Raw genomic sequence first — 144179 nt, forward strand, 5'->3', positions numbered from 1 at the left:
GAAAAATGTCTACTTCAGCTCCACTGATTACACTAAAGCCTTTGACAGTGTGAATCACAGCAAAATGTGGCAAGTCATGCAAAACATATATCCATATTAGCCATGTTGCAAAAAAAAAAAAGTGAGAAAATAAAGGTGAAAAAAGGATACCGTAAACATTTATCAAGTGCCTGTGTACTAGGTAATGTGCCAAGTGTGAGGATACAAAGAAAGTCCCTTCTCTCAAGGTCTGCTCAACTCTACCTCACTTAAATCTAATTCATGTACGAGTCAAGACATCAGCCCATAACATCATTGGTCCTCTTCAAAAATGAAGGACAAACAATAATGACATCTAAATTCAGGATATCATCATCTCTTGCCTAAATTATTTTAATAGCCTTGTAATTGGCCTCCTTGCTCCCTGTACTTTCTTCTCTCCAATCTATCCCTTTCATAACTTCCCACAATTATATGATTCTCAACTAACCACTGTTGTTCTTTTTCAGTCATTCAGTCATGTCCAACTCTTCATGACCCCATAGACCACAGTAGACCAGGCCCTTCTATCCTTCACTCTCTTTCAAAATCTGTCCAAGTTCATGTTTGTTGTTTCCATGACACTATCTACCCATCTCATCCTCTGCCATCCCCTTCTTTTTTTGTCTTCAGGGTCTTTTCCAGTGAGTCCCATCTTCTCATTATGTGGCCAAAGTATTTAAACTTCAGCTTCAGGATTTGACCGTCTCAAGGACTTCACAGTAGAAAGGAGGAAACAACATGCAAACAACTATATAAAGGCAAGATACATGATGGATTATAGGTAATCAACAGGGGTAACACACACTAATGTTAAGGATGATCAGGAAAGGTTCCTTGTAGAAGGTGGGATTTTAGCTGGGACTTGAGGGAAACTGGGAAGTCTAGGAGGTAGATTTGAGAAGAGAAAGAATCTCAGGCCTGGGGGACAGCCAGTAAAAATGCACAGTAAACAGCTAGAATAGTTGTGTGCAAGGACCAGCAAGGAGAGATATATATCACAGAGTATATGGAGGCAAGCATATACATATACATCATAGAGTATATGGAGGCAAACAAGTTGTAAGAGGACTAGAAAGGTAGGAAGGGAACAGGTTAGGGAAGGGCTTTAAAGATCAAACAGAGGATTTTATCTTTGATCCTGGAGGTCAAAGATCCTGGAAGCCTCTGGAGTTGATCAAAGGGAGTGTATGTGACATGGATTGATCTTTGTATTAGGATCTTTGTACCAGTTTAATAGCTAAGTGGACAATGGACTGGAGTGGGGAGAGACTTGAAGTAGGAAGACCAACTAGCAGGTTATTGCAATAGTCTAGGCTTGAGGTGGTAAGGACCTAGACCAAGGTGGTAGCAGTGTCAGAAGAGAGAAGGGACTATATATTAGAGGTATTGCAAAGGTAAAGTCAACAGGATTTGACAGCATGATGGATGCAAGGGTTAGAGAGAGTGAGGAGTGTAGGATGACCCTAAGGCTGTGATGATGGCTAACTGGGAGGATGATGGTATCCTGGACAGTCATAGGGAAGTTCAGAAGAGTTGAGGGGTTGGGGGAAAAGATGAGTTCAGTTTTTAACATTTCATGTTGAATTTAAGATGTCTATGGGACAACCAGTTTGAGGTATCCAACAGGAAACTGAAGACACAAGTCTAAAGTTTAAGAGAGGTTAGGGTTGAAGTCTCAGATGAGTAGATCTGAGAATCATCAACATTAAGATAGTAATTTAATCCATGGGAGCTGATGAGGTCACCAAATAAAATAGTATAGAGGGAGAACAGAAGGGGACTCAGGACAGAACTCAGGGATCCCCACACTTATCAGGCATGACCAGGATGAAGTTCCAGCAAAGAAGAGTGAGGGAGTGATTATTTAGGTAGGAGGAGAGCTAGGTTAATGTCACAGAAACCTAGAGTGAAGATATTATCAAGAGAAAGGTGAGGGAACCTGTCAAAAGTTGCAGAGGGGTCAACAAGGGTGCTAAAGCACTGCTATAGTCAGTTAGGTGGTGCAGCGGATAGTGGGTAGTGGGCAAGTCACTTAAGCCTGTTTGCCCAGTTTCCTCATCTGTAAAATGAACTGGAGAAGGAAATGGCAAATGCCGAAATAACAATGAATAAGAATATGAATGAATACTACTAATACAGAAAGCTTATCTGAGCAGCCCAAAATGTTACAAAATGCACAAAGCAAGCTTTGGGAGAGCTTAGACATTTGTAAGCCTATCAGATGAAAAGTCAGAGAAGTAGTTTCTCCTCTCTGTCCCTCTACCCCAATTACACAGCTCTTCGCAGGGTCATCGCCTACGGTCTAGGCTCATTCTCACCAACGTGATTGTGTATAAAGGTAGCTGACACCGACAGAGCAAACTGTCTTTAGGTACCTCTCTCCACCTGGTAAGCCTGACCTTGGAACTTATTGGTCATAATGATTACTAACAGCTGGCTAGCTGAGGACTGAATCAGAGTGGGGAGTATGCAGAGGCATTCCACTGACTTCGGGCCAAGAGAAGGGGATGAGGGCATGTCTTAGCGAAAGTTATTTCTTATCTCAGGGCTTCCATCCTCCATAACATTTTACGTGGCATGCCCTAGAGAGCTTGACTCTAGTGTTAGCCTTTGAGTGGGATGGAAATGATTACATATTTTATATGTTTTTATGTTTTGAGCACTGATCTCTAAATTATCATTTAGAAAGGTGCTCAATAAAATGACTAAGTAATGCTGTAAAACATAGCTCAAGTGATCCAGACAGTAAAATAAACCAAAATTAGATCTAAAGGTCAAAAGGTCAGTAATTTCAAAGTATATTTGTTCAATAATTGCCCAAATTAATTAATCCTGACTGGCAAGCCAGAACTGCTTTCAGACAGATACACAGAAGGTACCAGCTGGTTCAGAAGCCTAAGGAACAGTGGGGGCCTTGTATGTTGATGGGATCCCAGGAAAAGTGGATCTCAAATAGCAAAACCTTTCCATTTAAAAGGAAACTTACCATTTTGCTAGAAGTAGCAAACTGGCCATTTTTTATACAACTTACAAATTTTTGGATTACTTTTCAGGATATGCTTAGGAAAACAGAAGGTTAATTTATGGTTTGGGAAAATTGTGGATTGTGACATTTATGAGACTTGATTGTATTTGAAGAAAGGAAATAAAACAAACTATATTCTGTTGAGAATAGTGATAGAAGCACTATAGGAATATAAGCAAAGACAACTAATAAAGAAAGTTTATATGAGCAGGTCAAAAAGATTACAAAGTGAATAAAAGCAAGCTTTGGGGCTTGCTTTGATTTTCAATTAAAAAGAGCACATCCCATCAGATACAATTTCTGATAAACAATTAGTTTAGGGACTGGCCAACAAAAGGCACTAATGTAAGCCTTTTGAACATAACTCATCTCCTATGAAATCAAACCACAACCCAGTGGCAGAACTGAATTCATAAAAGACTTGCGGCTACAGCTCCATTCATTAAGTAATTTGCTATAACTCAACTAGCGGCTCCATCCTCTGATTGTTATTCCCCCGAATGCTAATAAAGGGACTGATAATGGAACAGCCTATGTATTATCAGGGAGCCCCACCTCCAGGCCTCATCCCAGGATACCATGAACTTCTTACAAATAATTAAAGAGAGCTCCATTGGAGAGCCTTTAGGAGCAAAAGTGAGTCTTGGTTTCCTAGAAACAATTCATGAGGAAGTACAATCTCTGTCAATTCTATTACAATCATTTGCAAAATCTCTACTCTCCTTTTCAGATTGAGTTAAAATGATGTCCCTGATTCTGGTCTTTGCTGTGGTAGCATGGCTGTTATTTCAACTTGCAGCCAATGAGGTCGGAGCCGTTCCAGAGCCACTGATTGGTGTTTCCATTAGCCTAATGGTACAATTGAAATAATTATTATTTTGGCTTTTATAATGAAAATTGGTTACCTGGCAGAAAACAGAGCCTAGGTTTTGTTTTTTTGTTTTTTGTTTTTTTTTCCTAGTTTCGAAGGCAGTTACTAAAGGGTTAGTGCCCAAAACAATGGAAAGACCGAAATGTTTTTTTTCATCCTTGTATGTAGGGGATATAAAGCAACTGATATCACTAATTGTAAGATTCATGAAGATAAGCCATGAAATGGGAAGTATAGTTAATATCAGGTTTTTGATTCTAAGAACATTCGGAAGATTCAAATGGACTGCATAAGAAATGCTAAATCATATAACAGTAATAATGTTCTGTTCTGTTTTTAAAGGAAAAGAATTGCAATATTAAAATATCTCAGGAAATACTTCCTTCTCATTTACAACTACCATAAAGAGAAGTCAAAATTGCCATGATTGACTGTGAAGTAAGAATGATGCTATAATCTGAATGGGAGACATAGACTCATTGTTACATGAGGTTCTGTTCCAGGTGCCCCAGAGAATTGGCAGTAGTACTAGTTATCAGGCCTGAGGAAGGCTATAATTGCCCTTAAGGGGTTGTGCTTCACAGAAAGCAAAGTGATATCAAGCTTCAATAATTAAATTGTAAGAGAAGGCTGACTGAATAAGATGGGTTTGTTTCGAAGAGAACACCAGAGGTTTCTGGTTGGTGTCTTAATTGCAATTTTAAGATAATGAAGAGAACTAATAAAATTTCCATCAGACTCTTCATATTTGTCCAGAACACATAAAATGAAGGAAAATGACATGGGCAAAGTCAAAAGAAGCTGCTTGACAGTTAGCACAAAGGAAGCTTTGTCTGCAATAGCAGAAGACGGGAAGTCATTAAGAGGAAAGAAGAACGCTGTGGGACCTCAAACAAGAAAGGGGGCAGTCTGAGAAAGAAATAGGCAAAGAATGAAATGAGAAGAGTCAGAGCCAAGGTGTAGTGGGCACAGCAGCTCTTTTCTTTATCCAGGACATTTGAGATTCTAATGAAGAGAACAACTCCATCTCCCTCACTCTACAGTGAAATCGAGAATGTGATTTCAAGAGTGAATGGGCAATGACAGGAAATCTTTTGCAAGTGATTCTAATGGGCAGTCAATGAGACTCCTGCTGAATTCCCCAAGACCCCTAGTGTGGTTTGGTTTCTGAACAGAAAAATCACAGCTGCCTGGGCTCTACTATATATTACAGCTAATAAGGCCATCTTGCCATTTTGGAAAACAAAAGAAAGAAAAGGAAATCCTTCCCAAAACAATATTTTGGGGAGGATTTTTTTATTCTTTAGGTTTCCAGTGGCAAACATCTGGATTTACAGGATTTTTTTCTTTTTGCTAAATTAACTAAACAAATAGGTATTTAAATGTCAGGTGCAGCCTTAGAATACTTAGAGCTATGATCTCATCCATAAAAATATTCCCTCCAATGGCGCAAACAACAGCCTATCCACCCCCATCCCAATCCTGCGCAACTCTCTTCCATGGCTTCTTATAAGTCTAGCACAGAGGTACAGCCCAATGTCTTGTTCCATTAGGTTTTACAACATGATATCGGTATCAATAGCGCACTCAGGCTATCCATCTGTTATCCTTCATTCTCACTCCATAACTGGTCCATTTGCTTTTTCAGGCAGACACCTCTTCCATGATATCTCTTATGTTGCTGCTCTCTGTGCATAATTCATTGTGGGTAATGTATTATACCCTATCAACTCCTCCCCCAGGCTCCACCCCTAAGGCATTCTTCCATTGCCCTTTAGATGACCTCTAGATTTGATCCCTTAGAGATCGTGGAATGCCATGATTAACAGCCATGAAGAGGCAGCATGGTGGAGTGGATAGAATGTTGGAATTAGTGTCCGAAAGGCCTGGGTTCAAATCCTGTCTCTGGACTTCTTATATAATCACGAACAAATCATTTTACCTCTCTTGATCTTAGTTGTTTCATCAGTATAGTGGGAATAATAATATTTGCAGGGTTGTTCTAAGGCTCAAATAGGATACTATATGTAATAACTTTGTAAATTTTCAAATACTACATAAAAATCAGTTGTAATTATAATAATAACATCATATAACACCACTGAAAGGATGGAGGCTGTCTCCAGTCATTCTGATCTATATTCCATCACTGGACCCTAATGGCTCCAGAGGAGAAAGTGAGGCTGGTGACTTTACATAGCCCTCCCTCACTTAAATCCAATTCACTTGCATGTCACGGCATCACCTCCATGATGTCATGGTCCTCTTCAAGAACGAAGGACAAACAGCAAGATCAGCAACTGAAAGCATAATGATTTTTTTTTTTTGAAATGGGTTTTAGTTTCAAGAAGAAACTTGCAGTCGTGGGCTATACAATTTTTCAAATACACTTTACTTTTCTTTCTTCTTCTTTAATTCTAGTGTAGTGTTTGTCAAAGATATATTCACTGATGGATCATATCTATTACCATCCTTCCAGTTGGATATTTCAGTCTGGACAATAGGCATCTAGAGCAGGAAGAGAATTCAGAGTCCATTTAATCCCACGCCATTATTTTGTAGCTGAGCAAACTGAGGTTTGGGGAAGTTGAGTGATGTGCTCAAGGTCACAAAGATAATAAGTATAGAGGTTGAACTTGAAAACAGGTTCTCTGTATGACTACACACTAATGTTCTTAATGCAATTGGCTTTTCCTTTGTAGATTGTTGTTGTTCAGTTGTGTCCGACTCTTTCTGACCCCGTGTGGTGTTTTCTTGGCAAAGATACTGGAGCGGTTTGCCATTTCCTCCTCCAGCTCATTTTACAGATGAGGAAATTGAGGCAGACAGGGTTAAGTGACTTGTCCAGGGTCACACAGCTAGCAAGTGTCTGAGGCCACATTTGAACTCAGATCTTCCTGATTCCAGGTCCAGTGGTCTATTCACTAAGCTACCTAGCTACCTTTGTAGGTAGTTAGGTCAAGTGCTTTTGAGTGATTGTGGATGTCATCCAGAAGGCTCTACAGTATTACAGTCTCCCAGTTTTAGACTCTCTTTAGTAGTCCTAATCAGATAATCATCAATGAATGATTTCATATTTACATTTATCAAGGAATCTTGAATCATTTAACATACGAATGGGAGACATCTTATTGAAGGAGAGCCTTTAAGACAGAATTTCACCCTATCAGATTAAATCAATTATTTCATTGTCAACAAAGGATAATTATAATGAGTTTTTGTATTCTCTGCTACTTTATTAAGTTGTATGAACATAAAAGTGCAGTTGGCTATGAAAGCCTGCTTATTCTCTTCTTGACGTTGTTGACCACTCTCTTCCTTCTGGATACTCTTTTTCCTCTAGCTTTCATGACATTACTCTATCATTCTTCTCTTCTACATGTTTGACTGATCCTTTTCTTTCTTCTTTGAGGGATAATCATGCATGTTCTGCCCTCATACATGCTGTACCCCAGAACTTATCTCGAGTCCTCTTTTCTTCTGACACTGTCTTGTGTCTAAGGATCAAACTATCTTTCTTATACACCAGTGTCTAAGGATCAAGCTATCTTTCTATTCAGATGACCTCTGAATCTACAAAGTCAGTTCTCATCTCTCTTGAGCTCCAACCCCACATCTCCAATTGCCTGCTGGACATTTCCAACTGGACATCCGATAGGCATCTTAACCACAACATATTCAAAATTAAGCTCATTATTTTTCTCTCTAAAACTACTCCCTCCTTCTACCTTTGCTGTTACTGTTGAGAATACTACCATCCTCTTGCCTCTATGTCTTTGCATACAATGAACCTCATTCCTACAATGCCCTTCCTCTTCACCTCCACCTTTTGGTATCTCTATCTCCCTTTAAGGTTAAACTCAAATGTTGCCTCCTGCATGAAACCTTTCCTGCTTTTGCAGATGTTAATGCCCCTCCCCCATCACTTTTATATGTATTTTGTACGTATCTTATATTATCTGTGAACATGTATACCATGACTAAGAGTGATAGAAACATCTGTTGTACCTGCTACTGGAGAGACACAGGCTTGTGGATCAATTGATATTAGGAGTTTTAAGCTTCATTGTACTAAGCCAACTGGGTGTCTAGATTAAGTCTGACACCAATATGATTAGCTTCCAGGAATGAGGGGCCATGAGGCTGCCTAAGGAAGGGGAAGGCAGCCCAACTTTGCAACGGAGCATGTCAAAGCTCCTGTGTCATTCAACAGTGGGATCAGACCTTTGAGCAGTCACTCTATTCCTTCCAGTCTGAATGAGATAGGGATACCCAATCCACCTAGCCCCCCAAAAAAGAACCAAGAACATGTTGAATCCCCTCAGTAGAATGTAAACTCTTTGAGAGAAAGGACTCACTTTATTTAGTACATATACTTCTAGTGCAAAAAAAAAAACCTGGAATATAATAGGCATTTACTTGTGGATTAACTGATTTTCATATTTTAATCAAGGGTACCCTATATGTGTATTCTCATAAATATTTTGTAGAGATGAGAAAGTAAGCATATGGGTTAGGAATTATTGATGTCCTCTGGATCATTTATTTTCAGCAGTAATAACGTCCATGATTTTTTTAAGCCATTCAGTATCTTCCCCTCTTTTAGGTATATTGAGAACCAATCGCTCAGTGCTTCTGAAATTGTGTTGTCCGCAGGACAGATGTCCTCTGTGTATGTATGATTTGGTCCAGCTGTTCTTCCCTTCTGGGTTTCCTCTTAGCCCAGTCTCTTTCCTTGTGCAGCAGATCAAGGCACTATGGTGTTAAGAATCCCAATGTGCTGCTTGTACTTTCAGCCACAGAGAATACTTGGAAAATACAGCACTAACGAAGTTATCATTCTCTCCTGACATCCTCTCATATAAGTGAAGGAAAAAGCCCAGTCAAATTAAACACATTTTTATTGAGTGTCCACAGTGTGCTTGGGATGGATGCTATGGTACAAATAAATGTATAAAGGCCTAGTCCCTGCCCTAAAGAAGTATAGTTAGGAAAACCAGAGCTATCGCCAAGAAATATTTAGCAATGTAAGATAGATTGCTCAAATGAATGGAAAAAATTATTAAGAATTTACAACATCCTAGGCATAATGAATTGGGATACACACACAAAGAAGTAAGACAGACCCTGCGCTTAAAGAACTTATATTCTACTGTAACAGAAGAAGACAATACAGGTAGAGCAGTGTTGGCTAGAGAAGAGTGTTTTAGGCACCTTATGAATTAATTTCATATGAGTTCGAAAAGAGAGCTCAATTATTGCTGGAGTAATTAGGGAAGGCTTTGTGAAGAGCTATGAATTTAAAGAATGAATAAAATTTGAATCATAAGGTAAAGGTCATAAAGTTTAGGACCCCTGGAAATAGGAGTTGTAGCTATGAAATTGTTAATTTTTTTGAAGGCACTTCCAAAAAGAGAAATTTCCCCAATCGTAAGATATCAGAGCTAGGAGAGGACTTGGATGTCATGTGGTCCAACACCTTCATTTTCTTTTTTTTTTTTAATTTTAAAATATATCTTTTATTTTTATTTTTTATTAGCTTTTTATTTTTTTCCAGTTACATGTAAAGACAATTGTTTAACATCCATTATCTAAATGCAAAAACTCAAGGCTGAGGATAAAATGACTTGACCATGAATATATAGCTGTGAAGTAACAGCCAGAATCTCAACTTGTGACTTGCATTTCAATGTATCATCCACTATGCTGCGTGGCTTTGAAGGATAAGAGAATACCCTTGCAATAAGGTGACCGTTGAGGCAACGATATCTACCCATGGATTTGTGTGTTTTGCCACATTTATTTAAAATATTATTCAATAGTGCTTACTACATGCCAGATGCACTGTGCTAAATACCGGGGAGTAAAAGGCAAAAATGAAAACAGTTCATACCCATAAGAAGCATAAATTCTGATTAATCTTATTACTAATAATTCCATCTCAAACAGTTTCTTTCCAAGAATTATTATCGAATCTGGGATGAATACTTGAATGTCAGTGATAGGGATTAACCAGTGAAGAAACCATTGGCGTCAGACTAGCACCTGAAAGTTATTCCACTGAAACAATTTTCCATTGCATTCTCTACAACCATGTGTGATTATGTAACTGAAAATTGACTCGGCAAAATAACCATAATTGTACCACCTGACAAGTAAATTCCATGAGATAACAACAGTGAATTCCTCTTAAATGAATAGCTTGTAAAGGAATAGCAAGAGAAAATAGATACAGCTATCTCCTACTTCTTTTCTGCTGACAAATAGCCTTTGTCAATACTCTTATACTAGCTATTCATTTAAAAAGGCGTCACTCTTCTTTTTGCAAGACTCTTGTTTGCTTGTGTGGTACAATTACAGAGTAAATTAAGCTGAGTACCACAATGTACATTATGGTATTCACTCTAGTGTAAGCTGTAGTTAGGCCAGCAAGACGTTTTTTATTATAACCCCCAGTTTTCAATTCATTGCAACTTTCCAAAACACCATCCTTTGGGGTTGAAATTTTCCATACTCCTTTTAACGCCAAAGAGAGAGATATATTTTTTTTCCCTTTTTGGAACATGTGAAAAAAATCGCCTGCAGCTGCTTCTAAGTTATTGGTGAATCAAACCAAATATGATGTTTCTATTTTAAAAGGCTTTATTTTATAACCTCTGAGAAACTTAGTATGTAACAGCTATTATCCAGACATTAGTAATCCTCATGATACTCAGTTATGTAAAAGGCAAATTTAGATCTATTTTCCTATTATTTTCCCCAATTTTCCAGTGAGGAAACTGAGACAAAGGTCATTTCCTCAAGACTGTAAAATGTAAAACCAAAGAATCATGAAGCTGAAAGAGCTTATATCATTCAATTGCTACCAGAAACATGAATCTCCATTCCATCCTCACCAAAGAGTGACCCCAAAGCCTTTTCTCCAACATTCTCTTATTACTTAGAAAGTAGTCCTTTCCATTTTCAGATAGCTCATTTTTGGATTGGCATCAAGTTCTTTTTAAATTGATCAATAATAGATATGTAATTTTTATGTTTTAGGTAACTTTTATTCAACATTCATTCAAAAATATTCATCACACATCTATACGTCTACTGTATAGACTATACCATGCATGTCACTTGCTGATTCTAGTTCTGCCTTCTGAGGTCACGAGCCTAAATCTAATTCCTTTTCCAGATGCTCCAGACATTTGGAGATGGAGAAGATCAACAAATCTCTTCTCTAGGCCAAATATCCTTGGTTCTTACAACTGATCCTCTCCTGATGTGGTTTTGAGTACTACTGCCATCTTGTTAATGTTCCTGTAGATGAAATGAAACTTGTAAATTTCCTTCTAAAATGTCCAGAAGCTAATATAATATTACCAATGTTTTCTGATGAGGAAAGAGTATAATGGGACCATAATTACCCTTATTCGGTAAACTATACTTCTATTAGTGCAGACTAAGATCACATTTGTCTTTTTGGCTACCACATCACAATGTTGACTCATTTCAAGACTGAAGTTCATCAAAACTCTCAGGTCTTTTTTCATATGATTTGATGACTAGACTATTCTACCCCTACGTAGTTTATCCATTTTGGCAGTGATGATACCCATAATTTTTGAGTCATTTAATATCTTCTTCTCTTTCAGGTGTATCTCAGTGCCTCAGAAATAGTGTTCCCTCCAGCCCAGATGTCTTCTGTGCTTACTTGTTCTGATCTCTCTGCTCTTCCCCTTTTGGTGACATTTCTCCTTCCTTATGAAGCAAATCTCCTCATTTTACAGATAAAGAAACTGAGGACCAAAGAGGCAAAGATGGTGTTTTGCCACCAGACACTCACTGCCCTGCATACTTTCTCTAATTCCTATATATTTGTATTTATCAACTTTACATTTATACTATGTATATCTTTATGTCTACTTGTCTCCTCCACTAGAACATAATCTCGTTGTGAGTAGGGATTGTTTCATTCATCATACTTTTATTTGCAGAACCTAACACATAGTAGGTACTTAATAACTGTGATGTTAAGTCCAAATGTGCTGGTTATACTGTCAGTCAGAGAGCCCTTCCACTCCTGGGGGCTCCTCATGCTGGTGCCAGACTTAGCGTGGACACCCAAAGACCTTAGCATACTGTAGCCCAGGACATCTGAGCTCAAGTGTTCCACCTGCCTCAGCTTACCTGGTAGCAAAAACTGTAGGTATGTGTCACCATGCTCAGCTATGGGGTACAATATGTTCCAATATAACTAATAAAATATGATATTGTATAATATTACAATGCAATATAATATAATGTAACATAATGATATGATGGTATATGATATATACATATGTATAAATATAAAAGTGAACGGGGCAATAACAATTTAATTTGCCCATTTTTAAGAACTAAATTTACCTTTTTTGTTTGTTTTGTGTTGATTTTGTTCACACAATATCAAAACAAGTGGTTGATTTAGTAAATTCTGCCAATGGTCAATTCGCTGGAAAGAAACGATGGGTAAGCTCTTATAGCTAAAGCCAAAAACAATTTTCTGACTTTCTTGACCACACACATTGTTTCTATGACACAGAAAAACATCTGGATGGAAAGCAAAACTTTAAAAAAAATCAGATGCTTTGCTTTATGATGCCAAACATTTTGAAATAAACATATTTGTGGAGGACTTACCACACACTGTTAGGTGCTATGGGAAGCTAGAAGTATAAGAAACAGTGCCTGCCCTTTATGAATTTATTATCCTGTTCAGATATTAGAGGGCAAAATTTACATATATCAAATAATTAATTTCAAGATGCATCACATTGTTGCCTATGATAAGTGCAGTAGTAATTCTGAGAAGAAACGCCTGTTTTGGCATTAGATAGGCACAATTATAATGAGGCTATGACTAATCTAGGATTTGTTGATTAAAATTATAGGATCAAAGAATTTTAGAGGTAGAAGGGACCTTAGAGATCTTCTAGTCCAATCTCCTCATTTTACAGATAAAGAAACTGAGGACCAAAGAGGCAAAGATGGTGTTTTGCCACCAGACACTCACTGCCCTGCATACTTTCTCTAATTCCTGTATATTTGTATTTATCAACTTTACATTTATATTATGTATATCTTTATGTCTACTTGTCTCCTCCACTAGAACATAATCTCATTGTGAGTAGGGATTGTTTCATTCATCATACTTTTATTTGCAGAACCTAACACATAGTAGGTACTTAATAAATATTAATTGAATGATTTATTTAGTCTGGGCCAAAGCCCAGGTCACAACAACAGGTCAAAGTACCTCACCAGCAATTTCACCTCTAATCATCATAATTAAAAAAGATTGTGATCCTTTGGATTTGACTCTAGCTACTGGTTTCTATCTTAAAGGGGGCTGAGATAATCACATCAGCTGTGCCTCTGGCTGCCTTAGCAACTTGTCATAAGATCCAGCTTCAGTCAAGTAAGACACTTCAAACTCTGCGATTGAGATAAAGAGCGCCATATCATCTGAGAAAGGCCTTTTGGGAAAGTAAATGTTCACTACAAAGCAGGGCCTCTCACTCAGGTTAGTAACTGGACCCAAAATAATCATCCATTATGACCAAAGGCATCAAAGGAAATCATCCAGATCACCTTTCTTCATTTTTCAGAGGTGATCGTTCACCATGTGAAAATTAGAACCATTTTGAATCACAAGATATTCTCAAGTCAGATGAAAAGATGTCATCAAATCCATGTAGGGAAGCCCAATAGTAATTTATCAGGATTAAGAGATTTCTTTAATCATCTTTGCACAGATGTGCCCAAGAAACCCTGCTTTTGCAAGAGCTATTCACCATCCTTGATATTAGTGGACCTAATTATCTTATGACATCTTATGAATAGGTATAAACATTTTACCAGGCCACAAAAAGTTTGAGACAACCTCTTTGCCCTCTTTCCTAGTCATGTTCAGCCATGGACAGGAATGAGTTGAGTAAATGTTGGTTAATTGAATTGAATATAGATCACTGGGAGAGGCAAAATAAAGACAAACAAAAATAGCTAATGAAACAGTCCCCTACATTTATTTGGTGTTCAAAGGTTTAGAGAAAGTTTTCCTTTTCACCGCTCTGTGAGGTTGGTGGTGTATCATTTTTCCTGTTTTACAAATGAGGAAACTAAAGTTTGGAGAAGAGAGGTTAGGTAACAGCTAACTGAGGTAATGACTAGGTGGTGCACTGGGCCTCTGCCCAGAACACTGGATTTGGAGTCTGGCAGAACTGGATTCAGATCCAACCAAGGCACTTACTAAGTGTGACCCTGGAAAAGCCATTTAACCTATGTTTTCTTCAGTTTCCTCAATTACAAAACGGGGAACACAATCCCACCTACCTCCCCCGGTCGTTGTTAGGTTCAAATAAGATAATATCTGTGAATTAATTAGAACCGTGCCTAGCATAGAGGCAGCTATTCTAAGTGGCACAGGGATAAAGTGGTAGACCTGGAGTCAAGAAGGCTCATTTTTGTGAGTTCAAGTCTGGCCTCAGACACTTACTAGCAGTGTGACCCTGGACGAGTCACTTAACCTAGTTTGCCTCAGTTTCCTCATCTGAAAAATGAGCTGGAGAAGGAAATGGCAAACCATTCCAGTATCTCTGCCACAAAAACCCCAAATGGGGTCACAAAGAATCAGAAATAACTGAATATAACTGAACAACAAAACAGCAGTACCTGGTACATAGTGGGTACTTAATAAATGCTTATTCTTTTTCCTTACCTAACTGGTGAATAGAGGAGCCAAGACTCAAACCCAGGTGTCCTGAGTCCCAGAAAAGTGCTCTTCCTGCTAGTCCATGATACCTCAAGGGAAATTATAGGTTCCGTGAAGATATAGTAATGGAAGTCAAGATAGGCTGAAAAGTCCAAGCTAGACAATCAAAAGTAAAAGAAAAAAGTCAAAACAGAAGCAAATGCAGCCTACTGAAATAGGAGCACCTTAAAACAGATGCAAAACTTGTAGGAGGTCTCTTGAGCCCTACCTCCTAGGGTAGAGACCCAGGATGTGACCCCCCGCCTGAAGTTAAGCAGACACAAATGCAACTATAATGCTACAATTTGCAACCTCTGATCTTTCATGCATTGCAAAATGTGCACCCAGACCCATGGCAGCTTTCAGACATTTGATTAGAAGAGACTGAGAAGTAGCCTTTGCAAGAGTATCTTTCCTGTCACCTATTAGGGGACCTGCTATTTCACTATGAGAGATTTATGCCTTTGAGAGATGAAGATTTGTAGTCCTCAAGAACCCCTTAGGAAATTTACACATAGTTGAAATTTACAAACTTGAGTCCAATGACTAATGCCTAAGCCAGGATTGGGGGCCAGCTAGCTGCAAAGGAGGTATACACCTAGTAGAGGAAAGTACCTACCAGGAGTGGGAAGGACAGGGGGAAAAGGGAAGCTTTTTCCCTCCCAGGGGGCATTCTCCTTGAACCTGTGGCCTAAGTGCACATGCAGCTGTCTCTGTACGTACTCTGATGCTACTCCTATTAGTAGTCTTTATTTTTTCAGACCAAGTGTCTCTCCTCTGGTCAATATTTTCCTTCTTCATTTATTCATTCATTGATTCAGCATTTACTGAGAAACTTCTTTTTTTAATTTATTTTCTTTTCAATTCATGGAACAAAACAAGCATTTCCATAATACAGTGCAATAAAAAAGATGATTGCACATGGAACTGCAAAACTACCATGTACAACTTGCTGTTCCCTCCAAATATACAAAAAAGTTATAATGTACATTTTTTTCTTTTTTTCTTCCTCCCCATTCCCTCCTCCCACCCTGCCCTGGAGATAGCTACCATTAGACACAAATAGGAGCACATGTGTATGTGTGTGTGTATATATATATATATACACATATATATATATACACACACATACACACGCATATATGTAATTATTCTATACATCTATTTATCAGTTCTTTCTCTGGAAACAGATAACATCTTTCTTCATATATTCTTTATTTTTAATTTGTGTATTTATAATAGTCATAGTGACTTAGTTGCAGCAACTTCTGTGTGTAACTGCTGGCAATGTCCTTGCTGAAGTCTCTCTTTGATTAGCAGGGATACGGATAAGGGCTTGTCCTATGATTACATTTCATCGGTATAGAGAATTCCTGGGCGAAGAAACTCCCTCAATCAATGCAGACTGACACCTTTGATACTTTCTCTAAAACTGATAAACTGAGAGAATTGCCTAGAGACACCAAGAGGCTAGGGAAATTGCCCAGGTTCACATGACCAGTACATTTGTATAGAGTCAGGACTTGAACACAGATCTTCCTGGCCTCAAAGTCAGTTCTCTTTCTCTTATATCTGCAAATATGTGAAAACGTTAACAACATCTACTGACAATGCATATAACTTTTAAGAATAACATTGAACAAGTCATTTTTTTTTCCTGTGCCAAAGTGTCAAATCAGCTCTACAATACAACTAACTTCACAGGGTTGCTTTTGGCAATAACAAATAGAAATGACTATAGGTTCATAAAATTTGGAAGCTAGAAGGAACTTCATCAGTCATTTAGGATAGAAAGTTCTTGAAGGCAGATATTTCCTTCTCATATTTTTTATCTGCCAATGCCTTAATTATAAGGCACTTAATAAATGCTTGTTGAATTGAATTGAGTTGAAATTGACTCTGACTTATTCTTTTTATTTTTAAATAAATGAAGAAACAGTCCAGTTACAATGGATACCATTACTAAAATGTGACAAATGTCAAATTAGAAAGGCCTGAAGGCTTGTATTCTGTACCCATCACAAACTCATCACAATTATCCTATTGTAAAGAGAACATGACTGATAGACTGAAAATTTTGATCAAAATAATCCCATAACTATTCCTTCCTTCCTTCCTTTCTTCCTTCTTTCCTTCCTTCCTTCCTTCCTTCCTTCCTTCCTTCCTCCCTCCCTCCCTTCCTTCCTTCCTTCCTCCCTTCCTTGTTTCCTTGTTTCCTCCCTCCCTCCCTCGTCCCCTTCCTTCTCTCCTTCCCTCTTTCCCTCCTCTTCCTTTCCCCTTTCCTTCTTCCCCTTCTCCCTTCCCTTACTCCCCTTCATCCCTTTCTTTCTTCCTTCTGCCATTTTTAAATGGCTACTATGAGCAAGACACTGTTCTAAACAATGAGCATACAAAGATAAAGCCTGGATCTTTTTTTGGGGAAAACAGGTGAATGAATACTAGGCTACAAATTAGAATATAATTAAGTGCATAGACGACATTCAAATAAAATGCTATGAGATCCAAAGAGAAAGAGATTGCTTTCAGATTGGGTCATCAACTGCTACCTTAGCTGGATCTTGAGAAAGGAAGGGATTTTCACAGTGAGATCTGAGGGAAGAGATAGTTCACTTTAGACACAGGAGATGGTATTGACAAATGGAAATGGACGACTGGTTTAAGGAAAAACTTTCCTGGAGTGTAGGCTATCTAATCTGATCCAATAAACATTTATTAAGCGCCAATCATGTTTCAGGCACTGTGCTAAGTCCTAGGGATACAATTAATAAAAAGAAAGACAGCCTTTCCCCTCAACGAGCTTATAATCTAATCTTACTAATCTAGACAACACACAAAAGGAGACAGAAAAGGCTGGGGAATAAGACACCAAGAAGTACCACATTGTTCTGTGGAGTTGAAACCAGGGCATTAGACACAAAGTGGAGCAAACTAAGTCCAGTTTCTGCTCTCTATAAAGGAAGGCATTGAAGGACGTTTGGTACTCCTTGAGCATTGGGGTGCTAAGGGTCATGCAAGACTGTAAGATGGTTTTGATAATTTAGATACAAATGACTAGAAGAATAACGATACTTAAAACACAAATTCTCTAAGAATCAGAAATGTTAACTCACCAACAGCGTGGAAAAAGTATTGGATTTGGAGTCACAGAACATGGGTTTAAAGATTAGCTCTGTCATTTGTGACCTGTGTGATCATGTACAACTCACTTACTCTCTCTGAGCCCCAGGTTCGTCATCTGTAAAATTAGTAGGTTGAACTAGATGACCTCTTAGATCCCCTTGGGCTCTGACCTATGATCCTGTCAACCTTTCTCCAAGAAGGAAAATAGAAGTATGAACTTGAACAATACAAAGACAGAAACATGATAATCCATTTGAGCCATAGCTTTGCTTTCTTATTTCACATCATAAGAATGTTCTCCTCTACGTTTCTAGATTGAAGTAAAACCCCTTGTCATTCCTGGAATCTATCCAAGGGGTTTTGACATTATTTGGAGAGAAATTTGAAATAAATTGGCCCAGTCATTGAAATTAAAGAAATGGAGAAAACCCTCCCACACACCTTTCCTTAGTGCCTTAATGATAATGGATAACTTCTTAATGATAGATGAAGCTAATGGAGAAATGGTGTAACCTTAAAATATGTGTTTCCACATCCTCCTGAAAAATAAGTTTGAGAAATTGTACCTTTTTTCTATTCCCAGTAGCCTCTATCCCTTCTGAATTTTTAAGTGACTTGTTGAAAATTCCATGATAATTTCTTTAAAAAAAGAGAGAGAGATGATTTCTTATTCAAATGAACCCTGGAAAATACAAAAATAAAAAAGTTGGCTTTTTTAATAATAAGGCAAACTTGTTGAAAAGTTTTCTGCTGCTAGTTATAGCTCCACACATAAATTTTATTATTTGCTATGTAAGGACAAAGTGAGAATATTAATATTTTATGAATGCCTTAACTTTAACAGTTTTGACATCTGTTTATGTTTTTACCTGAAAATTACATTAGCATATATTTATGTGTTTAATTGGAACTGAATTCAAAATGACCACGTAGGATTATCTCTTGTAAATTCAGTTTTGTTGTAGTTTTGTATGAATATTCATTATTTCTTTCCATTCTGTGTGAAAGCATTGGTCTGTATTATTTCTTAGCACTTCATAACTTATTTTTTGCCTGAGTTTAGGTTCCTACTTAGTTTTTCTTTTAGTAGGTATTCATTTCAGTGAGCTTCACTCTGTTTTGTTTTGTTTTTTTTAATACAATTTCATTCAATTGGAAATTATCTCCATCAATGTAGGTCAACAATGCATCTGGCATTTGCAGTCTTAGAGTTGCTTGGTGGGGAACTGAGAAGTTGAATAATTTGCCCAGTGTCACAAGGCCAGTATAGGCAAGGTGAGCCTACAACCTGACTTCATATATCCTCTCTTTTGCTGTTCAGTTGTGTCTGACTCTTTGTGACCCCATTTGGGGTTTTCTTGGCAAGGATACTGGAGTGGTTTGCCATTTCCTTCTCTAGCTCATTTTGCAGAACAGGAAACTGAGGCAAACGGGGTTGCCTTGCCACACAGCCAGTAAGTTTCTGAGGCTGGATTTGAACTCAGGAAACTGAGTCTTCCTGACTCCAGGCCTAACACTCTATCTACTGCACCACCTGGCTACCCATGCTGTTCCTATATCCACTGTATCTCATTGTTTCTGTCTTTGCAAAATAATAAACCTCAAAAGAAATAGACTTCAAAATGTTCTTATCCCATATCTGAACTATTATTATATAATACCCCCTAAACAGTTAACATACGTTTGAGTAAAAGAAACCTTTGTTAGGAAAAAATAAACTATAATAAACCAAAACATAACTGAAAAAACACCCCACAAATTCCTCAAATATCATTGAAATTAAAAAACAGAAACTTTCTAAAGTATAAATAAAACACGAATGGGGAAATAACACCTCTGATTATTTAAGGGGACAGTTTTTTCTAAAAGTAATAACTTGGTCAGTCTTTTCGTTTTGTTTTTTTTTTTAGGTAGATGATACTGCTTTTGGCATTTTGCTAATCTAATTTAATAATAATAATAATAATAATAACAACAACTAACATTTTTCTAGCACCTACTATGTACCAGGCACTGTGCTAAGTACTTTACAAATATTATTTTATATTTAATATCTGAATTCAGAGGTTGACTTATTCTAATGGGGCTTGCTGAGAAATGTAAAAGTTAAGATGTTAACAAGCATTTTTTCCCATCTCCCCTTTTAAATTTTGGCCATAAATATATATTTGGTCCAAACTGAATATTTTGACCTAGTATCAAGAAGGTATCATTACAATTCTAATAAGGAGTGTGCAGAATGTCTTCTCATTACTTTTGGGTTTTCATAATCCTTTCTTCTGAATGAGTCACTTTATATCTCCAAACTCTCCCTTTATCCCATTCATTGGACCAAGTTATGAATATTAAACTTAGGTGTCAATAAGGTTGGACTATTCCAGAGAGTCATGGAGCACTTGCCTAATGGCTTAAGGGTTGTCCTGTAGATTTCTAGAGTGAAAAGAAGTTGAGTATGAAAAACCTGCCATTATAATGGCCTCCTGGTCTGCTTTATAGAGGTAAGTTAGGCCCAGCATGGGTCTGTCACCAACTGTGAACACAACAATGGGTCTGGTTCCATTCCATTTATTGTGTTTGGAGAATTCACCTGAATCTCTAGAACAAAGCTGGGGAGAGGGGGCAGATGGTAGTGATTTGGAACAGGCTCCCCAGCCCCCCATGGCTGATCTAAAGAAGTGTTCTGTAATGAGCAGAGAAATGGGAGAATTATGAAGTGGCCCCTCATAAATCATAATGTCAAAGGAGTTGCAGACATGACTACATCTCATGCCTTTTGAAAAAGAGATGACAATTAATGTATTTTGTGCAAACAGGTTCGGTTTAGGGATTTGCACTTGACCTGTAAGAAGTAATGGGGAGTTTTTATTTGCCCTCAGGAAGGAAGTTTTGAGGGTGCTGAAACATAGACAGTTGTTTTTCTTTTTCTCTTGCGTCTGAGGCAGGTGTTTTAGGCTTTTCTTGCTAGGCAGACTAGCATTTAATTTTTGTCTTATCATTTTTTATTGGGAGACACTTTCACATCTGTGAAACATTTGTAACAGAGCAATCAACGTCAAGTTTTCATGTATCTCCTGCCACTGTTTAGCCCATGACGAACACATTGATTCACCATGACAAACTTCTGAAATGGCTTTTCCTTTGGCTTTGACTTACACGAAGCTCAACTAGCAAAATGTAATCTTGCTACTGGCAGCTTGAGGGAGAGGAAGGTCTTTCCCATCCCTGCCTCCTCTGTGATGGAAAGGTATGAAAGAGTGGACCTTTGCAGTTATCCTAACTCCTAAAAATTACTTTATGTCTTCATTGAGCCTTAACATTCATTTTATTCAGACTTAGGACCTTTGCCCACTCTCCAGAGTTCTGATTTCTTCAATGTAAGGAATATCAACTATGGAAACTCCTTCCATTGAAATAGCTCAGAAACCCATCTATGCCTATAGTCTGGGTCAAGAATTGCCTGTGGGCATTGAGAGAAGACACTTGCCCAGAATCACACAGTTCCTAGGTGTCAGAGGCCAAGTCTGCCTAACTTCAAGGCTAACTGCCTATCTACTGTGTCACATTGCCTCTCTATTTCTTGGTGAATTTTGAAAATTGAAAAGCAAACAAAGCAAGAAACTCAAGTCTAAATTTTTCATTTTTTTCATCCAAAAATGACATTTTGACACCTTTGGATCTGCGTGTGTGTGATGGCTTCCATGCTCTATATCTAGGAGTAAACAATTAAATTAGGGGAAATGATTCTTTTAAAAAAAAATCTCAATGCTTCTTTCAAGAATAGCCCATCAGGGGAAAGCAGGCAGCGGAAGCCAATGCTCTCACAATACAGTAATGCAATTTTCTTTTATGTATCACTTTTCATGGAACCCATGTCCCAAATGCTTTACAGACTTCAATGCAGTTATAGAGTTAAAGGTCACAGAGGATGAGGAAAAAGGAAATGGAAGATAGATATCAGAGAAGGAGAAGGCTAACATGCAAATAATTACAGCTGAACCAAGGATGGAGAAGAGGGAGACAAAAGAAATTTGAAACCTCTGGGGGAGTAAAACTAAAAAGTTAAAAAAAAGGTGAAGTATTAATGACTTTTTTTAAAGAGGATTTTGAAAAGGTCAAGCAATAAAGAGGTGAGAAAAATAAAAACAAAAAAGTGGGTGATAGGACCCTGAAATCAATAGTGAAAGGTCACCAGAAATGAGTCAAATAATTATGCCTAGATACTTGGGGACAGTTGCTGGCTTTTATGTGAGGAGAAGAGGAAAGTTCAGATCTGTGCTCATGGTGATAAAATTAGATAAATCAGATGTAACCAAGCAGACGATGTAGCAAAACAGAAAGAAAAAAGAAAAAGAAAGAAAGGAAAAGAAAAGCCAAGACTAGGAGGAAGAAGTCTCAAGTTGTAGTCCATTCTTTGCATTTTCCTAATAAATTAATCTCAAGTTAACCTCTCTGAGCCTCAGATGCCTCATATAAAAATGGAAATAAGAGAAAATGTAACAAAGTAGATAGAGGACCTGCTTTGGAACAAGAAGAGTTGGATTCAAGTCATGTCTCTAACATTTACCAGCTGTACGACCCTGCAAAAGTCATTTCCTATGTTAGTATCACAAGCAAGTGTCAATCACTCAGTTAATCAGCAAGTATTTATTATGTGCCTGCTATGTGACAGGCATTGTGTCTCAAACTATTAAGTTAGGAATACATTGCTAATCTTCCTAGGCAGAGGAAGTTTCTAGGGGGTAATTCCCTACACTGATAAAATTACAGGTTTGGACCGAGTTTTGTCCCAGTCTTACCTTCCTCCTATAAAATCTATGAAATATCCATGTTTGAAGTTTAGAAACTAGTGATAATGACAGATTTTGACTCACTAACCCATCTGTGCCCCCTTTACCCAATGTTCTCTGAAAGTTGTCTCAGTTTTGTCATTCACATCTGGAAGGTCTGGTAAATTCCTTTCTCAGCTAGTTCCATGGAATAGCTATTTTTATACTTGTCAGAAAGAATAAAGGGAGGGAGGAAACCCTCAAAGAGAGGGAGTTGTTAAATCCCTGAAGGAAAAGGAATTACCACTAAGTTTTGTTTTGTTTTGTTTTGTTCTCCAAATTGTAATGACTATCTGTGAAAAAAAAATTTTTTTAAAGTGGAAGGTCTTAATAGATGAACAAGAATCTTGTTCACCTGTGACCCTGGATACACAATGAAAGAGGCTAAAGAAGTAAAGTAACTACTGAAGGACAGATAATTCCACTAGTCCTAATTTTTGCACTGCCATAGAGGAGAGAGAAATAGGAAAGAAGGATACCTTTGGATACCAGGAAGAACTGAGTTTAAATCTGACCTCTGACAATTATGTGACAAAAGGAGTCTATTAATTTCTCACCATCTCAAGCAATTCTCTGAGACTCTTAAGTTATAAACAAGTTGCCACTCAATTAATGGAGGGAGTTTCTACACTGGGATTTACCATATCAATGAAATTACAGGGATGAAGCATCTCTCTCCTCCCAATACTCGCTCAATCCCACCAAAAATGGGGTAAAATTATCTGCCCTATTTATCTCATAGCATTGTTGTGACATACAAATGACAAAAGGTATATAGTAGGGGGCAACTAGATGGCAGAGAGAGTGCCAGGTGTGGAGTCAGAAGGATCAGAGTTCAAATCTGGCCTCAGACATCTACCAGCTGTGTGATTCTGGGCAAGTCACTTAACACTGTTTGCTTTAGTTTCCTCATCTGCAAAATGAACTGGAGGAGGAAATGGCAAACCATTCCAGTATCTTTGCCAAGGAAAACTTCAAACGGGGTTACAAAGAGTCAGACATGACTGAGATGACTGAACAACACCATGTGGTAGCATTGAAAAAAACTATTAAAACATACAAAATATGTGTAATGGCACCATATACTTCATGATGAACATTGCAGACATTGCCATTCTGGATTTTTTAACCTAAATACTCATGTAAACCCTCATAGCAAGAGCCCTTGATTTGACCAACTTTCTTCAGACCTAAATGTCTTCTATAATTTTCCCCAAAAGGCCAAAAGTTCAGCCTTGTTTTAATGGTGTCTCTTTGTATGCCTTTGTTTTTGTTCAGTCATTTCAGTTGTATCTGACTCTTTGTGACCCTATTTGGGGTTTTCTTGGCAGAGATACTAGAGTGGTTTGCCGTTTCCTTCTCTGGTTCATTTTATAGACAAGGAAACAAAAGCAAACAGGATTAAGTGACTTATCTAGGGTCACACAGCTAGGAGATATCTGAGGCCACATTTCAATTCAGACAGGTGAGTTTTCCTGACTCCAGTCCCAGAACTCCATCCACTGAATCACCTTGCTGCCCTTTTATGTGTGTCTTGGACCTTTGTTATTGTTAATGAGGTTTTAGCTTGATATTTGTTTAATTTGGGTCATCTTTCTGTTATCCTTTTCAACTTGGCTTTAGTTAAAGGAGAAAGTCATTCAAAAAAGGGACTTTGTAAGCATAGCCCTTGGTTAAACAGTGCCCTCTCATGAATATCTCTTATAGTCAAAGAACTAAAATATAGCATAGTCAATAACCTAGCTAATCTCCCCTATCTTTTTATGTGCTCTGCTGTGCTATATTGAGTTTTACCTTATGCATGATGTCTTACCTGAAGCCAGTAGAATTGCTACCTTATCCCATTTTTCTAAGTCCTCATATGTGCAAATCACCATAGAATCAGCTGACTGAATGACTACTTTCATGGTCTTTCCTGAAACAGCATGATGTATAATGGATAGAAAGCTGGCCTCCAAGGCCTGGATTCAGGCCCACCTCTAGTATCTACTGGCCATTTGACCCTGAACAAGACCCTTAACCTCTAAATGCTACAGACGACTCTCTAAGAAGATAAATTACTGGGAAGATGCTGAACTGCATTAGTGAAGGGTGTTTTCTACCCTTGGATTCCCCAGAACCAAGGAATCAGAGGTCCAATTGCTATTCCTCCTTTACTAGATATAAATAAGAAAAATTCCCAATGTTCTACATCAAGGAGATTAGTGCAAATGCCTAGTTATGATGATAAATTCTCAGTCACATTTAATCAGGGCATATTTTATTGAAATGCTTCATAGGATCCACACAAGTGGATATGTACAAATCCATTGGTTAAATTAGGAAATCAAATTTATCCATATATATATATATATATACACACACACACACACACACACACACATATATATATATATATATGCACCTACCATGAATTGCAGAATTCATATAAACTGCCTTTTGTATTTTCAGTTGATTTGACCAGATCATTAGCTATTGTAAAGAGTACTGGCCAAGAAATAGTCAATCACAGCATTTTCGTTCATAATGCCAAATGCTCTTGCCCAAGGAGAGGGAAGAATGCTAACCAGACATATATCTTCCTACAGGATAGTCAAGCAAAAATTGTCTCCCTTTCTCTCATGGTAGTACCAGAGGCAAACAAGACCATGATTTCATCTGCCTTGGGGAAAAAACACAAGCAATAATGTTCTTCATGCTTTTGAAGAAATCTATTTTAATTGGTGGGAAGCATCTCGAAGGGGGAAGAAATTAGAGATGGATTTTTTTATGGACATAGATAAGCAGACCAGCTACTCCACAACTATGCATATTATTAAGCTTCATAATTCCCATTGATCATACCTGCTCTTTAGACAAACAAATGGACTCCCAAACTTACTTAGAGCCAGATAAACAAGGGCTCTTTGGAGATGTGACAGGTACTTATTGCCTCTGAGTCGTCCATAAAATATAGGCTGAGTAAGGCTTAGGGTGGATTTGTAAATCATAAATTGTAGAAATCTACTTGACTCTCCTGTCTAAACTCACTCCAGACTGTGTAAGTGCTTTTCTTGGGGTCAGATGTTTGTATCCTTAAAGTTTTAGACACTAGGAAAAGTCTTTGTTTTTCAGACCTGCTCCTGACTCTTCAATAAATTTCCAGAACTTCCATTTTGGTTGACAGGAAAGATGGCAGATGGTATCCATTCAAAGTGTGTGAAAAATCCTGCAACCCAACCAGTCAAGAACTGCCTTCTGTCGATTTCATCAAAAGGCCATTACCCAAATTTCATTGTTACCTGTGCCAACAGCAGCCTCTTAGCTTTGCTGATGATGATGCTGGCTGATGACATGAAAACCTGGGGCTTGCAGCTGAGGCAAGGGGCTTGCAACCTGACCTTTCAGAAGTCAGGATTTAAATTCTATTCTTGTCCCATTGAATTATCCCTTCCAACACATGAGGTAGGGGATGAGGGCACGGAGACGTAGATCTAGAGGAAACTGGTAGATACAACAGAGATTAAAAGAGGAAACAAATAGAAAATTACCTTCCAAGTTAAAGTCTTCAACATCTGTTTATCAAAGAACTGTTGGTGGGGGAGCTGCTATGTTCTTTTGTAGTAGAGAATTGGAGGAAGAACGAGAAGGAAAGTAGAGAGGCTAATCAAATGATAACTCACAAATGAGATTGAGGAAAATTGACCCTAATCTTCTATCATCAATATCCCCTGCAAAGTTCAGAATAAGCAGCAGGGGCACCAAAATCATTACACTTCTTATACGTCTTGGAAACCAGCTAATATGTGTTCTTAGTCTCTTTCTGACTTTCCTTCTTCACACCACCCCCCCACCTGCCAAGCTAAATTTTAGCCCTCTAAACTAGATCTTGATTATAAAGTGCTTTGGACTTTTAATAGAAGAAAACACAATAAATGTTAATGATTAATTATTGGCTAAGGGTGCCATTTGTTATGTTACTAGGACAATATTCCTCTCTAATTCCCATTGACCATTTCAAAGATACATTAGAGATTTCTCTCCTGCCATGTTTGAAATCTTTGAATGGCCCATTAAACATTGATTTTAATGGAGGCTATAATCAGTCTTGTCATTGACGTCTGGTTTTCAGAGGCTCAACAGCAGTTTTACCTAATGTCCTTCTGTCAATCAAATGAATCTTTTTATTTTGGAAATATACCAGTATAGCTCTCAGGCTCTCCATCTGTGATACTTTGCTCTTGCTATACTCCAGGTCCACCTCCTTTTCCAATCATATATTTCTTTGATAATATTATTAAATGACCTCAGGAAATATGCTATGTATGGCTTACGTGTGCCTACTATGATGCCTCTTTCCTTGGGTCACTTATTATTTATTGTTAGAAGCAGCTAGGTGGTACAGTGGATAGAGTGCCAGGGAAGACTTATTTTCCTGAGTTCAAATCCTGTCTCAGACACTTACTAGTCATGTAACCCTGGGCTAGTCATATAACCCTCTTTGCCTCAGTTCCTCATCTGTAAAATGAGCTGGAGAAAGAAATGCTAAAACAATGCCAAGAAAACCAAAAGGCTTCTTTCTTTGAGTCACATGAATTTTAAGTCTTTAACGATTGTGTTGTTCCAAGATTTAAAGCCTTGTTGTATTACTGGGGAAATATTTGTGATAAAAGAAGGGAATTTTGCACTGGATAGAAATTGAGGATTATTGAAAACCCTGAATAGAGTGCCCTAAGCAGCTCAAGTCTCTCTCTTCTTCCTTTTCTAAGCCAAACTTGCTGTCAGTCTGCAGTATCTGTCCCAGATATAGAAACTAATGTATTAACTTAGTGGATTCCTTATCCAACTGCACATCATAATCTAGATAACATATAGGTATTATCCATTTGGTTTTTTTTTTGTTCTTTTATGGAGTAATGATGGAGCTCCCTATAGAAACTTTAGAATGTTCAGGACCTTGATGCAATCATCATAAGAGCTTCCACAAACAGGGAGCAGCTGCAGGGCCTCACCTCTCTCTTCTCTTTGGATCTTGCATAAGACATCCTCTGTGAAAACGGCAAACACATTGGGCAAACCTACATCTCTCTTTTATTCCTTATTCCGCGTCAGAATAATCAGTGTGTCATTGAACAAAGTTATTTCCTGTTAGCATTCATCTATGAACCTTGCAAGATCTTAACATTCACATGCAAAACTTTTTGTTGTGAGCAGACTTTAAGATTGCATTTTATTTGAACCAGAAAACAATTTATATGGTAACCATATAAATTAGTAGTTACTAATGTTCTTTCAATCATATCTTTGGGGACAATAATGTTGTCTGTGGCTTCTTGCAATTTTTTTTCATCATCCTTTCCCTGAGATAACTTCTAAAATGATCCCTCATATGTAAATTTTTTCTAGTATGTAGTATAAGGGTTCTTAACCCTTTTTTGTGAAGTCTGGTGAAGCCTATGGACCCCTTCTTAGAATAATTTTTTTTAATAGGATTACAAAGAAAACCAATTATACTGAAATGGAGTTATCAAAATGTTAATTTCTTGGGCCTCAGATCAAGAACCCCTGGGGTAATTGATTTAAAGCTTTTCTTCACAATTTTGCTTTAAATGTCATTTTTGCATCCATGTGTAATGTCTGAAGGATATAATACTGTATAGGAGGACTGAGGTATAGAGTTCAAATCTGGTTCTGCTGTTTTTGATGATGAAAATAGGCTATTACAAAAGCATTGAGAAATGTGTATATTTGCTTTGCTTTTCTTTGTCTTCTTTTCTGTTTTGCACATTTGTTATATTCCTACCAGTTTCATCTGTGAATAATCTTAGTATCACATGGCTCAGTTGGACGTTAAGATAAGCTTTCTCTAGGTTCATTTTCACTTCTACATCATTTTGCTTATTTTTTGACAAAATTTGGCTTATACCTTTCTGCCACTCTTCTCTATCATGTTTGTATTCCAAAGCAGTTTTTCCCTTGGCTACCATGTTTTTCCTCTGAGCATGAAGTTTATTAGAGCAGGTGGTTTCATGGGTCTTTTGGTTTTCTCATTGTGATGATTTCTTTTCATTGGTTATCCATGTTTAGGAAATTGCAATCACGGTTAATATCTTTGCCTTTTTTTCAGTTCTCATTTTCAATGTCATCAGCTTCTTTAAACAGGGTAGGATAAAGATGTTGCAGTTCTTATCAGTATTTTTTCATTATTTGGCTTTCTTTTAATTTGATGTTCTAACCGGTTAAATTATCTTATTGTACACAAACAGTTGATTCTAATGTGACTTCCATATCAATAACCAATCTTATATGTTAAGATGTAGTTAATTTCATTTTTTGTTATTATTTTGTACTTATTTTATCCAGCAGCTACCATTTTCTTTAATAAAGCAAAATATTCATGATAAATAGACATGAGGCTTCTGAGTAGGGTCTTTTGCCTTTTTGATATCTCAGATCTGAATTCTATTTTCCATCATACTTTTTCTTCTTCTTCTACTGTGAATACTTTTGGATTGAAATCATAGATTTTGAGCTGAATGGGACTTATCCAACCCTCCCATTTTCCAGGTAAGGGAATTAAGAACCCAAAAGGTTGTTACTTGCCCAAGATACCGTCTAGGTAAGTAAGTAGGGTATCCCAGAATATGTTGACTGAGTTTGAAGGACTTTATCAAGTTCTTCATAGAAGTTCTCTCTATCTGTATCCTCTATAACGGATATTGATTATTAAGCTACAATTATTTCTGGGTGCTCATGCTTGTAAACAATGCAAAATGTGATGGCCATGTGTCCCATGAAGTGACATTTACTTATTATTTTGGTTTATGACAAACTTATCAACTCATTTATATGGGTCTCCAAGGAGAACTCATTACGTCCTTCCGTTTAGCTTCAATTCCTCTTTATCCTCTGGTTTCATTTATCACTAGGATACCAATATTAAGGTGGTTTCATTCTTATGAAATTTATGTCAATTCATTAGTCATTAGATAAATATATTTAGAAACCTACTGCTACATTAACATTTGTAAATGTTCTAAAAACTTTGGGATTCCTAGCACCTGCTGGGTTCTTTTCTTCCATTCTACCTGGATGATCTTAAAAGCAAAAGATGGCCACACAAGACTGACTGGTTTTTTTTCTTCTTTTTTAATGAGTTCTCATAGGAAATAAGTTCATCACTGAGAGGATAGCCTTCTGGTGAGAAGCATCTCCCTAATCATATTGGTACTTAAACAATGAACTAACTCTGTTGCTAGCACCATCCTCCCATCATACTTATTTTTCCTCTCTTGGCAATTTTCAACCACAAAAAACTTTGTTCATGTATCCTATCTCTGTAGCTTCAGGGATTATAATCCATTGAGGGCAGTAGGAAGCACATTCTACTAGTCCTAAATAGAATTTAAGTAGAACTGTGCATACCATTCAGGGAACGTCAAGAGCTTCCTAGGGAGGTTGGAAATAAAAGTATCTTTGGCTAGCACGTACTTTTTTATAGCAGGGTACTGTTGAAGGACATTCACTGGGGCTAAGAAAAGCTAGGAAAGTTGGAGCAGCATTTGGCATCTGCCACCCAGAATAAGAGGCAGCATGAACCAGCAAAAAGATCTTGGACATGGAGTCACAAGACTGGGGCTTGAATCCTATCTAAGACATTGTAAAGTGAGGAAAATAATACATAAATTATGCACCTCACAGGGTTGTCATGAGAGTAGCAATTTGTAATCTTTAAAGGAGATCAGTATTGGATTGACTGGTTGCCCATTGAGGTCACTAGGTAGTGTAGAGAAATGATGAAGTTGTGATGTCCTACTGCCTTTGGAACCTGGTATCTTGGAATCCTGAGAATTTCCCCTTTGTAAAGTTAGTCTAACCCCAATGGAGTGCTTATTCTCCATCAGAATTTTCCCTTAAAACTTTAAGTCGAAGCATTAAAGCATGTCTCAGTAATGTTTGACACAGATAAATGCAAAATGAGAGAGGCATGGAAAAGGAGAGTGAGTTGTCCCAAAGTCTCAGCATGAGTCAAATGGACAAGCCAAAAAAAAAAATTAAAATCAACCCTGCTTCTGAACTTTCCACCATTCTTTTTGAGGCCCTTGGGCCTAACAGTCACCTCTGTTACCTGATAATACTTCGCAGGCAAAATTGGATCTTAATCACGGCTCAGGGAACTTTATTTCAAAGTCATGTTGTTTGTTTCCTTGGACTGATCTCCATCCAGGCTTCAGATGGGAAATGTCAGCCCTCCTGTCAACATTCAAAATATTTAAATTCCTGGGATACCGGAGATGTTCGAGGAGAGGCAGACAGGAACCGACTGTGTGTGCTCATTACTTCTCTCAAAATGCCATAGGGAAGGGGCAGGGGGAGGCCTTTTCAATCACTTTTTAGCAGTGAAGTGGGTAAATAAAGAGATAATGAGGAACAGGAAGCATCTCCTTGCCAAAACACCTTAGTAAGTATATTTGAAACAGAAAGCAGTCAATGGTCATATTATTTCTTCACTGGAGAAGATCTGCCTTGTCAATCCAAGAAATAACATAGTATGATGAATAGAGCCCTGGGCTGGAATCCAGAAGGCCTGGATGCTAGTACCAGTTAGCTCTATCACCGATTTACATGACCTTAGACAAGTCACTGCTCTCCTTAGGGGTTTCAATTTCCTCATCCGTAAATTAGGGGCTTTCATTAGCTAGTCTCCTGTGTCTCCTCCACCTCTCAAATTTTTTATTCTGTTAGTATAGATTGACCTAAGAGAGAACTCTTACAGATTTACGGGGCAAGGGATTAAACAGATAGTCTGTTGTTATTTTAATGGGTTCTAAATTTCATCTTGGTGAAGGTTCTAGTTCTCTTTTATAACATAAGCTGTCACTGTTTCCATCTATCCATCCTTCATCAGATAAATATATACTGATTATGAACAGAACTTAGAAGATACCTTGTCAAAGTGTTTCCACTTAGCCTGAATTTGTTAGAGGTTTTTTGTTTTTTTAGGTTGTCCTCAATGTAGCCCTCTGCAAGGTGCCCTTGCAGCTCCCTCTGAATCACATGTTTCCCCAGTACTGTACTTTACCTCAAAAGGTTGATCTCTTGAGAAGGCTTTCTCTGGCTCTGCCCAAAGGAACAGTAATAGGATAAGCCTAACTCCTGCGTTAAATGATCCTGCCCACATTGCCATGTGTGACCCTCTCCTGTGATTTCACATGCCTGAATGCCCTTCACTGACTCAGAAGAAAACTTCTAAGCTCTCTGTTATGCCATCTAAGACATTCCAAGTGGGGGCCCCGGCTTGGAATGAGGGCTGACCTGCTTAGCAGACCTAATTGCAATTTGTAAAGTATTCCAGTTCAGCTCAGCCCTAGCTATCAGTGAGTTATGTTCTCACTGTCCTGGAGCAGGGCCACTGCCTACGTGACCCAGACAGAGAGGAGAGACAGGAGGAGTGAGACTTTGAAAGCTATAACAGGACCTACCTTGGGTTTGACATTAAAGAAAGCCAGGAAGACCTCAGAAAGGAATTGAAAGAGGACAGTGATGATCTTAGCAACTACATTTGGAAAAAGCTGGAAGAGGGAAGGGCTCAGGGTAGCAGAGAGAACCACAGAGCTTTGAGGAGAGGTTGCTATACTTGCTAGAGGGAGCAGCCACTCCCCTGGCATTTGGACCCTAGCAATGAGGATGGAAATGAAATTCTTTGACAGCAGTATCAAAGTCTGTAGTCAAAGGTGTATATGTGGTGAGGGAGGATGAGACAGCCAAATAGAAGCCATTCAAAGAGAGGAATTAGATGATCTCAAAAAGAATGGGGCAACAGAAAGAGGGCAGTTGGCCCAGAGGAGGGGGAGCTTGGTCTTCCTTGTGCAAGCTTTGAGCAGCTGGTGAAACCTCCTAGTGGGATGCCAGAGAAGCAGTTTGGATAGATGACTGCCCAGAGGGAGAAATTGCTTTTCAGGCTTACCTAGCTGTGGAATGAAAGATATGAGCCCCATTCCTCTTTTATAACATAACCTGTTTCAGAGTCACCTTCTTTTTTTTTGTCGTTCTCCCACGTGGGGCACCATGAAGCCTGCAGGGGAAGAGACTTCCAGCACGGGTACCCCGGGGGACGCATTTCAGCAGAGGTTGGTCAATCGAAGATCAGGGTGGACGACAGATACATGGTTTTCCTGAAGTCAGTTAATTCCTGGGCCTTCCTTTTACAACAGGCTGTAGCTTGCTATGGCTGCAGCAAAAGAGATTCATAATTATTCTCCTGTCAGCTTGAGAATGCCCATTCATACAAGGTCATTGGCAAACAGGTTTCAATGACAACTCCTTATATTTCCGTGGTATGGATCTCAGACAAACTCTGAGAACATCACCTAGCCTCCTGCATGACGGTCTAAGGAAGAAGGAAGAAAGCAGGAAGCATTTATCCTCCTTCTGCTTACTTAGTGGTCAGGTTTCAGGTTAAGGAAATTGCCCAAGGTCACCTAGGAATGAAAACTTGACTCCTAGGCTATTTCCCTCCTGCCTCCAAAACTGGATTTTCTGCTCAATGACCTTATTTCCCAGAAGGGTAATATACACTAAAAACTATATTCAAAGACCTGCTCAAAATAGCCTCAGAAAATTTACAAGCAAGTGTAAATTTGCTTGTAAGTTGCTGGTGGGTGGCAGAGTAGCCCAGGAAAGTACTCTGAATTTGGGATCAGAAGAGAAAGGAGTTTGAAGTCAGAGAATTTGGGTTTGAATTCATGCTCCGTCACTTCCTGTCTGTGTGATTGTGGCCAAGTCATTTAGACATTCTAGGCTTCAGGTTCTGGTTGGACAAGATGGCTTCACTTGGGTCTGAGTTACATATGTCACTAGGTGACTTTCTAATAGTGTGACCATGGGTAGGTTACTCTAACTTCTGTAAGCTTATCCACCTCCATTTTAAAAATGAGAAATTTATACAATGGAGATAATAACGTATATACCCGCTTTACAGGGTTGTAAGGAAAATACCGTATGTATCTTATAGTGCTCTATACATAAGAGTTTTATTATTGCAAAGAGCTTTAAATGGGAATAGTCCTCTTTAAGGGGAGGTAGTAAAAAAGACTGTTTCTATAGGAAAATTTTCTAAATACTAAAAGTCATCTCCTGAGGCTCTGAAATTCAAAGTCAGAATGTTCTTCCTAGTGGATAGGTTTTTGCATGATCCTTCTGGTGTTACCCTTTTAATTTCCCTTAATACCTACGAGTATTCTGGGGGAATGTTTGCATAATGCAAAAAGCACTGGATTTGGCATTTGAAGACTGGGTCTGTACAACTTCATTCAAGTCATTTAATGTTTCTTTGCTTGATTTCCTTGTCTGTAAAATGGAAATAATTATACCTGCCCTATGAACCACACAGAGTTGATATGTGAAAGGTGTATGTATGCTATAAATGCTCTATAAACATAAGGTGTTGCTTTCTTCTGATCCTTTAATGATTACTGGATCTCAAGGATGTGGATATTTTTTCTACTAGCATAGACTACATACCATTTATGTTTTCTTTTCATTGTGAATGATTCTTGTCAATTTCCTTCCATAGGTCTTCCACAGAGGATCTAATGCTTTCCTCTAAGCCTTTTAATATGTGGATATTATTAATTAGCTGTAATTATTCATGGTGGAATCATAAACTAACTCTGAGACACCAAGAACTGTATTCTTCTGAGCCCCTATTAGTGATATTCCAGAGTCACCTGGAAAAGTACTATTCGTCATGCAACAGAAAATAGTCAAGTGTAAAGCAAAGAAAAATGAAATGAGAAGACCTGGCACTTGGCAGAAATGAAGCTGTGTGGAGAATGGGGTTATTCAACTCCAAATGTCAAGATAGAGCAAAGTCTAGCCCAGTATTCAAGTCTGTGCTACATGAGTGATTTTGAATAGACCTTTATACACAAGGAATATTATAAAACATTTTAGAATTTAAATGCTGAATGTTAACTCAGGTTCCAGTTCAACACTGAATGTTATAATGGATTTTGATCATCAATGATAGAGCACAGACTATAATAAACCAACAAAATGTAGCTGGTATTCATAAGTAAGTTCTTATCATCTTAGTTTCATGAACTTTGAGGGAAACATTGTCTTCCAAGATCAAACCTTCTCTCCTTTTTTTTTTCTCACATGTTCCCATCCTTCTTGTCACCTTCTTGATTTCATTGTATAAATGTCTTTAAGCCCAAAGATTAAGGAAATCTTCCTCAAAATCACTCAGACTGCTTATAAGAAAAAGACTTTAAAGCTATTGTAAAAGTCACTGGCTCTTTGAGATTCTTGAAAAACGGTGCTTATGTTGCTGAAGAGAGGAAGCATGAGACAGTTGAGAGAATGCCAGACTCAAAGCCAGAAAGGGTTCATGTCCTATCTATGATATGTATTATCTGGGACCCTGGCAAGTCACTTAACCTGGCTGTGATGATTTTTAAAAATCTTTTTCCTCTCTAAAGTAAATACTCTGATTCTACTCCTATGGTATCACTTACACATTTACTTTTATTTACACCTGTTCTTGTGCTTTTTCTTTTTGCAGAGGGGCTTTTTTTGGCTTCAAGTGATCTTTCTTTGTCAACACTTGCCTTTATTTTCACTGGGAACAGAGTGAGAAGCAAAGCTGTTGTTCTTGAAATCAAAGTTTAAATAAACACATAATCACGTGAATTTTCATGTAATATGCTATAATAGATTATAACCTATAAGTTAGGAAAAGATTAACTTTTAAGGATAAAATCCCATTACCCAATACCATTCATTTAAGTTTGATAAAATATGAAGTCAGTTCCATTCTGTTTAAGTAAGTAGACTCAACTCTACTCAACTGCCTCCAAATGACTTTGGAGAGCTAGAGAAACCATCAAGTAATCCTTACTTAGCAACTCTCTTAAAAGCCAACCAAGATCATTGTTGGGTCATCAGCATACATAGAGGGACAGGCACGTTGGCAGGCCCTGGGACAGGAGTCCCATTGGTTTCTTCACTTTCTTTCACCACTGGATTCTTATTGTATGACTTCCTTATGGGAACTCCAATGAAGAATATTTCATTCTTTGTAGAATCTCAAAGTATAGAGATGGACAAGTCTATGATCCAAATCAGAGGTATCAGCTATGCTTCCCTCGGGTCACATGCAGCTACAACTCTGTAATTGGGAACTATTTAACAAAATAAATAAAAATACAATAAAATATAGATAATAGTACATTTTAAAATTAGGTCAATATGCAGCTCTCCAGGATCCTTATGTGTAGATTAGTGGCCCCCATTTCTATTTGAGTGTGAAACCACTAGTCTAAATCACCTGAAACCAAACCAGGTAGACCAGGATGTAACGTAGCACAATGCAGTGAATAGAAAAAAATGGTGTCATAGTTACTGTGTCATAGTTACTGTGGTCAGATCCTGGCTCCTGTGTGACCTTCAGAATCATTGAACCTCTGTGGGACTTCGTTTCCTGATCTAGAAACTCTAGAGTGATCAATCCAATAGTAGTTGCAACTAGAGGGTTAAAATTAACTAGACTTGGGGCTAGCTTTAGTCAGAATTGTGAAGTGAGAGGAATATGCCTTCAGAATCATATGGTTGCCTTGACCAATTCCTTTCCGCTTTCCCATATTGCTGTTTACCAGAGAAGTGCAACATGTTGATCCTATCAAAACTTATTGATCTGAGGTCCTATTCCTTCTGGACCTGTTCTTTGCCAGTTAGGTAGGCTAATTCAAGCAGTTAGGTGGTATAGTGGATGGAATGCTGGACCTGGAATCAAGAAAACCTGAATTCAAATCTGGCCTTAGATGCTTGCTAACTATGGGTTGTTGGGCAAGCAATTTAATTTCAGCCTGCCTCAGTTGCCTATCTGTGAAAGAGTAATAATAATAGTACTTACCTTCCAGAGTTATTGTGAGGATTAAATAAGTGCTGAGAAGACATGATAGGCTGATGGTTTGTGTTTCTGTTCCTATATAACATTTGCATTTTAACAGGCTTCAGTGGCTTCATCCACAGGAGTTAGTTCCATGGGAATGTCAGATCAGCAGAACAAATTATTTTCAAAGTGTATCACATAAGCAACTAACCACAGCTGGCCCTTGATTACCATGATAGTTTTAAGAGTATGGACTCAAGGTTGACTTAAGTCTTAGAACCATTCATGGAGGTCAAAGGGTCAGAGAACTTTTAAATACTTGGAAGTATCCTTGGAGATCACCACATCTTCAGTTCACTCAAACTTGGCCAAAGTCATACCACCTTAGACATTTTTGCTTCGGTTAATTGTTCATCCCTGCCATCTGGCAAAGTTAAGCCTTATCCTAGTTTATTTTCCATTCATATTCTGCCCAAGATGAGAGGAGACAGAACTCCCTCTGACACCAGTGCTTCCCTGGACCTATGAGCAGATGAGACCTTTCATCCTGTCAGCTTGTAACAAATTATGTCCTGCACAAGTATGGTAATTTTATGGCAGTTGTTGCTTAGCTGGAGGATGAGACGAGGTGACCAAATATGTAATTTTTGTGTTTCAACTCTTCCTTACCACATCATTGTCTTTAAATAGAAAATAAGGTATGAGCAAAATAGATCAGTGCCAGTTTTCTCTTGTTCTTGTTGGACGTCTGGAAACCTCTGTCTTCAAGCTACCCAGGAAGTGCAGCTTTCAAATATTAAGGACTATAATTTCCATTGGTCTTCTTGCCTGCCCCCTGTTATTTACAGGGCCTGAATCAGAATGAATCCATTCCAAATTGCTTGTGTAATTACCCGATTTATATGCACAAAGGTGGGCTTCCACTCACAAAAATGAATGCAGCCCCAATTTTTCCAGGTGAGACTGGGTCAAAATATGGTTCTTGTTTAACCCATTCCTCCCTGGGTGAGGACAAAGCTCTTTTCATTGGGCTACCAATCTTAGTTTTTCCTCAATGCTGCTGAAAATTTTACTTGTGGAACTCAATTATGTAGATGCTTAAATCCAGGAGAGTTTGGGTTCCACAGAGTAACAAAAATCACAGAATCACAGTGTTGAAGGGGCCCTCAGAGCCCATCTGGTCTGATTTATACCCAAATAGGAATCTCTTTCAGATCGTTTCTCACAAGTGCTCATCCATCCCTTCTGCAAACTCAATCTAGCAGGCGGTAGTTTTTGTTTTCTTTTGTTTTTCCAATGAAAACTAATGCCACTGTAGCCAGTGCTTCTCCATTACACAAGAGTGTTATACCAGATTTCTCAGCAGGGCCAAATGAGATGGCATAATGAAAATAGTCTTTTTTTTAAAAAAATTGTTCAATATCCCTACCTTCCATTCCCTACCTTCTCACAGGAAAAATTGAAGAGGTAGATGCTGCAGGTAGAGAAAGCAACCTTTCCCAACAAAGAGGTACAGCTGTGCAGTTGGAGGGGTGTCAGTGAGAATGAAAAGAAAGATATGAATGTAAGATATTCCCCACAGGTGGGTGGATGGTAGGGTGGATGCACGACCTACTTGGCCGATATAAAGTCTGAAACAAGTTAATATCTGTCCAGATTTGGAAAAGTATACAGAGTGCCTTAAAACACACACACACACACACACACACACACACACACACACACACACACAAAGATAGGTATATTAGCAGTGAAGAGAAGGATGACCACTATGCAATGTTCAAATGTTTATGGGCCACAGAGCATTCACACATGGAAGTCATAAATTAAGGCGGGTCTAGGGTTACAGGCTCAGGGTTTTGACATTGAGAGTTTATAGCACTATTTCCAGTGGCCCTGAATTGTACTAGGTGGCTAAATAATTGAAAGTATTCAAAAATATTGAACTTTAAAACCCTCTGATGTTCAACATCTCTGGAATATTGGTTCAAGTCTTCAGCATCTGGCCAGTCTTCCCAGATGCCCTCCCACTCCACCCCACCCCCCTTTCCTTTGGCTAACAAGCATAAGAAAACACGACTCAGTGTTCAAAAGTCGTTTCCTAAATGTGTTCTTGTTATGACCACGGAAACAACAGTGTGAGTGGGAGCAAGGGGGAGGAGATGGGGGTTGGAATAGGTATTTCACCTGGGGACCACTTGGATTATTGATTTAAAAAATGCCATTGACTAGGTCCCATTAAAGAAAAAAATGCCTTCCCCTGAGCACAGTTTTGTATCTGGATTGCCCTGGCTAGTGCCCAGTGATGACAAGGGAAAGGCTGGCAGTTCATTGAATGACAAAGAAGTGGATAACATAATCACTGAAGTTATGCAACACTCATATCTGCCTTACGTTCACATCTATTAAAAACTGCTTGATACCAAGATGGGCTCAGTCTTTCGGCTTAGTGGTGCTTTTTTTAGCTCATACAAAGTACTTACTCTTGAGGTAGGCAACAATCCAAAGGACTTGGTCTTGAAATATACACAGCTACCAGATTAGTTTTTCTGTGTGGATTGCAAAGAAAATTCAGCCTCTCCTTCCCCCTTTTCTCCCCCCAACACTCCCCCAGTCCAATCTCTCTGGTTCGTTGCCATGAGCGCTCATTTATTCAACAATCTGTATAAATTTAACATCAAATGATTAATGATTTCCCTGCCAAATTCAAGGAGACAATTGTACTTAAGGCCCTCTGATAGCAATAGCATATTTAAAAGTCTAATTTAACAGTAACATGCTTGGCTTTTCAATTCATTCTGATTTGCCTTATCTTCACATCAACTCGGGAGATTTTTCTGCCAGGGTCTTCCAGTAGCTGCATTTCTACCTCTTGGTTTATAGGGACATCCCCGGGTCCTTCAGAAGGAAAGCTGGTCATGTATCAAAAGGTCAAAATGTTCCCTCTTTCCTTTGGCAAGACAAAGATGTTAATGTTCCCAACAACACTAAGGACACACTTCCCAACCAGTCAGAGTGTTGATTTTCAACAGTCACGTTTCAGGCATTTTTTCAATTGTACTTTCTTGATAGGGAAAGTGAATTCCAAACCCGAGGCCAACTCTTTGAAGGTGGTGGGAAAAATAAATACTTTAGGCAAATAATCCTTTCTAGCTGCAAGAAAAAAATATATCTATTAATAAAATAAAAATGTTGTGCAAATATTTCTTTTAAGTGAGGCAATAAAAATGATAAGGTGCTTTGTACAAAAGCCTGTGGCATATTGTAAATGTCCTTCGTCACTAAAAATGCCACATTAACCCCAGAGTAAACCTCTTATATGATTTGATCTCATCAGTCTTGGACTCTGGGTGGGAGCCTTTGAAATTAAGGTGCTGTGAGCTCATTTAAAGGTTTAGTGAGAGATGCAATCTGCCCACTGCTCAAGTTCTTTCTTTTTGTGTTTCAAAGGCCCTGAGTCCAAGGAAAATAAAGAAATAGAGAGAAGGGAGGGTAGAGGAACTGGTTGAACATTCATTTCAAATATAATTCATAATCATCCAGTATCACTATCATTTTTACAGTCATTAGTTTGATCATGATCAATAGACAGAAGCAGCTTTAGCGAGCAAGAAGGGATTTGTTTCATTCTGCAGACCTCCAGAATAGTAATTCCAGTGTAAGGAGGGCTCTGACCCTGACTAGTTTCACTGTAATGACCATCTTCCATATTGCCTTTGTCCCAGAGTCTTTGAAATGACTTCATAAACACTCTCTCCCTGGATTCTCATAACAATCCTTTATACTGTCACTGTTTTATAGATGACAAAATGGAGGCAGACAGGAGAGACCCAAATATGGTGTGATGAACAAGGGACAAGAATAAGCATTTACCGTGCGCTAGGCATTGAGCTAAGAGCTGTACAAATATGATTTCATTTGATTCTCACAACAACCCTGAGGGGTAGGTGCTATTTCATCTCTGTTTTTAAAAAAATTTTTAAATTTATTTTAAACTTAAATACAAAATAAGAAAAGAAAAATGAAAAGTTTCCTTGTGCACAGCAGAATATAAGAGAGGATTCAATATAAAGCAATAAATTGCCATTTCAAGAAAACTTATATAATGAATTCTACACATTATTTTCAAAGCTGTCTGTCTTTGCTTCCTTATATGTTTTCTTTTGTCCTCTGCTGTGCACTTTTTACTTTATTTTTCCCCTTCCCTCCCACCAAGAAGACTACAATTAAGTGCAGATACACACACATATACATACATATACATAGATATCCACAAATATACACATATATACACATATGCAGTCATATGCAGAGATATGAGATATTATGCTTATTTTCACTTGTCAACTGTTTTGCTGAAGGTGGATAGCACCTTTTTTCGTAAGCCCATGTCTTTGCATACTTCTCTAAATCTACCAGCTCATCATTTCCTATACCACTACAATATTCTGACCCAATCACATTCTATCTGGGAGATTGTCTAGGAGAGTTCCCCCCCCCAATTTTCTGTATTTTCTCTCTTCTTGGCTACATAGGTTTTACTTATACAGGAAAATTTTAATTTAAAATCATCAAAATTTTCCATTTTACACTTCAACACTGCTCTTACCTTATAATATGGTTTATGGTCTGATACTACTGAATCTAGATCCTTCACATCTTTTCCTTCTGGTTTCCTTAAGTTCCTGACCCTCTGCTCTTCCAAATGAACCCTGTTATTATTTTTTCTAACTCAGTAAGATAATTTTTTAGTAATTTAATTGGTATGGCATTACATAAGTAGATTAGTTAAGTAAAATTGTCATTTTTATTATATTAACTTTACCTACCCATGCACAATAAATATTTCATCATTATTTGGATCTATTTATATAAAATGTGTTTTGTGTTTATATTCATATAGTTCTTATGTTTGGTTTCACATATTTTTTATACTGTCTTATTTTATATGCTCTAAAACTATTGCTTAATTCTCTATTTATACTTTGGGAAACTGAGGCAAACAGAAATCACATAGCTAGTAAGCATCTGAGTCTGGATTTGAACTCATCCTTCTGACTCCAGGCTCAATGCTCTATCCACTGTGCTACCTAGCTATCTCTACAAATGATGAAAAGAACAATGGACTTCCACTCTGAAGATGTGGGTTCCTTTAATGGTGGTCACCATGGGCACAACTCTTTGAGACTCAGTGTCCCCACTGTGGTCTTTCAAAAGTAGCTTGATGAGGGAGGTACTTTAATATTTCAGTGAATCTGTCATCCCTATGAAGTAGGGATGTTAGGCATCTACACTTCCCTTCCTCCCAGGACTATTGTAAACAAAATGCTTTAACTTTCCAGTGTCTTATAAATGGTTGCTATTTTTACTCAGTCCCTGTAGGAGTGGGGCTTTGGACTCTAAATATAAACTTGATCTCTTCAAGATTTTGTCCAAGATCAGCTCAGCTCCTACCAACTGCACAACCCCCGTCAGAAGGGCACAGTTAAGGAAAATGGCATCCTTCCTCCTTCTCCTTCCAGTTGCCTGTCCTTCTCCTCAGCCTGCAGGTTCTTCTTTCATTCCCATAAACTTGCTTATTTTATCTTTGTCCTGCTCCCAAGGCACCGTTATTGCCAGGGGTGACCACACAGCAGGTGACTCATGGTAGCTACTAATCTGTGTGGGCAGCAGGTACTGCATGGATGCACAGTTCTAATCTTAGCTCTGAGGCTTGGGGAGGGGAAAGATGCCAGTAGAGGCTTGGGCCATATATTTGGAAGCTTGGGTTTAGAATCTACACCTTTCTTATATCTCTGAAGAATTTCTATTGAGATTCTTTTTTGGTTTGGTTTATATTTTCTACTTTGGCCTGGCTGCTGAATATTAATACCTTTAATTATTATTCAATTACATCAACATGTTATTTTAAATGCTGGACACAAACAGGGTTATTTAAAGATATGCATTAGGTTATTAAGAAGGGCAGATCAAGAAACAGTTGCAAAGAACATAATCAATGGGCCATATGCATACCTGCAAAAAAGGAAAAAAAAAACCTGCAGAAGGATTTTCCCAAACTGCATAATTTTGTGGAACATTAAATTAGCTCTTCATGCTTTGAAATGTTCCACTTGCTGGCTCTGCAGGTATTTTCGGGAGGAATGCAAATAAGGGGCCATATGTAAAAGGTTTCAGAGATGTGACCCCATCAGGAATGCTCCATTTAACATATGGACTGGGGTGGTCAACATGGTTTTGTGTTCAGGGTTTGGAGGAAGGGGAAGGGTTGAAATAGTTAAATATTCTAAGGGCTATATGTAGTATTAGGTGAACAGGTAAACGCAGGATTTCTATCAGACTAGATCTCAGGTCTAATTCTTGAGAAATGGCATGTACAAGAGAGGCTTAGACTGAATAGGAAGGACGAAGACCTCACTTGCCCCTGCTAAGTTTCCATAATTCTAGTTTCTAGTACCTAAGATCTGTCCAGTTTATGATTATCACTATCACTACCACCACAGCTGGTCAATGTGATTACTCTGATCCCTCTAGTACTATAGGGTTAGGTGTAGGTAGACTTTCTCTCCTCAGTTGGCTGTTTAAGGTTTTTTGTTTTTTTTGGTTTTTTTGCAAGTGATTTTATGAGGTATGACAGTATTTGAATGGATCAGTGACCCAATTCACATGGGTACTTCCACCATCATTAAAAATTGACTCATCTGTTCCTCTTTATCTCTGAGGTTTTTGTGCATGTCCTCCCATGATTTCTCCTTTGGGGTCCTTCACTTTTTTGTGTCTGTCTGGTGAGAACTGTGGACCCCACCTCAGAAGAATGTTCTTAAATGCATAAATTTAAATGCATAGGATTACACTGAAACAGTTATTTATATTTACATCTATATCTATCTATTTATATATCTATCTAGTTTTATATATATATGTATATATATGTGTGTGTGTATATATATATATATATATATATATATATATATATATATAAGTTCATCACTCCCAAGTTATGAATCCCTTTAGACACCAGATCTCTTGACATTGTATGGATACCAAGTAAACATATGTACAATCTCTTCATTATCCTTTACACTAACTATATGATCTACCCAAGTCCTTTTTCTGGGGATCTAGGATGATATTCTTTAGGCTTGTTCACAGTTCTTCTTTGGTAATATGTTGTAGACTTCTCATTCCCACCATATTGCTTTGTTGCCTAGTGGATAGTGTTCTGGCCATAGGGTCAAGAAGAACTGGTCCAAAACCCATCTCAGATACTTATTAGCTTGAAAACTTAGTCTCTCTTGGACTCAGTTTCCTCATCTGTAAAATGAAGGGAGTGGACTTATTGACATAAGTTCACCTCCAGCTTTAAATTTAGGAGTTTAGGATCTTGTGTACCTCTCCATTGCTCTAAGGGTGACTTATAACTTTAATACCCCGGAGGTTGTGGGTATTCCATGGCTAGTGATGATGCAGTATCTCTGGAAGAATACTAGATTTTGAAAGGTAGTCACTTGTTTTAGGGTGAAGCTCAGATTTTTACAAACACTCAACAGTTTACCAAATTCAGTCCTATTAGCTGTCTTACTCCAATTCTGTGCCTGGTTAATTTTCTATCTGCAATGTCTACATAAAATTTATTTGTTGACAAATATTTTTTTCTCCCATTTTTGTCCATTTGTTGTCCTTCTTTTAGTTTTATCCTTAAATTATCTTGCAATTATATGGCTTATTGTGAATTCTCCTTCTCCACTTATTGCTATTTTAGGAGATAACAGCTTATAATCTTGTGTCATTCTCCTCCATAAAATTTCCATTTACTTTTAGTTTTTTTCTTTAATTTTTTTATTCTGAGTGTAAACAGCAAAAAATTCTACATATATAGCAGAATAAAAAAGAATTACATATGAAACATTAATTTCCATTTCTTACTGCTTGCTTTTTTTTAAAAAAAAGTATACAATAAATTCCATATACTTCTTTTACAATGGTCATGTTTGTCCATGTTTCCTTTTGAATTTTCTTCTGTTTTTTTTCTATACATTTAAAAAATATTTCAAAGATTCCTTTTATTTTTGGAGGGAGAGGAGCATCACCACTGATAAATTTTTCTTTCCTTCTCAAATTATTAACAGAGAAGAAGAAGGGGAAGGTGAAACTCTTGTAACAAATATGTAGTCAAGCAAAATAAATCTACATAATGACCATGTTCAAAGACATACTTCTTTCTGTACCCTGAGTCTATCACCTCTCTGTCAGGAGGTCAGCAACATTTTTCATCAAAAATCTTATGGAACTGTGATTGGTATTTGCTTTGATCAGAAGTGTTTAGTTTTACAAAGTAGTTTCTCTTTACAATGTTGTTGTCCTTGTATGAATTGTTCTTCTGGTTCTGCTCACTTCACTCTGTATCAGTTCATTCTATCCCAGGTTCTCTGAAATTATATCTTTTGTCATGCCTTATGGTACAATAATGATCCATTACATTCATATATTACAATCTGTTCAGTGATTTTTCAATTTATGGGTAACCCTTTAGCCTCTAGTTCTTTTTTCCCCTTCCTTTTGATATCCCTTTTAGGATGAGGAAGTTTGTTTTTCTTAAAAATAATTTTCCCTGATACTATGCTCCTTCTTCATCTTCCACCTTCCTATTTTTTCTCATTTCCTTATTGAGTTTGATGTATTTCTATTCTAAACTGTTTGTGTGTGTGTGTTCAACCCTCACTTATTCAGTACAGAGAAGAGTGAGGTTTATTTGATGCCTATGCACTCAACTCCTTCTTCCATGTTTATATAATCTTCTTATATGTCCCAATTATGAAAATAACAATTTTTTTCATCCAATATTCTTCCTTTAATCACAATATTTTATTCCTTCCTTCCTCCCTTCTCTTTCCTCTCTTCAAATCCTCAGAACAGAATAACCCTCTCCCTATCCCCACAAGTTTTGATTCTCCTAAATTAACTTCCTCAACATTCTTTGAGCACATTAAACTTCTGAAGGGACATTTGTTTCTTCACCAGCTATTAAGAAACTGGCACTATATGATCATACAACTCTACTGAATTGCTCAAACAAATTCACCTTTCCAGATTTCTCTTGATTCTTGTGTTTGCATTTCAGAGTTACTACTCAACTCTGGTCTTTTCATTGGAAAGTTTAAAAGTCTTCAATTCCATTAAGGATTCATTTTTTTCCCTCTGGAATTATATCCAGGTTTGTAGGGTAAATTATGGTAAGCCCAAATCTTTTGCTTTTTGGTATATTGTATTCCAAGCTCTCTTTTTATTTTGAGTAGAAGCTACCAGGTCTTGTTTGATCCTGACTTGAGCCCCTAGTTGTTTGCACTCTTTTTTTTCCCTAATGTGGAAGCTCTGGAGTCAGGAAGATTCATCCTCCTGAGTTCAAATCTGGCCTCAGATACTTATTAGCTGTGTGACCCTGGACAAGTCACAACACTGCCTCATTTTCCAAATCTGTAAAATGATCTGGAGAAGGAATGGCAAACCACTCCAGTATCTTTGCCAAGAAAACCCAAAATGAACTCATAAAGAATAGGACACAACTGAAAACAAATACACCACAACAATCTACAATGCCAAAGGCTTCAGAGAGGTCAAGAAGGATGAGGATTGAGAAAAATCCATTAAATTTAGTTATTCAGAAGTCATTAGTAACTTCAGAGAAAGCAGTTTCAGCTGAATGACGAATTTGGTTGTCAGACTGCAAAGAGTTCAGAAAAGAGTGAGAAGAAAGGAAGTAGACACTGATTATGTTGCCTTCTAGCAGATACCTTATATTTTCATCTATTTTTAAATCTTTTTATTTTCTTCCAAGATTTCTTACTGCCTTATGGAGTCATTGATTTCTATCTGGTCTCTTTCAATTTTCAGGGAATTTGTTACTTGTGCAAGGTTACTACTTTCTGTTCCAAACTTTGTTTTCTATCCAATTCTTTCCTCTAGAACTTTTATTTATTTTATTTTCATCTCTTGCTTAATTTCTTCTAGGTATTCACATGGTCCTTATAGAAAATCTATTTTTTCCTTCAAGTCTCTGTTTGTAGATATTATGGAGTTAATTTTCCCTTCTTGGTTGGATTCCTGGGTCTCTCTGGTTCTACAATAATTCTAGTAGCTTGTGTTTGGTGGTTTCTTTGGTTCAGTCATCTTTCCAGCCTTATTTCCTGATATGAAGCTTTGTGACAACACTAGACTCCACCTCTTGCTTCACTTTTGTGTAAAGTGGTCAACCTGACTTGGGCTCAACCCTGGGATGACCCCCAAATCCCAGAGTTAGCCATCTACCCACTTCCCAGTCCCAAAACTTTGGCATAAAGGGAGCTGGATCTGTAAGGGCCCCTCTGTGGTGTCTCAGAGCAGAATCCTAGAGAGCTCTTGAGACCGTGTCAGTCAAGGTTTACACAAAGTTTTTCCTGTCACCTGGGGCTATCCAGAGGCAGTCCTCCACTCTTGCTGATCCGATTTCAGAGCCCTGAAAGCTGCCAGTGTCTCTGACTGATGTTTGCTCATGCTGAAAGCCTGCTAGCCTCTTTGCCTCTACTGGCTCTCACTTTGCTAAATTTTTGTGCAGTTCTCAGGTGGAAAAGGTGACTTTCTGGAGTTTCTCATTGGGTTTCTTGATAATTAGTCAGTCTTGTACAATTTTACATTTTCGCTGGAGTAAACACGAGGCAGCTAAACTGTCTACCTCCATTTGGGCAGCCACCTTGGCTGGAAATCTTTCATAATATTTCATAAGGGAGTTGATATTCTAAAATGTTGTTGCCCTTGGCTGCTATGTCTTTCTTCACAATAAAGGTGAAGTTCCTTGTCCAAGTTCACATAAGCATAAAGTGACAGAGCCAGCTTGCCTGACTCCACATGCAATGTTTATCCCATTACATGACACTAACTTTCTTCAACTCTGTCTCTAAGGTCTCTACCCGTCAGTGAAGCTTGACTTCTCCACCCCTTTCACTAATCTAGCATGTGGCCCTCTCTCCACCCTCACCCCCCAGCCATGGCCACTTCGCCTCTTTGGCAGGTGACATCTTCTCTCAAGTTCCATTAGCTCAGCTCTCTCCAATCATGAGGAACCAAATAGCTGATTTCTAAAAACCCCTGCCCCCTGTTAAGCCTCACATTCTGTTCTTGTTTTGCATTTAATTCTTCAGATGCCCCCAGGAGACTGATTTTTCCTGAGTCTTCTAATTGTAGTTTTATAACATCAAAGATACTTTAAAATTCCAGTTTCTGGGTTTTTTTTTTTTTAAACAGTGGCTTAGTTTAACCCATACAGTAATCACAGTGTGTTATAAAATAACCTTTTTTAAAATATGAACTTAATAAACATTAACATTTCAATAGACAAAGAAGAAAAAGGGGGAAAAAAGAGTGTATACCAGATCAGGAAGTCTATTCTATAAGTGGTTTTTGTTTTGTTTTGTCTGGGTTTTTGTTGCTGTTGTTATTTAACACGGGGATGAAGGTGTGTGTGGTGGTACCTGCTCCTAGGGGAAGCTGGTGGACTGCATGAGTTTGGTATCTCTGAGCTATAGTTGAACTAAAACTAATTAGGGGTCTGCACTAAGTCTGACACCGATACCATGAACCCACAGGGTGGGAGGGCCACCAGCATGCCTAAGAGGAGTGATCTGGGCCAAGGTGAAAAACCAGGACGGGTTAAAACCTTGGGTGCTGATTTGTATTAGGATCATGCCCATGAGTGAACACTGGACTTCCAGCCTGGGCAAGATAAATAAACCCAGGAGAGAGAGAAATAGATGGATAGATAGATAGAGAGAGAGACAGAGAGAAAGAGACAGAGAAAGAGAGAGAGAATAGGAGAAAAAGGACTGGGGCTGCGATTTAATAGGTATAGGGAACCTCCAGGTGGGGAAATTCCCTCTACCAGTGCAGGTAGGCACTTTCTTTGCCCCTTTTAGTCTTACAGCGTTACCTAGGACACAGAGAGATTAAATAACTTGTCCAGGGTATAACAGCCATTATGTGTCACTTAAACCTAGGTCGTTCTGGGCCACCACTCTATCTTCTTTTTTTAAGTGTGCATTAAATTTAATATGGTAGTAACAAAACTGCCCTGCTTGTCCATGTATCATTCTGAATTTCCTTCTGTTCTCTTCTGTATACATACACACACACACACACAAACACATGCATGCATGCATGCACACGCACACACACACACACACACACACACACACACACATATATATATATATACATTTTTTAAATGCTTCATTGATACTCTTCACCTATAGTCTTTTCTGTTAAGAGATGTATCTTTTTCCCTTACAGGCTGCTGTGTATAAAAAGGGGTTTGGTAACCTTTAAAAAATTCTGTCACTAATAATGGCTGACATTTACATGGGGCTTTAAGGTTTACAAAGTGTTTGCCCTATACTATCCCACTTGATCCTCACAACAATCCTCTGGAATAGGTACCAAAGGTGTTGTTATCCTCATTTTATGCATGAGGAAACTGAGGCTCAGAGAAATTAAGTCACTTGCTTGTGAAAGAACAGCAAACACATGTTGATGGTAGAACTCAACCCAGGTCCCTTCTGACTTAAGTCTAATGCTCTTTCCACAGCTTCTCAGCTATGAACAAATACACTTAGATCACAAAAGGAGGCATTTGAGTGTGTCCAGGCCCACAGTTGGGCCTTCAGTAGGCTTCCCAAAGTCAAGCAACCATGCACCTGCTGATCTTTGCCAGCATCTGCTTATCAGCATTTTCTTGGCATAAGCAGGTGGTCATAATGGACAGTTCCAACTTATGATAGGTATTGCCCAACTGGCAGACACATGCCTGTTGGAGGAGAACAGTCCATGGTTTTCAGCCAGTGATCATTTTACCTCCACCTGTCCAGAGTTATTATGGAGGAAAGCCCATCCATCCACAATAAGTTTCTGGTAGGCAGAGGAAACAATGCTTGCTACTGAGACACAGGCTGTCCACTTCCACTTCAGACAGACCACTGTGTCCCTCTTACTTAGTTCCCCAGCTGCCCCTGACTGTTATTGTGAACTTCTCAACCCCCTCCTATGCCCCTATCAGAAGGGGGAGGATGGGGGTGAGGACAAAGGGGGTCTGCTAGAGGGAGCAATTAATCTTTAGAGAAAGAGGAGGAAACGTGGGAAGAGAGTACTCTACAAGACGCTATTTTCTATTTTTGGCAAAATGTGAACGCCTATAGATAAATTGCTCTGTCTACAACGCATCCAGATTTTACCACCTGTGAATTTAATTGAGTCGGTATCTAAGTACCAATTTAAGTAATATGTTCATTTATAAAGTTGGTGTCTGAGATTTATCTTCACAACATAAGGAGGATAGATATTTTTTCTCATTATTTTAAATGTGATAAATAAAATTGATGTTTTACTTAAGACCACCTCCTCTTTCAAAAGTAGGCCACGATGTGAGTCTGCTGGTCACTATTTGTATGCATAAAGAAAAACACTCACAAAGCATCCTGACCACCAAAACCATTTATCTTTCTCTCCACTGCCTTCTCTTCTTCCTGCTGTGTCTTAACCTTCACGTTCCTCTCCCTTTGTCTTCTCCCTCGAGCTTTCATGAGCTCTGCATGGACACGTGTGAATGGAAACTATGCAGGTCATATCCACAAATGACAGCAGCATGAAAATGCTGTCTAGAGTAAGCCAGGGTCCTATTGATTTGGATACAACCTTTATGTTCATATATGTTTTCTCCTGAATCATAGATAAAGTACCTCTCAGTATTCAATAATTACATTATTTTCTCCAATGAGCAGGGAGCTTCTTTTCCAAAAGTTGTTGTCATCCTAGATTGTTTGCCCAAGTGCTAGGCCTAAGGCTGTAGCTGTATTACAATATAGATGCACCTAGCAAAATGGAATGAAAGACCCTCTTGGAGGAAAATGGTAGCATCTGAGGTGGATTTTTGACAGTAGAGAAGCCAGTCAGTCAGTCAATAAATATTTACACCTACTGTATAATAGGCAATGTGCTAAGTACTGAGGACACAAAGAGAGGCAAAATACAGTCCCTGCCCTCACACTAAGGGACTTAACATACTATTGTCTCTACCTCAAACATGCAACCACTCAGTTACTCCACCTACTTACCTCTCATGGCCTACTCCTCCACCCCACCTTAGCCACACACAAAGATGGTGAGGATGAGAGAGACATGAGAATGTTTGTAGACAATAGGGAAAGAGTCTGTCGATAGGCAGATAATGAAAATAAGTGATAGAGTGGGGATGGCAGGGAGTAATCTGTTGCTATAGACAGGACGGAAAGAGATTGCTTGAGCAGGTAGAGGGGTTAACCTTGATAAGAAGTAAGGTCATTTTATTATGTGAGACAGATATGAAGGAGGAGACAGGGGCAAAAGGCATATGAGGGATGTGAGATGACAGAGAGGAGAAAAGGGAGCTCATGGAGAATGGCCTCAATTTTTTCTGTAAAATATGAGAAAATTTCTCAGCTAAAAAGGTGAAGAAGTGGAGAGCCATGGGAAGTTTGAGAAGAGTTATAAAAGTTTCGAAGAGCTGCTGTGGAAAGTAGAATAACGAGTTGATGAAGGAGGTACAATAAGTTTGCTAGTAGCAGTGAGACTCCAATTGAGGTTATGTAACATGAATTTGTAGTGGACTGAAACGGAATGATTGTGTGATTTTTCTCCAACTTCTTTCGGCAGCATGTGTCTACACATGAGTGAAGATAGCAGATGGTGGCATTTATCCAAGGCTGAGGCTTAACAGGTCACCATTAGTGAAATGACAAGAAGGTTAGGGGTTCTAGTGAACAGATCAGTGTAGAGTTCAATTAGTTCACCAAGGGGTGAAAAAGGTGTGGAAAACAGGAGAGAGTGGCTAGTGCAGGGGAGATGACTTGAGAGGGAAAGGAGAGTTTAGGGATTGGCGGTCATAATGTAGATCAAGAATAAAGTTTGGTAAGGGAAGGCAGTGGGAAAGATGGACAGCCAATAGATTATGACTGGAGAATAGATTTCAGAATTCTGGAACATGGAGGTGATACATTTGTGGGTGATGGCAAGATAAAGGGTGTGGCCATCTTTGTGTTTCTCTGTCAGTCCTCTCATCCTCTGTCATCCTATATTTCCTTTGTCCTTTGTGGCTAAACTTGAAAAGGCATTTTATAATAAGTGCCTCCACTTTCTCTCCACTTACTCTCTTCTAAACCTCTCATAATCTGGCTTCCAACCTCACTATTCCTCCAAAACTACTCTCTCCAAAGTTACCAATAATCCCTTAAGTGCCAAATCCAATGACTTTTTCTCATTCTCGTTGCCTTCACTGCAAACTTTTGACACTGCTTATCATCCTCTCCTCCCTGATACTCTCTTCTCTCTAGGTTTTTTGGGGCACCACTCTCTTCTGGTTCTCCTTCTATCTATTTGACTATTCCTTTTGAATCTCCTTTGCTGGAACTTCATCCAGATCTTGCTCTGTAACTATAAATATCCCACAGGGTTCTGTCCTGGGCCCTCTTCTCTTTCTATACTATTTCACTTGGTGACTTCATCAGCTCCCACGTACTTAATTAGCATCTCTGTGCTGACCTATGATTCTCATATCTACGTATCCTGTTCTAATCTTTCTGCTGACCTCCATTCTCATGTCTCCAACGGCCTTCCAGACATCTCAAAATGGATGCCCAATGGACATCTTAAACTCATCATATCCAAAACTGAACTTATTTTCTTTCTTCCAAAGACTACCCTCGCCTCTCACCTTCTCTGTTACTATAGAGGGCACCACCATTCTCCCAGTCCCTCAGGCTTTCAAACTAGGTGTCATCCTTGACTCCTCATGCCCTGTCAACCCCTACATCCAATCTGTTGCCAAGCTTGTCGATTTCACCTTCGGAATAGCTCTTGAATATGCCCCTTTCTCTCCTCTGATACTGCTACCACCGTGATCCAGGTCCTTACCACTTCACGTCTGCACTATTGACAAAGCTTGGTGGGGGGTCTGCCTGCTTCAAGTCTCTCAAGTCAAAGGCTACAAATATTACTAATCCAAACATTTGATAATTGACAAAGGACCCCCCCATACACATACACACACATATATGCAAAGAGTTTCCTTACAATTTCCTTAGAACCATTGTTTCTTCTTACGAAGCAGGCTAGTCCAACCTGATAATGGTATATTCATTTTGTTAGAAAGATAGAAGCTTCCCACATAAAGCTGCAAAATCTAATACATTTCAGCCAGGATACTGATTTACACTGTATTGGATCACAGTATAAGCTGCCAGTGAGACCCAATCCCATGTATCACTGAGTAAAAATTTTTCTCATTGGTGGGTATTGGCATTACAACAGTGTTAAAATGGAAGCTGGCACTGGCAGGGCTTATTCTGAAAGCAGTGCCTTAATTAGGTAAATCTCTTTCCATTTCCAAACATGAAAAGGAACCCATTTTCACTTGCCACTATACTCTTCCCACTAATAAAATGGACTGAAAGTATATGATGCAGCACATTATAAGAACAGTGAACACTCAACAGAGAAGACAAATGCCATTGTTAGAAATAACCATTAAGTTTCCACTTAGGTATTGATGGTAGAAGAGTGATTGTTGGTCCTAAATTCACTGTCCTCACGCCCACCTATGAACACATCTCCATTTAAGTTCCAACCAGTCCAGTGTTCTTATTGATCTGTCTGTATCATATCTGGACTCCAAAGTATAGTCAACAAATCAATGCTGGAAGAGACCTTCATAGGTCATTTGACACAACCCTCCACCTTCTAGCAAATGGATGGCCATAAAACATTCAGAACAGGTGTCTATCTAGTCTCCTCTTAAAGATATTCTAGGATGGAGATTCTATAATACCTCATTATAGCCTATTCCAATGTTTTATTACCTTGTCTTTCTTTTCCACATTAAAAAAAATTCCCTGCTTTAATTTAAGCTTATTTCTTCCTGTTGAACCTTTCCTTCAGTCTTTTGGATACTTGAAGTAAAAGAGTACTCTTTATCTTTCTTAGATAATTAACCATCTGCCAGTTCTGAATGTACTTTCTGCCAACTTCTGTATCTTTCTTCTATAGAAGCTCAATCACTGATACCAGCTACTACTGAGTCATTTATTCCCATTGGTGGAAATTTTCTTTTTTTGTTTATTTTTTTAAATTAATTTATTTTGATTTATCAACAATCACTTTCATATGCTTTTGAGTTTAATATTTTTCTCCCCCTTCCTCCCCATCACTCTCCCTAAGACAGCACACAATCTGATATAGGCTACATATACATTCTTATTAAACATATTTTCACATTAGTGATATTGTAAGTAAAAATTAGAACCAATAGAAGGAACCACCAGAAAGAGGAAACAAAACTCAACAGAAGAGAAAAAAATATCAAATAATATTCTTCAGTCTGCATTCAAATTCCATAGTTCTTTCTTTGGATGTGGATAGCATTTTCCATCACGAGGCCTTTGGAGATGTCTTACATCCTTGTATTGTTGAGAAGGGTTAAGTTTATTAATATTAGTCATTGTACAACATGGCTGTTATTGTGTACAATGTTCTCTTGGTTCTGCTCACTTCACTCAGCATCAGACCATACAAGTCTTTCCAGGTTTTTCTGAAGTCGGCCTGTTCATCATTTCTTATAGCACAATAGTATTTCATTACATTCGTATACCACAACTTGCTCAGCCGTTCCCCAATTGATGGGCATCCTCTCAATTTCCAATTCTTTGCCACCACAAAAAGAGCTGCTATGAATATTTTTGTACATTTAGGTCCTTTTCCTGTTTGTATGATCTCTTTGAGATATAGCCCTAGAAGTGTTATTGCTGGATCAAAGGGTATACACATTTTTATAGCCCTTTGGGCATAGTTCCAAAATGCTCTCCAAAATGGTTGGATCATTTCACAACTCCACCAACAATGTTCCAGTTACTGTTTCAATTTTCCCACATCTTTTCCAACATTTATCATTTTCCTGTTTTGTCATGTTGACTTGGCCAATCTGTTAGGTGTGATGTGGTACTTCAGAGTTGTTTTGATTTGCATTTCTCTAATCAATAGTGATTTAGAGCATTTTTTCATGTGACCATACATTTTAATATACAGGATAAATGTGGTGGTTTGTCCTTTGGGTTTTTTTTTTTTTGTTTGTTTGTTCTTTGGGCAATTGGGGTTAAGTGACTTGCCCAGGGTCACACAGCTAGTAAGTGTCAATTGTTTGGTCTGAGGCCGAATTTGAACTCAGGTCCTCCTGACTTCAGGGCCAGTGTTCTATCTACTGCGCCGCCTGACTGCCCCTTCATATGACTATAGATAGCTTTAATTTCTTTATCTGAGAACTGCCTGTTCATAGCCTTTGACCATTTATCAATTGGGGAATGACTTATAATCTTATAAAGTTGTCTGAATTCTATATATTTTAGAAATGAGGCCCTTATCAGAGAGACTACTTGTAAAAATTCTTTCCCAATTTTCTCCCTTCCTTCTAATCTTAGTTGCATTGGCTTTGTTTGTGCAAAAACTTTTCAATTTAATGTAATCAAAGTTATCCATTTTGCTTGTCATAATGTTCTCTATCTCCTTTGATCATGAATTCTTCTGTTCTCCATAGATCTGATAGATAAACTATTCCTTGCTTTCCCAGTTTGCTTATAGTATCAGCCTTTATATCTAAATCATGAACCTATTTTGACTTTATTTTGGTATATGGTATGAGATGTTGGTCTATGCCTAGTTTCTGCCATACTCTTTTCCAGTTTTCCCAGTTTTTTTCAAAGAGTGGGTTCTTATCCCAGAAGCTGGGGTCTTTGGGTTTATCAAATAATAGATTACTATAGTCATTGACCACTGTGTCTTGCATATTTAACTTATTATTTCTTAGCCAGTACCAAGCAGTTTTGATGATTGCTGCTTTATAACACAATTTAAGATCTGGAATGGCTAGGCCACCTTCCCCTGCATTTCTTTTCATTAGTTCCCTTGATATTCTGGACCTTTTGTTCTTTCAAATGAATCTTGTTATTATTTTTTCCAACTCTATAAAATAATTTTTTGGTAGTTTGATTGGTATGGCACTGAATAAGTAAATTCACTTGGGTAGAATAGTCATTTTTATTAGATTAACTTGGCCTACCCATGAGCAACTGATGTTTTTCCAATTATTTAGATCTGACTTTATTTGTGTGAAAAGTGTTTTGTAATTGTGTTCATAGAGTTCTTGGGTTTGTTTCGGGAGGTAGACTCCTAAATATTTTATAATGTCTACAGTAAGTATAAATGGAATTTCTCTTTCTATCTCTTGCTTTCGGGCTTTGTTGGTAATATATAGAAAAGCCAATGATTTATGTGGTTTTATTTTATAGCCTACAACTTTGCTAAAGTTGTTTATTATTTCAATTAGTATTTTACTTGATTCTCTAGGATTCTCTAAGTATATCATCATGTCATCTGCAAAGAGTGATGGCTTTGTTTCTTCTTTTCCTATTCTAATACCTTCAATTTCTTTTTCTTCTCTTATTGCTAAAGCTAACGTTTCCAGTATGATATTGAACAACAGTGGTGATAATGGACATCCTTGTTTCATCCCCCATCTTATTGGAAATGCATCTAGCTTGTCCCCATTACATATAAAGCTTGCTGAAGGTTTTAGGTAGATGCTATTTATTATTTTAAGGAAGACTCCATTTATACCTATGCTCTCTAGTGTTTTTAATAGGAATGGGTGTTGTATTTTGTCAAAAGCTTTTTCTGCATCTATTGAGATGATCATGTGGTTTCTGTTAGTTTTGGTGTTGATTTAATCAATTATGCTGATAGTTTTCTAATATTGTACCAGCCCTGCATGCCTGGTATAAATCCTACCTGGTCATAGTGTATCATTCTTGTGATAAGTTGCTGTAATCTATTTGCTAATATTTTGTTTAAAATTTTTGCATCTATATTCATTAGAGAAATTGGTCTACAATTTTCTTTCTCTGTTTTGACTCTTCCAGGTTTAGGTATCAGCACCGTATTTGTATCATAAAAAGAATTTGGTAAGACTCCTTCACCTACTTTCCCAAATAGTCTATATAGTATTAGAATTAATTGTTCTTTAAATGTTTGATAGAACTCCCATTTAAATCCATCTGGCCCTGGAGATTTTTTCCTAGGGAGTTCATCAATGGCTTATTCAATTTCTTTTTCTGAGATGTGGTTATTTAAATATTTTACTTCCTCTTCTGTTAATCTGGGCAATTTACATTTTTGTAAATATATATCCATTTCACTAAGATTGTCAAATTTGTTGGCATATAGTTAGGCAAAATAGTTCCTAATTAATGTTTTAATTTCCTCTTCCTTGATGGTAGATTCACCTTTTTCATTCTTGATACTAGTAATCTTTCTTTTTTTTAAAATTAAATTAACCAAAGGTTTATCTATTTTATTGGTTTTTTCATAAAACCATCTCTTAGTTTTATTTATAAGTTCAATAATTTTCTTAATTTCAATTTTATTAGTTTTCCTTTGGTTTTCAATATTTCTAATTTGGTGTTTAATTGAGGATTTTTAATTTGTTCTTTTCTAGTTTTTTTTAGCTGTATGCCCAATTCATTGATCCCCTCTTTTTCTAATTAATTTATGTAAGCATTAAGAGATATAAAACTTCCCCTAAGAACTGCTTTTACTGCATCCTACAGATCAGTTGTTTTACTGATAAGTTATTTTGTTTTCATCTATTTTTTCATTTTTTTTGTTTCTGTTTGACTGATTCTTGCTCTCTCACAGAGTCATTAGCTTCCATTTGCCTGATTTTGATTTTTAACAAATTGTTTTCTTCTATTAGATTTTGTAACTCCTTCCCCAATTGGCCAATTGTGTTTTTAAGGGATTTGTTTTCTTCAGAGTACTTTTTTTCCAGTTGGCCAATTGTATTTTTTAAGGACTCTTCTACCTCTTTCATTTGACTTTTAAAATCCTTTTTGAGCTCTTCTAAGAAGGCTTTTTGGGCTTCAGACCAGTTCATATTCCCTTCTGGGGTTGCAGATGTGGGTTTGTTGACAATGTTGTTCTCTTCAGAATTTCTGCCTCCATCTTCACTCTTATAATATGAATCTATGGTATATTTCTTTTTACTCATGGTGTTTCTTTATTCCCTGGCCTTTAAAGAGATTGAGCTCTCTTGCTAGGGAGCAGAGGGCACTGACCCAAGCTTCTTGTGTTGGAAGCCTAGGTCTTAGTCACTGGCTTTGTGTGCTGGGGCCTCAGATGTTGGCAATTGGAGGCTGTAGGGTTCTGGTAGCTTACCTGGTCTTGGGCTGGAATCAGCAAGACTGGAACTTTCAGGCTAGGTTGACTGCTTTTCCTTTCCTTTAGCTTTCTTCAGCTCCTTTCAGATGGATATTCCAGGGGCCCTTTGTAGTGCTGCTTCCCTTATTTTTGCTGAGGATCTGGGACACCTGTTCGCTGTACAATGCCAAGGCACCTAGTGGTTTTCTGAGCTGGTTTCCACCAGTTCCCCTGCCCTCACTAAGTCACTCGGGGTCCAGGTGTTGGCATTTTCCTGCTCCACCACCTGAGTTTCAGGATCTCCTCCTGGTGTGCTAAAGTGGGGCTTTCCGCTAGCTGGCTGGGACACCTCCTGTTCTATACTGCTCCTCTTCCCCCAGGGCGAGAGGGACCTTTCCTGTTAATCCCTTAAGCTACCTGGGCTACTGTACTGCTGCTCCCCATCTTTCTTCTGGTTCAGCTGTTCCAGGGTTTTTTCCTGAGGTGATATTTTCTGGGCTTTCAGAGGTTGATCGGGAATTTTCAATAATCTCTTTATTCAATTTTCACTTGAACTCAGGTAAAATGGCTACACATGTCCAGGTTCTCCTCATATCTTATTAAATGCAAAGCAGAAGGGATCCTTGTAGGTTTAAGAGGAAGAAAAAGCACTCAATTTTATTTATTTTTCTTTCTCAAAATGATTGACCATCAAAAGAAGGCCTGAGATAAACAAGAGTTGTCAAGCTATTTTGTGGATAATTAGTTCTCTAGAACCTAGGATATATCAATAAGTATCTGCAAAGTCAGAGATTTAACAACTTAGAGTCAAATATACTTATCTCTCAATGATGGGGGAAAATGTTCACAGTAGATTATGTTAACTGTCTATCCAAGTTCTTTTTAACACACGCAAACAGTTGTCCTATTTTTCTCACCAGTCAGCAGCCTCTGAATTCCATTACCTGAGTCAAATTTAACTCATTTAAAATAAAGTGATGATCTTTACAATGAAGCAAATAATAAGAGGCAATGGTGTTTCTTTTTTGGGGTAGGAAGTAGCAATGAGTCTCTTGAAAGTTAGCTAGGGAATGTGCAAGGTAGATGATGCCGACTTCACAGTATCATGTATATATGGTAGGGTTCCTATCATGCCCTACAGCATTCCTCATATGGAACCTGGATTCCCACATCCATCCTCTGATTCAACACCTACCATGAAATTAGAATGACAGCTGATTAAATGAGTTAATGTATGGAGAGTACTTCACAGATGTTAAAGTGAGCTATTATTATTATTATCTCATTTTGTTCAGTAGAGTTCAGGTAGAAATGGACTTGGAACAAAATACTATTCTGCTATTACTCTTTTATATTTAATGTTCTGTGGTTCATTGTACAGGCAGAAAAAAAATAATTGCTTTTTATAACTGAATAAAACCATGAGGATGTAAGCTTATTTTCTGTAGGTTCAGTCATCCTTGGTCTAGCTCCAATAGCAGATAGGATTACAGGGGTGATATATTCTTCATCCTATTCCCAAATTATTTTAATTTCTTCTCCATAGGTCTCTATGTTTTAAAGTTTTTTTTTTTATTCCATGCAACTTAGTAAAAATATTGTTCTCAAGCCTGCTTTTGAAAGAGATATTCAACAATGGACCACATCTTTACCATTTCACAATAGGTTGAAAAATGTACAGAATATAAGATCTCATTGTGTTTGTGATTTGTTGGCTGCAAAAGGCATTTAATACTGTAGGGAAAAAAAAAACACTTCTTTGAAGGCTCTTTTACAACCAGGTGTCTCCCATCTATACATCAAAATCACTCAAGATGCATTGGAAAGAAAATAAACTTCTTCAGTGACCCTCTAATGATAAACATCAGGAGGTATATGTACCAATGAAACTGAATGAACAGATGAAAAAGCATTTACCAAGTGCCAAGCACTATGCCATACATACAAAAACAACAATAGAGATACTGCTTGCCTTCAAAGATCTTACAGTCTAATAGAGGAGATCTGGTGCATTTGGATTAATGGTGGCCAAAGAGGGGTACATTGGGTTGGAAATTTTGACAGATGATGGTTGGAAACCCAGGGGAATAGACTAACACATCTTTTCCTGTGGCAATGTCATTATTGATTTGATTATTGTTCCAGAATTGTAAAGTGGGAGGGGGAGTGAAGCTCATGAGAAGATGGACAGAAGGGCTGGGACTGCCTAGATCTACTAGGCTTCATTGGAGCTGAAAGGGTTAAGTCCTCTAGCACAGGGTCACATGGAAGAACTTAAAAAAAGATTCTCTATTTGAAAAGAGAGAGTCCATGTGGACAGTGATGTTGTTGTTTTCAGATGGCATTATGCTGATCGCAAAAAGACTTCAGAATGCTGCAGAACACCCAGAGAGATTTGTAATTACTCTAAGGAATTTGGCTAGTCCATTGACATTGGAAAGAAAAATGGATGAGTAATGTCTGTTGCTCATATTTTAACATACATTAAATGGATAATGTATAGAGATTGTTCATGAGTATGTGACAACCAGTGGGGATGGCCATTGAGTTGGATCCAGAGTTGAACAAGGAAGGAGAGTGGTCTAGATTACCTCCAAAGAAGTTCCTTTAATGAATTTTGAAGCTTCTCATGAAAGCAAAGGCCCATCTTTTTAACAATAATGTTCCACTGGTGCTACTATGTGATAGTGAGACATAGAATATAGTGGCCTCCAAATAGTTAAAATGAGTGTCAGACAGATGGGATGCAGTGGAATGTAGTTGTGATCAGTCTATGACATGTAACCAATGAGGTATTCTAAAGAACAGGTGTGGCTAGAGTATTCCACTGGTCCACTTGCAATGTCATGAGAAAGCAAGGCCCACCTCCTGCACAGTGGTGGACCTCCTTGGTAAATCTATAGGAAGATATGGACTAGAGTTCCATGGAATGGAAAGGCATAGACAGATTACAATCTGTAATTTTGGAGGGAATTCCTAAACTGATCACATACCCATTTAAGCTGTGACATATACAAAATTCAAGAGATATGATTTCTGGGTAGTTAATCATTTTATTAATTATGGCTAGTGAGTGATTAATAAAAGAATAGTCTCTCATAAACCATCTCTCATAAACCAAAGACAGATCATGCCAGCTTCTTGATGCTTTTATGTCCTTGGAAGAGTGGGTGTTCCAGACATGTGGCAATCAACTATGATTGATTGATAATTAATGAGAATGAATATCATAATGAGAGGTGGGTCTATTCTAATGAAGGGTTGGGGAAGGACTTTGATTATGTCACTTTTACTCCTAGACCACCCCCAGCCCCAGGCAATCTAGCAAAGGAGCTATGGTTCACCCAAGTCTGAGTAGAACACAATGGGCTTCCCCACTTGGGTGAGGTCTGAACAAGATCAAGGAGAAAGTTAGTCCAATCTCATTATCAGCAATGTCGTTCAGATGCTGGCTAAATAACTACAATATAGCCTTGGTGCTCAAGAAGTTTAAATCTAATATGGAGGAAAGATGTAGAGACAAATTATAGGTTCATTTCTGAATGAGGAAACAGAAAGGGGAAAAATCCTGCATCTTCCTAATAGTAAATGGTTATTAATTTAAGAGAGAAATTATAATTTCTCTCAAAGCAATGAAGATGGCAATCTCTCAGGTTGTAAATCTTTGAAGACTTCATCTGAGAACTGAGTTAGCCAGATAACCTGAACAGAGAAAACCTTGGTAGGAGTAATAAATGATATAAAATTAGATTGACATAGACTTTGGCTTTTGAAGTTAACTTCACACATTTTATAAAACTAGACTTCCCATTCCTAGAATTCTTCAAGCAAAGGTTAGGTGACCACTTCTCAAGAATGCCAATTGATTGATTGATTGTTTTGTTGGTTGGTTGGTTAATATTATAGAGAGAGTTCCTCTTCTGGTATGGGTAGCTAGAGGACTCTTTCAACTCTGAGATTCTGTAAACTATTTCCATAGTCTCTGGTGAATTCAGGGGAAATAAATGGGGTAAGAGAGAAACAAGAACACATGCTCAGAAGTACAATGGACAAAGTACAAAGTTAATGGGCATTAACCAGGCTTCCAGTTTGATCTACTCTGGTGACAACAATGAATGGAATCTAAGATATCTGGGTCCATTGGAGAATAAAGCAGAGCTAGCAATTCAATTACAGGAGATCTGGCAAGTAGCACTTTACATGTACCTCTACTTTGCATTTAAACCATTATCCCATCTATAATTTTTCTCTACATCTTTCCTCCATATTAGATTGTAAACTTCTTGAGCACCAAGGCTATATTGTAGTTCTTTCTGTCCACAGCAATTTTCACAATACCTCACATATGCTAAGTATTTAATAAGGATTGGTTGAATTGTACAGAAATGCAAACAACTACTATTTTGTCACATTTAGGGGTAAGGGACCCTCTATGCTGTGTGACTCATTCTATGCAAACTACCAATGATCTCAAACTTTTGGACTATGATGCATAATTCAGCCACAAAATAGCACTTTATTAGGTGGGTTTGATACTCTACTTACAACATACTTCCATGAAATTAGATCATGGTTGCCGTTTCTACTTCTATCTTGAAATCAAAAACCATCTTTTGCCTTTCTTTGTATTCCTGGCTCTTTGTCCAGTGCCTGACACACTTAACAAATGTTTATTGACTGATGGATTATCTCTTCACCCTGTTCATCACAATAATGTTTTGCTTTTTTCTCTTTTCCCTCTTTCCTCAAATATCAATTAAATAACTATGCCTTTTAGAGGCAACAAGGTCCCATGTGTTTTTTGTAACCTTCAAAGTCCTAACTCCATATGTCAGTACATTTCAACAAGTCCTGACTTAATAATCATGGCAATAGGACAAGACGAGGACATGATGGATGACAGAACAGACTAAGCTTTCTGAGCATCCAAATAAGATAAACTCAGAGACATAAAAGAAATATGTCTCTTTCACAGGATTGAAGCTATAGACCTGGAAGGAATCACAAAGACTGTGGATCCCAACCCACTCATTTGACAGAAGAGGCAAATGAGACACAGAGAGGTAAAATGTCTTGTCCTGTGCAGGCCCATGCCATTGAGTGTCAGTGGTAAGACTTGAACCTAGGGCTTCCTAACTCTAAGTCTAGCATTTTAAATACTATATCTTGCTGTTGTAATTATTTTAAAATTAATTAATTTATTTTTAGTTTTCAACATTCACTTCCTCAAGATTTTGAGTTCCAAATTTTCTCCCCATCTCTCCCCTCGACCCACCTGGATAGCATTTATTCTGGATCCCCCTTCCCCCAAACTGTTCTCCCTTCTATCACACACCCCCTCCCATCCCCTTTCCCATCTATTTTTTTGTAGGGCAGGATCAATTTCTATACGCCATTGCCTGTATATCTTATTTCCCAGTTGCTTGTAAAAACAATTTTTAACATTCATTTTTTAAAACCTTGAATTCCAAATTCTCTCCCTCCCTCCCTTCCCACCCACCTTCACTGAGAAGGCAAGCAATCAATATAGGTTATACATGTGTAGTCATGCAAAACACTTCCATAATAGTCATGTTGTGAAAGACTAACTATATTTCTCTCCATCCTATCCCACCCCCTGTTTGTTCTATTCTCTCCTTTGACCTTGTCCCTCCTCAAAAATGTTTGCTTCTGATTATCCCCTCCCCCAATCTGCCCTTTCTTCTATCATCCCCCCTCTCTTATCCCCTCTCCCCTTATTTTTCTGTAGGATAAGATAGATTTCCATACCCAATTGAGTATGTATGTTATTCCCTCCTTAAGCCAGATCTGATGAGAATAAAATTCCCTCATTCCCTCTCACCTTCCCCCACTTTCCCACCACTGTAAAAGCCTTTTCTTGTCTGTTTTATGTGAGATAATTTACCCCATTCTACCTCTCCTTTTCTCTTTCTCCAGTACAATCCTCTCTCACCTCTTAATTTTATTTTTTAGGTATCATCCCTTCATATTCAACTCACCCAGTGCCCTCTGGATATATATATATACATATGTGTGTGTGTGTGTGTGTGTGCGTGTGTATTATATATATTAGGGTAGTTGGAGGGTGTGTGTGTGTATACTATGTGTGTACCTACCCTAATATATATAATACCCTAATATATATAATACACACACACACACACATACATGCCCTCCAACTACCCTAATACTGAGAAAGGTCTCATGAGTTGCAAATATCATCTTTCCATGTAGGAATGTAAACAGTTCAGCTTTAACAAATCCCTTATGATTTTTCTTTCCGGCTTACCTTTTTATACTTCTCTTGAGTCTTGTATTTGAAAGTCAAATTTTTCTATTCAGCTCTGGTCTTTTCATCAAGAATACTTGAAAATCCTCTATTTCACTAAATGACCATTTTTTCCCCTGAAGGATTATACTCAGTTTTGTTGGGTAGGTGATTCTTGGTTTTAATCCTAGTTCTTTTGACTTGTGGAATAACATATTCCAAACCCCCCAATCCCTTAATATAGAAGCTGCTATATCTTGTGTTATCCTGATTGTGTTTCCACAATACTTGAATTGTTTCTTTCTGGCTTCTTGCAATATTTTCTCCTTGACCTGGGAACTCTGGAATTTGGCTATAATATTCCTAGAACTTTTCCTTTGGGAATCGGTGGATTCTTTCAATTTCTTTTTTACCCTCTGGTTTTAGACTTATGAGGACAGTTTTTCTGGATAATTTCTTGAAAGATGATGTCTAGGTTCTTTTTTTGATCCTAGCTTTCAGGTAGTCCAATAATTTTAAAATTATCTCTCCTGGATCTGTTTTCCAGGTCAATTGCTTTTCTAGTGAGATATTTCACATTGTCTTCTATTTTTTCATTCTTCTGGTTTTGTTTTATAATTTCTTGAATTCTCATAGAGCCATTAGCTTCTATTTGCTCCATTCTAATTTTTAAGGAATTATTTTCTTTAGTGAACTTTTGGACCTCCTTTTCCATTTGGCCAGTTTTACTTTTTAAGACATTCTTCTCCTCATTGGCTTTTTGGACCTCTGTTGTCATTTGGGTTAGTCTATTTTTCAAGGTGTTATTTTCTTCAGTATCTTTTGGGTCTCCTTTAGCAAGCTGTTGACTTGTTTTTCATGATTTTCTTGTATCACTCTCATTTCTCTTCCCAATTTTTCTTCTACCTTTCTTACTTGCTTTTCAAAATCCTTTCTGAGCTCTTCCATAGCCTGAGACCAATTTATATTTTTCTTGGAGGCTTTGGATATAGGAGCTTTGACTTTGTTGTCTTCTGGTCGTATGTTTTGATCTTCTCTTTCACCAAAGTAAGATTCTATAGCCTGAGTTTTTTTTTTTCCTACTGCATGCTCATGTTTCCAGCCAATTACTTGACTTTAACTCTTTGTTAAGGTAGGGGTCTGCTTCCAGTGTGGAAAATGTACTATTCCAAACTTTGAGGGTTTTGTGCAGCTGTTTTCAGAGATACTTCTAGGGACCTGTAAATTTTTGGTTCTTCCAAGGTGGTATGATAAGGGGAGAGGTGTTTACTCCTTTCCTGTTCTGTGCTCTGGTCTATGAGTGACCACAAGCACTCTTTTCTGCCTTGGAACTATGAGGAGGATTGTCTCTCCACCGCGACCACAAGTGCTCCTTCTTGCCCCAGGACTGCCACCCAGGACTGTGACCCAGATCCAAGCATGGGCAAAACAAGAGAATCCTGCCTCAGCACCGGCACCAGCAAAGAGATCCCTGATCAGCCACTTGATTCCCCCTTTATCTGTGGACTGACAGCTCTGGAAGCAGCACTGTGGCTGCCACTCCAGGGCTGCACCAAGGCTGGACCACATTACTCTCTCACCACAGTCACAGACCTTTCCTACTGACCTTCTAAGTTGTCTTTGGCATTTATGGGTTGAGAAGTCTAGAAACCACCACAGCTACCCATGATTCAGTCCTCTGAGGCCTGCTCCAGGTTCACTGGGGCCCTGTCTTTGCCTGCACGGCTTTCCAATCAACCATCCAGGTTTTCTTGGGCTGGAAATTTGTTTCACTCTGTCTTTTTGTGGGTTCTACTACTCTAGAATTTGTTTCAAGTTATTTTTTATAGGTATTTGAAGGGGTTTCGGGGGAGAGCTCAAGCAAGTCACTGCTTTTACTCTGCCATCTTGGCTCTGCCCCCCTGCCGTAATTCTTAAAACCCACAAATGAAGAACAATTGAAACTTCTAACTCTGGCCAACCAGGAATGTATGAAATGCACAAAATGCATGTAGCAATCTTTTGAGGAAATTATTTCCAGAATTAATGCCTTCTTTGATTTTTTTCCCCAAATATTTGCATAATTCTAATACTTTCAACTCTAGAATGGGGTGACTTTCAGTAGGACTTGTAGATTTCATCTGAAGCAATTGATCAAATCAGTCTACTCCATGTTGGTGGCTTTGAACATTGGGAACTTGTACACTGGGTTATGCGTTTGCATGGATTCAAGTACAAAGCAGAAGTTAGCTTCAGGTTCCAGTTTTATCTTATGGCACAGTATAAGCAGAGCTATTGTACCTGTTTCTCTCCTTGATTGGTCACCATTTCTGAGTGACTTGGGAACAGTTGTCTATGATATACTCTCTCTCTCTCTCTCTCTTCCTCTACCTCTTTCTCTCCCTCTCCCTTTCCCTCTTCCTATTCCTCTCTCTCTCCCTTGTCCTCTCCCTCCCTCGTTCCCCTTCTCTTCCACTCTCTCCTGCTCTCTCCTCTTCCTCCCTCCTCTTTCTTCCTCTCTCTCTCTCTCCCTCTCTCCCCCTCCCTCATCTCCTTCTCTCCTTCCACTCCCCCCCCACACACACATACACACACAAACACACATATGCTTATTTTCTGCATGGAAAATGATAAATGACTCAAGGGTAAGTCTATTTAATAATTTAATTCACTTAACCGAATTATGATTCTCTGCGCACCATTAGTTCAATCAGAAAGCAGCTAGAGTACAATGGGAATGAACCCTGTTTTCAGCACGCGCCAGTCGACAAGGCAACATGACTGAGCAGCCAAGAATATTTAACATTACATTTGTTGTTGATTTTCAAAACAAACAAATGTGCGTTGATGTAAAGCAATCTAAAAATTCAATTCAGGCATACTGACTTTTTCACACTTAGGCATCAGAGAGGAGCTGAGAAACAGCCGAATCAACCAATAATGGATGAATGCCAGTCAATGATTACGATGTACATTCTTCGGTTTTCATATCTCCTGTCTGCCACAGGATAGAGGATGAAGTAAGATACCCAATTGGTGCTTGAAACTTTTCATAGAATGGGAAAAGAATTATTTCCTGGGTTTCAGGCTAATCCCTATCTCTTCCTTAACCCTCCCCTTCTTTTTTTCTGACATTTTCCAGACAATTTGTTTCCTATATTTGGAAGAATTTCTTAGAATTTAAATAATTTATTTTCTGATGTTTGTTACCTTGGGAGAGGCAGCCTGAACTATACTGACTAATTCTGATGCGATTCCTCTCTTGTTATACATGGTCATAAATTTGAGAATCTCTTCCTTTGGGTCCTTTTTTCCATTAGCTTATTTCCCCCAAAGTTGAAACTCAAAAAAAAAAAAACTATCTGTTTTTGTCAGTTGAATTTCATGACCTGCCTTACCCTGCCTTATAAAAGCACTTTTGAGGATATGCTTTTTAAAAATCAAATGAATCAAAATTAGTTTTGTGTTTGGACTTATTGATAATTTTGTCCCTTCCCCTACCCTTCCCTGCCCCCTCTTACCCCCACCTAGTACTAGCAATCATGAGATAAATTGAAATAAACCAACATATTCATAAACCTTAGGATCCTAGATTCAGAGATGAAGGAGACCTTATAATTAAGCATAAATCCTTCATTTTATGGAAAAGGAAACTGAGGCTCAGAGATTTTTTTTTTAGGCAACTTGCCCAGGGTCACAGAGCTAGTAAATATTTGAGGTTGTTGTCATTGTTTGTCCTTCATTTTCAAAGAGGACCATGACATCATGGAAGTGTCATGCCATGACACATAAGTGAATTAGATTTAAGTGAGGGAGGCTGTGCAAAGTCACCAGCCTCACTTTCTCCTCCAGAGCCATCTGTGTCCAGTGGCCGGATACACATCGGACGCCTGGAGGCAGGGCTTGAATGGAGGAGTTCCTGACTCCAACTCCAGTGCTCTGTTAACCCCAGAAAACTAGGATGTGAAATCTCTGATTTGCTGACTCCAGGGTGTCCAGGGCAACTTTTTGCTCCCAGAAAACTAGGTATTGTTGGATGCAGGTGCACACACACCATACCATAGAGTCCCTCAATAATAAGCGACTGCTATTTAACACACTGTGCTAAAGAGAGTAATTGTATGTTCCGATGAGGCAGGCAAGCTGCTGTAGATTGAAGGCTTCTTGGTTTGGGTCTTTTTGTGCATGTGTGTGAAATTGTTTTAATTATATCCTTAATGGCCTAAAATTCATAAGAAACTAGAAAAGCAATAAATTGATATTCTTCCTGTGTGTGTATTGGTTGATTGTATTTATCTTATAAAGCAATACAAGAGAAATCTTGAAAAGGCTATAAATACATCAGCAGTGTTGCTTATCTGCCTTGTTAAACTGGCAGATTTCTAACCTCAGGACACTGTGCAGCTGTGTCATCTTTTACATCTCTCTGGCACAGTACCCATTTGCAGTCCTCTGCCTTTGAAAGATGTCTTTCTTGTGTTCTTGTGTTAAAGAGCTACATCAATGTGAGTTGTTATGATTACTTATTATTATTATTATTATTACTACTACTATGACTACTACAGCTTTTGGTTGTCACCATGGTGGGGGTAGCGTTAGTGACTGTGTGTCATAAAATGAGGAAATTCCTACTGTTTGGTCTTTCATAACTTGAAACCACTGTGGACAAAGCACCGCTCTTAACTCAGGTTTGAGCTCGTTACATTTTTACAAGCTCAACAGTAGCTGGTGATTCATAGGAAGGATATAGCCATAAGTATTATTTCCTGCTCCACATGGCATTCCAAGCTGAAAGAAATGGAGAAAAGAGTCTAACAATGCCTATCAGCATAAATTAGATTTTTTTTAATACTTCTACCATTTTATTTGAGAACCTAAGGGAAAAAAAGTATAATTTTCAGGATGAAATGAGGAGTAACTGATTTCTGGAGTCTACTCTTTAGCTGGCAAGCAGTGGATGAGTCAGTCTCCAAAGGAAAAACAAATTGGTCAAGCCCCTTGTTTGGCCTTGTGTAGATAAAATTACTGATATTGAGACTAACTAACATGGAACAATGATTGGAATTAATATCTATCTACTCTAGATATCTATTTCAAATTCTGGTAATAGTTTGCTTGATTCTTCCTTCTCTCTCAAGAACGTACAGCTGTCAACCATAAAGAAGAGAGGACTGTCTTTGTCCTCTCTTAGAGAAGAGGTGGATGGGAGCAGAAAAAGAAGGAAGTTTGACTTTCCAAATTCTTGGGGTCTGCTATCTTAGAGTATGTTCTTTCTAGCAACACTCCTAATAAAATGATTTTACATGTTCTCTTTCTGGAAGTTTAGCCTTACTCTTTAATATAACAAATTAACATTAACACATAGAAAATGTATTCGCTTCTCATAAGACCCAGAGCTCTCCAAAGACACCACCCTTGAAGGCCACTGGCTTTATTGAAGCCTATCTTATGGGTAATAATGATTTCTCAAAAATTCTAGGAGAAACTCTGTGAATGCATGGTTTCTGTCAAAACTGTGTTAGTCTTGTCAACCTGGGTGTCAATTAAATTCAGTTGGAAGCAGCATTCTCTTGGCTACCCACCATTAATGGACTCTTGAAATTTCAGGCAGCAGCCCTTCACACGCAGACAGAGTTTCTGTCACAATGTGTGAATGGAAATCATATGCTCGGCCTTCCTGAGGGGGAGAGAAACTATTCCATAATGTTTTCCAGAAATGACACTGTTTTTCATTATCTAGTGCACTTCATGTCTGCCGTTTGGTTCAATACATTGGATTCGCATCACAGTAGTTATTTCTACAGGCTGTGGCTGAGTAACATCATTTTCCTCCGTTAGGAGTTTGGAAAGTACATATTCATTTCTCTGGAGAAAAGAAAACAAGACTGAATTCCTCTTCCCTGTCTTTCCACCTCACCCTCTGCCACCTCATTTGCTATATGACAAGTGAGTGAGTTTGGTCTTGAAAACATATTCCCAGAATTACAAAATTGCCATTGAAATAATGGACATAACTTAAACGTCATAAGCATTTCCTTCATGGTAATTCATCGTGTTCAGAATTTAACTGAGGTTCTTGAAGGAGTTTTGTGAAATAGAATCTCACAGTACATTGCAAGACAGAAGGAGGCCATATGGTCCATCCAAACCCATCCACCTGTCTGTCTAATATTTGTATCATGGAATTTCCCCCCACCCCCCCACCCCCACTCTCCCTTGTCTGGCTGGTTCTTCTCTAAACGCACTCACAGTTGCAGTGTTTCAATGTTGTCTCCAATAGACCGTTTCACACATTAATTACCCTCTGTGTAAAATGAAGTGTTTTTTTTTTCTTTTCCCTCTAAGACTGAAGGGCAAATGGCTGACTATTACTAACTTGGATTTTGTCGTAGCAGGTGGGCAGTTAATTGGGAAATGTAAGCAACTTACCACTAATTTGCAAAAGTGTATGATTTCATGAGTAATTGTCATGTAAAAGGTACCTTGGCATGGAGCTTACTCAAGCTGAACGACCAGCCAGCTTTAAATACAGGTATGACATTCGTGACATTTGTTTCTTGCTTAGAGGGACAGAAAAACGGGGAGGCGTTAGTGTTGAGTGTAAACCCTGAGTTAGAAGATGTGAGATGCTTTTTTTAAAGTAATAAAGTGCAACAGGGCCGGAATCTCTGTGCCTGAGCCGTTCTGTTATCCAAGAGATTTTCCTGAAGTGCAGATATGAGCACAAGATGCCTCTACTCAATCAAATTCAATGGTTCCCTATTGTTCTTAAAGCAAAATATAAGCTGTGCTGTTTAGCTTCCAAAGTCATCCACAAACAAGCCTCAACCTATCTTTCTAGGCTCCTTGGACATTACTCCCCTTCTGTACCCTACAATTCAGTCAGATTGACCTCTCTGTTCCTCACATAGGGCATTCCTTCTCTGACTTCATGTCTTTGAACAGGCCATCCCTGATCCCTGGCTTGTTTTCCCTCCTAACCTTCTCATCAGACCCTTCTCTTCCTTCAAAATATAATTTAATCCTTATCTTCTGCATAAAGATTTCCCTGATCCTCTCAAATGCAGGCTCCCTCTCTCCCAAATTAACTTACATTTAACTACCCAGTATTATTCATCTCCTTCATTAGTATGCAAGCTTCTTGAACATCAAGACTGTTTCATTCTTTGTACTTGTATCCCCAGTGCTTAGCACAGTGACCAGCACATTATAGTTCCTTAATAAATGCTTATTGATTGAGCACACTCCCTTTGGAAGATATATTTGTAGGCTCATTTCAAGGGATAGGGGTAGTCTTTGCAGCATTTAGCTCAATGCTTGGCACCTGGTAGACAATAAATGTTTGTGGAGTTGTAGTACTTAGGGGAATAAAGGGGTAATTTATTAAGTCTGATTTTTCCCTCATCCACCAAGAGAGGGCTAGTGTAAGTGTGAGCTGCCCTCATATATACAGATAGAGAAAGCATTTGTGAAGTACCTACTATGGGTCAGGAGTTATAGTAAGTGCTAGGAATATAAATAAAAACAAAAAGAAAGTCGCTGATCTTAAAATTTTAGTTGGGGAAGAAAACACATAAAAGGAAACTGAAGGGGGAAAGTAGGGGAAGGGAGCAGGAAAGATACGCACACTGTGACAAATTGATTACAAAATTCTTGAGGGCAGGACCCATGCCTTATACTTACAGTTAATCCCTTAAGTACCTAGTTTGGTACGTTGCCCATGACTGGCAATCAATAAATGGCAATTCATTGGTACATGAAAAGTGATCTTCAGAAGTCACCTGAGATGTGAGTCTATTCAAACAACCTGATCCAACCTAGAACCAAAAAAAAAAAAAAAAACAGTTCTGATCTGAACTACTTCCAACTCTCTAGTGCCTAATGGGCTAAGAATTGGCAGCTTTCTGGAACCCTCCATTTCCACATCTTCAGGCTCTCTTTATCCACTATCATCCTAAAGATTGAGCTTCTCTTCTACATTGGACAGAACTTCTAGAAAGAGCCTAAGCTCTTGAGTGATCTCCAGTCAAATGACTAATCTTTCCAGTTTAAAACTGGTCCAGGTTTCCTCTGCTCTACCTCACTTTCCAAGGGGACTCCTAGGCATTATAGAGATTCTCAAACTTACCTAGGAGTCTAGAATCTTAGGGTAAGAACCCCTGAAATTGTTAGGAAGCTCTCTAGACTTTGGGTCCAGGAGTTTTTGAGCCATGTTTGCCAAAAGGTCTACTCTAGTGCACTATTAATGCCCATGGCCATCTCCCAGAATGATTGTGAGAGCCAGTAAGGTGGATCCATAAATGAATTTGACATTCATAAGCAACTGCTTCATATCTCTAGAGACATGGCCTCAGACTCTGCTATCTGGGGCATTGGGAAGAAGAGTCCTGTTTGCTATATGAATGAATTTCATTCTTATTCAGAACTAGGTAAAGCCAAGGGATGGTTTAGTTGGCCCCTAAGCAAGGCTATACTATACAATGAGGAGGTGAGAATGTTGTCACGAAAATAAAGAAAATAAAAAATGAAACTGTTAAAATAATGGAACACACTAGGGAATTCTTTGCATTAAATGGTCCATAGTAGTAGAGTGCCAGACCTGGAGTCAGGAAAACTTATCTTCATGAGTTCAAATTCAACCTCAGACACCTATTAGATGTGTGACCATGGGCAAGTCATTTAACTCTGTTTGCCTTAGTTTCCTCATCTGTAAAATGAGATAGAGAAAGAAATGGCAAACCACTCCAATATCTTTGTCAAGAAAACCCCAAATGGAGTCACAAAATGTCTGACATGACAAACAGCTGAACAGCAAGAAGAATACAAAATAAACAAAGTAAAAAGGCAGAGAAAGTTGTAACGAGGCTCCTGCTCCTCCACCTCCATCTTTCCCAAGACAATTTAAAACCCACTTCCACTGTAAACACTCCAGCATATTAGGGGTGGTTGAATGGGGTTGACACTTATGATCTGAAGTACTGGTTGTTCCACTAAAAGATAAAGTCCTTAAGTGCCCCTTCTGGGGTTTCTATTTGTTGTTTATTTTATTTTTATATTCTCAATGTCTAGAGTACCATAGTTTATAGTGCATACTAGATGTTTAATAAATACCTATTTTATTGGATTCTTATCCAACTGATTAATTTAGATAATAATAATAATAATGGGTATTTTGAGGCTTATAAACATTGGCTCATCTGATCCTCAGAAATCTGTGAAGTAGACTATTATATTTATTTTATTATATATTATTTATATTGTGTTACATAATATAATAAATAATTATTTATAATAACATTATTGCATATTGTTTGGGGATTAGGCCTATATTTTCTTTGGTTTATTTATTATTATTTATTTCAGAGATTGGACCTATTTTTCTTTGGTTTATTGGTATCATTATTAATAATTACTTATTATTTTGATAACAAGACCTATCTTTTCTTTAATACAGTTATCCCTTCCACAACTCAGGTGTTAGAAGCATGGTGCCCCTGTGATGTGGAAAATCTGTAAAATTTTTTGGCCCTCCCTTCACACCAGAGGAGAAGTCTGAATTTTTTCTTTTTCTTTCATGGTATGTTTACCTTATTTTAAAATTTGGGTTAAGTATTTGGTCATAGACTCTATGTCATCTTCTGGCCTTCACATGTTGTCTGTGGCTTCCACATGTGGCTTCCACAACACTCCCCCCAAATTCCCATTTAATTTCTTATGTCCTCCAGTGACATATCAAAACCAAGTTGGGGAAAGTCTTGGTGTGGAAGAGAAAACTGTACAGAGAATTGCCTACAAGGAAACTCCCTTGACTTAATCCGGGTGGGCATTACGCCCTATCCCACCCTCCAAATTTGTAGTCTTAGAAACTTGCCTGAGGCCCTGAGCCATTTACATGACTCACCCAGGTTCATGTAGTCATGATGTATATGTCAAAGATGGGATTTGAACTTGGGTATTTCTGACTTTGTGGCATATCACCTCTATTTTGTGTGCAGGAAAAATGAGGTTCAATGGCTAAACGAAATGTCCATAATCTCATAAATAGTGTCAAAAGTAGGATTTGGACCCAGACTTCTTCTGACAGCAGGTCCAAGGCTCTTTCTCCTATGGCACTCTGCCTTCTGCAGTATAAATGCTGAAAAGGCAGTGAAGCTCTTTCAGAAAGGAAATATTTCTATTGCCATGCAGAACCGGGTATGAGCAGAGAAGTGCATTTTGTTGTGTTGATATCACTAAACAAGGGGAAGAGCAAGTATTTCCTCCCTGAATAGGAACAAAAGAGGTGAGACCAAGAGTGTTAACTGCAGCAACATTATCGAGCAGCCTGACATGGTGACCTACCTGGGTCTTTTCTATCTGTAAGATCTACTGACAATTTACTAAATGGGGATTCTTTCTTTTTTTTTTGTACTCTCCTCTCACTCCTAAGCATTCTGTGGAATGGAAACAAGCTTGTATAGCACTGCCAGCTATGTCAATAATGGCCACACAATCACTTTCCCTCCTTTAGCAGCAGTCTGTCTGAAAAATGAAAAGGAATACAGTGATGCATGCGCGCAAATTGCCCTCCCAAACTCATTTTTTCCTTCATCTATGCAAAATTCAGATGAATATTTACAGCATCCAGGAATAGGTACCACAGGAAGGGGAAGGAGGAAGAAAAAAAACACAACAACCCAGCCCCGGCAAGTGTAATCATTCTTAAAAAATGCTCCCCCAAACAAATTGTTCTAGCGGCGGTTGCTGGGCAACAAGCCCACTGTAGTATTCCATCTCTGTGAAGGGAAAAGAAGAGCCATCCAAAGTGAAAAGGCATCCGAATAAGCAAGATATGAGGGGGTTAAAAGGTCTGGTTCCAAAGTTCAGTTGGCTGTGACCCTAAAAAAATCAATTTCAAGTTATATTTGTGACATTTTCCTGTGTTCCATCAGTTGCTGTTAGTCTTACAATGAACCGCCTAATCAGACTTCTGGGACCATGGGGCATAGAGGTTTTGGTTGTCAGGTCAATTTGTACCCATCAGTGTAACATCACCTATGAGGCAAACCATTATCCTTGCTTTTGTGATCCTCAAAGGCTAGGGAACTCTGGAGAGAGGAAGCCGCATAAGCGAGTGATTGGGGGCTTCCAGGCAATTCACTGAGCTTAGAAAAAAGCTGTTCTGGGGCTTCAGCTGAATAGAGCTTACACCACATCATTAGGAAGCTTCAGACCAATGAACTACTCTTCTGTGGTGGCAATCTACCCTGTGTTGTGGGATTTTTTTTCCCCCTGAAAGAAACCTTTTAGAAGATAGATGGTCCATTTTTAAAAAATTCATTTAACAGATGATTTCTGTACATTAAAGAAAAAAAAGAATTTTAAAGAAAACATATAATAGCACATTTTCACTTGCCACTAATTATTTACCTTAAAAGAGTAACCAAAACATTTAAAGGCTGGCCTGCAATGTCTTCCTTTCCAGTGCCCACTACGCCTTGTCTAAATTGGGTCTGAACCAAAGAACTGTCATGGTCTCAAGTTTGAGACCCAAGAGAGAGCAATCACCACAGACAAAGCATGACCATTTGTGGGACAATCACGTAGGAATCTGGAGTGTCTCCTCCATGACCCTAAATTTGGTGAATAGCATTTTGCTAATTTATCAATAATTCATTTTCCATGTATCCAGGAGCCAGAATGGCTCCATCAGCCCTTGGGCTGAGGAGAACACTGTCTCCACACGAATATTCCCAAAACATTGTTTTGATCATGTTACCCTCCTGCTCAGAAACTTTTAATGACTCCCACTGCCTATATAAAATAGAGTCCAAATTCCAAACCCTCTCCCATTTCTAACCCTTGGTCTTATCTACCTGTACAATAATTTTCAGCCAAGTTGAAGGTACATTGTAGGAAAGGAGAAATATTATTTCTTTAGAGGTCAGGAGACTTGTTTCTGGCCCTAATCAACTGAACAGCTCCCAGATATTTCCCTTGTCTGGACCTCAGTTTCCTCATCTATGAAATGGGAAGAGAGAGGTTGGATTAGATGTTTCTAATGTCCTTTCCAGTTCTAAAAGTCTACCATTCTTCATATTTTGTTCACTGTGCCTTGTATATATCCTGTATTTTCCTCCAATTTCACTAGAGTTCCTACGTCCTCCTTCTCCCTGCCTATCAAAATCCTATCCATCTTTTATGATGTCAACTCCTCTAAACTCCTTCCAGGCTTGAGGGATTTCTCACACTATAGGATTTGTTGTCTATACCATTCATTCAATGACTGATAACATACTGCCTTGTGCTACCTCTACTTTGCATTACTTTGTTCATTCATTCGACATTTATTAAGCATCTTCTTTAAGGAAAGCTCTTAAAGTAATAAAAAAAAAAGAAGACACTGTCCCTGTCTTTATGAAACATGTACAGGGAGATAAGTTATAAACACAGACAGCTATAATACACAAGGTTACATAATGAGACTATTAGAGAATAAATTTAGGAAGGCAGACAAGAAAGTCAGGTTCGGACATGCTACGTTCAAGGTTCTGGTGAACCAGTCAGGTGGAGACATCCCTTACGCATCTGGAGATGCAGGTCTGGAGTTCAGAAGAAAGGTCAAGGCTGGGGATTTACATTTCAAGTCTGGGATACTGTCTTGAATTGGTATTTAAATCATGACATGTTATATAACTGTCTTCATGTTTATGTTTTGTCTCCCCAACTAGCCTGTAAGTTCCTTAAGGTCAGAGACAATGATACTTCATTCATTCATTAATCTGACTAGCACTTTTTAAAAAGCCTACTATGTACACCACTGTGATAGCATATATAAGGAACGGTGCATAGCTTATACTCTAGACCTTGTATCATGCTCCCCACTTTGCCTTGCAAATAATTGGTGACATATATGTGTACATAGATCACACATATATCTAGGTAAATATAAATATATACCCATGTATATATCTGGACAATTATGCATGTGCACATATAGGAACCTGAGTAAAAACACATGTGTACCCATACACATGTGTATATGTTTCCCCAGATACATGAAAGTACACACATATGTGCATGCATGCCATGTGTATCACATGTCATATATATGGCGTATGACGTGTGTGTGTGTGTGAATGCATATCAGTATCAGCTTGGCAACATAAAAGTGTTAGGATTTGTGGGACACAGAGATGTTAAGTGACTTGTCCAGAGTCACAAGCCAAAGTGTGTCAAAAGTAAGACTTGAATTCAGGGCTTCCTGACACCCAGGACATTTCTCTATTCATTACTCTACATTACCTCTTGCTCAATAAATATTTTTTAACTAGTTGATTGTGTCCAGTAATCAATTCCATTGGAACAATGCCTAGTTCTCGCAATAGGAGATCTGTTTTTTTTTTTCCTCAGTCACCACTTTTATCCTGCTACCCATATGATACAAAGCTGAGCTCAGTTTTATCTCTGTGTAGAGAGGTAAGGGTTGGTACTGGTGTTCAGCCTTTCATGGAAATCCAGCTCATGTGGTTTAAAACACGCACATGCACACTCACACACACACACACACACACACAAATACCAAATAGAAATGGAGTAAGTACAACTATAAATGATGCTGTCCTTGTGAGCGTGTGTATTATAGAAATTTAAGTCTGGTCTGGGCTTCTATTGTACTTCCATTTTAATTAATATCACACAGGTAGCTCACACAAATGGTAGTCTTCAGAGCTGAGATATCACAAGATAGACTCACAGTGCCTGGGAATAGGATTTCGGAAAGCTGGCAGGGTAGGTGTGTTATTAAGATGAACAGTTTGCCTCTGAGCTATTATTATTCAGGATTCCACTTCAGATGTCCAATAATTTTGTCAGAGGCTGGCAAAGATTATTGTTCCATTGATGTGGCTGTTTGAAAAGCCCAGTATATGGAGTAGAAACCATTATATAACAGAAGATAATGGTAATTAGAATCAGAGCTGTCCCACCTAGGAATGGATGAATCTTGAAAAGAAAGATTTACTTGGGATAAGTGTCCAACAATGTGCTGGAAATTTCTCAGAATTAATCTGACCTCCTTTCAGGGGATTTTTTAGAGTTCCTTGCTAGGTTATACTCATCAAAAGAATAACCCTTGTGGAATTATTTCCATTCCAGTCCAATTTAATAAACATTTATTAGGCACCTACTATATGCCAGGCACTGTGCAAAGTACTGGGGATATAACAAATAAAAAGACGATCTCTGTCCTCAAGGAGCTTACAACCTAATGGGAGGGCAACACATAAAAGGAGATGGAAAATCAGGGAGTGGGGTTGGAGAGCCCAGGAGGTACCCAGCATGGGGCATCTTGTTCCAAGGAGTTGAAACCAGGCAGAACAGTAGATACAGAGTACAGTAAGCTGAAAAGTCCAGTTTCTGTCATCTATGAAGGAAGGCATTGGGAGGAGTTTGGTGCTCCTCCTTCCAGCCTTCCAATCAGAGGAGAGAGAAAGCTGAGACAAGTGATATCAATCAAGGCTTGAGTTAGCAGCATGGTGATGGATTAGACTTGATGAGCTTAGCCAGGCAGGAGCATCGCGTACCTTGGAGTTGAATCCAAACAGAGCATCAGACTGGGACCAAAATGTAAGAAGAAATGTACAACTGAAAGAAGTAATTGAATTCTTTAGAGTTTAAAGAGAACCCAGAATGGAATTTAGAGTGAAAGTTTTGATTAGTTGTTACTGTTCAGTCTTGTCCTACTCTTCATGACCACGTTTGGAGTTTTCTTGGCAAAGATGCTAGAGTGGTTTGCCATTTCCTTCTCCAGGTCACTTTACAGATAAAGAAACAGAGGCAAACAAGGTCAAGTGACTTGACCAGGTTCACACAGATAGTAAAAATCTAAGGCCATATTTGAACTCAGGTCTTCCTGACTCCAGACTTGGCACTTTATCCACTGTGCTACCTAGCTACCCTATTGATTGGTGCTTGTTCTTTGCCTCTGAGATGGTAAGCAGTATTCTGGGGCAGTAGCACAAACTTTTAATTCCTTTGTTTCCAAACTGCCAAAATTAATCTGATAAAAGCCACAATAAAAATAAGTCCTTTAAGCACCTCAAGTCAGGTACATTCATTGGACATTCAAATTAAATATTGGCTGTTATAATCAGAACAATAAAGTGATAGCTCACATTTAAATAGTGCTTTAGGATTTTCAAAGTGTTTTTCTTATATCACCTCTGTGAGGTAAAATTTGTGATTATCATTATTCCCATGTTTTTATAATGAAATAGTTAAAATTTATACAATGCTTTAAGGTTTGCAAAGTGTTTTGAATTAGTGGTTCTCAAATGTGGTACTGTGAGACCCCTTTGGGGTTCCATGAGGTTTTGATAAAATATTAAGAAATCTTAATATTGAATAAGGTCACTATCAATAGACATAATCTACATCCTGACACTACAAAATTTGAGGACCACTTTTTTTTTTAACATATATTTCATTTTATCCTCCCAACAGCCATGTTCTTCCCAACAACCAAACTTCTTTAAAAGTTTGATAGAATTCTGCTATAAATCCATCAGGACCAGGAAATTTGTTTTCCCTCTTTGATAACTTTTCTTTTTCTATGATTAGATTATTTAAGAGTTTTATATGATCTTCCATTGGTTTGGGTATTTTATACTTTTAAAAATATTCCTTTGTTTCTTTTTGTGTTCTCCATTTTGTTAGTATATAACAGTGGGGATTAAAATCAAAATTAAAAAAGACTGAGGCAGAGCTCGGAGCCCATGACACTTTATTAAAGGGTTCATGGTCCCGTCTTTAATCAAATTTGATAAAGTTTTATCAATTTTATTAGTCTTTTTAAAAAATCTAGCTTTTAGTTTTATTTATCATTGCTGTAGGGTTGTGTTGTGTTTTGTTTTGGTTTCCACTTTATCTGTATCTCCTTTATTTTTAATATACTTTCTTTTTATTTTAAACTTGCGTATTTGTTGATTTTCTAATTTTTAAAAATGCATATTCAGGTAATTAATGCTTTTCTTCTGTTTTGCTAATGTTTTCAGAAAGGACTAAGGACTGTTCCACTGCATTCTAGAAATTTTAATATGTTGTTTCGTCGTTATCATTTTCTTTCACACAATTATCAGTCATTTCTGGTGTTTTATTTGTGTTGTCTGAACTGATTACTACTTTTTATGTTATGATTTATAAAGAATGCATATACTATTTCTGCCTTTTTACATTCATTTGCAGTATCTCTGAACCCTAATACATTATTAGTTTTTATAGAAGTCCTAGGTGGTGCCAAAAATATGTATATTCTTAAGCAGCCCCATTTAGAAGATGCCATAGGTCTTCTAGTTCCAGTTTCTCTGGCAATATGTTCAGTTTGGTATTTTCTCTTTTATTTCTGTTAGATTTGTCCAAAACTAAGGACATTAAAATCTCCTTCCATTATCATGTTACTGTTTGTCTTTTTGTAATTCAATCATTTGTTCCTTTATGAAGTTAGATATGGAGGCATTTGAAGTATATACATTCAATATTGACACTGGCTCGTTGTCTATGGTTCCTTTCAGCACCATGTATATTCTTTTTATGTTGCGAACTTTTGGTTTTGCTTTGTCTGATAGAATGATTGCAACTCTTGCCTTTCTAGATTTATTTGATGCATAGTAAATTTTGTTCCAACCTCTCATTTTTAGCTCTAAGTTCTTTGTTTTCAATTGCGCTTCTTTTCCTACTGCATCTCTTTCTCCCACATCCCCCCACCCCCTCCTGTTTGTTATCTCTTTCTCTAGTTTTGGTATTTTGCTTAATTTATTAATTCCTTTTTCTTTCTTCCTTTTGCCTAGTTATCTAATTCTTCATTTTTTTTCTGTTAGCTAAGTAATCAAGTAAAATCTCCCTTATTTTCCTACCTTTTGATTGGTTTTGTTTGTTAGTTTATTTTATTGGCTACACTTTTTCTTTAAAAAAATTCTTTCTCTCATTTCCCTTATCATTTCTCTTTCCTTTCTGTATATTCTAGACTTTTATTTTTTTATTCTTGGCCCTTATACCTATACCTTTTTAGTCTCTCTATTCCTTAGGGAATTAAAGCTTCAAGTTCCCTTTTTAAAACAGTTATTGAGTTGTAGATCTTGTGTCCTAGCCTGCCTTTTTTCTGTTGTGCCTCACTCTTGGAAATACCATTTCCTGAAAGGAGATAGAGAGGATAGAAATATTGCCCCATGGGAGAATTTTTCCTATGTTCCTGATTGTGAATTTCATCACTACCCTTTTCCTTCTCCATGATCATTTTTCCCCATTTGCCATTAAATTTCCTCCTTGGGTCTATGTTCTCCTAATCTTCTGGGTGACAGTTGTCCCCAGGAACTCTGATTCCCTTTCTTCTGAAGCAAGATATTATCCATAAAGGTACAGATTTCTCTATTAGTGGTCTCTCAAGCACCAAATTCCTAAGATTATACCCATTATAGTGTCCCTATTGCTCATTATAGAAAATCTCTCCTCCCCCATGGGAGTATTCTTCAATGGGGCCCCTTTCCACCATTGAATCAAGATTCCCCCCTTTCTTTCCTCCTACATTAATCCATCACTTTGTCATTTCACCCATTCTCCTGTACTGTTTGTTGAAGAAAAAACAGGAGTTTTCATTACTAATCATTACCTTGATAAGTATATATCACATATATGACTTTATCTTATTTCTCCCTGTTTCCATTTTATGCACCATTCCATTCTGGGGTTTAGTCTCATCCAACACCAAAAATAAAACAAGGCAAACACACACACACACACACACACACACACACACACACACACATGAGCATTACTTCACTTGTAAGTAGGGTACTGTGAGGTTTGGTCCTTGGCTTTTCAAACCTGTTCCTCTTCCAACATTTCAACTTGATTTCTGCTTTCACTTTTTCTCTCCTGGTGTACTTTTAAATATAAATTTCCCTAATTTTCACTCTGTTGTTATTTGTTGTGGTTGTTGCTAACTCCATAAATGTCTTTCTCATTCTAATTTTTCAATTTTTTTTCTTTCATTGCCTTCCTTGGTTACTGTATTTGTTGACCTTTTATATCTCTGTTGTTTTGGGTGTTTACAAAGGAAATAATCTGCTCCAATCTGGTTTTCTTCCTAGAAATGCTTTCAATGCCTCTTTTTTTATTGAATATCCACCTTTTTTATGATCAGGCTCAGGTTTGTAGGATATGTCATTTGGATGGCATCTTGAGTTAATTTTGTTCTTCAGAACACATTATTCCATTATTCATCCTTAGCTCTCTGATGGGTACAGGCTGGTCTTATGTTATTGTATAATTCCTATTTTGAAAAGGTTTGAAAGATTACGAGGATCAGAGAGTGTCTCATCCTCCATTTCTTAGTCATATGATCTGATATCTTTCTGCAGGTCTCTTTTGACTCCAAGCTCAACATTCTTTCTATTATACCACACCATCTCTTGGACTTATATTGAAGGAAACTTGTCAAGTTGCAGTATGGGAAAGAAATAGGAAAAGAAGTATCAGTTTTTTGATATTCTAAGTCTTTTAATACATATTCCTCTACTAAAACCCTATTTTAATGACTCATTAGAGGATGGAGATGATCCTGGGTTCTTGAAGGCTATGCCAAAGGAAACTTCCTTCCAGCAAGCCTTTTTTTAATCCTCAAGGTATCTTTTTCTTCACCAGTATAGGTGTTCATTCCCTCCACTGATGCAGGCTGCTAACCTGACTTTATAGAAGATCTTTGAGAGTTGTGCTGGTGGGGAGAAACTTCAAACACTATTGGATCAGCCAGGTAAGGAGGCTCTCTGAGCTTAGTGAGGCGGGGCCTCAGATGATGGACATACAGTACATCACCAAGTACATTCTCAATGCCTTTCCTTCTTGGTAGGACCTAGCAGAGCTGGACTCCACAGTAACTTCAGACAACCTGGGGCCCTTTCCTTGCCATGGTGAGGCATCAGAACAAGACTTTGGTAGGAGGTCCTACCAAGTTGGAAAAGCTTTTAGCATAGGCTCAGTTATTGACTGGGTCTCACCTAAGGTGGAACAAGATAATTTTGCTTTCACTGGGTTTTTAAGGAACAGGCAAGACATCAACTTCCTGGCACTTGAGGACCGGATCCCTGTGCTACGAAGGAGACCTATAAGTCATAGCAGCAGATAGCTCATGGAAACAGGGTGAATTACTCAACAGAATAATTCATTGAAACAGGGTAAATTGTTCACTTATGATTTTCATCCATTCAAAAGCATCATTAAGACACTGAGAAATAATAAGGCCACATGCTTATCAAGCACACATTCTGTTCCCACTCTGACTTTGTGGGTGTGTAGACCTTGAATTCATACCTTATATGCTCTACATTCAATTTGAGTTAATTCAGCAATCACATATTAAGTATTCATCCTGTGCCAGACATTGTTCCAGGTTCTGGGAAAGCAAAAACAGAAACAATTAGTTCCTGCCCTCAAGGAGCTTAGATTCTATTTATATCAGCTGTTCATTCCCAAATGTTCTTAAACCAAATCTAACTATTAGATTAGACCAAAACTAACTACTAGTTTTCCCTCCTTTCCAAAGAAAACAAACAATTAGAAATCTTTTTCAGATGTTAAACAGTGGGATATATTGGATAGAGTGCTAGATTTGGAGTTATAAATACCTGGGTTCTTATTCAATTCCAGACGCTAGTGGTATATCATTGGGCAAGTCATTTAACCCCTGTGAGTCTCAGTTTCCTTCACTCTAAAATAAGGTTTATTCCTGGAAAGACTGATTCCTGGACTGATGTTGAGTGAAGTGAGCAGAACCAGGAGAACGTTGTACACGGTAGCAGCCACACTGTGTGATGACTAACATTGATAGACTTAGCTCTTCTCAGCAATGTAAGGATTTAAGACATCTCCAAAGATCTCATGATGGAAAATGCTATCTACATCCGAAGAAATATCCATGGAGTTTGAATGGAGATCGAAACATACTATTTGTTAGTTTTTCTTCTGTTATGTTTTGTTTTCTTTTTCTTGTGGTTCCTCCTATTGGTTCTAATTCTTCCTTACAACATGACTAATGTGAAAGTATGTTTAATAGAATGTATATGTATAGCCTACCTCAGATTGTGCACCATCTTGGGGAGGGAGGTGAGAAGGGAGGGGAGAAAAATTTAAAACTCAAAAGCTTATGAAAGTGATTGTGGACAAATCAAAATAAATTAATAAAAAAATAAAATAGGGTTTATAATGCCCTATAGTACTTACCTCCCAGGTTTGTTTTAAGGCATAAATAAGATCAAATAAAGTATTTTGCAAAACTTGCAGTACTACATAAGTATAATAATAATAACAATAAGAATAGTAGCTAACATTTATATAGTGCTTACTATATGTCATACACTGTGCTAGCACTTTACAATTATTTTTTGCTTTAAATAGTATTTTTCCCCACAGTTACATATCAAGAACATTTTTAGCATTCATTTTTACAAGATACTGAGTTTCAAATTTTTCCCCTTTCTCCCTCCCCTCTATCTTCTGAAAATGGTAGGCAGTTTGATGTAGTTTATACATATGCTATCATGTAAAACATATTTCCATATTCATTGCAGTTGTGGAAAAAGAAACAGATCAAAAGGAAAAAATGAGAAAGAATAAAGTAAGTGAAAAAATATGCTTTGATCTGCATTCTGAGTCCATCAGTTCTTTATCTGGACATGGACAGTATTTTCCTTCCTGAGTCCTTTATACTTGTCTTGGATCATTGTGTTGATGAGAAATGCTGAGTCATAGTTGATCATCACATGATGTTGCTGATACTGTATACAGTGTTTTCCTGGTTCTACTCATTTCACTTTGCATCAGTTTGTACAAGTCTTTCTAGGTTTTTCTGAAATATGCCTGTTCATTATTTCTTATTGCACAATAGCATTCCATTCCATTCATCGACCACAGCTGGTTCAGCCGTTCTCCAATTGATGGACATCTCCTCAGTTTCCAATATTTTGCCACCATGAATAGGGCTGCTATAAATATTTTTGCACATGTAGGTCCATTTTCTATTTTTGTCATATTAGCCAATCTAATAAGTGTGAGGTGGTTTTTAAGAGATGTTTTAATTTGCTCTCTATCTCTTGTTTGGTCATGAATTCTTTCCCTCCCCATAGATCTGACAGGTAGATTATTCCTTGCTCTTCTAATTTGATTGCATCATTGTCTATGATAGCTTTTAATAAGACGTAGTTTCCTTCCTTATCTTTTTAAATTAGGTCTATTTTTGCTTTTACTTTGTCTAAGATCAGGATTGCTCCCCCTACTTTCTTTTACTTCATTTGAAGTATAATAGATTCTGTTCCAGTCCCTTACCTTTATTCTGTGTGTGTCTCTCTGTTTCAAATGTGTTTCTTGTAAGCAACATATTGTAGGATTCTGGTTTTTGATCCACTCTGCTATTTGCTTTTGTTTTATGGGAGAGTACATCCCATTCACATTCATAGTTATGATTACTACCTCTGTATTTCCCTCCCTGCTATTCCTCCTCCTGTTTGTCCTCTCTTTCCTTTCACCTTTTCCCATATCATCAGTGTTTTGCTTCTGTCTACCACCTCCCCTGATCTGCCCTCCCTTCTGTCAGTCCCCATCCCCCTCTTTCCTTAATCTCTTCTCCTACTTCCCTGTTGGACAAGACAGATTTCTATATTCAACTGACTGTGTATATTATTCCATTTCTGAACCAATACTGATGAGAGTAAGGTTCAAGCAATGTCCATTGCCCCCCTCTCATCTTCCTCTCCACTGTAATAAGTCTTTCTCACCTATTCATGTGAGATACTTTACCCCCATTCTACCTCTCCCTTCCTTCTGTGCCCATTGTACTCCCCTTTCTCATCCCTTAATTTTTTTGTGTTATTCCCTCAAATTCACCTTACACCCATTCCCTCCATCTATGTATATTCCTTCTATTTGTACCATTAGTGATAGAATTTTTAAGAGTTACAAGTATCATCTTCCCATGTAGGAATGTAAACAGTTTAGTTCTATTGAATCCTTTATGTTTTCTTTTCCCTTTTTATGCTTCTATTGGGTCTTGATATTGGAGGTCAAATTTTTGGTATAGTTCTGATCTTCTCCTTATGAAGGCTTGAAATCCTTCTATTTCGGTGAATGACCATTTCACCGGGCAGGTGATTCTTGGTTATAGTCTAAGCTCCTTTGCTATCCAGAATATCATGTTCTATGACCTCTGATCCTTTGATGTTGTAGCTTCCAACTTGTATGTGATCCTAATTGTGACTCCCCAATATTTGAATTGTTTCTTTCTGGTCACTTGTATTATTTTTTCCTTGACTTGATAGTTCTGAAATTTGGCTGTAATGTTCCTTGGAGTTTTTATTTTTGGATCTCTTTCCTGGATTCTTTCAATGCCTATTTTGCCCTCTGGTTCCAGGACATCAGAGCAATTTTCCTTGATAATTTCTTGAAAGATGCTGTCTAGGTCCTCCTTGTGATCATGTTCTTTGCGTAGTTGAATGATTCTAATATTATCTCTCCTGGATCTATTTTCCAGGTCAGTTGTTTTTCTCATGAGATATTTTACATTTTCTTCCATTTTTTTTCATTCTTTTGAATTTGTTTGATTGACTCATAATGTCTCATATAGTCATTAGCTTCCACTTGCCCAATTCTAACTTTTAAATATTGTTTTTCTCAATTAGCTTTTGTACTTTCTTTTTCATTTGGACAGTTGTACTCTTTAAGGAATTGTTTTCTTCAGTGGATTTTTGTATCTCCTTTTCTTTTTGGCCAATTCTACTTTTTAAGCAGTTTTCCAAGCTATTGACTCTATTTTCATAATTCTCTTGCATCACTCTCATTTCTTTTCCCAATTTTTTCTTCTACTTCTCTTATATGATTTTTTATTAATTTATTTTGATTTATCAACAATCACTACCATATGCTTTTGAGTTTAAAATTTTTCTCCCCCTTCCTCCCCACCACCCTCCCTAAGATGGTGCGCAATCTGATATAGGCTATACGTATACATTCCTATTAAACATATTTTCAAATTAGTGATGTTGTAAGTAAGAATTAGAACCAACAGAAGCAACCACCAGAAAGAGGAAACAAAACTCAACAGAACAGAAAAAAAATAGCAAACAGTACGCTTTGATCTGCATTCAAATTCCATAGTTCTTTCTTTGGATGTGGATAGCATTTTCCATCACGAGGCCTTTGGAGATGTCTTAGATCCTCGTATTGCTGGGAAGGGTTAAGTTTATCAATATTAGTCATCACACAACATGGCTGTTATTGTCTGCAATGTTCTCTTGGTTCTGTTCACCTCACTCAGCATCAGACCATACAAGTCTTTCCAGGTTTCTCTGAAGTCAGCCTATTCATCATTTCTTATACCACAATAGTATTCCATTACATTCATATATCACATCTTGCTCAGCCATTCCCCAATTGATAGGCGTCCTCTCAGTTTCCAATTTTTTGCCAACCACAAAAAGAGTTGCTGTGAATATTTTTGTACACATGAGTCCTTTTTCCTTTTGTATGATCTCTTTGGGATATATCCCTAGAAGTGTTATTGCTGAGTCAAAGGATATGCACATTTTTATAGCCCTTTGAGCATAGTTCCAAATTGCTCTCTAAAATGGTTGGATCATTTCACAACTCCACCAACAATGCATTAGTGTTCCAATTTTCCCACGTCTTCTCCAACATTTATCATTTTCCTGTTTTGTCATGTTGGACAATCTGATGGGTGTGATGTGGTACCTCAGAGTTGTTTTGATTTGCATTCCTCTAATCAATAGTGATTTAGAGCATTTTTTCATATGACTATAAATGGCTTTAATTTCTCCATCTGAACACTGCCTGTTCATATCCTTTGACCATTTATCAATTGGGGAATGACTTGTATTCTTATAAATTTAACTTAATTCTCTATGTATTTTAGAAATGAGACCCTTATCAGAGAGATTGCTTGTAAAATTTCTTTCCCAATTTTCTACCTTCCTTCTAATCTTAGTTGCATTGGCTTTGTTTGTGCAAAAACTTTTCAATCTAATGTAATCAAAGTTATCCATTTTGCTTTCCCGAATGTTCTCTGTCTCTTGTTTGGTCATGAATTCTTCTCCATATTGTCCTCCATAAATCTGATAGGTAAACTATTCCTTGCTCTCCCAGTTTGCTTATAGTATCAGCCCTTTATATCTAAATCATGAACCCATTTTGACTTTATTTTGGTATATGGTGTGAGATTTTGGTCTATACATAGTTCCTGCCATTCTCTTTTCTAGTTTTCCCAGCAGTTTTTTTCAAAGAGTGGGTTCTTAGCCCAGAAGCTGAGGTCTTTGGGTTTATCAAATAATAGATTACTATAGTCATTGACTACTGTGTCTTGAATACTTAACCTATTCCACTGATCTACCACTCCATTTCTTAGTACCAAGCGGTTTTGATGATTGCTGCTTTATAACACAATTTAAGTTCTGGAATGGCTAGGTCACCTTCCCCTGCATTTCTTTTCATTAGTTCTCTTGATATTCTGGACCTTTTGTTCTTCCAAATGAATCTTGTTATTATTTTTTCTAACTCTATAAAATAATTTTTGGTAGCTTGATTGGTATGGCACTGAATAAGTAAATTCGCTTGGGTAGAATTGCCATTTTTATTATATTAGCTCGGCCTACCTATGAGCAACTGATGTTTTTCCAGTTATTTAGATCTGACTTTATTTGTGTGAAAAGTGTTTTGTAATTGTGTTCATAGAGTTCCTGGGTTTATTTCAGGAGGTAGACTCTTAAATATTTTATGATGTCTACAGTGAGTTTAAATGGAGTTTCTCTTTCTATCTCTTGCTGTTGGGCTTTGTTGGTAATATATAGAAATGCCGATGATTTATGTGGGTTTATTTTATAGCCTGCAACTTTGCTAAAGTTGTTTATAATATTTCAAGTAGTTTTTTACTTGATTCTCTAGGATTCTCTAAGTATATCATCGTGTCATCAGCAAAGAGTGATGGCTTTGTTTCTTCTTTTCCTATTCTAATACCTTCAATTTCTTTTTCTTCTCTTATTGCTAAAGCTAACGTTTCCAGTATGATATTGAACAACAGTGGTGATAATGGACGTCCTTGTTTCATCCCCCATCTTAATGGAAATGCTTCTAGCTTGTCCCCATTACATAAAATGCTTGCTGAAGGTTTTAGGTAGATGCTATTTATTGTTTTAAGGAAGACTTCATTTACACCTATGCTCTCTAGTGTTTTTAATAGGAATGGGTATTGTGGTTTGTCAAAAACTTTTTCTGCATCTATTGAGATGATCATATGGTTTCTGTTAGTTTTGGTTCTCATTTGATTTTTAAGCTCCTTTTTGAGCTCTTCCATGAGTTCTTTCTGGGCTTGAAACCACTTCTCAGTTTTTCTTTGGGGCATTGCCCATAGGTGTTTTGACACTGTTGTCCTCTTCTGAGTTTGTGTCTTGGTGTTCCCTGTCACCATAATAACTTTCTATAGTCAGATTCTTTTTTTTTGTTGTTTCTTTTTTTTACTCATCTTTTTTTTTGCCTTTTTTCCTTTCTTTTAAATTTGAGCTCTGCAACTGGGGAGGAAGGAGCTCTGTCTCAGGTTTCTTGTGCCAGTGGCTGCAGGCCCTGGCTGTTAACCTGGTGCTGCACTGATGTTGCCCTGAGGTCCACAGGGGACCCTAGCACTTTACAATTATTATCTCATTTTATTTTTCACAACAACCCTGGGAGGTAGGTACTATTTTTATCCCCATTTTACAGATGAGAAAACTGAGGCAAACAAGTTAATTGACTTGCCTAAGGTCACACAGCTAATAAAGTCACAAAGGCCAGATTTAAACTCAGGTTTTTCTGACTCCCGAGCCTACATGATGACAGCTACCTAGCTGTCATCATCATCATCATCATCATCATCATCAATCTCCTTCTTCTTCTTCTCTTCCTCCTCCTCCTCCTCTTCCTCCTCCTCCTCTCCCTCCCCCTCCTTCTCCTCTTCTACCCTGAGAACAATGAAGAAAACCATTCCTTCCCATCAGACCTTTGGCCAGAGTTAGATTGTCACTGCCGAGGACCTATGTAACTGCCAACAGGGGAATATATTTTCCATTGCTTTAGAATGTTAAAAGGAAGAGTCTGTCAGGTCACATGGCATTCATTCAGTTCAATAAGTATTCATTAAGGATCTCCTGTATGTGTCTTGTGTCAGGCACTTGTGTATGTGTCTTGTATGTGTCAGGCACTGGGCCAGGTGCTATGGGTAGAAAGACAGAATGAAGAATAGCCCTCACCCACAAGGAGCTTACAAACTATTGGGAGGGGGAGTGAGACAACAACATGCAAACAAATTGATAGATTTATACAAAAAACAAACACGTCGATCACTTTGCAGTCTGGGGGATTTCTACTCTTACTTAAGTAATAACTCCACCCATTCACTGTGCCCTAGTCTAACACAAGATCTGTGATTCTGTCAGTGTAAGTACCTTCTTAATTAGAACAGGTCATGATACCCTCCACACCACCATGACTTAGTAGATAGTCTTAAATAGTTACTGTAGCAAAACCAGACCAAAACAAAACAAAACAAAACAAAAAAAACCTGAACAACCTACTACGATGTGGCCAACCTACTGTCATGGTTGTATGTCCAGATGTAGTTGAGCTGGTTCCCAAACGGCAGACGTAGAGTTAGTCCTCAGGACCATCTCTCCACTAGCTGTGGGTACTAAATTTAAAGTGCCATTTGAGGACCTCTCTCAATCCATTTTCCCTCTGCTGACTCCTGATAAAATAGATAGATATTTTTCCAATTTGTCATTATGCAAACTACTAGGCAAAGTTCCTTTGGTCAACATTTTGCATCATCTCCACCTTGTTATCTCATGCACGAGGTATCATTTTTTCTGAAAAGTCCTCAGGCAAATGACCTATTTCTTTCAGTGCTTGCTCATCCCTAGGAATTGTCCATATATCCATACAAACAGTAATCATAAAGGAGAGAGATTTAACTTATTCAGCAAATAAGGCTGGATGATCAATTGTCTAGGATATTGTAGGGAGAATCCTACTTCAGGTCAAAGTTGGACAAGATGATCACAAGAGTATTGATTTAGAGTTGAAAGATTTTAGAGATCAACTGATCCAAGATCTTCACTTTATAGATGAGGAAACTGAGGCCTAATGTCTATTCTGAGGTTCTGTGATTCTAATTCCTGTCATGTGTTACATGCTAGCTTATTTTCCATACTTTTCTTTTCACCCAAACATCCGTTATGCTCATAATGCATCCTACTCTGCCCCATCCGTGTTCCTTTTCTACCTTCTTTGAAACTCTTTTCATCAAATACCTTCTCAGAAAATGTCGTTTTGCTCAGGTTACACCAATTATGAAAGCCAGCACAGTGTTATTTTAGTCATAGTCTAACAATTAGAACCCCTGCTGGGCCCAAGCAGACTGGCAACTCACTCTCTACTTTTTTACTAGGGGTGCCCCCTGCTCTGGGCCCAAACTTAGCAAGGTCTACAGGAGCTCAGCCTCTAATGAAAGGTGTTAAGTGGTATTTTCTCATAATCTTTGGTTCATTAAATCCCTATCCCAATTCCCCATGGACAATTTACCTAAATCTTAGATTTTGACTCATTTCTGGGGAAGTCTTCATAGTACAGTATGAATCAGATAGGGGACAGGTGGGTTTCTAAACTTGCTGGCACTCCATAATTATTTCTCCTTTGGGAAGTAAATGTATTATAAGTCTTTGTACTGTTCAGATTTCTTAGGAAGGTGGAACTGATCCACTTGGAGGGAAAGTTCTAATTCCTTGTGACTTTGGACTTGAGTCTCTTATCTTCAAAGCCCTATCTAGTTCTAAATCCACGACCCTATGTCTCTGTATTTTTTGTAGTAAGACACACAAAAATGTGTCTATACATATACACATCTCTCTCTTCATATACACAGATACAGCTCTATACAAATAAATATACAAATATAGATACATATACATATAAGCCAGCCAGGTGTTGCAGTAGATCAATACTGGGCTTGGAGTCAAGAAATTCTGAATTAAAATCCAGCCTCAGACACTTACTAGCTGTGTGACCCTAGGCAAGTCACTTAACCCTCAATTTGCCACGGTTCCACATCTGTAAAATGGAGATACACTAGAGAAGGAAATGGAAAACCACTCCAGTAGCTTTGCCAAGAAAACATAGTCAGACGTGACTGAGCAACTATGTCAGCCTGAGTGCTTGCATAGAACGTATGGTCTTTTAGAGACTTGTAAGCTAAACTCTGATGTTTCCAAGGGAAACCTGAATGGGCTTTGGCCACAAGGGTTTTAGGATATATAGAGAAATTCCTAAGGTTGATCTCAAAGTCCCTTTTTTGCGGAGACAGGGGCCATGGGTTGCATACTCTCTACATTGTTATTAACCTGTAACTGATATAAAAGCAATTTCAGAGAACATGTAATTCTCCGGTAACAGGTGTGAAAATACTCGTGCATGTCCCAGAGCACTTCCTGTATTGAATGCTCATGAACTCTTCAGTCCTCAGGTTAGGGACTATTACTGCCCTTGCTGAGACCTATATTTGATTGTGCTTGCCTCTCATTAATTCCCAGCTTGTATGATGGTTTTTGCTCAGATAGAGTTGGCCTATAGCTGTTTGCTGTATACAAGATTAGTTAACTTGCTTCTATGGCATCTTGGGTCATCCTTCTGGAGGTTATTCAATGATCCCGTCATGGGTTAATTCTCAAGGACACATATCCTTGAAAAGAAGTTAAATTCTCATGACAACATCTCTGATATTGCATGTAGTGTTGACTATATCCTTCAAGGGTTTATTCTATCTTTGTCTCAACACAGAGCTAAAGATGCTTAAGGTAAGGATCTGCTGCTGTATGTTAATCAATCAATAATTCTTTCAGGTTTTTCCTTTCTTCCTTCCTTTTCTTTTCTTCCTTTTTTTCCTTTCTTTCTTTCATTCTTTCTTTCTCTATATCTTTCACAGGAGGATGAATGAGCAAATTTGGCCTTGGAATGCCATTCAGCTCAATGCTGGTGGCAATCACAAATGACTTTAATAAGTGAAAGAGATATTTTGGCACAGCCCATTGAGGAAAATGAAGACTAATACCCTCACCAGCATTGTGGCATATTAGATATTCTACTCTAATTGCTCCTCATGAATGAAGGGGATCTAGTAAATGGAATTTTAATTTGTGTGTAGCTGAACTATTGAAGGAGAAGGTCTTCATAGCCTTATGGATTTGAAAATATTACAAGGAATAACTGAAATTGGTATAAACATTATGCACTATAACTCATATCACTGTTAGCTGACGGCTGATCGCTGGTAGTTATCCAAGTTTAAAAAAAAGAAAGAAGGGAACTTTATGTGTACATAAACAATTTTTGAATGGTTTATGTACCTGCAATTGGTGCCAAAGAACTCCTATACCCTAAACAGGAGAAAGAAAGACATTGAGGGGATTTGAAATCCAAAAAAAATAATTTCTTCAAATCGTAATTTCTGGTAGTGGTAGTAGTGATTGCATCTGTTTATACCAATTATATGATAAACTGGATAACAGAACTCTGTATCCTGGAGATGTATTGACATACCTAGAAACAGGACTCCATACCCTCCATCATGCTGAGCTCTGTGGATCTGAGCCATGATATTTGATTCCTTGAATGTCAGGAAAATCAGCTCCAGGCATTAAGAGCACAGTCATGGAGGAGACTGAGTCCTAGGATTGTCATAGAGAAATTGTAGAGATCATCTGGTCCAAATCTTTCGTTTATTGTGAGGATGCTGAATCAGATTTAGATTTTGAGTCTCTTTCCTTTTTCTGTACATCTAATACTTTTCCCAGTAAACCATCCTACATTAATGAAGATTCTCTCTCCTATCTCCTAAATGTTCAAAACTGAGTTGATTAATTCACATGCTTTTACACGTCCTAGAGCGCTTCCCATGTTGAATGCTCAGGTACTTTTCATTGCTTGGGTTGGGAACTGTTGTTATTTTTCATAGGGCCTATATTTAATTGCTGCTCTGTTTCCCCGATTCCCAGCGTATATGATGGTTTTTACTCAGACAAAGCCAGCCTCTAGCTGTATACCAGATGAGTTCACTTGCTCTTGTTTCATCTTGGATTGCAATAAAAAAACACATAATAGGCTTTTGAAGCACTTAATAGGTACATCTCATTGGAAACTCACAACAACCCCGTAAGATGGGTTAATGTTTTGACAAATGTGAGGCAGCTAGGTGGCACAGAGGATAAAGCGTTAGATCTGGAGACCTGAGTTCAAATCTTGCCTTTAGAAATTTACTTGCTGTGTGACCCTGGCATATCACTTAACTTTTCTCAACCTCAGTTTTCTTCTCTTTGAAATGGAAAAATAATAGCACCTACCTCCCATGGGTGTTTTGAGGTCTCCACTGAGAAGATATTGGTAAAGTACTCTGCAAACCTTAAAGAGTTATGTAAATGCTTGTTATTATTAAATATATTCTCAAGGATGTGGGTGACTCCTCTAACGGTAGAAATCATAACTCATCCCCTACCTGTTCATCCTATGCAATTCTTGACCATTTCCTCCTAAAGGTCCTCCACAAGGAGGTCACCCAACATACTGGGGACCCTTCTCTTGATAGTCTGATATTGTGTGAATATCAACAAAACTCATGGGCTGTCCCTTATTTTCCCCACATGAACATCCACATGACTCCACATCTCAGTACCCATATCTTTGGTGATCTCTTTATGCCTATTCTTTTGTGTAGTTATTCATTATTGGTGCACAATATATTTATATATACATATATATTGTACAATATATGTATATATACATATATATGTGTATATATATACACTGCACAATATCTATATCTATATCTATATATCTATATATTGCTTTTTGGTGAGGCAATCAAGGTTAAGTGATTTGCCCAGGGTCACATAACTAGTAAGTGTCAAGTGTATGAGGCTGGATTTGAAATCAGGTCCTCCATGACTCCAAGGCCAGCGCTCTATCCACTAAGCCACCTAGCTGCACTTATATGCTACAATAATATTCACACCCAATATTAAACTTTCCATATCCTCTTATTGACCTAAAAATTTTACTCTTTAGAGGCTGTGGCATCCCATACTTGGTAGTCATGTAGCATCACTAGAAGATTTTTGTTGTAAAATGATGGACATTTTTGTTCTCAGGAAGAAGCTTGAGACCACATAAAGCACTATTCAATTTCCCAAATGCAATCTAGTCTTCTCTCTTTCTCCTATATGGTTCTGGATTCAGCTCATTGTTCAAAAGCATTATCCATTGAAAAAAAGAATATATCTATCTATATACACACATATGTATATGTACACTATATATATATATGTATATATAACCATGCATATATATACATATACACACATATATTATATATCGTGGTCTGTCTGGATAACAGGCATTCTTAACTCACTTGTTTGTCCTGTGTACACAGTTAGGTTAAATTTTTTTAGGTGATGGATCTCATTTAGGAGTTGATGCAATTTCTCAGGACTTAATGCAACCAACACAATGTTATATGCAAACAGGAACATCTGGGAGATCTCGTTTTAGGGGATCTCTCTTCTATTTGTGCTCCATTGTGAAGGCTTCTTTGAAATCTCCTTTGACAATCCTAAGCCTTCTTGTTTTATACCTCACTTGCTAATTAATATTCAGAAGGTCATTGAACAAAATTATCTCTACTATTAAAAAGTATTCAAAATTCCATAAAAGGTAAATCAATGTATCTACCAACCCAACAGTCAAACAGAAAGTATTTATTAAGGGACTGATAGCCCCACTCTACTCTGCCATGGTCCAAACCCTTCTGGAGTATTGTATTCAATTGTGGGTACCATTATTTAGAAAGGACATTGATAATTTGGAGAGCATTTATGAAGAATCTAACTTGTTACTAAAACTCAGAGGGTCACCAACAAAGTTGTATCTGTTGTTAAAAAAAATCAGAGATTAATCAATTAGTTAAGAGATTAATCAATGTTACATAATGAAAGGTTTTGCACAAAGATCAATGTAGCTAAAATTAGAGCAAAATAGTTAAGTGAGAAAAATCTTTGCAGCAAGTTTCTCTGATAAAGGTCTGATATGCAAGATATATAGGACAAATATATAAAAACATGATTCTTTCCCTAGTAGATAAATGGCCATGGATATGTCACTTTGCAGAAGAAAAAAAATCAATATATCTATGTCTATGTAAAAATATTCACATCCCTAATAATAAAAGAAATTCAAATTAAAACAACTCTGAAGTTCCAACTGAGACCCATCAGCCAAAGTTACTTAAAAAACTGTCTACTGTGGCATTGGTAGGATCATGAACTGCACTGCCAGAGGGAGTATTTATATGGATGAAGTCATGATTCCCATACCCAGTTGAATAACTAAGGTTGGGCAACTGGATCTTTGCTTGAAGACTCAGAATATCGTAAGGTGCTGACAGTACTTGAAGACTATGTGGTTCCCCTAGAGGCTTTACCACTTATTTGTGAATTTTTCCCTGGCCTATGTTACCTTCTTCCTTGAGTCACACCCTCCCACACACACACATAAACCCAACAAAGATTTCTTGTTATTTCAGGCTTTTTTTGCTCCTTTTCCTGCTCAACTAAATTAAGCATATTTGCTTTATTTGCTTTAGGTATTAAATTGTTATTTATAGTTCCTCCTGCAAGATTCTTTTTCATGGGTTGCTGCTATATTTATTGATTTTTTTAGACAAAAAGTATTTGATTCAGTAAACCAAAATGCAACATTAAAGGTTGCCCACAGACATGTTCATGTATCTCACTCCCATATATTAAAATAATGCTGAACTCTATAATGAATGAGATGATGGAATTCACTAAGTTCAGCATATAATTATTAAATATTTTGATGTCAAATGAGATGCAAAACAAGGAATAACATGCTTACCTAAAGTGTCATGGAATACGTCCGCCATTGGAAAAACACGTGGTGGGTGTGAGTTGGCCAACATTATTTTCTGGTGAGAAGTGGCATAAAAAAGCATTATTGAGAAAATATATGCTAGAAAAGGAGATGAGCTGGACATACAGTGAGAATAAGAGATAACAGAATGTTCAAGTGGTACATTGGTACCACTAAAATTTTAGAAGAATAAGAAAAAAGGTCTTCAGCACATTGGGTAGATTCTTTATGGAGGATTTTTGGGGAAATATAGGCAAGAACTATGTAGGAAGAGGAGATTTGCAGAGGATGCATCATTGTATGAGGTCATTAAACCCATGAATCCACACCATTGCAGTCAAATTTAAGACTCAATTTATAAATTATCAACATCATCTCCAGACCAATACTAAGGCTCAGAGAGACTGACTTGCTCAAGATCATATAACCAACTAATGATAGAACCAAGACAAGATCATAAATCTTCTAACTCTGGATCCTATTCTCTTTCAGTACACCATGGCTTTTGATTCAGTCCATTTCTTAAGAGCAATAAATGCTATCCCATCCACACTGCCAAGTTTTCAGGAATAAGCTAACTTTCTCTGACTCCTGCACATACTCAAATAAATGTATAATTTTATTAATATGAGTATTCTCCCCAATGATACAGATTCTCACCTTTCCATGTCTACCCATCTTGTATGAGTTTCATCCATGTCTTCTTACAGGATCCATATAGGAAACCCAGTTAAATAGGGGAATGCCTTGATTTCTCTTGACATTGCAAAGATACCGATGGAGCAGACAAGTTATCCATGGGTATTCCTTACTCTGGATATCTGACCAGCCTAATTTATTATTATTTTTAGCCATACATTTTTCTGATGACTTCCTTTACTTACATTCGTCTTTGCAATTCCCCCCTTTTAGTGTGTTTACATACTTACCAAACAATGAAAATTTATGATGTACCTACTGTGTATAATTTGGTGCTATATCTCATTTCTGTGGTCCCTGTCTGTGGTCTCCGGTCTTTTCTTAGTTTCTTTAGCTGTCAGAGCCTCATGATTCTGGGAGTTTTGCTTCAGGTCAGTCGATGAAACTTGGCCTGATTGGGAATTTACTTCCTTTAACTTGAAAACAGACCATAAATGTTAAGCTTAATTTGGGGTAGCAGGCAAAGTAAATTGTCAAATCTTTGAGCTGGTAATGATCAGTCCACATGAAGACCTCCACAGTGAAGATAAGCTCCCTTAACTAGTTTCAGTACAATAGCTTACCTCTCAGGACAGAGTCTAAGCACAGCTGTGCTGAGAAAAAAAAGTTTGGACCTTTTCAGTGTTTAGACCATTTTTACACAATTTGCCAACCACAGCTATCTGTACTGAGGTAGTCAGTTTCTTCCTCCACTTCTTGTTTTCCAAAGAACAAAACACCCTCCTCCCCTCCTTCCTTCTCATTGCCTGCATTTTGATAGAAAGCATAAGGTTAAGAATAGACGTGCCCTGCATTGTCTGCTGTCTATCCCAGGGTCTGAGCTGCAGCTGCTTTCCTCTCTTCCCTTGTATATTTCAATAAAAAGAAAAATTTCCCCAAGATGTGGCACAAAGAACCCAAACAAATCACAGGCTTCAAGGACAAGGAATTGCAAAATGGCTTACTTTGCCCAAGTAGGAACAGATATGGTTGGAAATTAGAATGATCTTTTTTTTATTTTAAGTAGAAACACTAGCAGATGTCATGATGGAATGTGAGGCAGACAAATAGAAGTTGTGTTTTTTTTTGTTGTTGTTGTTTTTTTCATTTAAGTGGTTGGGGGTGGGGAGAGTGTCCCATTTGTGAGAACAATTAAGCAAGATGGTCTGGATTTTGTATAACAGTTTGCTGAGTCTGGTATCTTCTCCTAATGACCCTTAACATTTTAGAATCTTGATGCAGTCATTTAAATATTGCTTGTCAGGTAGGACTACACAGCCTCATCTATGCTTGGCTTGCTCAAAAGAGATTGATGCCAGATATCTTTTCAGATGTGCTCACCATTGGATTTTTTTTTTTGGCATTGCCTTGCACTCTCTCCCCAGCCTCAAAGTGAAACAAAACAGTCAGACAGGCAGAAAAAAAAATGTGTACAGGCTCCTCACCCACAGAGCTTTTCCCCACTCCAGGGATCTCCCAGCCCTGCACTGGGCTTCTTAATTTATTGTTATCATTTGTCTGTCAAACAAGAGAGGACACTATTAGACAACCGAGGTATTTTCCCGGGCAATTTCTAAAGCATCTCCTAGATCGCCAAAAATGTAACCAAGGTTATTCTACTTCGAATCCTGCCTGGAAACAGCAATGATGGAGTGAATAGTCTGATGCCCATGTGCCCTATGGAATAGTACTATTAACTGATAGAAAAGAAGTAGTGGCAAGCCATCTTCCCTTAAGTGATATTTATCCTTTCCAAATAGTTCACCAAGTGCTGTGACAAGAATGAAATGTATTCTATATGCCACAGACTGCTTCTCAGAGTGAATTCCCACCCCCTGCCCCAGTCTCACTGATTGACTTTCATGTTTGAGATACAGTGCCTATGTGGAAAAAATAGGATTTTCCACAGTGACAATACCAATAAGAGTTTGGGAAAGGCACGGAAGTAATGAAATAGCTTTATTTGGAACAACCCATTTTGCAAGAGTGAAATGGTCTTCATGTGGCAGAATATATTTGTGAATGAAGTGCCTTTCAATGAGGAGAAATCAATTTTAACAACTCATTTATTGATGAAACCCAGTCTGGTCTCAGCAGTTAGAGTGCTTTCTTGGAACAGGGCTGGAGGATGCAGCTGTCTCACCTTAACAGATGAAAGAAAGGCTTCTCATTAAAAAAAAAATGGTTTATGGCCACTCTGCCACAGAGACTCAGATGAGCTCATTTTTGATAATGAGTAAACACGGGATTTCGGGAATATACAGAGGGTGCAAACATTTCCTACTCTTGTGGGATACCCTAGAGTTAAGTTCATGCCAATATTCATAAAGTTGAAACACTTCAATTCCCTCTCTTCTCTGGTTTACAATTGTATGGGAGTTCTAGTAACCATTCATTTGCCTCCCACTTTAGAAGACTATTGGTATATTTCCCACTTCTGAGATGTAGCTCTCACACTATTCCCCCTGCCCAGAATGTCCTTTCCCACTTTTCATCATCTAATTCCTGATCCATACTTTAAGGGCCAGCCTAAATTTCATCTCTGCTTTTAAATCTTTATTAATCAACTCAGACCAAAGTGAAATATCCTTCCTCTGAACTTCTAGCAGATTTAATGTCTGTATCACTCAATTAGTACATAAGTCTTACCTTGTATTGTTAGTCATGCTATGTGTGTCTGTGTCTCGTCTCCCTTAAAAAAATAATAACTGTAAGCCTGAGAGGAAGGATGCAAAGGCACATGGAGTTTAAGATTAGAAAGGGTCAACCCCTTCTTTTTTACATATGAGAAAATTTAATAACAGAAGTTAAGTGACTTCTCAAGGTAATACAAGTTGATCAAAAGCAGAGACAGCATTTGCAAACGTTCTTACAGTATATGATTACTTTTCTTTTTTGGTATTGTCCCTGATACTTTGTACTTTTGTTGTTCAGTTGTTTTTCAGTCGTATCTGACTCTTTGCTACCCCATTTGGAGTTTTCTTGGCAAAGATACTGGAGTGGTTTGCCATTTCCTTCTCCAGCTCATTTTATAGATGAGGAAACTGAGGCAAACAAGGTTAAATGACTTGCCCAGGTTCACACAGCTAGTAAGTATCTGAGACTGGATTGGAACTCAAGGAGATGAGTCTTCCTGACTTTAGGCTCAGTCGTCTATCCACTGCACCACCTAGCTGCCTCCTTTGTACTTAGGGACCACCACCCTAATAGATATTTACTGCTTATTGATAACTGGAGATTGAAACTACAGGAGCTCAGGTGATTATCTGCACCCAAAAGGGCCCAAGCCTCCATTTTTGACAAGCTGATCTAATTTCTAGCCAGAAAACTTAATCCTTATGCTCTCAAATGTGGAGAAATTACTTTGAGAGCATCAAATGCTAATGCCTTTTAAGTACGACGACCAACCTTTAATGGTAACAAGCAACCTTTAAAAGAAAAATTAAACCTGCATCAAACCCGTCACTTGGAAATTTCAACTACATTCTTCTCAGACATATCGTTCAGCAGAAAAAGAGAGCAAATGTAATGATTGAATAAAAGATGTTTATTGAATGCCTGAGGGTCTGATCCTAGCAGATTATTTGGATTTCAATGGAACACTGTTTTATTCAGTATAAATTTAACTTGACCACCAGAGCAAATGTATGGATACTCCAAATAATTACTTATAATTGAAGCACTACCTAGATACATTTTTAAATGACATTATTTGACTGTGGATCGGGATCAGAACTGTGATTCCATTGGTATTTAGGTCTCCCAGATTAAGAAACCCCTTGAAACAATGCATAGACACCTCCTTTGCAACTTATAGCTAGAGAGAGAGAGATTCTAAGGATAGGGAGGTGAAGGGATTAGCACAAGGTCACACAGTCAGTTATGTATCAGAAATGGGACTAGACTCTAGGTCTTCCTGACTCCTTCTTCTTTATCCACTATAATCCTGCCTTCTGGTACATATCAGAAAATGATGGAATCATAGACTTAGAGCTTGAAGCTAAATCCAATCCCCTCAATTTAAGGGGAACTGAGTCACAGGGAGGTTAAGTGCCTTTCCCAAAGTCACACAGGTAGTAAGTGAATGAACTACGTCCTCTGCATTCATCAATTTTACCGTTGTATTATTCCACATTGGAATCCATAGCAGAGAATCATGTGCTCTGGGGACCCCACAATCTTATCCTTGTTCCTTCTGTTTAAAATACTTATCGACTAACTTTACAACTCTTGGCTTCATCAATGAATGTTAGATACTCACTGTCCTACACGAGGGCAAGGAAATGCTTTGGTGCAAGAGAATCAAGTACATTTGAATGTGAGTAGCAGTGTTTTATTAATTGGCCCATATTCTGCCAAATGCTTTATCAACAAGACATTCATTAAACAAGCATTGATTAAGCACTTACTATATATGGAGCACTGTGCAAAGCCCCTGGGGGAGCCAGGTTCCCTGCCTGCATGAGGTTTTGCAGTTTGATAGATTTTGGAAGATTGTATTCTTTCTCAAGCGGGGAGGGGTGGAAGCTATTTTTAACAGAATCAGTTGGCTGGTGAAGAGCCTTCCTTGTGTAAAGGCATGACACAAGCTGTATTCATTTCTTTGGTTTCCCCGCCTTTGTCTTCTGAACTTTTATCTGCTCCCCTTTCAGCATCTTTCCCTGCCCCGAGCTACTGCCTTGGCCACCTTCTTCAAGTAAATTAGGAAAATGATCAATTCTTACATGCATTCTAAAGCACTAGAACCTAAAAGTATCTACCCATTCTGGGAGCATTTACAGTTCTGAAAAGGCTCAAAGAGAGACAATAATGCCTAAGTCAAAGGAAGAAGGCTAATGGCAACAGTAGAAGAGATATTATTTAGTAATAAGACTTCTTAGAGCACCTCCAAGAAGTCTAGGATTCAAGAGATATGGGTTCTAGGCTTTGTTCTGGATTTTGCTAGATTTTGGGTAAATCACTTTACTTCTACATCTCTTTCAGCCTGTTTCCTTGGCTATGAGAGATAATGTTAGGACTAGATCTAAGATTCTATGAACCTTTATACCCCTACTTGGGCTCTCAACTTGTTCAGTTCAAGGCAGCTAGGTGGTACAGTGGATAGAGCTCTGGGTCTGGAGTCAGGAAGATCCGAGTTCAAATGTTGCCTCAGACACTTACTAGTTGTGTGACCATCGACAAGTCATTTAACCTCTGCTTGCCTCAGTTTCCTCATTTGTAAAATAGGGATAATAATAGCACCTACCTACCAGGATTGCTATGAGAATCAAATGAGATAATAATTATTAAGTCACAGTGCTTGGAACATGGTAAGCACTATATAAACATTAGCTGTTATTATTGTCACCATTATTATAGGTTTCTGTGAAGACAGAGAGCAAAATAAAGAAAGGAGAAGGGAAGGAACCAAAGAAAATTATCTTTCTCTAGATTTCATGACATTTTTCAAATTTCAAATCAGTATAAGAGTAGACTGTTTCTAACCTAGATCTTCTGCCAAGAAACACTGTCCCATGCTATTCCCTGACCATAAATATAGAATAACTTGAAAGCTTTATATATATATGTATGCATATATGTATGTGTATATGTGTGTGTATATATATATATACATATATATGTTTATATGTGTGTGTGTGTATATATGTATATATGTATATATGTGTATATATATATATATGGTATAGCTGTAAACAGCATTCATTGTTGGACTCCCAGACCAACCCAGGACTGATAATCTTCATAGAGACTTAGATAACACTAAATTCTACATTAGCACACAGAGAGGTTTCCTCATCCTTTTCCCTACTGCAGTCCTCTCTCCTTTTCTTCTCTGCGGATGTGTAACTATTTTACTTACCTTTAAAATTTTTATTGATACCTTATGTTTTTGTATCACATTCATTTCTAATTATGTCTTTCCTCCTACACAACCCATTGAGTCTTCCCTCATAATGAAGATTAAGCATCAGGGGTATGTAATAGGTCCTCCTAGGTGAGGAACCTCTCTTTGCCAGTGCAGGTTGTCATCTCTCTAAAACTTATAATCCAGAAATCACTGGGAGTTTGAGTGAACATGTGTCAGAGGCTAGACTTGAACATCCCCCACCCCATCTCCCTGACTCAATGACTCTCTATCAACTGCATTATCCTGCCTCTTAGAACAAGTGACATTCAGTTACTTAGCGAAAAGCAGGTTTGTGATGCCCTTAGAATTCCATGACAATGTACCGACTAGCTTTGCATGAGCTCACCTTGGCATGAGCAGGTCCCATTGAGGTACATTTGAGATGAGAATTGGGAATTATAATTATTTCACATGAAAAGGAATTCCCAATAGGTGTAGGTCCTAAGCTTGCTTTGGCTAAGTACATGCCCTTTGGCACTTAAATCTGTTGCTACTCATTACTACATTAGTGTAGTTATGGCCATTGGATTGATTTCATGAAGTCCTTAGATGGGCCCACAGATTTGGCCCATAACCCCAGGGGATTTCTGAGAAGACCCTTTGAATTTGATTATTAAATAGAAGCAAAAGTCATAACAAGGTACCAAAGATTAAGAAAAAAAAGTGAATCAAAACCAATCAACACAATTAATACATCGATAGCATATAAAATATTCTACATCCATAGTCGCCTGCCTCTGCCAAGATGTAAGGGAAGTAAATTCTCTTCCCTCTTCTCTGTGGCCACTGTACTTGTCTCTGGTCAGAACATATATTGATTATTATTCCAGCTCTGGGGACCTTAGTTTAGGAAGGATATTGATGATCTGGAGAGTGTCCAAAAGAGGGCAACCAGAATTGTAAGGGACCTTGAGTCCATGCCATGTGAGATAATGTGTAAGGAAGGGGAATGGTATGGGGAATGTTCATTCAGAAGAAAAGACAAATGTGTGTGTATGGGGAGAAGAGTGGTAATTGTAGGGTAAGGGGTATGGATCTGATCACTGCTGCATCTCCCTCAGTAGACCTCCACTAAACCTTTACCAAGAAGATTGAGGCCATCCAATGTGAGCTCCATTTTCTCTCTAATTCTACACCTTGAATCCATTCAAATCATTTACAATCCACCCTCTCTTTGCCCTGGTCTCCTTGACAAGGTGAAAACTTCTTTTGTATTTGATCCCCTCCCCTTCTGTCTTCTCTGGGAGCCATATTCTCTTGTGATTAATCTCTCATAAGTCACTGACTTCTTCCCTGTTATCTGTAAACATACCTACCTCTTCTCATCCTAAAAATAAAACAAAAACCAACAAAAAACCAAAAATCTTTACTTGACCCTGCTGTTTCCTTGATGTATTTTTTCTGTATTTCTCTCCCTTTCTGCATTCCTTCTTTCCATATTTCCATCCCTTTCATAGTCAAGGTCTATGAAGAAGACAGACATCTTATTTCTGCTTCCTCACCTCCCACTTGCTTCTCAAGCACTTTAATCTAGCAGCTGACCTCACTGCTCAATGAAGCACAACTCTCCAGGGTTACTAATGATTTCTTAATTGCTAAATCCAAAAAATCTTTTTTCAGTCTTCATCTCTTTGCAACATTTGACACTGTTGGCCGCCTTTTCCTCCTGGATATACTCACCTCATGACATTGCTCTCTCCTGGTTCACTGCCATCTGTTTGACTGCTCCTCTCAGTATCTTTTGCCAGATCATCATCCATGTCCCCCCATGCATGGATTTGCACTGAATCAAGAAAATTATATAAACAATGACAACAACAATGTCAAAGGAAAGAATAATAATGGGGTACCAAAGATTTTTTTAAAATGTTACTCAAAGCCAATCAACACAGTGAATACATTTGACAGCATAAAAAATATTCTACATCCATAGCTGTCTGCCTCTGCCATGATGGAAGGGAAGTAAGTTTTCTTCACTCTTCTCTGTGACCAAACTTGGTTACTTCAATGATAGAAGATCTTAGACCTGAAACTAGTGGGGTGCTTAGAAACCATCTGATCTAATTACCTAAAGTGGCAGTGTAGAAACTGAAGTCTAGGGAAGTTAAGTGACCTACCAAAGGTCACACAGGTTGTAAATGTCAATATTTTTACCCAGGTCCTCTGAACAGAAAACCAGTAATCTTTTTACCCTACCACACTGTCTCTTACAGAGCTTTCTTTTTTCATTATTATAGCTCAATATGTTGTGATTTCTACATCATCATTTACTCATATTTAGCCTTCAGACCATTAAAACTCCAAGATTCTTTTCAAAATGCTCTCTATCCATGTCCCCTGGAGTTGTCTTCTTTCAAATGGAATGTGTTGGCCAGACTCAGTTGGCCAGGGGAGGGCCTATGACTGAAAGTGAGATATCTGGAAATTACAGTTATCCCTTCCACATCATGACTTTCCCCATCACAGTTTCAATATATCATGGGTCAGCATAAGAAATTAAATGGGAATTTTGGGGGACTTTTGCAGAAGCCACAAATGACATATGAAGGCCTACAGATGACACAAAAGTTTAGAAGCTCAGAAATGCATAAAATATATCTATAGTATTATATAATATCAACCCAAGTTTTATAATAAGATACTGTAAACACACCATAAAAGAAAAAGAAAAAATTCAGACTTCTCTGGTATGAAGGGAGGGCCAAAGAATTTTACACAAATTTTTCAGATCATGGGGGTGCCATGCCCCTAACCCCTGTAATGTGGAAGGGATAACTGTATTGGTAAGTTGCAAGGGAACAGGGTCAGCTGGTATTGGAGAGTTGAAGATTAAGATGGTGGCAGGAATGATGAGAGGCATGGGAGAAACTCTGAGACGGTGCCACCCCATAGTTTCTAGGCGAAGACTAGCAATATAACCTCTGGGAACATAAGCATCCATCAGATAGTTAATAGAGAATGGACCTGTGATTTCTAACTGGAGTGTAGAAACTCCCTCTAGCATGTAGACTGACATGTTCTCTACAACTCAGAGACTTAACCTCCATCACAGACACATTAAGTGACCTTCCCAGGATGTGTCAGAGGTGGGATTTGAACCTAGGTTTTCCCAGCTTTGAGGCTAGCCCTCTCTCCAGTGTACCATGTAACCTGTCAATCATCCATAAGCACATAAGAACTCTAGTGGCTCTTATTTAAGATAAGCTCCTTATTTGTTCTCTCTTTCCCTTCCATTCACCTCATGCGCATCATCTTCCCTACCCCTTTACCCCCAAGAACCCTCATCAAAACACTTTTGTGTGAGTTTGTCTTATTTTCACCCCAAAACACAGTGCACTTAGAGATACTTCTGTCATGTGGAGAAAATACCAGAGTGACCCAGTAGACACATGGCTATGGGAGCTGGTGATGGTTTTGTTGTTGTTTCTTAAATGTCAGAAAAAGACGTGATGGTGGACACAGTCTGGCAGGGTCTCTGAGCTGCTTGGGCAAGGGAGGTCTCCTTTTAGTTTTAGTTTTCTTTGCCCAAATGCTTTATTACAATGAGCGGGACACTGCAAAAAAAATGTTGTGCTTCTGAATAAAGGCTTCCATTGGCCTATTCCTCTGAGTAAGGAAATGCACACATTTTATAAGAGAGGGTCAAAGGATAAGGGGAACTTCATTATTTTTAATGTCTTGGATAAAAGAGCTTTTTCTTCTTACATTTACTAGACTAATCCCAATAATGTCTTTTGAACAATTAATTCTACTTTCTCCATGTATTCCACTTTGCAGTTTGTCCAGAATTAAGTGACCATTAGAAGGCATTAGCTAAGAAATGAGTGCCCTAATTACTTCAGAGAGTCAACCATAAAAGAAAATATACAAATTTCTGGTACATCAGCACATGTTTAACCCTTTGTGCTTTGCTATGTCTCACCAGCACATGGAAGTGTGGCTGGTCTGCAGCATCCATCTAGGCATACCTGATACTGCATCTTCATGTTAGACAGAAGTTACTTGACCTTGTTTCTGCCCTGGAAGGGGGAATAATCATGCAGGAAAACACATTAAAATGTGGACAGATTACTCTAGACTATCTTCCGTGAATGCAATAAAACCAGGAGATGCAGATGGGCTCCAAATGGTGCATGTCTGATTGTGAAGAAATGGAGTTTTGTTACTTAGAGGAAAAAAAATGGTGCATGCACTCTGACTTTCTGGAGTAAATGTGCTTATTTCAGCAACAACTTTATGTCGACCGCCGGGTGAACTCTGACTAAGATGTTGGTTGGGCATGCCCAGTTAATAATCTGCTCTTCACTTTGGATGTGTTGGGGGTCCTGGCTTTTCAGTGCATTTCCTCTTCAAGGTGGGGATGGTTAAGTACTATTAGCTTTGGTCAGTGGGCAAGCTGTGCTGGGGTGGATTCACTTGGCTAGATGGAATACACTGCTCTCAAGGGAGTAAATCTTATGCATCCTACATGGAACCCATTTGCACGGGTGGTATGGAAGTGTTGGCAGGGTTCATAGCCTTAATATCTGCTTCATATGCAATTACTTATAGCCTCAGTGTTCACCTGTGGAAATGTAGGTGTTCCTAAAAGCACGTGTGCATGCTGTGGAGGTGGAAGCTTGCTACATTTACTGCTTTCCACCCAGAGGAAGGATCTAGATTATTGTAAGCTTTAAGGCAATAGTTTAGGATTACCAATACTAAAGGGTGATGATGTTGGAATAGATCAACCAAGATGGCTTTAGGAGAGTGTTAAGATTTAAAAAGAAGGAAGAAATTAATCAGGGGCATTTTCTTGGCACTCACTCTAGTCCAGGCCATCATTACCTCCCATATGGACTATGTTACTAGTCTCCTTGCCTAAAGTCTCTTCCCCCTCCAAACCATCCTCCATGCAGTGACCAGTGATATTCTGATGTTCCTAAAGCATGGCTCTGGCTATATCATTCCTCTACTCATTAAACTCCAGTGGCTTCCTGAAGAGACTAGGATCAGACAGAAACTCCTCTTGACATTTAGAACTCTTCATAATTTGATTCCCACTTATCTTTCTAGGATAATTATACATTAATTTCTTCACCAGCTCTACAGTCCAGTCAAGCGGGCCTTGTGCAGTTCTCCATACACAATATTCCATAGCCTTTCTTTGCATAGATTGTCCTATATGCCCATAATGCACTTTAAACTCACACTACCTCTTTAAAAAATGGTTAATTCTAAAAGGTAGGATCCACAGTTTCCTTCAAAGTTCAGTTTAAGGGCTATCTTCTAAATGAGACCTTTTCTAATTACCCACCAGCAATTCGTGCCGTTCCCTCAAATTACCTTTGGGGATTCATGTTCTCCCTGACCTCCATTTCAAATTTAAGCTCTATGAGAACTGGGACAATTTCATTTTTTTTTTTAATCTGCAACACCTAGTACAGTGATTACATCACAGACCCTTAGTAAAACATTTGTTGAATAAGTGAGTGATTACTATCTCCTAAACTACTACCCCTGTATCTTTTTCAGAAGGGCCAAATTATCAGTTGTCACTGAGAGGCCTCTGACCATGTATCTATGGTTTATCAGCAGGGAGAGTTTCAGTTAGATTATTCCATGTGATATTGGTTTTCCCACCAATGAATTAATTGTGAGTAAACCAGACTGACTAAATTGACGAGTTTGTGATGTTTGGGGTATCATGTTTGTACCCCAAAGTGAAAAGAAGACAAAGGAAGGAATACGGAAGGTTACAACATCCCAGATTCCAGACCTCTGCTTTGTGAAAAGTCCAAACCTCAATACAAATGAAAGCATTAACATTACAGTTCCATCATAGTAAGATGGAGTGTCCTGTACCCGCTGATCTGATGAAGTCTTTGATGTTATTTTGCCCAGGTTGCATGGTACCCTACCTGTAATCATGTGAAGCCAACGATTGATAGTGTAAATCACTAGTCTCCCTTTCATCTCAAAAGATACTTATAGCATGATGTTTTAGAGGTAAATACTTAGACATATTCTCTCTGCCTTTATATGAAATTACAAGCAGGTGCAAAGCAGGGAAGTATTCTTCAGCCTTTGCCATCAGAAGAGGAGTTGCCCCGAGAAAACAAATGTGGACTCTTTTTCCAAATTCATGTATTTCTCTGAATTCCACTGACATAGAATAGAGCTCAGGGCTAGAAGTCTTAAAAGTTTGGGAAACATATAAGCATGTTGTACCCTTGATATCAGCTCAACTCCTTCCAGAAAGGTTGTCAAATGCAGAAATGCTATGAATTCATTATACATTAATCATCTAGGTCCACTGGGGAATTTTCTTTTCCTTGCCTTACCCGTCATGGAAAAAAATTCACGAGACTCACATGATTCCATTTATTTTATGGTTATAAATAATCAAATACAATTTGCGACTCTGTGGTCTGTAATGCATTCAGATTGACTTAGAACACGATGGAAAAGAACAAGCTTGGTTTGTACTTGAGGCTTGCTAAGGACTGGAATTCCCCAGGTAGATCCTTCTCATTATGTAGGGCACAGTTATGTTTCAGAGACCTGTCTGGAACCCCAAGGGAAGGCTGCCTCTCATTAGGCATGTCCCAGTGAGCTCTGCTGATGGGAGTGCATATCGCACTATCTGCAGGCCAAGATGGGAAGGGTAAAGATTTCAGAAATATGGAAATCAGGTGACTACTCTCTGATTGAGCTGCTGTTGTTGTTGCTGCTGCTGTTGTTATTATTTAATACCTTGAACCGTTCAGTGCAAAGAATAAATAGAAGTTTATACGGCAAAGTTGAAGATTGTTAGTATGAACCGATAGTGACAAATACATTGTGAAGGCTTTGTTTTTTCACAGGTCTGCTCGTACTTATTTTAAAGACCAGGGACAAACGTATTACTCCAAAGTTCAGAGATGGTGGGTGTGTGATTTTAATAGAGAATCTTCTATTTTGAAATTGTGGCTTGGATTCAAGGTTTCACCTGCTGAAGACCTCCTAGGAAGCTTAAGATTAAAAGTCATTCTCTTCCCTTCTCCCATGCTTACTTGGATCTTCCCTTTCCTCCATACCTTGTGGATCATTTTATTATGTCAATTACAGTATGTTTCACAGAGACCTATTCTGATGTGTCATCGTGGTTTGGAGGAAGTCTTCAATTCTTGAAGGGCATGCTGGTAGAACAAAAACTCCAAAAGATTCTACTATGGTGGAAGGGCTTCAGTGTATGGTCTGAGGGCTCATGTAAATAAGTACAGAGAAACTTCTTACCAAAGGGTTAACTACTAGGTGGTGAATTCTTTAACCACTGTAATCAGTGGGATAAATGGCCTCCATTCCAGTGTGGCCCCTCTCCACTTCCATGGTGATGGTGATATTATGGAAACGCATTACACATTTTTAGAACATTTACAAATACCATATATATATATAATAGCATTATAGTATCTATAAAATACTCAGTGTGTAACACTATTAGAATTTATATAATACTATAGTGTAGTATAATACTATTAGACATCTTTATCTAGTGACTAGTGAATTGGCATACCATTGAAAAGAATTAGCTACATCAATGTTCTCTTCACAAACAAAACCAGATAACAAAAGGTAGAGACAAGTAAATGAAAGGATACCTCAAAGGTTCTCCTTGAATAAACAAGTTAGCAAATTTGGTTCCATTAAGCATCCTAAAGCCCCAAGAAACAATATCATGGGACAATTGATCATCTCTTCAATCTCTTCTTCCTTGAGCTCTCATGAGCTCAAGAAAAAAATGCCACCATACAATTAACTATAGTGTATGCACCAGAAACTGTTGTAGACGTTAAAGAGGTAGGAAAATTATGTGGAGAACTTGACAAATTGAGATTTTGATACTTGGTGACTTCAGTAAGAATGTGGGGATAAAAGAGAATGGTGAAAGAGATGTTGGATAATATAACTCAGGCTTGTGAAATGAAAGAGAACAAAGGCTTATAGCTTACCCCAAAGCTTCTGGACTGTATGCCATGAATACGTTCAGAAGGTGAACTGGAAGCTGCTGGACATGGCAAGTAAACTGAAATTGACTTTATCTTAACAGAAATGAAACAGCAAAATTTAAAATCAAAACCAATTTAGAAGAAAGAATAAAAATGGGACAATAACAGTGTCTACCAGTGAAGTAGGGGCAGCTAGGTGTCACATTGGATAGAGCACTGGGCCTGGAGTCAGGAAGACTCATCTTCCTGAGTTCAAATCTGGTCTCAGATACTTACTAGCAGTGTGACCCTGGGCAAGTCACTTAACTCTGTTTCAGTTCCTCATCTGTAAAATGAGCTGGAGAAGGAAATGGCAAACCATTCCAGTACCTTTGCCAAGAAAACCCCAATGGGGCTACAAAGAGTCAAACACAACCAAAACTATTGAATAACAATAATTAAAGTGGTTTCAACATGATGTAAGAAGCAGTTAAGGGATACAGTGGATAGAGTGCTGGGGCTTGGCATCAAGAAGACCTAAGGTAAAATCTTGCCTTAGACAATTCCTAGCATCAAGCATCACTTAACCTCTCAGTCTCAGTTTCCTCACCTATAAAATAAGGTAGTTGGACTCAGTGACCTCTAAAGTCCCTTCCAGTTCTAAATCTATGTTCTTAGGATACTTTTCAAGAGTTGAAAAATGGGAAGTTGAAAAGAATAAAGATATTGCTCATTATTGTTACAATTTCTTTAAAAAATTAACCACTAGAATTAAGAGACCAAAAAAGCCCAGAAACTAAGAAAACACTTGGTTTCTGCAAAATGGAGAGATATAGGACCAAGTACATCATAGTTTCATGATACAAATTAATTTGTAAAGTGTGATGAAGAGGATTATTGAAAATTACACGGCATAACCTCATATAGCAGTAGAATTCAGTGGAAGCAAAAAGTACACAGAAAGTTTGGTGTGAGACCCAGTGGAATGATTCCAATAACAGCCATGGATGGAATTAGCATGAGGGCAACCAATAGACAGAAAATAGAACCAAGTTATCAACATTCCTCCAATGACCTATTTCATTATTGGTAACATGGGAACCATTACATTGGGGCCCAAACACCTCGGTCCCTAATATGCTATATGAGAAAGCTGAAATGGCACTTAAAAAAACAAAGTTAGCAAGAGCGGTGGAACTGGACCAAATACGTAATAAGGTAACCTTTGCTGCAAGCAAGGCAAATTTGAATGCATTGAGGGATTATTTCCCAATATATCTCGGGGAGGGTGAGATAAAAGAATAGAAAAAAATAGACAATATGTGAGCTTCAAAAAGTCAATTAAAAGCATTATTGTTGATGTATATGCCTGATATTTCATCTTTAGAAAATGTTAATGAGAATGAGCATTTAAAATTTCCTTGATGAAAATATAAGAGAATGGAAAGGTTTTCACAATAAAATTCTCTCTGATGGACCATGTGTTCACTTAGAATCACACAATGGACTGAAAAATAGAGGCACTATCTCTCAGTATTTTTAATTGTTGATTACAAAAAAATTGATATAGTAGATAAAACACAGTTATCAAGACTTTCTTCCAACAAACAGCAGCTTTTACAAAGTTTCTTTGTTTGCCCAACTACAAAGAAAACTCCATTCAAAGATCCTATGACTACAAATATAAATCAAGGCATAAAACAAAGAGCTATATGCTCCTCAAAGGTGTTCACCACTGTAATGGAGGATGTCCTGCTCAAGGTCTTAAAGGAAAAGAAATTGCTTATCAAAGACAGGATTCTCCAGATGCTCCTCTTTGTAGATGATGCTGTCTTGATTCTATCAAACCCTAGAATATTTCAAGCCCTTCTCCATGAGATCTGTTATAACTGAAAACAGATTAACTTAACGATCTACGTAGGAAAAACTAAATGGATAAAAAATGTCTTATGTCTAGATAATAATGTGCAGCAGCTAAATTTGCCATCCATCTTCTTAGTGTATCAGTATCAGATACACCTGGAATAGACAATGTTGATGGAAAATTAGTTGGGATCAGAATTAAATAGGAAGTTAAGAGCACGTCGGAATGCATTTGGGAAATCGTGCAGTACCTTTAATAATCCTGAGCTTCTAGGAATTTTTTTGATAGCTTCCATTCTTACTCTAATTGCATCAATTTTATTCACGTACTCAATTACATGTAATTGAAATTAGCTATCTTTTATAATCACTCTACCCTTTCCTTGTTTGTTTAAAGGCTCTTTTCCTAGCCCTACCTGTAGAAGGTACCTGATCTTATACCCTTTAAATTTTTATAGTGTTATCTTTAGTATTTGTCATACAGCTCTATCTATCTAGATCTAGATCTATTTATATCTATCTATCTATCTGTCTGTCTCTGTCTATATCTATCTGTCTATCTATCTGTCTGTGTGTCTCTCTGTTTGTCTATCTTTCTGTCTGTCTACCTATCTGTCTGCCTGTCTGCCTGTTTGTGTGTCTCTCTGTCTATCTATCTATCTGTCTGTCTGCCTGCCTATCTGTATGTCTATCTGTCTGTCTGTCTGTCTCTATCTACATGTTTCTGTGATTAGAGTATCTCTAAAGTCCATCCCACTCTGAATGTATGATCCTTTGCCCTGGGGTTTGCTGCTTTCCCTCTGGGAGCTTCAGTTTTCTAATCAGTAAAATGAAAGCGTTGGATGAGATGATTTCTAAGCAGCATTTCTATGACTCTAAAGTAGAGAAATGCTGTCATGTGCCTGGCAAACACTAGGTGCTAGCTAAGTGCTTATGGAACTGACTTGCATTGCCTTGATGAAGAAGCTATGTCTAGGGTTTTCACGTGGAAGGGTGAATTCAAAAGGTCCATCATCACTATTGATCCTGTCTTGGAATCTCCTTAGAATTCCCTCTCCTTTGGGCATGTCAGGCTGCTGTTTACACTGGGTGTTTCTGTTATTATTGTTACTCTATTTGTTGTTCATTCGGTTGCTTTGGCACAGAAAGAAGCTGGGGCTAACATCCTACAAAGCCTGGACATGAGCTAGAGTTCTTACTTTGTATTTTTTTCTAGCCTTGCTAGTGACCTCAATCACAGCTAACAGCCTCATAAGCATCTCCTTAACCATCTCAGAAGAACTGAGCCTGATGCAACCCTACCTCCTTTTGATTCCTCTACTTACTCTTTTTAAATCTTTTGAATAACTAGGATATTAATTCCCACATCACCCCAGCCTGACTTCTCTGATGGCTCCTCATTTTCATAATAGCCTTTTTAAAAGGTGGCTGAAAAATCCAAAGGGCAGGACTACCAAATCTCTCTCCCTCCTCCAGCCTTTGGAATGAGGAGCTCTTGATTCTGACTGTGACTTTTTTCTCTCTTCAACTCTGCCCTTTTGGTGCTTGGCTTTCACTGCTATTCCACTTGTCAGTGGATAACTTTACAATTTTATCCACCGATAACCTCTGCTACTGCCCTTTCTTGATGGGTAGAGAATTATTTTTTTTTCTTTTCAAAAGTTTTTTTAGATTCACAACAGGGCTAAATAACATCTGTAGGGTCCTCCAGATGCTTCTGTTTACAAAAGATATCATGCTGATTGCATCAATTGCAAACAATCATAGTAGCACAAATTTAGAACTGGAAATAACCTCAGTACCTCTCCAATCCAAACACTTAATTTTAATAGATGAGGAAACTAAGGCCCAAGAAGGTGAAAACACTTACCCAAGGTCAAAGAATTATTATTTCGGATATTTTGGAAATAAAATATGGAACTGTGTCCATACATTTACTAAATATCTTGATTTACTAAATTTACTAAATACCATAAATTTCCTTTGACATAGCAATATCAATACTAGGCCTAAACTCCACAGAGATAGAAGAAAGAGGAAAAGGGCCTATATGGGCAAAAGTATTGATAGCAGCTCTTTTTCACAAAATAGGAAGTTAGAGGCTGTCCTTCTTTTGGGGAATGATTCAATAAATTATGGTCTAATAATGTAGTGGAGTATTGTGGTGCTGTAAGAAATGATAAAATGGACAGTTTCAGAGAAAATTGAGAAGATCTCTATGAACTGATTCAGAGTGGATTGAGCAGAATTAGGAGAAAAATTTAGACAATGACATTATACAGAAAAAGAAATTTGAAAAACTTTAGAATTCTGATCAACGTAGCAGCAAGACTCATTCCAGAAGCCTGAATATGAAACACGCCTTTCACCTCCTGCCAGAGAGGTGAAAACCTTAAAATGTAGGGAAAGACATGCATTTGCAGACATGGTCAATGAGGGATATTTGTTTTGGCTGAGCTATACACATTTATGGTGAGAGTTTTATCTTTGTTGTTGTTGTTGTTGTTTAATGGGAGGGACAGATTATAAATTCATGCAAAAATAGTTGGAATTTTTTTAAAGGTCACATAGGCAGTGAGGACTAGAGGCAGGGATTTAGACCCAAGTCTCCCTACTTCTAATTTTTGTTCCCCACTGAGAAGCATTCTCTTTAGTTCCCCATGCTTTGTATTTTTTCCTCTTCCTTCTTGTTCCTCAAGTTGTATAATCCACAAAAGCAATCTACTTCTTGTCACATTGTCTGTCCAGTTCATCCACTATAGAGTAAGTGGGCAAAGTGAATCTAAATAGGCTTTGTACTGCCTGGTAACTTTACATATATGTCTATTTTATCTTCCAAGATAGATTTCTTCTCCAGGACAGACTATGGGTCTGTCTGATGCAAGTCCCTTTGCCCAGAGGAAGGGTGGGCATATAAACAATCAATACATCAACAAATATTTGTTAAGTGCAAAGAGACTGTGCTAAAAGCAGTGAAAAGAGTTCACAAGTGGTACAACTGGGTTCCTAATACATTATACCAACCATGTGATTCTTTCTCTAGTTTATTCATGGTTAAATATTTGAGGATGCCCAGGATTTGTGTATTTGTAAAAGGAGGATGCTTCCTTTGTCCTGTATGTTCAGGAGCCACTCAGGTCATCCTAAAGTCTTGACCAACTCTTAATGGACCTCATATATACCCTGACATGTCCCAGATCAGGATAAAGATTTTGGATGATGCCATTTTTGAACATGTACTTGCTTTATCTTTTTGTTTCTTTCTTTCTTTGTTTTTATTGGACCTGTGATTCAACCAGTATTGAGAACTCTCAGTGAGGAATTTCCTCTACTGGTTACCTTCTCTGCCACATATGGTCTTAAGTACTTGGCTAGGCTTAAGTGAATTGCCCAGGGTCACTCAGAGACAGACCTTAATCCCAGATCTTCCTGATTCCAAGGCTAGCTCATAAGCCATTACACCATATTGACTCTTGCCTTTTGATTTAACATTGATAAAGCATAACTAGCTAAGTTTCCTGTAAGTGTATACCATGTCTCTCTTTCTTAAATACAGAATCAGATAATTTCAGGGTTTAGAAGGGAACTCAGAAACCATCTTACATAGGCAGCTAGATGGCACAGTGAATAAAAGTCCCAGGCCTCAGGAAGACCTGAGTTCAAATCTGGCCTCAGACACTTACTAGCTGTGTGATCCCGGGCAAGTCACTTAACCCTGTTTGCCTCAGTTCCCTCATTTGTAAAATGAGCTGGAGAAGAAAATGGCAACTCACTCCAGTGTCTTTGCCAAGAAAACCCCAAATAGGGTCACGAAGAGTTGGATGTGACTGAAAAACAACCTAACAACAACAAAAATCATCTCAATGCCAAACAAGGAGACACTGTGTTACAATAGGAAGATCAACTAATTCTGGTGTCGGTGAACTTGAGTTCAAATCCTACCTGTGTGACCTTGAGCAAGTCACTTAACTTTCAGAGGTTTTGGAACCAAATAGCCTCTGAGTTCCCTTCCAGTCCTACGGCTATATTCTTATGTGCCTGAATATGTGGAAGCTGTATTTACCTTCCCTCACTGGTAATGCCTAATGAATTAAAATTCTTAGTGAGTAATGTCTTAGTGGTTCAAGATGATTGACTTACAACTGGGGATGAACATTCAACCCTGGGATAGTCATGCATGTTAAAACAAAAATCCTGTCCAAGAACTTCATACTGACCACTGATTGAATAATTCTTTGAATACATACTGACCCGTGATTTTTTAAAAAAATACCGTTGCCAGAGTAACCCTGACAGATGGATCTTTTGCTCTGGCCTGAAGCCCCAACAGTGCATACAGACCATGCCAATTAGGGAGCCCAACCTGGGCTTTCTGTATGCTCCCAGGCACTGCGGGGAGTGTGTTGGCCTGAAGGCTGTCTATGACAGAACACAACGGTTCATGCCAAATATTTTGTGTGCTGCTCACTTGTTGATCTATGGTGTATCCTGTAGCTTAAAGTGGGCAATATTCAGGCACATTCTGAGACTTTGAATCCTCTGGACTCCCATGTTCAGCCCATATTGGAACCAAAGTACATTTTTATTAAATAAAGTGCAAGTATATCAAAGCATAAACATTCGTCTGGTTCTCCCTTATGAAGTTTATATTCATCTGTTGATGTCAGAAGGCCAGTCTGAGTCCAAGAAATCTAGGGACCTTAGGCAATGAAGACCTGTTGGAAATTAGGAGGTACCTTAAAATGCTCTACAGTAAACCAGAGGGATGATCAGGGCTTTGACTCGGTGTACCAGATATGGAGCGTGGTTATATATTCAACAGTAGGCTTCCCCTGTCTCCGAGTACTGCAATCCCCACAGCTGAAGCATACTCAGACTAATGCTTCTGTTATTCTTGTACCCTGCTTCAAGGGCCCAGTGGCTGATTATGCCACTTTTTAGGTATAGTCTCGTGTTCTCAGACTGATGGGGATAATTGACACCATACTTTCCTCCATGATTCTATACACAAACTGCAACCCCACCTCATCCTGAGCATTGAGTTTTAGGGGTCTGAACTCTCTTGGAGATAGGCTACCCACCACAGAATTCTGCACCCTAATTGTAGTGAAAGTGAATTTCAGCTCCATATGCAAGCCGAGGTGGTACCTGAGCCTTTCTCTCATTATCGATAAACTTGGCCCTATACTATTCCCACTCCACTTCCCTCTCTAAAAGACAGCTTCTCAAGATATCCCAGAGACTTTTCATCTGAGGCAGTGAACCATAGAGCTTTGTGTCCCGAGGAAGTCTCCTTCCTTTCGCCTAATTCCCCTCCACCACATACCCTTGCCCCAAGCTCTAGAATTACTCATTATACAGTATCTCCAGTATGACTCATCAACTCCCTAAGGTAATAAGTATTACCACAAAATTATAAAACATGACCTTCTTCATGGCTGTGGAGCAAGACCCTGGAACTACCCCTTTTCCAATCTTCTGCTAACAGTAAGGTGGAATGCAAAAGCTAGAATCCAATCATGGATTGGATCCATGAGTCAGACAAGAAAACAAAGGAAAAAAGAAGAGAACAAAGACCAAGGTTGACATATTTTCTCCCATATTTTGGCCAATGTTTTCTATGCTGTTTTATTGCTCAGGTCAAGCCAAAAATGCCTTCAGACTATGGATAATAAACTTAAGATTCTCAAGAATTATTAGTTGATTGTATTCCCTTGTCTTTTTATCTTCTTATTTTGGAGGGTGGGTGTATGGGGTGATGTAGTTACCCAGTCCTTAAGCTATTCTGATTGTTTGACAGATTGTTAGGACCTGAGTATGTGTTTCTGTTTCTTCCACTCCCTACTTGGGAAATTTCCATCTGCTTCCGACATTCCCTCCCCCTACTTCCTTTCAGAACTCAAGGGCAAAGATTTAATTCAATATTTTTAGGAAAATCTACCTCTCCTGTCAATGAATAAATCTTTTTTTTCTCTCTCTTTTAGGGGCCTCACTGTCTCTTTCTCTGACCTCTCATTCGTTACAGGCTTATGCCCCTTTTGGAACTTTCTTGGGGATAATGTTTGGCTTCAGCATGGATGAGGAAGCTGCCTCTGGAGCCCTGGAAGGTGGTCTCCCCAGGTCACTGTGGGCCAAATCCTTTCCCTGTACTCTTCCATAGGATAAACACAAAGCTCCTACTTCCTGTGCTGCCAATACCCAAGAGGAGAAAGAGTCATCTATCTATTTGAAAGGGAAACACGCTGTTATTAAGAATTTTGAATAAGACACATTCATATAGATATCTCTCATTGTAGAGACTGCTCAGTTCCCTTACACAGTCCAGGGAGTGAATATGGCAAATGGTGGCACATGGTGGGTAACTTTGCTTTCCCAGTTGATGGATTTCAGCAAAGCCTCTGTGGTTAGTCTGTTGCTTAACTATAATCCAGAGTGACTAATTAGACAAAATGATCTTTCACACTGAAACATTTTGTATTTAGGACCCACTGAAAGTGTCCAGCTGCTGATGGAAGGAAGTCAAGGTGATGGGTAACTGAGTCTTTGGCTTCAGCTGCACTGAATGGAAGATCTGTTGCTAAAAGTGTCACAGTACCATCTGCCTTATCCTGAACTGAATAGAGATAGTGCCTGACACATAGCAGGTGTTTCATAAATACTTCTTGTTTAATTCACTTCCCCCCAAAATTGACCCATAGTATTCAGCAGTTTGAGGCTCTTATGAAAAGCAATGCCCATCCACTTCATTACCTTCTTTTCTATGGACGTACATTCCTTCAGTCAGATTATTTCCACCTAAAGAAAACAAAGAAGGAATAGAGAAAATGAACAGATATCCTACGTTTTAGCCCTCTAATCCAAAACTGGAGATCATGACAGATAATGGACTTTTCTTTCCTGTTGCAGAAGTAAAACTTGAAGAATTCAGTCTCCAGATATGTCATCATCATCCCACAACCTCAAACAACCTGACAATGACACACTGACGAGACTGGAGGAATAGGGGTATTGTAGTATGCTTTATGCAAACTCCAAATACCTGTTAAAAGTGATGTGTGAGGGTTGGGATTAGGCCATCCAATAACCCACTGGAAAGATCAAGAACGAAGACATGATGCACCCAAATCTTGTTGAGTAATAAAGACTTTGGTCTAGCTATCCTGGCAGTGATCATTAATTTTGCGATGTTTTGATTTGGTGTTTGTGTTAATGTATTCTAAGATGTCTGAGAATATGAAAGTAACACCTGGTGTGCTCTGTGCAAATGCTTCTCCACTTCAGGAAGAAAGCCAAAGGGGACACACAGCTGAACCTGAAGCATCATTATAAATAGGCTCCGGGGAATAAACTCCTCAAATTTCTGAGAATAAAACAAAGTCAGGGAAAATATACAAATATACCAGTCTTTCGATATGCACGAGATGTACCTTGAAGGAGATACTATGCATACAATTGTGTTTTGGATGGTTTATAAATCAGGCCAAGTTTCTACTGCATGAAAATGCCTTCCTTTCTTCCTTCCCTCTCTCTCTCCCTCTCTTCTTCCTTCCTTCCTTCCTTCCTTCCTTCCTTCCTTCCTTTTTTTCTTCCTTCTTTCCTTTGCTAAACTTATCTTAAAAACCTATTGGAAATCCCCATTGACATTTCTGAGATACAATTTGAGTTGCAGAGAATTCAGTTTCCCCCCTAAAGTTCAAAAGAGTAAAAGGATTTCCCCTTTGCCACATGACTTCGGGCTGACAAATCCTGCTTGCAATTTCAGTCCTCCCCTGGATTCCAAAGTTGATAATATGCAAGCAGTGAATTCAATATACATTGAAAATACATTTCTGCTTTTACAAGAGATACCGAGTATTCAGCTGCAGTCCTCAGGTGCAGTTGGAGAATGTAGTGGTCTATGGAGCTCGGATTCAGGCTGATTAATATACTGCTAAATGCTTTTTGGAGCCCAGCCAGGAGAAATATAAACAACAAAAGAACTCACTCTGTAAGTAACTGCTTTTTTTTTTTAACCAAAACTGTACAATGAAAATGTGTTTAAAAATGATGGGGGGATGTGTTTCTGGTACATATATGCTCATCAGATCCTGGCTCTGTGAAACCCATTAAAAATGACATGAAACATTTAAAATCAGCAGCAATCACCTTGGCTGGTTACTGATTTACGAGATTAAAAACAAATTCCAAGTAAAGATGAAGGTGCATTAGTAGATGCAGGGACCTGAAAGAATCCTTGGTGATTACTTATTATTCTGTGTGGTGAGATGCTTAAACATCTTTGGGAAAAAAAATCATCCCATAAGGGAGAGGGAAATGTTGATCCTAGATAGTGTCCCTATGAAGTTTGAAAGGTCATTAATATTCATTATTTGGGGTCAAAATAAAATCTGTGCATGGTTTAAAGTCTCTGAAGCCTGATGATACGGCTTTTCCTATACACATTTCCTATAAGAGTGTGCATGGCTGTGTTGCTCACCATGTAAGGGTGATTTGGATCTGGGTTTGGTTTTATTTTGATTTGGGTTTTTTTTTTTTTGAGTTCTTTGTCACATCCCATGTGCCTCAAATACAGTAAGATCACAAAGACAAGAATGCCCTATGGACTAAAAGTAGTGTAACTAAAATCAATTTGCCAATTAGCAAACATTTATTAAGCACCTACTGTGTGCCAGGCATTGTGACAGGAACTGAGGACACAGGTACAATTGAAGTGTTCCCTGCCCCTGAGACGCCATAGTATCCAAGGCAGGAGGGTTGGTTGCAGAAAATGAAATTGACTCCTTTTGCTTCAAGAATTCCCAAGGCTGGAGAAAAGAGATCTAATTCAGAAAGACTTTTCATTCTATTCTGGTTTTACTTGCCAGGCAGATAACTTGAATAGTATTTATTTATTTGCAAAGCAAGGGGAGAGAGTGGTAGAAGAGATCTGTATACCCCAAGTCTAGGATGACTTCCCACCATCTCTCTTCTTTGGTTATGATTGCTGGTCTTATTCGAGATGTCTACAAGGCCCTCATCTATATGTGTATGTATTATCTCAGAAGGCCACACCAACTTACTCCAATATCAGAGACATACCTAGAAATTTTGGCACTGGGATGTAAGTAGCAGCAGCAGGAAAGGGGGTAGGTTCAAGTAGGGTATTTGAAGTACATCCTGGGAAAACAGGAGATGCTGAAGGGGAGGAAGTACTCCCTGGGTGAAGACATCAATAAGGGATTGGGTCAGTCAGGAGAGGAAGTGTGGCCAGGCTGCCATATCTCAACCTTCCAGCCTCTGTTTCTCTAGCCATCTAACCTGGGGTACAGATCCTGCAAAGGCTATCCTGCCCCTCCCCCACTACCAATGAAAATGGATTCTTTTTCATTGGCTCCTCCCATTTTAGGGTTTTAGCCTCGTGATTCTTCCCATTCCCTTGTCTTCTACTCCTGGATCTTTGGGGTGAGTTAGCATGGCCCTTGTTAGTAAAATCTGATCTATGCCCTATGGGTTTTGAATTTTAGACATTTTAGAGACAATAGAAACTAGAAACCAAATCACTCCTCTACTTCAAGTTGATAAGTCAATACTTTGACCTGAACCTTCCCCCCACAGTTTAGCCTGAGGGCCCTATTCTTTTACAATCTATGAAGAAAAGCAAAATGGAATCCAACAATATGAAAATATTCTCCTGAACCTCATTCCTAGGTCTTCTATTTGGGGAGGAGGCTTAGAAGTGGCAAAAGTTCAAGAGGAGAGTCTGAGAAGGAAGTAGGGAATATGTCTCTATGCTAGCGATGTCATAGTGTTCCCTGGGAATTTCCTCTAAGGTTGCATTAGCCACACTTTTTGAGCTCAAAGTGAAGACAGTGGATCACTGCGGCTATATGGAGCAAGCTTTTGCCAATGCTCCTGCCCTCATGGTGCACGCTTTTAAAAGCAGCATGGCCAACGTGCCAAAGCTTACCATATAGATTCCTCCATCACAAGGTCTGCATGTCATCACAGATTCTAATGCCATCCAAATGCTTTCTAATACTTTTTGAGGAAGCTCAACTGTTTCCTTTGTTTCTGTTTTGTTTTGTTTTTCCAAGTTGGTAAATAGATCTGTTAAGGATACCGCAGAGAAGGGTATTACCGCAGAGGTTTGTAAGAAATGTGAACTGCCTTCTGACCACAAATCAAAACTGTCATTCAGCCCAATGGGAAAGACTTTTTTCTAGAACCCAGGGAGCAGTAAAAATAATTCTAACCATTATACAAGCTGATGGCATTCATAACATTTGGTTCAAATAAGTTCAGCCAAAATATATATAATATATTGGAACATGGGGAAACACTTCAGAGTATTTGCAGGAAACAGACCCTCATATCCTCTCTGGGAGTGCTTTTTGGGGAAGCCATAAGGGGGCACACCAGAGGGGAAAGAAGTGGAGCTGAGAACTTAAGAGGAAATCAGAGCATGTTTTCAGGCCGATGACACATAGGTCAGCTAAAATTCACCAGTGGAATGGTCCAGATTAGAACAACTGGGATTCTATTTAAACCTACATGTAGATTTAAAGTGAGAAATGTAATCCAGATTCATTGACAGGTTACACTGATCAGGTGAAACTAATATGATAGTGAAGGAGATGATGATGAAGGCAAAGTCTTAAATTTAAACAGACTGCAGAAGTGTAGTAGTAGTAGTAGTAGCAGCAGCAGCAGCAGCACTAATAGTAGTAGTAGTAGTAGTAACAATAATAATAGCCTACATTTATATAGTGCTTACTATGTGCCAAGCAATGTGCTAAATGCTTTACAATTATCTCATTTGATCTTCACATGAACCCTGTGAGGTAAGTGCTATTGTTATCCCCATTTTACAGATGGGGAAACTGAGGCAAAGAGAAGTTAAATACCTTGCCCAGGGTCATGTGTGTGGGGAGTGTCTAAAGCTAGATTTAAACTTAGGTCTTTCTGACTCCTGGCCCTGCACTCTATCTGTTGTGGCTAGGTATCAATGCATGTAAAAAATACTTGGAGGGCTTAATGGACCCCCTGCACAATCTGAATTAACAGTGGGACATTTGTTGTTGTTGAGTTGTTTCAGTCATGTCCAACTGTTCATGACCCCATTTGGGGTTTTCTTGGCAAAGATACTAGAGTGGTTTGTCATTTCCTTCTCCAGTTCATTTTGTAGATGAAGAAACTGAAGCAAACAGGGTTAAGCGACTTGCCCAGAAATCACAACAGCATGACATGGAAACCAACAAATCTAATTCAATCTTAGGCTGCATCTCAGTAGAAGCATAGACTTCCTCCTTGCCTGTTGTAAGAGGAACCATTCGTTTCCCCACGAGATGAGTAAGCTGTCCCTGTCACTTTACTAGCCTCTGCTCCCGTGGCACAGCTTCCTGGTCACTTGAGGGTGTAAAAAGCCCGTCCGTACACACACATGGTTTCGGGGTGCTTCCAACTTTGTGGATGCCCAAAGACCACGTCAGTCACATACCCTGCCATGCTGACCAGACATACTTCCTTATGGAGACAAGGTGGGACCTGTTTCAGAGGAACTAAGTGTTACTGATTCCTTGTTACATATCCTTAGTTCATTATGGCAAAGCAAACTTTTTGTTCGTTGTTCGATGACTTTCGAGTGCCTCATTTTTCCCCAACATCAAACCCACCCTTACTCCATGCCATACATGGACTAGTCAAATCAATAGGATTTTTCACCTGAAGAAGAGGCAATGGGGAGGGGGCATGGTAGCTATCTGAGAGCATCAAAATTGTTATCATCCGCAAAAAGTACTAGACTAGTCAACAAGATGGAAGTAGGAGCAAGAAGTAGAAAATGAAAGGAGGCAAATTTCATCATGATGGCAGGAAAACCTTCCTAATAGAGTTCTCCAAGAGTGGAATGAGCTGCCTTGAAAGATAGTGAGTTCCCCATCATCAAAGGTCTTCAAGTAGAGGCTGGATGACCATTTGCCAAAGATGTTATGGAAGAGATTCCTATTCAAGTATGATTGGATTAAATAACTTTTGAGGTATACAGTGCTTGGCACATTTAAAGATCTTAATAATGCTTTTTTATTTATTCATTTATTCATTCACTTATTCATTCATACCTTTCAACTCTGAGATCCTATGATTTGTGTTTTAAAAAGAAGAAAAACAAGGGTTGCCATAGGAATATTTTTTCTTTCAGTTTTTTGGAATGAGGAATAAAGAAACCAGCTCCTCTTTCTCCTTCCCCCCATAAGGCAGCCACCAGGGGGTAACCCTGGGCTATTTGGGGGACTGAAAGAAAAGAATAGTCTTCTCTTGACTGTGGGTTGGGGGGAGGAGGAAAGTGATAATGGCTTGGGGAGGATGGGGATGCGTTTCCTAGGAGCACTAAGGAAAGAAAATCTTGAAGGATAACACACTTGCTAATTTCTGGGACTTGGGCTTCCAGATGATTTTTCTTTGGGCTAAAGTTGTACAGTATACCTCTGAGAGCTAAATCTGACCTTTTCAAGTTTGTTTTCTTCAAAGGGGGAAGAACTTTTTTTTCAAAATGGAAAGAAAAATGTTTGTTTTTTAAGGTTCTCAGGTGACCAAAGGACACTTTATAAGTATAAAAAATCATTCTGTACAGACTGCATAAAAAGGCAAAGCCCCTGTGATAAACCTTTCAGAAGCTAAAATTTCTTTTGTTTTGGCCAACTCTAATATTCTGGAGATGTCAAGTTCATTCCCTACCCCCACCACTCACACTTCCCTCATCCTCATTCTGCAAATCAAAGTTAAGCATTAAACATTCTTTATTCATATCCTTTCTTCCCACCCACCCCCCAAAACACTCATATCAATGGGAAAATGTGATTTGATAGTCTTTTTTTAAATTGAATATCCCTCTTTTCAGAGTTTGTAAGATCCTGTCAGGATTCCCAAAATGTTAAAGCTAAACCAGGCGTGAAAAGAAGCACATACCCAGGGTTGAAACCAGGCAGCAAATCTAATGAGAATCAAGCATCAGGCCAAAGAGAAAACACACATGATCTGCTTCTTTCTAGCCTTCTTTTGCTAGGTTTTCCAGGAAATCCAGCTTGTCCACATTCTGATGGTCTGCCTGCAGAAAGCCAACTGCTCTCTGGGTCCTCAAAGCTACCGGGGAAGAATTCATACTGGTGTGTCTGTGTGAGTAAGCTGCCTTTGGTGGCCTTTGTCCGTTCCCAAAAATGTGAGAAACCCCTGGGGCTTGACAGCTTTAGGTGGGCTAGGGGTTATGAGGAGGAGGGAGGTCGTGCTCGCTCAGAGGAGGCCTGTGTGGTATAATAGGAGAACAGCAGATGGTGATTCAGAGGATCTGGTTTCTATCTCATTTGGACCAGTAACTGGCTACAGAACCCTGGGCAAGTTTCTCTCTTCACATCCTTCTTCTTCTTTGTGTGATAAAAGTGTTAGACAATATTCTCCAAAGTCTCTCCCAGTTCTAAAAGTGAGGATGTTGTAATATCTAGTTCAGGGGTGGGAAGCTTGCAGCCTCAAGGCCACATGTGGCCTTCTAGGTCCTCAAGTGCAGCCCTTTAACTGAATCCAAACTTCACAGAACAAATCCCCTTAATAAAAGGATCGGTTCTGTAAAACTTGAACTCAATCAAAAGACTGCACCTAAGGACCTAGAAGGCCACAAGTTCCCCATCCTTGAAATTTCATCCTGTCTTTCTGGTAATAATAATGATACTCCTGTAGATAGGAACTGGACCTTTGATTTCACTAGCCTAGAAATTCCAGCACCCTCAACCAATGCAAGTTGGCATTTTCTGTGCACCTTATAATCTTAGTGAATGGGCTTGGGTACTAAGAGGTTACTGACTAGACCAGGTTCCCATAGCCAGGATATGTCAAAGGCAAACTTTGGTCTTTTCAGACCATACTAATTGTAGATTTTACTAAAATTTTATAATAGACCAAATTTAGGGAAAAAAATGTGACCCATATTCAGATGAATTTAATGGTATAGAAAAAAAAATTTCCTGGTCCCCAAGGGTTGTGAAACACATGAATGGGTGACTCATAAGTATTCAAACTGTGTATCCCTGGGCATATCATATAACCTCTATTCGCCTCAGTTTCCTCAGTTGTTAAATAGGGATAATAATAGCACATACCTCCCAAGGTTATTGAGTTAACATACTTAAAGATCTTTGCAAATCTGAAACACTGATAGCTATTTTTTTTTTAGTCCTCTCTAGGCCCTGTACCAGAGTCTGGGGTACTCAGTCCTGTAAAATAGTTCAAAGAAGCTTAGAAATCATTGATCTCATATGTCTTCCTATCTTTAAGTTTGAGATATTTTGTACTTAGTCCACTTTTATCTACTAAGAAACTTTCCAGTTTTCAAAGACCACCAGAGAAGATTCCATATCCTTCTTGAGTCACCCATTCATGTGTTTCACAGCCCCTGGGGGGCAGGAAATTTTTTTTTTATCCTATTAAATTCATCTGAATATGGGCCACATTTTTCCAAAGTCTGGACTATTATAAAATTTTAGTAAAACCTACAATTAGTGTTAATTTTCATGTGTATTACATGTGTGTATATATTATTTTTTTTTCCTTTCAAAGAGATCTCAGTTTAGGGATGTGGTCTCTGTTCAGCAAGACCTTCTATTTAAACCAGTATAGTCAATTGTTAATGTTAAAGTTTAAACCCGTGTCTTCTTCAAACATCAATCAAGCAACATTTATTAAGCACCTACTATACTTATCCATTCATATTTAGAAATACCTAGGTCTTTAAAATGGTCATTGCTTTGGGAGACTGATCAAGTGGTCATTACTTTCTTCCACTTAATTGCAACATATTTAAAACATTATTAAAAATACTATGTGGCTTACCCTCCCTTATTAACCCCTGAAAGCCCAGAAAATATCACCCCAGGAAAAACCCTGGAACAGCTGAACCAGAAGAAAGATGGGGTGCAGCAGTCCAGCAGCCCAGGTAGCTTGAGGGATTAACTGGAAAGGCCCCTCTTACCCTGGGGGAAGGGGAGCAATAAAGAACAGAATGCACCCCAGCAAGCTAGTGGAAAGCCCCACCTCAGCATACCAGGAGGAGATCCTGAAGCCCAGGTGGTGAAGCAGGCAAATACCAACACCTGGACTCTGAGTGCCTCATTGAGGGCAGGGGAACTGGTGGAAACCAGCTCAGAAAACCACCAGGTGCCTCAGTATTCTACAGCAACCGGCTCTCCCAGTGCCTCAGCAAAACTAAGGGAAGCAGCACTCCAAGGGACCCCAGGCGGATAAACACCCTACAACATCCATCTGAAAAGAGTTGAAGAAAGCAAAAGGAAGGAAAGGCCTGGGTGGGCAGGAAGTCTCCAGGAGCCACACTACCCAATCCTACCCCTAGAGTTCCAGTGTTGCTGTTTCCAGCCCAATACCAGGTAAGCTGCCAGAACCCTACAGCCTCCAACTAATAACACTGGAGGCTCCGGCACACAAAGCCATCAACCAGGCCCTAGGCTCCCAACACAAGAAACTTGGGTCAGTGTCCTCTGCTCCCCAGCAGGAGAGTCCAATCTCCTTAAAGGCCAGGAAATAAGCAAACACCATGAGCAAAAAGAAAAGTACAATAGATTCTTATTATGGGAAGAGTGAAGATCAAGGCAGAAATTCTGAAGAGGACAACATTGTCAACAAACCCACATCTGGAACCTCAAAAGGGAATATGAACTGGTCTGAAGCTCAAAAAGTCTTCTTAGAAGAGCTTAAGAAGGATTTTAAAAGTCAAATGAGAGAGGTAGAAGAAAAAATGGGAAAAGAAATGAGAAGTATGCAAGAGAGAGTCAATAGCTTGGAAAAGGAAGGACAAAAATTAACTATAGAAAACAAGTCCTTAAAAAATACAATTGGCCAACTGGAAAAAAAAATTCACTGAAGAAAACAAGTCCCTAAAAATACAATTGGCCAAATGGGGAAGGAGATACAAAATCTAATAAAAGAAAACAATGTGTTAAAAATTAGAATTGAACAAGTGGAAGCTAATGACTCTATGAGAGAGCAAAAGAATGAAAAAATAGATGAACATGTAAAATATCTCATTGGTAAAGCAACTGACTTGGAAAATCAATCCAGGAGAGACAATTTAAAAATTAATGGTCTACCTGAAAATGATGAAAAAAAGAGCATGGACCGTATCTTTCAGGAAATCATAAAGGAAAACTGCCCTGAGGTCCTAGAACCAGAAGGTAAAATAGCCATAGAAAGAATCCACCACTCACCTCCTGAAAGAGATCCCAAATTGAAAATGCCAAGGAATATAAGAGCCAAATTCCAAAAGTACCAGGTCAAAGAGAAAATACTGCAAGCAACCAGAAAGAAACAATTTAAATATCATGGAACTACAATCAGGATTACACAGGACCTTGCAGCTTCTACATTAAAAGACCCTAGGGTGTGGAATATGATATTCCGTAAGGCAAAGGAGCTTGGATTACAATCAAGGATCAACTACGCAGTGAAAATGAGCATGATCTTTCAGGGGAGGAGATGGATATTCAACGAAATAGGGGACTTCCATACCTTCCTGATAAAAAGACCAGAGCTCAACAGAAAATTTGATCTTCAAATACAAGACTCAAGAGAGACATAAAAAGGTAAAAGGGACAAATAGTAACAACATGTTATTAATAAGGACAAATTCTTTACATCCCTACAAGGGAAGATGACACTTGTAACTTTTGAGAGCTGCATTGTTATTACACCATGTAAAAAGGGTATACATAAAGGAGGTGGGTATAAATTGACTTTGATGTAATGATGAAAAAAATCTAATCAAGTAGGTTAAATGGATCCAAGTAAGTGAATTAATCTGATCTAACTAAGAAAATGTACTGAGAGAAAAGGAAAGGAGGAGTCAGACAAGGGTAAATTACATCACAGGAAAAGGCACCAAAACCTATTACAGCAGAGGGAAAGAAGGGAGGGAGATGAGCATTGTTTGACCCTTACTCTCAGATTTGGCTTAAGAAGGGAATAACATAATCAGTTAGGTATAGAAATCGAACATCGCTTATAGGCAGTAGGAGGGAAAAGGGGAAAGAAAAGGGAGGGGGCTAATAGAAGGGAGGTGGGACTGAGGGAGGTGATGGTCAAAAGCAAAACATTAGTGAGGAGGAGAAAGGAGAAAGAAAAGCATAAAGGAGGGGAGAAGGATGGAGAGAAAGACACAGATAGTTATCATAATTGTGAATGTGATATATGAATATAATGGAATACTATTGTGCTATAAGAAATGATGAACAGGCAGACTTCAAATAAACCTGAAAGATTTGTGTGATTTGATGCTGAGTGAAGTGAGCAGAACCAGGAGAACATTGTACACAGTAGCAGCCACATTGAGTGATGACTGACTTTGATAGACTTAACCCCTCTCAGCAATACAAGGATCTAAGACATCTCCAAAAGTCTCATGATGGTAAATGCTATCCACATCCAAAGAAAAAACTATGGAGTTAGAATGCAGATCAAAGCATACCATTTGCTATTTTTTTTTCTTCTGTTGTTTTTTGTTTCCTCTTTCTGGTGGTTCCTCCTATTAGTTCTAATTCTCACTTACAATATCACTAATGTGAAAATATGTTTAATAAGAATGTATATGTATAGCCTATATTAGATTGCAGACCATCTTGGGGAGGGAGGGGGAGAAAAACTTAAAACTCAAAACCTTATGGAAGTGATTGCTGATAAATCAAAATAAATTAATAAAAAAAAAAGTCACAGAAAAAAATTTTTAAAAAACTATTATGTGCCAGGCACTGTGCTGAGCTCTGGGGATACAAAAAGAGGTAAAAAGACATTTCCTGACCTTAAGGAGCTTACAATCTAAGGGGGAGGGGCAGAGAAAATACAAATAAATATATACAAATATGCAGGATAGGTAGGAAATAATTAACAGAAGGAAGGCACTGGAATTAAGAGGGGTTGGGGAGGACTTCCTGTAAAAGATGGGATTTTAGTTAGACCTTTTAAGGAAACCAGGGAAGGCAGTAAGTAAAGTGGAAGAGAGAGAACATTACAGGCCTAGGAGATAGAAGAAATACCCAAAGCAAGAGATGGAGTGTCTTGTTCATGGAAGAGCCAGGTGTCACTGGATCAAAGAGTACATATCAGGGAGAAAGGTATAAGAGGACTGGAAAGATAGGAGAAGGCTAGATTATGAAAGGCTTTGAATGCCAAGCAGAGAATTTTGTATTTGATCCTGGAGGCAATAGGGAGCCATTGAGATTTCTTGAGTGGGGTAGTGACCTACATTTTAGGAATTTCGCTTTGGTGGAAGAATGGAGGTTGGATCAGAGATTGGAGATACTTGAGGTAGGCAGACCCACCAAAAGGCTGTTTCAATAGTTTGGGCATGAGGTAATGAGGGCCTGCACTAGAATTGTGGCAATGTTGAAGGAGAGAAGGGGACATATTTGAGAGATGTTGAGAAGGTAAAATCGACAGACTTTGGTAACAGCTTGGATATGGGTGTTGAGAGACAGTGAGAAGTTGAGAATGACACCTCCGCTGCAAGCCTGAGGGGCTGTTGTCCTCTAAAGTGAGGAAGGTCTATGCAGTCACCAGCCTCACTTTCTCCTTAGGAGCCATCTGGGTCCAGTGGTGGAATATAGATCAGGAGGATTGGATGTGGCCCTGGATGCACTGGGAGACCTTGGCCCTTTTAAGCTAATGTCTTTATCAGGTCTCAGTTTGACTGAAGCAACCAATGATTAAGGCTAAGTAAGAAATGAGGCAGACAAATGATACCTATATACAGCTGTAATAGGGAAGGTGGAGGTGGCGGAGAAAGGTTTAGGGAGAAAGATCACGAGTTCTGTTGTGGACATACTGGGTTTAAAATGTCTACTGGACAACCAGTTGAAGATTTCTGAAAGTTGGAGATGCAAGATTGGAAGTCAACAGAGATGAGGCAGGATAAGTAGATTTGAGAATCTATCTTTAGTGAAGACGGAAAAAAAAAAACACCTGGCAATTATCCATGCATATATATGGATGTAAAAAATCTATCGAAGGTACTGGGAACACAAAAAGAAAATTACCCAAATGAAAAGTCCTATTGATGATGAGCAAATGGTTTTCCCTACCCACAGTCACTCACTTGGTATGATTTAAGGAGTAGTCACCAAAGGATTGCCAGCCTCTCCCCAATTTCCTATGATCTTATTTGGTCCCTTGATTTCCATCATTGGAGTAATTTGTTTGGCATAGGAGACAACTGTTAAAACCTCAGGTTAAAAACATATTAGAGATCATTTGGTGAATATAGACGAAGAGAAGGGGTAATATTGGGAGTATGTACTATAGACAAAGGAAAGATAGAGATGATACAAGATAGAGTATGATGGGAAACTTCTGGGTATTTGGACCTCTGTTGGAAGTCTTAGTCTGCTATGAATAAAGCTTATGGTAAAATTTTGATTTGCCTTGCTGATTAGTTTCTTCTCTTTAAAAGTAGCAGAAGCAAATGAGGAAATTTGTTACTCTGGATTTAATTTTCACTAACAAAGAACAACTGGTTAGAGACGAGAAAGTGACCAGGTTATATTAGAGTTGACAATAGTGAAGAAAAGGCCTTATGGAAGTAGTCAGTCCAGTAACCTTTCCCTTAGGATAGCAGATTGCATAAAGTTCAGAAAAAAACAATCAGCATGATCCCATAATGAGAGGCTATAAAAGGCCTGAGATGGGCTAGTTTGAGCTAGACTATCACAAATGATCTCAGTGATAAACAAAAATAGGAGATCAAAGTATATGGCTGTGGAAGAAACTCCAACATAATGCAATGCAAAGTGATTTTTCTGCAAATTTTTACTTCTATGTGGCTGTTGTTCTTTGTCCGTCATTCTTAAAGAGGACCATGACATCAGGGAGATGATGCCATGATATGCAAGTGAACTGGGTTTAAGTAAGGAAGGTCTGTGTAGTCACCAGCCTCACTTTCTCCTCCGGAGCCATCTGGGTCCAGTGGTGGAATATAGATCAGGAGGATTGGATGTGGCCCTGGATGTACTGGGAGACCTTGGCCCTTTTAAGCTAACGTCTTTATCAGGTCTCAGTTTGACTGAAGCAACCAATGATTAAGGCTAAGTAAGAAATGAGGCAGAGAAATGATACCTATATACAGCTGTAAATAAGGTATATACCCACATTTCTTTGATGGCGACTTTTACTTTGGAAATACAAAATTTAAAAAAAAGAAGTTGGTGGTAGTTATTTGTCAGGAGTGAGGACAGCTATTAGATGGCCCATATCATGTTCCTCCAATGGAGGAAATGTTAATAATGCACATTAAACTCAAGAGTATGTAATGCATGCTTTTTTTTCTCCTGGAGAACCAGTTGTTAAACATTTAACAGAACATCACTGGGCAACCCCCATGGTGAACTTCAAGGAAAACAGGCAAGATTTTCACAGGATAGACTGGCACGGATAAGTTGTGGTGAGCATTGTTGGAAGGATGATCCTCTCTAATAAGATCATAGATACATTTGAGTATTTAGTTTGGACAACACAGAGGCCTTTAAAGTTTTATTTGGAGCAAGAAAAACAAGGAAAGGATAGGCCAACTGCTTGAAGCAGATGGCGTAATGTTAACAGATGACTGACAAAGTAGAACTACACAATTCCCATTTTAGTTCATTTTTCACCAAAGAAAATGATCTTCAAAATTCTATAGAATGCCATAGATGTGATTGAGGGGAACCAAAGTCCAGGAGGAGGCATCTAGGTGGCACAGTGGATACAGTGTCAGACATGGAGTCAGGATGACTCATCTCCCTGAGTTCAAATCTGGCCTCAGACACTTAGCTAGTTCTGTGACCCTGGCCAAGTCATTTAACCCTGTTTGCCTCAGTTTCCTCATCTGTCAAATGAGCTGGAGAAGGAAATGGCAAACCACTCCAGTATCTTTGCCAAGAAAACCCCAAATGGGGTCATAGAGAGTCAGACATGACTGAAATGACTGAATGACAACAAAGCCTGGGAGAAGGGAGGGTATAGTAAAAGAACTCCTAACTTCTTTAAATGATCTTTAGACTCTGGAATACAAATGAAATATATCCCAGGATTTTCGAAGAACTTTAAGATGTGGTCACTTCAACTACATTTTATCATCTCAAAGGAAATGTGAATAATGAAGTGAAGAAGACTGGTGATAGGCAATTTCCAAAAAGTTCCAATTTTCAGAAAGCAGAAAAGAGGAGATTCTGGAACCTACTGATTGTTAAAATTGATCTCTAGATCTTTAAAACTTGTGAGTATTCAGAAAGGGAAACAGTATTCTCTGGGCATTGTCATGGGTTCTCTAGAATTCCACAGATTTACTTCCTTTTCTCTACTGGACATGGTTATTGGAATGGAGCATCAGATGAATGTCACAAACCTAGTATATGTTTATTTTAACAAGGCATTTGACAAATTCTCTGTTGTGGGTTGGGTTGAGATCTAAGCAGATACTGCAGAACAAGGGCACAGTTAAGTACCAAGCAGTGATCTTTGCCAAGAGGTCAGTCTAGAATTGCAGGATAGGGGAGATTGTGGAGAAGTGATCAACAGGGCAAAGACACCAAGAAGGAGGTCAAACCATTTGCCAGAAGAACCAAGCCAAGTTTTAGTAGTTATGGAAAGTTAGTGGTGAGTCAGAAAAGAACTGCAACAGAGTTTTCCATGGCCCTGTTATTTCATCTAGCATTTAACCAAAAGTCATGGTTCTCCAATGAATTCCAGAGTGGCAAAACTACAGGCATTATATTTGTGGGCAACATGGAGGAAATGCCCTGGATGATATTATAGTTGAGTAGATTCATAGGTAGTTGAATAATTGTGTGAACTTATAATCATGTGGACTTGAGTTCAAATTCTTCTTCAGACATTTATTTACTAATTGTGTGATCTTGAATAAGTTGCTTAAACTCTCAGTGCCTTAGTTTCCTTATCTGCAAAATGGAGTTAAGTTTGGACTCATTGACCTGGAAGATCCCTTCCAACTCTAAATCTGTGTGATTTGTAATTCAATGATGGCTTATGATCTTTACCATAGAGGTTAAGAACTACTGTCAACCTGGAGGGATGGATGTCATAGTGTACCGAAAGATGATTCTTTATCTTATTATCTTATTCATTTACCTCAATCATTTGGACAAAGGTGTAAAAGATATCAAGAAGACAAAACATATAAGGTTAATTTTAAAAGAAATAAAAGGGAATCTTGCATTTAGTTTTCCCAAAACTCAATTTGTATAAGGATTTGGGAAACCTGGTTCGAAAGCCATTTATTGCAAAATATATATATATATTATATATATAATATATATATTATATAATATATATATATTATATATATAATATATATATAATATATATATATTAGCTCACTTAGGTGCTCAATAGGATCCAACAGTGTGACATGGCTGCTAAAAATCTAAAACAAACTCTTTGGGGTCTGGCCCCAGTATTTCATCTGTGTAGGAAACTCCCAATGCATTAAAACTTCCTCTACCAATGAAGACTGGCAAGGCAACCATAACTTATATGGTCTTAGATCCTGGAATAGCACTTAACACAGTGTTTGACACAAAGTAGGCATTTAATAAATGCTTGTTGACCAAACAATGGGAAGTTAAGTGACATGCCTGTAGTCACATAGTTAGCAAGTAATAGGATTATAGATTTCAAGTTAGAAGGCAACTTGGATACCATTAAGTTCAATCATCTCATTTTAAGGGAAACCAAGACTTAAAGAAATTAAGGTGTTTAACAGCTAGTAAATTTCCACATGAGATTTGAAGCCAGGTCCCTTTGAACCCTGCTCCAAGTTCAATACCCTGTCCATTGTACCATGCTGCCTCTCAGTTCAAACTTAGGTGCATGAATTTGAAGACTCATTGGACTATTCAAAGTCTCATGGTTCTGAAGAATCTGGAAAGCATTGTGTATGAGAAATAGTTGAATAAAATTAAGCAGGAATAAGAACATACTTAAAGGTAAAGGTGGGTTCGGGTCCTGAGAAGCCATCTTCAAATAACTGAAGGACCATTCTATGAAAGAAAATTAGCTTTATTCTTTTTTGCCCCAAAAGGCAAAACTGTGACCAAGGATTGGAAGTTACAGGAAGAGAGCTTTTCATGCAATATTAGCAAAACTTTTCTGAAATGGACTGGCTCACAAAGTATTAAGTTGCCCATTGCTAGGAGGATTTAAGCAGAACCCCGGAATAGCTTTCGATGTAAAATGAGATAGGGAAGATTCATGCTTTGAAAGGAAAATGACCTCTAAGTTCCTTTCCAACTCAGAAACTTTATGTTTCTAAGTTCTTCTGTATCTTCTGTATTTCTCTTTGCTGATGAAGAGCTAAGGTGTTAAGTGTGCAGCTGGCTATGCTGGAAAGCAAACGTCTACAAACTCCCAGATCCGCAGTCCTTGGTTGCTGAGCTTCTAGGAGCAGCCCATCTGTGTCACTTCCATAATACATGCAGCCTCAAGGGAAAAGACACCTCTAACAGCTGGCCCAGGAAAAGCCCTGATGTCAACTGTCAAAGCAGCCAAAAATTCCCACTTCCGAGCCAGGGGAAATGAGAGTTCATCATAGCATTAAGGGGAACATAGAATATGTCTAAGACAAAATGATCCTAAATAAACATATATTTATTCGATAGTGATAGTTCTCCTGGGCAAGCCGAAGCAATTATCATTAGGGTTAATAGCTACTATTAATGATATATTATTAAAATGATAGTAAATGTTACAATTATTGCCTGTGATCTGAGGGCCCTTAGGATTGTCCTATTTCTCTCTTCATTTCTCCTTGAAAGACAATGAGATTAACTTTCCCATTTGGTTGTTCCCTTATATGGATAGCATGGGCCATTTCTCCTAGGGATCAAAATCAGAAAGTTGGGGATTGGTAAAGGCTGAGTGAGTGGTTCTAAAACAAAATGTCAACAGAGTTTTCGCATATTTTTCAAACAGAACCCAAACATTGAGCCTGAAGCTTATGCAAATGAGATAGTGAGATTCATATTTATGTCTTGTATCAGGGTCTATCTTAGCATCACATTAAAATGCAAGAGCAAAAATTTTACTGTCATTGCCCTGCAATCCACATGTTGGTTAAAAGCAGTTTAAATACTTTCATTCTTTTCAGGTTTTTTTTTTTTTTTCCGCAAGGTTAGGTTCAAGACCTGACTTCTTTTGAATGGCCCCTAAAGCACCATGGAGAATCTCAATCAAGTGGTTCAATGCAATTCAAATGAAGTTAATGCAACCCAATGACTATTTATTAAGTACCCACTGTGTGCCAGGCACTGTGTTAGGTGCCAGGGATACATGTACCCAGACATGTGAATATAAAGCATATACAAAGGAATAAAAATAATTTCAAGAAGGAGAGAACATTAACACCTGCGGAGATCAGGAAAAGCCTCATGGTGTAGCTGGGTACCTGCATGGTACCCTGAAGAATGCTAGGAATTCTAAGAAACAGAGGTCATCCATTCCAGACGTGGAATACCAGGATGGTCATGTGAAAGACTAAAAGGCTAGATAAAAAAGGCTCTCAAGTCAGTTTGACTGGAATGGACTGATATAAAGGGGAGTGATATGAAAGCAGTCTAGAAAGGCAGGTGGGAACTATATTGTGGAGGGTTTTATATGTCACACTGAGGATTTTGTATTTTATCTTGGAAGCAATAGGAATCTTCTGGAGATTTTGGTGTAGGGACTATGATGGTCAGATCTGTGTTTCAGGAATATCAGTATGGCAGCTTCATGGAAGATGGATAGGAGAGGGAAGAAAATGGAAGCTGGATGATCGTTCAGAAGGCTACTAGAATGGTCAAGGTGAGAGATGATTTTCCAGTGGACTATGACCATGACTATGACCTCCCATCCTCCTCAGTAGGCATTTGGTAGCAAATTTTAAAGTCTTCCTAGTCTTTGTCATGAATTTTTCGCTTTCCTCTTTGCTTGTTTAATGCATCACAATGATTACTTCACAACTACTTTGAGCCAACTGGTGTGGAAAGCACTTCCTTTAGTGCTTGATGATTTTTGTTTTTTTTCAGGTGAGAAGATTTAGGGGAGATACCTGAAAGAATTTGTGGATTTATTAAGACTCAACCATGCAGATCTTTTCCTTTCATCTTGTAATTCTCTATTTTGGGAAGCACATTTAAGCAGCAACAGGATGTTTGACAAAGCACTATATTTGGTATGGTGGATAGAACAAAATGCCATGTGATATCCAAGGCACTAATGAACCATGTAGATAATTTCAGTACTTCACTAAAGCTTTGTTCCATAAGTGGTTTGATTCTCAACCTCTGAATGCTTCCACTTATCTCCTTCTCATGCAGAGTTACCACCAAAGTCCATTCTACTAGCTAATGGGAACACTGCAGAGAGAGGGAAAATTTGCTGTTCCTCCCTGGGATGGGAATCAAGAATCGATGATATCTGAGCCTTTCTGAAATGCCCTCTCAGCTGACTCTATGGGAAGTGAGGCATCAAGATAGATGGGCAGCTTTTCCGTGTTATCATGAAATCCATTTAAAAAAAAAAGAAATTCAAACTGGAGAATAGAGATCAAGTAAAGGGTATTAAGGGCAAGGCATTGATATTCATTGGCAAGGAAATACACCAGAAAATCTTCCATTTAAATTATTGACCTACTGTGAGGTCCTCCATATTATGATGCCTCAATTTCCCTAATAACTGCATAAAATGGAGTATAACGAGGATCAGTGCTGGTTCCTGAACTGCTGTTTAACATTTTTATCAATGATGTGGATGAAGGCACAGAAGGCAGCCTTATCAGATTTGAAGATGACACAAAGTGAGGTTAGATAGCTAACATATTGGATGCCCAAGCCAGGACTGAAAATAATCTTTGAAGGTAAGAACATTAAGTCAAATTGAATAATATGTAAAATGAATAAAGACATGTTTGCATTTAAAATATCAATTCCAGAAGTACGAAATGGGGGTGAGGGTGTGAGGCAAGACTAGAAAATAATTTGTCTAAAGAAGAGCTAGGGGTTTTAACTAGCTTCAAGCTCAGTGAGAATCAACAATGAGTTATAATAACTACAAAAACTAATACACTCCTAGACTGCATTAAGAGAGGGATAGCTTCAAGGAATAAGGAAGCAATAGTTCCATCTTACACTACATTGGTCAGACTATTTCTGAATTGTTTTGTTCAGTTCTAGACACCAAATTTTAGGATGGCCACTGATAAGGTAAAGAATATCCAGAGAATGTCAGTCAGAAAGCTGAAGGGATTCAAGTTTGTGAAAAGTGAAGGTCAGTCAAAGGATTTGGGAATATTTAGCCAAGAGAAGACAAGGGAATGGCCATGATCAATGTCTTGAAGGACTGCCATGAGAAGAGTGACCAGACTTGTTCTGTTTGGCTCCAAGGACAGAATCTGGGGCATTAGATGGAAGTTATATTGAGGGAAATTTAAGCTCAATGTATGAGAACTATACAGAAGTGCATTGAAAGGTTATAGATTCTCTCTCATTGAAAATCTTGAAGCAAAGGATGAATGACTACTATTAAGGCATGCTATAAAGTAATAGTATTATTATGATCATGATGAGTTCTATGGAACTTTTAGGTTTGCAAAGCACTTTACATACATTATTCCATTTGATCCACACAATAACCTATGAGGTAGCTGGATTTATTATACCAGTTTTACAGATGAGGAAACTGAGAATGAGAGATGTTAAGAATCTTAACCAACTCTCATAGTTACCAAGTATCTGGGGGCAGGTTTCAAACTCAGGTCTTCCCGACACCAAGTATAGTACTCTAGATGTTACTTATTTAATAGGTAGCCAGTGAGGTCCCTTCTAATTATAAAATTCTGTGATATTATGGTAATAATCATTATTCACATTTATATAAGACTTTAAGCTAAAAAACATTTTCTTTCCATTATCCCTAGGAAGTAGGGATTATGTATGTTGCTGTCTACATTTAACAGATAAGAAACTTGCCCATGGTCACATAAAGAGCCAGAGCCCTGTGAGTGCTCATATTAATAACTCAGATTTATATAGTGCTTTAGGATTGACAGAGTGCCTTTTCCACATAGACCTGGGAGGAGGATAATTGTTATCTCCATTCTACTGATGGGTAAACTAAAGCCCAAGAAAGTCAAATGACTTGTCCAGGACCAGATAGTTTATGCCCAGATTTGAATATATATCTTCTGATTCTGAAACCAATACTCTTGTTCTAATATTCAGAACCATATCTAGTTACTATGTCTATTTTATATACGTACATACATGTATATATATAAAACATATAACATATACATTGTATATAACCTATATAAACATATAAATATAACATACATACATACATATATATACATATAACACAGAAAGAATAAAGAAGAATAGAAATTCTTAGAATAGAAATAAAGAAGGAAAGAAAGAATAAATTAGACATGGTCCTGCCCGCAAGAAGCTCAAGGTCTTTGTCATCAAGCAGACCTTCATGCTGAGTTTGTAAACCTCAACAGGGAGGAGAGGGATTGGGGATGAGAGCCCGAGGGGTCAGCTTCAATTTGTCTGGCACAGCATTCTATGCCCTTGGGCTTATTGTACTTCCTAGGAGTGAGTTAATGGTGAATAGTGGATTGACTGGCCGATGAAAACTCGGCACTTTGCTTGGGGAATTACCTGGACGTGGCATTCGCCGATTTCCTCTCTGTTGCCATTTTTCTCTCTGTTTCTTATGCTTCAGTGTAACCTAGCAGCTTCTTGACAAACATTGTTCTCCGCACATATGCTTGAGGAGGGAGTTCTGTGATGAGAATGCAACTTAGGATGCCTAGCCCTCCCTTTTAAGAGATTCAGTGTTAGCAGACCATTTTAATTAAAGTTCTCTAGACGGGAGGCAGAAAAACAAGATTGACTGGAATGAATATAACCTGCATGGAGTGGCGGGGGGAAAAAAAACCCATGTGGGGATGTATCCTTACACTACATGTTTCAGCAAAACAAATCAATATGTATCCCACAAACAAAGTGAGAGCAGCTGAAAGATGAAGTTAAAAATATCACATCAAGCATCTTGAGCCACAAGTTTATTTGAAAAGGACATCTTTATGGCCTTACAAATACATTTTACCAAGAGACTCGTTTTTCCCAGTGAAGGACATGCTGATTATTGTCCTGTGGTTTTCAATTAATAAGTTCACGGTTAACAGTTTTTAAGTACACTGAATCATGTGAATTTCCATATCACAGCATCTAATTTATTTGTTTATTGTGGTATATAGCAAGCACCACATGAATCTGGTTTTGAAATCAATTCCAAGTAAAGCAGATGATTTTTGCAGGGACAGGAGGGAAGAACAATATGTAATACAGGCCTCTGCTTCTCTCAGCATGCTTCTGATCTTGGAGTGGGTTTTGTGTTTGCCACGGCCCACCTGAAATGTCAAGGACCACAGATTGAGTCCTGCTGTCAACAGCCAAACTAACTACCTGGACAGAGAGAACAGGAGACCTTTTTCATTTTTTTTCTTTCCTCTGTACAATTGCTTGTGATCTCCCCCCTCCATCTTTTATTTATGATTACACAATTTTTTCTCCAAGAGCCCTCAATGTATTCGCAAACACACAAACACAAGGATCATTAAGTTACAAGCTGAATTTATTTACCGTTCACAGCAAGTTCAGACGGTATAGAGCTATAGAACGGCATTTGAATTTTAAGAGTAGACTGGGGATTCTTGTTATCTGGGGCTCCTTGGGAGCAGGGACTGCCTTTTGCCTTCTTGGTGTCCGCAGAGCTTAGGACATGGTCTGGCACACTTAATAAATGTTTATTGACTGACTAACTGTTGCATGCCCAGGCTCTCACACTTGTACTAAATGTAACAGGACCCGGGAAGGACACTTTTTTTGGAAATAGCCATTTGAAGAAAGCTGTCAGAGAGGCCTGAGTTGGGCAAGAGGAAGGGGAAAGGAAAGAAGGAATACTTTTCCAAAGTTTCTGTACTTCTTTTCCCCCCAGAATAAAAACCTTTTCATACTGATGATCTAGCCGATCTTACTGATGCATAACTATTGGTTGGAATGAATGAAATGAATACCTGAACAGACATTTGAGCATTCCAATCAGTAAATGCAAGAACCCTGAAGAAAAGGTAGCACAAAAGCATTGAGAGATAAAATTGACTAAAAATGTCCAGAGTTAATTTGAAATTTTTAATACACCCTGAAAATTACTGGCAGCCCAACTATAATCCACAGTCATGCAAATCGGACTTATCCCTTCCTGTATGTTGGGGCTGATGGCATAGTTATGTATCTAAATGTGTATGTCTCTCTGTGTGTATATATATATAATATGTGTGAATATATATATACATACATGTTTAGGTATATTATATATATGTATATTATGTATGGTCATATTTATGCTAGCCTTCAAGATGTTTATTTTGGACCCACTTTGATGGAACATATTAATGCTCACAATTTTCCCTACTCAATAAGCGCAACCGTAAACATTTTAGTCCTGGAGCAGCATGGTTTCTGAATTTTGAGACACTTGCTTCATATTTGGCAGTTCTCTGCACATAATGAGGAGAGGATGTCTTTGGCCTTTCACGTAGCCACCATTTAAAGCTACCCCCACCTTCCACATGTCTGTCCCATCTGTCTCCCTTCAAGTTTGCCTTTGTTATGCAGTGGAAAGAATGGGCAAAGTGAAGATGAAAAGCAATGAAAACCACTACAGATAGAAAAAAAATGAATAATTCCCTTAAAAGTGGTTTAATTTTGGTTGCGCCACAGAATAAAATTCAGATGTTGCTGTTCTGGAGTCAACATTGGATGAATTTGCCTTCCCAGACGGAGTGAATAACATCTCCAGAAAGTTGGACAATGTCAACTTTTCTCCCTACCTTCCCCATACCATACAGGTAAGCTGATTCCCCCTAGAGAGCCACATCTGTCTAGCTTGGAAACACCTGGTTCTGTCAGTTACACTGATTTTGGATCCAAAGGAAATCATCGTGGTTCACATTATAGTAGAGCTGGTCGTGGTCTCCTGAGCACAACATATTCCATTCTGCAGAAGTACTTCACGTTTATTCAATGGTAATCACTATTTTAAAAGTCAGAGCAGGAAGATGCAATTAGTCATCTAAACAACAGAGCATTCTTAGAAGAATAAATACCAATTAGGTGTTCCAGCAGCTTGGAATAGAATGTTTTATTGAGTTTTACTGATTATTGTCATGAGTTTGAATGGGGAAGACTTTGGGGTTATGTATGAAGATTACCAAAATTATTTAAATCTAGGCTTTAGGAAATACGAAGGTGTGGATACAGATGGACCACTGCTGTTCTCTAATTACTCAGCTCAGGAACTGTACCTTAAGTTTCTTTGTTAGCTCCACTCCATGCGCAGGGCTGGGGGTCAGAAGAGGGAATGATTTGGGGGGCAGGTAAAAGGCATGCATGCAAGTTTACTCTTCACTGTCTTTCTTGATATCTCCAACAATGGTACCAACCATTGATGATGTAATTCTGACACCCATCAATTAGCAAATGTCATCAAATTTCAGGGATTGGCAACTCATTTTACATAGGTGACACATGGATAGGGGTTTCACAGGTAGAGTCCATAT

Source organism: Vombatus ursinus, unplaced genomic scaffold (assembly GCF_900497805.2).
Source record: "Vombatus ursinus unplaced genomic scaffold, bare-nosed wombat genome assembly UNPS02014861.1, whole genome shotgun sequence".
NCBI classification, from domain to species: domain Eukaryota; kingdom Metazoa; phylum Chordata; class Mammalia; order Diprotodontia; family Vombatidae; genus Vombatus; species Vombatus ursinus.